The 140631-nt window shown below is 48.9% G+C and overlaps 4 protein-coding genes, 1 long non-coding RNA gene and 1 pseudogene across 26 annotated transcripts; 2 read left to right on the plus strand and 4 right to left on the minus strand.

Moving 5' to 3' along the window:
• The first annotated feature begins 3435 nt into the window (after positions 1–3435).
• Positions 3436–18991, plus strand: SRP9 (signal recognition particle 9). Of its 2 annotated transcripts, XM_019920372.3 has the most exons (4): positions 3436–3649; positions 7823–7891; positions 17776–17930; positions 18554–18991. In XM_019920372.3, exons 1-3 carry the CDS (start codon positions 3578–3580, stop codon positions 17893–17895), a joined length of 261 nt encoding a protein of 86 aa, XP_019775931.1. In that variant the 5' UTR covers positions 3436–3577; the 3' UTR covers positions 17896–17930; positions 18554–18991. The 2 variants fall into 2 exon arrangements, with proteins under 2 accessions (XP_019775931.1, XP_019775930.1); XM_019920371.3 differs by having other exon boundaries at positions 3438–3649; positions 17776–18991.
• An 11608-nt stretch (positions 18992–30599) lies between these two features.
• On the plus strand, positions 30600–79191 carry EPHX1 (epoxide hydrolase 1). 6 transcript variants are annotated; one of them, XM_033851299.2, is made up of 9 exons: positions 30600–30738; positions 59207–59394; positions 61998–62265; positions 69857–70084; positions 70666–70795; positions 71310–71515; positions 73844–73952; positions 77963–78079; positions 78691–79191. In XM_033851299.2, the coding sequence occupies exons 2-9, from the start codon at positions 59212–59214 to the stop codon at positions 78890–78892; spliced, it is 1443 nt and encodes a 480-aa protein (XP_033707190.1). In that variant the 5' UTR covers positions 30600–30738; positions 59207–59211; the 3' UTR covers positions 78893–79191. The 6 variants fall into 6 exon arrangements, with proteins under 6 accessions (XP_033707190.1, XP_033707215.1, XP_033707171.1 ...); XM_033851324.2 differs by lacking the exon at positions 30600–30738 and adding an exon at positions 38043–38168; XM_033851280.2 differs by lacking the exon at positions 30600–30738 and adding an exon at positions 38818–39234.
• Positions 37958–39852, minus strand: LOC109547502 (uncharacterized). The gene is made up of 3 exons (XR_002173263.3): positions 39197–39852; positions 38643–38741; positions 37958–38097 (listed from the first exon to the last, which is right to left on the minus strand). It is a non-coding gene; the product is annotated as an uncharacterized lncRNA (long non-coding RNA).
• Positions 46733–47199, minus strand: LOC109547501 (small ribosomal subunit protein eS19 pseudogene; annotated as a pseudogene).
• A 524-nt stretch (positions 79192–79715) lies between the features above and the next one.
• TMEM63A (transmembrane protein 63A) lies at positions 79716–112633 on the minus strand. Of its 16 annotated transcripts, none has more exons than XM_073800885.1 (24): positions 112278–112633; positions 111827–111941; positions 106979–107178; positions 103935–104014; positions 101949–102012; positions 100950–100987; positions 97133–97275; positions 96353–96404; positions 95829–95937; positions 94967–95037; positions 93420–93500; positions 93110–93233; positions 92884–93017; positions 91451–91588; positions 89898–90051; positions 87642–87748; positions 87413–87499; positions 86889–86951; positions 85778–85940; positions 84737–84842; positions 83138–83305; positions 82303–82418; positions 81890–81952; positions 79716–80653 (listed from the first exon to the last, which is right to left on the minus strand). In XM_073800885.1, exons 3-24 carry the CDS (start codon positions 107162–107164, stop codon positions 80480–80482), a joined length of 2421 nt encoding a protein of 806 aa, XP_073656986.1. In that variant the 5' UTR covers positions 107165–107178; positions 111827–111941; positions 112278–112633; the 3' UTR covers positions 79716–80479. The 16 variants fall into 16 exon arrangements, with proteins under 16 accessions (XP_073656986.1, XP_033707101.1, XP_033707112.1 ...); XM_033851210.2 differs by lacking the exon at positions 111827–111941 and adding an exon at positions 108951–109127 and having other exon boundaries at positions 106979–107334; positions 112278–112632; XM_033851221.2 differs by lacking the exon at positions 111827–111941 and having other exon boundaries at positions 112278–112632.
• A 2640-nt stretch (positions 112634–115273) lies between these two features.
• LOC117311062 (left-right determination factor 2-like) lies at positions 115274–118900 on the minus strand. The gene is made up of 4 exons (XM_033851352.2): positions 118651–118900; positions 117109–117355; positions 116644–116886; positions 115274–115638 (listed from the first exon to the last, which is right to left on the minus strand). The coding sequence occupies exons 1-4, from the start codon at positions 118898–118900 to the stop codon at positions 115275–115277; spliced, it is 1104 nt and encodes a 367-aa protein (XP_033707243.1). The 3' UTR covers position 115274.
• Positions 118901–140631: the final 21731 nt, after the last annotated feature.

Here is a 140631-nt window from a genome sequence, read left to right on the forward strand (position 1 = left end):
ACTGAGGATTTGGGCCGCTGGCTCACAGCCTTCTCCTACATCCTATCCCCTTTCTTACTCATATGTGACTTTGATCCTTGTATGGACAACCCGGGAACCATTCTCCTCCAAAATGTTAAACCCCAATATCTCATCTGACCATAACTTCAGTTCCTCTTTCCTATTATATTACCTTCAGATTTCCTAGAGACCTGGTCCCTTAAACTCTCTCTTTTGGCCCAATTAATTATCCCATGATTTATCACTTCAACTGCTCTCTTGCCTGTACCTTCAACATTTTTGTCCCCTTGTCCTTCTGCCTTGCATACCCTGCAAATCCCTACTATCTGCCTTTTCCATTCTAAGACCCAAGCTTCTGGATGGTGCTGGAGACCATCCAGATTGGGGCAGATGTGCAGATTGGAGCAATTCCCAGGGTATGATCTACAGTTTCAGCTGGGCCTTCAACTCTGTTTGATATACTTTTTTTTTTAAGTTTCTGGTCTGCTTCCTTACTCATTTCACACAATGGCTTTTCTAAATCTTCTCAAGGCTCCAAACCCACTCTTGCCCTCCTACCTTAGAAGATGGCCTTGCCTCTTAGGTGGCAAAGAAAGTTTACCTTCTTGTCCTCGTATCTACATATTCACCTATATCCTTACCCACCTTACCCTCCTTCCCCACCACCTCAAAGGCAATGGTGAATCTTCTGTTTTCATACATCTGTGCCTTTAGTCCTCCCCTTCATGTTTCCCCTGAAATCTTGCTTTCCTCTTTCTCTTGTATTATTTAATCTCTTACAATTCCTTCTGTGAAAGTTATAAACAGGGACAAAATCTTTCCGTCTTAAACAATAACACTTTCTTTACCGGTGTCTTTGGGCCATCTTCTTACCTCCTCTTCTTTTTTTAATTTTTATTTATTTAACATCTTTATTGGAGTATAATTGCGTTACATGTTGTGTTAGTTTCTGCTGTATAACAAAGTGAATCAGCTATACGTATACACATATCCCCATATCCCCTCCGTTTTGTGTCTCCCTCCCACCCTCCTTATCCCACCCCTCCAGGCGGTCACAAAGCACCAGCTGATCTCGCTGTGCTATGCGGCTGCTCCCCACTAGCTATCTATGTTACATTTGGTAGTGTATATATGTCCATGCCACTCTCTCACTTCGTCCCAGTTTACCCTTCCCCCTCCCCGTGTCCTCAAGTCCATTCTCTATGTCTGCGTCTTTATTCCTGTTCTGCCCCTAGGTTTGTCAGAACCATTGTTTTTTCTTTAGATTCCATATATATGCGTTAGCATATGGTATTTGTTTTTCTCTTTCTGACTTACTTCACTCTGTATGACAGACTCTAGGTCCATCCGCCTCACTACAAATAACTCAATTTCATATCTTTTTATTTTCTTCCACTTCTGTTTGTGGTTAAGCTCTTATAAAGGAGAGTATAAAGCAACTGGCTTCACTTTTCTACCTCTTCAGCCTCTTTCAGTCGGTTCTACTCGAACCCCAGTATGACTGAGGGTTCTCTGGTTGAGGGTCGCCAATGGCCTCCCAATGACTACAATCAGTGGACTCATTTTAGTTCTCTTTGTACTTGCTCCCTACCCGCCACCTGACACCACTGACTACTCCCTCCTCAAAACCTTCTCCCCGCCACTTCCCAGACACTCCTGGTCTCCTTTTATCCCTCTGATAATTTCTGCTTCGCCTCCTTTGTGAGCTCTACTCGCTCTCTCTAACCCTTTGTACATGTGGCTGTTTCACAGGCTTTGTCCTTAGTCTTCTCTTCTTATGCTGTGTCCTCTCCCCAGGAAGGCTCAACTAAGACCTATCTGCTGATGACTCCTATTTCATACCGCTCCTGGAGTTACCGATGGAGATACCCAGCTAAGTTACCAGACATCTTCACCTGCATGTCCCAAAGATATTTCAAACTCATCAAGTTCACAACTGAACTCACTGTCTTCCCCAATCTCCCCCAGACCTTTTCTTCTTCCCTTTCCCCTGCATCAGTCAATGGCATCACCACCTCCACTGGCCCAGGAATCATTCTACTTTTTCCTCTCCTGCATACCCCACATCATTCACTGAGTAAATCTCAAAACTGTTTCCTCCTCTCCGTTCCTAAGCTAGTGCCTTAATTCAGATCCATGGCTTTTTTGTTGTTGTAAAATATTGTCTATATTCCTTGTGCTGTACAATATATCCTTTAAAACATTTTTTTTGGAGTATAGTTGTTTTACAATGTAGTCTTAGTTTCAGGTGCACAGCAAAGTGAACCAGTTGTACATATACAATATACCCACTCTTTTTTAGATTTCTTTTCCCATATAGGTCATTACACAGTACTGAGTAGAGCTCCCTGTGCTATACAGTAGGTCCTTTTTAGTTATCTATATGCCTGTATTACTGCATGAGCATCTTAAGAGGTCTCCCCAGCTCCAGGTTTGCCACTTCACTTCAGTCTTTGTGTGAAGCTGGAGCCCTATAATATGCAAATCAGCTTAAAGCCCTTGCATGGGCAGGAAAACTAGAGTGGCAGAAAGCAGGTCAGTGATTGTCCAGGGTTAGGGGTGCAGGTGGTGGGATTGAATATAAAGAAGCATAAGGGAACTATTCTGGAGATAGAGATGTTCCTTATCTTGATTGTGGTATCTGGTATATGGGCATATATCCAATGGTTTTAATATATAAATGTGTGTGTGTGTGTCAAAATGCATCAACCTGTACATTTAAAACTGGTGTGTTTCATTGTACAAAAAAAAATTCTTCGATAAACTTGATTAAAGAAAAATACCCTTCTATACCACTCCATTGCCTGGAGAACAAAGTTCAAATGTCTTCTCCTGGTTTAAGTGATGACATGATTTCTTCCCTTGATTCTTTTCTTCCCCCATCCCCCAAATACCTATCACATTAAATACACTACAGATCTAAAGTGGGCCTAGATATCCTGTCCTGCCTTGCCCACCTGTTGGACATCCACCATGTTTATCTAGATTCGGCTTGTGCCATCACTATAGCATCCCCCCACCCACACGTGATCACTCTTCCTTTGTGTTCTACTAACCCGACATAAATATCCATCACATAAAGTTTTCGGTTGCATTCTTGTGTTTATGTCTCCTCTCGCTTTTACTAAGCTGTAGGTGTGACAGCTGGACCCTAATGTCTCCATTCTTGTAGCTCCAGCGCTTATCACTAAGCCGCTCAATGTTTGCTGAAGAAACTTAGGCTTTACCATTGGAGTCCAGCCCAAAGAACAGCGGGACAGAGTCTCCTCCAGTCCCATAGGGGGCGCTGTGGCAACCTCCATCGTTTCCTCGCTCTCCACTTCTCTGGACCAGCTCCCAGAGCCACACGCTCGGGGCTCCACCTCCTACTTGGCAACATCCCTCCTTTCCATTGGGCGAGGGCGGTCAGGGCCGTCCAATGGAACGAGGCGTTGGTGCGAAGAGGCGCCACCATCGTTGAGCGGCTGGGTCTCTGCCGCAGTAGGTGGCTGCGAGAGGTAGGGAGGTCGGTGGGCCGCGTCGCGTCGCCTCAGGTCCGTAGCTTTGCCTCCCTCTCCTGTTCTGCCGCGGGCCCACGATGCCGCAGTACCAGACCTGGGAGGAGTTCAGTCGCGCAGCGGAGAAGCTCTACCTCGCAGACCCTATGAAGGTAAATCACTGGAGGGGCCGGTGCCTCTGTCCCAGCCCCCGGTCAGGATAACTTCTCTGCCGTCCGCTCGGCCTTCGAAGCTTCTCCAGCATCCTGGTAGGTGCTGTGAGTGAGGAGAGACGGACCCCGCCAAGTCCGCTTGTTCCTCCCTTATTAACGGCCGATGAAGCCCTGAAACGGGCAAGATCGGGGTCATTTCAGGGCCCTTAGGTAACCTTCCTCCGCCCCCAATCCCTGAACATCCCTTATGGCTGTCGTTGGTTTACGTGTCTGTAAGGGCAGGGCTCCTCCCCCTGCAGTTTCGGCCTTCTGTCCCTCAGCTGTTTTGGTGCCCTTGTCCCGTACTACCTCGTGTAAGATAAAACGGTTATGTTTTTCTGCCACCGCAGAGAAATTTTGGAAAGACCCCAGTTTGGAGGCATCTACAGCCATTAGCGTAGTGGTTCTTAATCTTTTGGAGGTCAGTGCCTTTTTGAGAACATGAGGTGCTTGCACCCTTTTCTCAGAAAAATCCACTTGTACGTAGAAGTTTGTAAACAATTTTAGAGGGCCCATGGATCCCTGTAATTCATGCATGGCCCCCACAAAAATTATAAGTGAGTGTCAGAGATTAGCTTATTATTAAAAAGCAAAGAAGTCGCAAGGATGAGAATATAGCATTTGGGTCTTGACTTTTCTTCCTCTCAGGTTTTTATTTATTTTATTGTCATCTAAATAATATTTGAAGCAGCTCCCTGTTAATTAGAAATTTTGCTAGCGGGACTTCCCCGGTAGCGCAGTGATTAAGAATCTTCCTGCCAATGAAGGGGACATGGGTTCCATCCCTGGTCCGGGAAGATCCCACATGCCGAGGAGCAAGTAAGGCCCTGAGCCACAACTACTGAGCCCACGTACTGCAACTACTGAAGCCCGCGCTCCCAGAGCCCTGCTTCACAACATGAGAAGCCGCTGCAATGAGAAGCCCGCACACCGCAATGAAGACCCAATGCAGCCAGAAAAAAAAAAAAAAAATCCTGCTAGCTTTTTAGACCTAGATAAGTAATAAGAAGCTGTAAAACATTCTTAGTTTCATTCTTTGCAATACAAAGATGTAATAATAACAAATTATGAAATGAGTTAGATATTTTTGAAATTGAGTACTTTGTTTATGACACAATTTCTGGCTCCTCCATTTGGTAGATTTTGTTTGTAGGGCCATCTGTTTCTTTAAGCAGTACACCATGAGGACAATACAGGAATTTTGTCCAGAAGTACCCACGGTGTAAACTAAAAATATTTGAAAAGGTAGTAAAAATAAATACAAATTCATATCAAGAGTCATCATACTTTAAGAATGTGGTCATTCTTAGGGAAAATGAAAATAAAATGGCAATTATAGAGCATTGCTGTGAACAAGGCATGTCTAGTATAGGCAAGAGAGCGAGAATCTTTGAGCTCTTTCCCCAATCAGAAAATTCCAGTGGCCTAAAAACTTGTGCCTTCTTATGATAGCCTTGCACTAGTTAAAAACTAGTGATTTTTTTGATTGGAAGGTGAGGGGATGAGTGGGGAGATACTGACAGTTATATTGAGTACCTTGTATGTGACAGACATTTTATATATATATTTATTTGTATAATTTATGTGAACAATTAAGACAGCTCCTTGAGGTAGACGAATAAACAATCTTAGATACACTAAATGATTTGCTTAGTCTCTAAGAAATGAAGCTAAAATTTGAACCCACGTCTCTAAACCCCATGTTCATGCTATTTCTACCGGTCCATACTGCTGGGACTAAAAAAGAAAAGAAATTTTGTCAGAACTCTTTGGGATCTGTTTTACAGAATTCTGTCTTCTCTCCCTGTTGATTACATTCATCACCTTTTACCATTCTCTGTTGCATCTGCTCTAACTGAAGATGGCATTATTTCTGGACCACTCTCATACCACAGCTATCTAAAACACAAAAATTGAACTCTCAGTTTCCTGCTTTAAACCTGGTTCTTCATTGATTGCTGGTAGACATCCGGACTTCCAGTCTCCAGTCTGACCCTCTCTCCAGTCTTGCTGGCTTTGTCTTCCACCATTTCCGCCATACTCAGCCCTAGTCTCATGAAGCTACATAATGTATCATATCTTCAGACTGCCACTTCAGCTTTTCTCCTAACTTCTTCCGTAAAAGAAAAGAAAATGCATTTCTGAAGCCATCTCCATAAAGCCTTTTCACACTTCCCCTTCTCCCAATCTAAATTACTTGCGTTCTCTTTTAACATTTTACCTGTATGTGCCTTTATAGGGCTTAATTTATGTTGTCTTATGTTTTGATTATTTTGCTTGGTTGAATTCAAAGTTCCTAAGAAAGCAAGAACCTTGATTTCTTTTTCTCTCTTAGTGGCATCTGACATGGTAACTTAGGCGCTCTCTAAGTTACAAAAAGGACTCTCTTGTATAGTATCACAGACCTTTTAACTCTCATTTCTACTCGCCATTGAGTATTCTTTTAAGTGAGAGTTAAAACCTTACGTAGTTGTCATGCTTAGTATATTTTTTAGTTTCAGTTTCTTTTTGTTTCTGGAGGACTGAATTTTTTTAAATACGTAAAACTGAATTTAGTAGCTCAATAAATAGAATCAGTTAGGTAGTCTAAAGGTACTTAACCTAGTTGTCATTATTTATACCTACTTAAGTGCTTGGTGCGTTCCCTTTCCTCCCTCACCAAGACAAATGTCAGGGTGGTATGACTTTTGTTTTTGCAATCCCAGGAGAGCAGAGAGCATAATGGGAAAAGCTGTAGGAAAAGCTCTAATAGCCCTTTTTATCTAGTTTCCAGAATTGTCTTGAGGGTCCTGTGCTACATTGTAACCATTTTAAAATTATGTTCCTGTTTTGGCTTATAGATACTTAGCACTTTTTAAAACAGCTAGCTAAAACTAAAGAAGAGTTGTTTATTTTGGTTAACAAGAAACTTGACTCTGCTGCAGTACACTTTCGAATCCATCATTTAAAGTAGTAAAAATAATGTTCATGGAAGTTGTAAACTCTATTGGGAGATGTCTTCTTTTATTGGAATATTGTAATACCTAAATCATTTTCTTGGCTTCCTAACTGTAGAATACCAAACAACAAAAAGTGCTGTGTAGCATGGCACTCAGTATAGGAGTTATTCTGGATTTAGAAAGTTGTTGATGGAGACATCATGTTGTGCCATCACGATAAAGATGTGATTTTGCTGAGTAACTTAGCCTGAGTCCACCTCCTGAGAGCCATGGGAAAATGGAAGGTATGAATTGCGACTGCAGTGCTCTTTCCTGGGGAATGGATTTGAACTAAACTAGCCATTTCTGCTATTTTTTTCCCCCATCTTTGCCTATCATTCATCTGTGGCTAGGTGTGTTGGTATTGTAGGGGAGAAAAAACTTTCTCCTTTACTCTCTTAGGTGTTATGACTGGGGCTCTGCAAATTAACAGGTAGAAACATACATAGCACAGAAGTTCACAAAGAAATGTGACCTGAGGAATTTGGGACCTATATGCCATCTTAACAAAGGGTGGGAAAGAGGCTGGACAAAGGAAAAGAGGTTTGGGGCTTCTGGGAGGGGGTAAGTTGTGAGAAGGTGACTAGGAAATGTATGGGAAATAAGAGTTGTTTAGTAAGGTTTGTTAGGGAACAGACCGTGTTCTCATTTCCCAGGGAGAGGGAAACACCTTTACAACTGGAAACTTATGTCACCTTTACAAAGGTTAATTTGGCCAGATCTGCTTTTGGCCAGAAAGGGCAGAGAGCTAATCGCCTTCAGCTCAAAACATTCCTTATGCCCAAGTGGTATACTTTGAGGTGGCAAGCTGTGAATACCCTTCAGTATATTATTCTGACTGGCAAGAAATGCCAGACCACCTTAAGAGTCTCACAGGCTCTCTGAATATGGATGTGTCTTGGGAATTTTCAGTACATCTCTTCAAAGTGGCTGAAAATAAAATACCTGACTATTTTAAGTCTTAAAAAAATTGCAGCAATAGAAATGAACAAAATCCTGTTTTCCCACATTTCAATAATAAGTTTACAGTAAAGGTGCCTTTAGATGTTTTGGCTATTAATTCTACAAGGATCCATTTTAGCCCACCTGAAGACTAAATTATTTATGAGAAATGTCTTCTGACTTCACTGTTTCTAAATATGTATTTTTATTTCAGGCACGTGTGGTTCTCAAATATAGGCATTCTGATGGGAGTTTGTGTATTAAAGTAACAGATGATTTAGTTGTAAGTATACATTTTTATTTGTTGCATACTTTCAGATTTGTTTGAGTTAACCATTTGTTTGAAATTATTTACATAGAATTTATGCAGGTCACCCATTAGGATGCTTATTTCACATTTCATTCCCAAGTCAAGAACCTTGGTCTAGAAGCTTTTTTTTTTTTTTAATATCTTTATTGGAGTATCATTGCTTTACAATGGTGTGTTAGTTTCTGCTTTATAACAAAGTGAATCAGTTATACGTATACGTATGTTCCCATATCTCTTCCCTCTTCCATCTCCCTCCCTCCCACCCTCTGCATCCCACCCCTCTAGGTGGTCACAAAGCACCAAGCTGATCTCCCTGTGCTATGAGGCTGCTTCCCACTAGCTATCTATTTTACGTTTGGTAGTGTATACATGTCCATGCCACTCTCTCACCCTTTCACAGCTCACCCCTCCCTCTCCCCATATCCCCAAGTCCATTCTCTAGCAGGTCTGTGCCTTTATTCCCGTCGCTACCCCTAGGTTCTTCATGACATTTTATTTTTCTCAGATTCAATATATATGTGTTAGCATATGGTATTTGTCTTTCTCTTTCTGACTTACTTCACTCTGTATGACAGACTCTAGGTCCATCCACCTCACTACAAATAACTCAATTTCCTTTCTTTTTATGGCAGAGTAATATTCCATTGTATATATGTACCACATTTTCTTTATCCATTCATCCGATGATGGACACTTAGGTTGTTTCCATCTCCTGGCTATTGTAAATAGAGCTGCAATGAACATTTTGGTACATGACTCTTTTTGAATTATGGTTTTCTCAGGTTATATGCCCAGTAGTGGGATTGCTGGGTCGTATGGTATTTCTATTTGTAGTTTTTTAAGGAACCTGCATACTGTTCTCCATAGTGGCTGTACCAATTCACATTCCCACCAGCAGTGCAAGAGTGTTCCCTTTTCTCTACACCCTCTCCAGCATTTATTGCTTCTAGATTTTTTGATGATGGCCATTCTGACCAATGATATCTCATTGTAGTTTTGATTTGCATTTCTCTAATGATTAATGATGTTGAGCATTCTTTCATGTGTTTCTTGGCAATCTGTATATCTTCTTTGGAGAAATGTCTATTTAGGTCTTCTGCCCATTTTTGGATTGGGTTGTTTGGTTTTTTGTTATTGAGCTGCATGAGCTGCTTGTAAATTTTAGAGATTAATCCTTTGTCAGTTGCTTCATTTGCAAAAATTTTCTCCCATTCTGAGGGTTGTCTTTTGGTCTTGTTTATGGTTTCCTTTGCTGTGCAAAAGCTTTCAAGTTTCATTAGGTCCCGTTTGTTTATTTTTGTTTTTATTTCCATTTCTCTAGGAGGTGGGTCAAAAAGGATCTTGCTGTGATTTATGTCAGAGTGTTCTGCCTATGTTTTCCTCTAAGAGTTTGAAAGTGTCTGGCCTTACATTTAGGTCTTTAATCCATTTTGAGTTTATTTTTGTGTATGGTGTTAGGGAGTGTTCTAATCTCATACTTTTACATGTACCTGTCCAGTTTTCCCAGCACCACTTATTGAAGAGGCTGTCCTTTCTCCACTGTACATTCCCGCCTCCTTTATCAAAGATAAGGTGACCATATGTGTGTGGGTTTATCTCTGGGCTTTCTATGCTGTTCCATTGATCTCTATTTCTGTGTTTGTGCCAGTACCATACTGTCTTGATTACTGTAGCTTTGTAGTATAGTCTAAAGTCAGGGAGCCTGATTCTTCCAGCTCCGTTTTTCGTTCTCAAGGTTGCTTTGGCTATTCGGGGTCTTTTGTGTTTCCATACAAATTGTGATATTTTTTTGTTCTAGTTCTGAGAAAAATGCCAGTGGTAGTTTGATAGGGATTGCATTGAATCTGTAGATTGCTTTGGGTAGTAGAGTCATTTTCACAATGTTGATTCTTCCAATCCAAGAACATGGTATATCTCTCCATCTATTTGTATCATCTTTAATTTCTTTTATCAGTGTCTTCTAGTTTTCTGCATACAGGTCTTTTGTCTCCTTAGGTAGGTTTATTCCTAGATATTTTATTCTTTTTGTTGCAATGGTAAATGGGAGTGTTTTTTTGATTTCACTTTCAGATTTTTCATCATTAGTGTATAGGAATGCCAGAGATTTGTGTGCATTAATTTTGTATCCTGCTACTTTATCAAATTCATTGATTAGCTCTAGTAGTTTTCTGGTAGCATCTTTAGGATTTTCTATGTATAGTATCATGTCATCTTCAAACAGTGACAGCTTTACTTCTTCTTTTCCGATTTGGATTCCTTTTATTTCCTTTTCTTCTCTGATTGCTGTGGCTAAAACTTCCAAAACTGTGTTGAATAAGAGTGGTGAGAGCGGGCAACCTTGTCTTGTTTCTGATCTTAGTGGAAATGCTTTCAGTTTTTCACCATTGAGGATGATGTTGGCTGTGGGTTTGTCGTATATGGCCTTTATTATGTTGAGGAAAGTTCCCTGTGTGCCTACTTTCTGCAGGGTTTTTATCATGAATGGGTGTTGAATTTTGTCAAAAGCTTTCTCTGCATCTATTGAGATGATCATATGGTTCTTCTCCTTCAGTTTGTTAGTAACACATTGATTTGCGTATACCGAAGAATCCTTGCGTTGCTGGAATAAACCCCACTTGATCATGGTGTATGATCCTTTTAATGTGCTCTTGGATTCTGTTTGCTAGTATTTTGTTGAAGATTTTTGCATCTGTGTTCATCAGTGATATTGGCCTTTAGTTTTCTTTCTTTGTGACATCCTTGTCTGGTTTTGGTATCAGGGTGATGGTGGCCTCGTAGAATGAGTTTGGGAGTGTTCCTCCCTCTGCTTTATTTTGGAAGAGTTTGAGAAGGATAGGTGTTAGCTCTACTCTAAATGTTTGATAGAATTCACCTGTGAAGCCATCTGGTCCTGGGCTTTTGTTGGAAGATTTTTAATCACAGTTTCAATTTCAGTGATTGTGATTGGTCTGTTCATATTTTCTATTTATTCCTGGCTCAGTCTCGTCAGGTTGTGCATTTCTAAGAATTTGTCCATTTCTTCCAGGTTGTCCGTTTTATTGGCATAGATTTGCTTGTAGTAATCTCTCATGATCTTTTGTGTTTCTGCAGTGTCAGTTATTCTCCTTTTTCATTTCTAATTCTGTTGATTTGAGTCTTCTCCCTTTTTTTCTTGATGAGTCTGGCTAATGGTTTATCAATTTTGTTTATCTTCTCAAAGAACGAGCTTTTAGTTTTATTGATCTTTGCTATCGTTTCCTTCATTTCTTTTTCATTTATTTCTGATCTGATCTTTATGATTTCTTTCCTTCTGCTAACTTTGGGGTTTTTTTGTTCTTCTTTCTCTAATTGCTTTAGGTTCAAGGTTAGGTTGTTTATTAGAGATGTTTCCTGTTTCTTAAGGTAGGATTGTATTGCTATAAACTTCCTTCTTAGAACTGCTTTTGCTGCATCCCATAGACTTTGGGTCGTCGTGTCTCCATTGTCATTTGTTTCTAGGTATTTTTTAAATTTCCTCTTTGATTTCTTCAGTGATCACTTCGTTATTAAGTATTGTATTGTTTAGCCTCCATGTGTTTGTATTTTTTACAGATCTTTTCCTGTAATTGATATCTAGTCTCATAGCGTTGTTGTCGGAAAAGATACTTGATACAATTTCAATTTTCTTAAATTTACCAAGGCTTGATTTGTGACCCAAGATATGATCTATCCTGGAGAATGTTCCATGAGCAGTTGAGAAAAATGTGTATTCTGTTGTTTTTGGATGGAATGTCCTATAAATATCAAGTAAGTCCATCTTGTTTAACGTATCATTTAAAGCTTGTGTTTCCTTATTTATTTTCATTTTGGATGATCTGTCCATTGGTGAAAGTGGGGTGTTAAAGTCCCCTACTATGAATGTGTTAGTGTCAATTTCCCCTTTTATGGCTGTTAGTATTTGCCTTATGTATTGAGGTGCTCCTATGTTGGGTGCATAAATATTTACAATTATTATATCTTCTTCTTGGATCGATCCCTTGATCATTATGTAGTGTCCTTCTTTGTCTCTTCTAATAGTCTTTATTTTAAAGTCTATTTTGACTGATATGAGAATTGCTACTCCAGCTTTCTTTTGGTTTCCATTTACATGGAATATCGTTTTCCATCCCCTCACTTTCAGTCTGTATGTGTCCCTAGGTCTGAAGTGGGTCTCTTGTAGACAGCATATATATGGGTCTTGTTTTTGTATCCATTCAGCCAGTCTGTGTCTTTTGGTGGGAGCATTTAATCCATTTACATTTAAGGTAATTATCGATATGTATGTTCCTATTCCCATTTTCTTAATTGTTTTGGATTTGTTATTGTAGGTCTTTTCCTTCTCTTGTGTTTCTTGCCTAGAGAAGTTCCTTCCTTTAGCATTTGTTGTAAAGCTGGTTTGGTGGTGCTGAACTCTCTCAGCTTTTGCTTGTCTCTAGAGGTTTTAATTTGTCCATCAAATCTGAATGAGATCCTTACTGGGTAGAGTAATCTTGGTTGTAGGTTTTCCTCCTTCATCACTTTAAATATGTCCTGCCACTCCCTTCTGGCTTGCACAGTTTCTGCTGAAAGATCAGCTGTTAACCTTATGGGGATTCCCTTGTGTGTTATTTGTTGTTTTTCCCTTGCTGCTTTTAATATGTTTTCTTTGTATTTAATTTTTGACAGTTTGATTAATATGTGTCTTGGTATGTTTCTCCTTGGATTTATCCTGTATGGGACTCTCTGTGGTTCCTGGACTTGATTAACTATTTCCTTTCCCATATTAGGGAAGTTTTCAACTATAATCTCTTCAACTACTTTCTCAGTCCCTTTCTTTTTCTCTTCTTCTTATGGGGCCCCTATAATTCGAATGTTGGTGGGTTTAATGTTGTCCCAGAGGTCTCTGAGACTGTCCTCAGTTCTTTTCACTCTTTTTTCTTTATTTTGCTCTGCAGTAGTTATTTCCATTATTTTATCTTCCAGGTCACTTATCCGTTCTTCTGCCTCAGTTATTCTGCTATTGATCCCTTCTAGAGCATTTTAAATTTCATTTATTGTGTTGTTCATTGTTGCTTGTTTCATCTTTAGTTCTTCTAGGTCTGTTAAATGTTTCTTGCATTTTGTCTATTCTCTTTCCAAGATTTTGGATCATCTTTACTATCATTATTCTGAATTCTTTTTCAGGTAGACTACCTATTTCCTCTTCATTTGTTAGGTCTGGTGAATTTTTATCTTGCTCCTTCGTCTGCTGTGTGTTTTTCTGTCTTCTCATTTTGCTTAGCTTACTGTGTTTGGGGTCTCCTTTTTCCAGGCTGCAGGTTCGTAGTTCCCATTGTTTTTGGTGTCTGTCCCCAGTGCCTAAAGTTGGTTCAGTGGGTTGTGTAGGCTTCCTGGTGGAGGGGATTAGTGCCTGTGTTCTGGTGGATGAGGTTGGATCTTGTCTTTCTGGTGGGCAGGTCCACATCTGGTGGTGTGTTTTGGGGTGTCTGTGGACTTACTATGATTTTAGGCAGCCTCTCTGCTAATGGGTGGAGTTGTGTTCCTGTCTTGCTAGTTGTTTGGCATAGGGTATCCAGAACTGTAGCTTGCTGGTAGTTGAGTGAAGCTGGGTGTTGGTGTTGAGATGGAGATCTCTGGGAGATTTTTGCCGTTTGATATTACTTGGAGCTAGGAGGTCTCTTGTGGGCCAGCTCTCCCACCTCAGAGGCACAGCACTGACTCCTGGCTGGAGCACCAAGAGCCTTTTCGTCCACACGGCTCTATTACTATCTTTTTGAACCACAGTGCTTCACAGAACAAAGCTTGGGAGTTGATATGGTGCATAGTGAAGACTTCATTCAGTGTCAGAACATGAAGCAAATTCTCTGTTTCATCCTTGGATCTTAACCTTAACAATTCAGTTATTCCCTCACAGAAGTCCACCCACTGGAGTGAAGGTTCTCAGCCCCACGTCGGGCTTCCCAACCTGCTAGTGTTGGAGGGTCTCCTGCAGAGGCGGGCGGTGGCTGTGGCTCACCATGGGAACAAGGACACTGGCAGTAGAAGTTCTGGGAAGTACTCCTTGGCGTGAGCCCTCCCAGAGTCTGCCATTAGCCCCTGGAAGCAATTTTTATAGGCACTTGGAAAGATAATTCAACTTACTTCATTAATGCAGTATGTTAAGTGTAGTTTAATAACTGCTCTCTTCGGACCCTAAGCAAGAGGAATGTAGAGACCAAAAGTGGATATGAGGAGTGAAGGTTTCTTTATACGTGTGTGAGAAGTAAATAATGGATTTGAACACAAGTTATAGGCTCTGTAATTGTATTTCTGACCTTCCCTGTCTGCTCACTGTCTGTTCCTCACACCCCATTCATTCCTTACCCCTCTGCCATCTGGTTTCTGCATGAAGTCTTCCACTCAGACTGCTCTTGGTGAGAGCTCAGCAGCAGCCCCTTTATTTTCAAACCCAGTAGCCTCAGCAGTTCATATTTTATGTGACCTCCTGGCTGCTTCTGAGAAAACCACTTCTTGTAGAAATTATTATTTTGGCATCTGTGCTCCGTTTTATCTTGTTTTTCTGTTTCATTCTTCTTTGCTAATTATTCCACTGATGTGCCCCCATAAATACTGGTTTCTCCAGGATTCTGTTCTTGATCTTTTCATACCACTTCTGGACCAACCCATTAAGTCCAGTACTGCCTGTATCTGTCTGTTTCCAATTTTGTACCTTTAGGTCATATTTTTCTTTTGGCTTCCTGACTAGCTCTAAGTTGAGCATCCTGCCTCCTCTACTCGTTAACATTAGCCTGTCTAGAATGGAACTCATCATATCTTATCAAACTGGCTCTTCCTGTTTTTTTCTCTGTTACTTGCTCAGAAACCTGGGGATCATCTTTGGTCCCTTCCTTTCCCTCATTCTCACATTAACTATTCCTTCATTTGAAAAACTTGTATTTTGATCCTCCGATAAGTTCCATACATTTTGCTGGGCATTTGTGAATTATTGATTCAAGCTCCCTCGTCTCATTTTCTGCCATGAACTCTCCATCTTGACTGCTAACTTCTTAACTTTAAGGACTCAATGTCACTCACCTGGACTAGTAGAATAGGCTCTAACTGTGTCCCTGCTTCCAGTTCATCCTTTAGTCGTCCTATGCTGCCCTGCCGGAGTGATTTCTAAAAATGCAAATTTGGTTGTTACTACCCTGCTTAAAAATCTTTAGTGGCCAAAAAAAAATCTTTGGTGGCTTCTCATCACTCATAATGTAAATTCCACCCGCATATCCTGTCTAATCTTCGTTTTTCAGTGTTACTTAAGGGCTCCTTTCATATGCCATGATGTCTTAGGCCTCTGCGCTTTTTTTTTTTTTTTTTTTTTTTGCGGCACACGGGCCTCTCACTGTTGTGGCCTCTCCCACTGTGGAGCACAGGCTCTGGACGTGCAGGCTCAGCGGCCATGGCTCACGAGCCCAGCCGCTCTGCGGCATGTGGGATCTTCCCGGACCGGGGCATGAACCCGTGTCCCCTGCATCGGCAGGCGGATTCTCAACCACTGCGCCACCAGGGAAGCCCAGCCTCTGTGCTTTTGAACAGTCTGTTTCCATCTCTGTAATATTGAATCCTACCCCTGCCCCAGTGTGACAAACCTGCTGCTTATCTTTCAAAACCCAGCTCAAAAGGATTGCTTCATCTCTTACTTTTATTTCTGCCTCTTTTTGTGCTGTGTCACAATTGTCTTATCACATTGGACTTTTAATAGATTGTGAGCTTCAAAATAAAGATAGATCACTAATATTCTTACCAGTATTTGTAGTGACTAGCATGGTGTCCTGACCCAGAGGGTACTTAGCAAACACTTTTTTTTAATGGATTAATTCTTTAAAAAATTTAATAGTGACTTTAAAAATGACTTTTTGGTCATATATTTTACTATATTTTTGTTCAGGGTTCCATTGTGAGGTTGTGTGAAGTCAGATCTTCTAATGATTACCATGTCTTCCAAGAACCAATTGAGTTTGGTGAAGTAACTGTGAAAATGTGGAAAAGGAAGAATAAATTGAGCTCTGTTGTGCTAAACCTAGATTCAAGAGATCTGAATCCTAAGCTTAGCCATCTACCAGCATTTCATCCTGGGGAAAGTTCAGGCCAAAAGTTTTGGCTTTGGGGGCCATAATTTTCTTGTCTACGAAGTGCCACAGTGATAGTCTGCTTACGCAGTTGGGTTGTTGTGGAGTGTAAATGAAATATGTGGAAGTGCCTAGCACTAGTGCCTGCACTTAGTAGATTCAGTAAATGTATACTTGAATCTCGAGCATTCACACTGAGAAAAAGTTTACTTATGATTGTCGCAGAGTGAATAGACGTATCTACTGAAGAGAAATTGGTATATCCTGCTTTAAAAATAGAGGAAAATGCAGAATTGAATTCAATACAAGAGGCTTTATCTCCAGATGATGACTTTTTGCCTCTGGTAATGATTAAATATAGTTAAAGGATTCATGGTAAGCAGTATTGGAAAGAACTTTATTTAAAATTGATGATTCCTGTGACAAGATCTAAATATGAAAAATACTTTTTGTCTCCTTTCTTAAAACTACTGAGAACTACTCCATGTCTAGAAGGGACCAAAGATACAATCAAACCCATCCTCCTAAACAGTAAATATATGAATCAACTCCAACATAAAAATTTGTTTTCTAATGATTCTTAAAGAAAAGTTTGTATACTTCAGTAATTCATTTTAATGGCTAATAATTCCTTCACAAAACTCATCTTAGACTTCATTATTATCGTCATGGAGCTTTGACTTTTTTATAGTCCCATTTATGCATCATTTTTTTCCAGTGCCATGACTGATTTATAATATTGTCTTCTGTGGACCTAAAATCTTTCTGTGTATTTTAATGAGAAGGTGTTTGTTCTTCTCACTAAACTGTAGTGAGAAGGTATTTTTTCTTCTACAGAACATATACTAAAATTGAAACGGTGGAGATGATTATGGCCGCTTTACAAAATTGTTAGACAAATTTGTACAATGCGTGGATAAAATTTTTTTAAGCAAGTGAATTAAAGGCTGTATGAATTCAGATCAGTTGGGCATGATGGGGTTGAATCCAGAGTACTTAAGTTGATGAATATTACTGTAGGATCATGAAGTTCCCATTGTTTAAAACTCACGTGAATCTAAGATGCGCTAAAGAAAAATGGATCAGTGTTACAAGATGAAAAAAAGACTGCCAGCTTAAATTGGATAATTTTGAAGATTCTAGAACAAATGGTTTTATGGCCAACGATAAACAGATCTTAAGTATCTAATGAAGAATTGAATTTATAGCAAGGAAGAATTTGGTTTGGTTTAAAAATTATAAGTAATGTCAGAAAATCAAGGTTGAATAGATTTATCTCGTTTGATTTAGGTAGCAACCAGCAGTAAGCAAGGGATTCCAGATTTTTTTTAAATTATCATTAACCCTCCCCCCCTCTCATTTCACAAATAGAGAAAGGGATCCTAAGATTTATATGCTTTTCCCACTGTAACTCAATCATTTATGACCAGATCCCAGGGAGAAAATATCTAATTCCAATCTTGAAGTCTTCTCATCAGACCATGGCAGAATTTGAATACGTTATTCAACTGGTCATTTTTGAGAAGCTTCTAATAGAGTTGTTTGTTTTTTAACCACAGCAGTGGCATTTGAAATATTATAAATACTAAACTTAAGGAATGTAATTGTTGGGGACTTGGAAACTTGAATGTAATTTCTTTAGTATGACCTCCAGAGGAAGTAGAGCAAAACAGTGGTAGGAAAAGACTCAAAATTTTATCCAAGCATACGTTTGCTACGTCATTGATAATCTAGTTTTACATAGTTAATGTGTGCTTTTAAAATTTCTGACAGTGTTTGGTGTATAGAACAGACCAAGCTCAAGATGTAAAGAAGATTGAGAAATTCCACAGTCAACTAATGCGACTTATGGTGGCCAAGGAATCCCGCAGTGTTGCCATGGAAACAGACTGAATGGTTTGAAATGAAGACTGTCATGTTCCTAGGAAGTAAATATCTTTTGAATTTGAGAAAGTGTTGGGACAGAAAATACTTTATGTAACTAAGTGGGCTATTCAGAAGCCAAGAGATCATTTTTTGTACTTTATTTTTTAATGTTTACTTTAGAGAGCTAGGACTGTAAATGCTTTCAGTTAAAAAACTTTTATTTATTTTTGGAAATGGAACAAGGAATGGCTCTATCTTGGAAACTTTTTGCAGATTGTTTGATGTTAGGCAAAATAAATAATTACTCTCTGGTAAGTTTGTATCAGTAATTTGAAAATGAGATATCAAGAAAAGCCAGTTCTTCCTTAAATTTAGTTAATCTGTCTTTAAAAGAAAAATTAAATGGAACCATTTTGCTGGATTGATGTATTTCTTTTGGAGCATAAATTTTGTGCTGTTGATGACCAGCAAATATAAAATACGGTAACTGGAATTAACTGTGCACAGCAGTATAGCTGATTATATATGGTAGTGTAGTCTCAATTATATCTAAAGATAACTATGAAAACAAGTATGCTTTACCTTAAACTTTACAAATTTAAACTATATTTTTAAATATAAGGGATTCATAGTATCATTAACTTGTTGAGCAAAGACTAACTTTGAATCTAATTTTCATGCCTAGAAACGTCTGCTGTTACTTTAAATGCATGAACAGAATGCTCACTAATGGATCGAAACCACCATATTACAGGAATATTTGCCACATATTTGCCATCTATATTTTCTCAGAAGGGCTAAGGATTATTTGAACTGTTAAATTTTTGCATACCTCTCTGACACCCCAACCCATTTCTCTCATTACTTAACCAAGGTGTTAAGCATGACTCTCACAACTGTTCTCCATTAAATCAGAAGTATGATATTATTTGATATTTATCTTATATTTGTAACCTGAGTTTTACCACCTGAATATAATGTTCACATGTTGATTCTTACATTAAAATATTTTTTGTTAGGGATTTGTTGTTTTGACCACCGTTTTAACATGGAAAGTTCCATTAGCCATATGAATTTTGGCATGTTTCAGAGAGATCAGTAAATAAAATATTACATGAAGATATATTGTTTCTCTTTAAGTTTTTAACTTCTCAAGAATTACTTATTTCTTGACTGGGATATTCTATATTTATTTAGACTAAAGTGAGCCTAATGATGCTATATATACATTTTTATTTATTTTGTTTCTTGGTACTTTTATTATATGACTTTCTCTGAGCTGTATGCTATGGCATTTTGTTTTCTTGATTAAGAAAAGTAACATTAGGGCGTCCCTGGTGGCGCAGTCGTTGAGAGTCCGCCTGCCGATGCAGGGGACGTGGGTTCGTGCCCCGGTCCGGGAAGATCCCACATGCCGTGGAGCAGCTAGGCCCGTGAGGCATGGCCGCTGAGCCTGCGTGTCAGGAGCCTGTGCTCCGCAACGGGAGAGGCCACAACAGTGAGAGGCCTGCGTACCGCAAAAAAAAAAAAAAAAAAGAAAAGTAACATCAAATAGTATAGGGTTTTTTGGGTTTTGGTGTTTTCCCCCCATAGTAGGATAACCAGAGGTTTTTATGGCCTTTTTCTTTTTCATTTACATCTTTCACTTTTTAACACTATTTTATGAAGATAACTGGGAATGGGGGGGACTTCTGTTTGAGTTCTTTGAGTCCTTGTAGCTTGCAGCAGTGATTAAGAGCAGGGGTTCCAAGGCAGACTGCCTGCGTTGCAATCTTGGCTCCACTGTTCCCCAATTCTGTGGCTTTTGAGACAGTACTTCTCTAAGCCTCCATTTTCTTCTCTGGAAGTTGGGCTGACAGTAGTATTCATAGGGCTTTGAGGATTAAATGGCATAATCCCCTTTAAGCCCTTAGCACAGTACCTGGAACACAGTAAAGCTCAATAAACGGTAGCTATTATTACTATTATTGTTATGATTGTTATTTTTCAGGGGACTGGGTATAAGTAGCCAGCTCTTAAGTTTTCTCATAATTGTAATTGAATAGTTACTTATAAGTAACGTTTGCCTTTTCTACCGAGCTATGTCTATTATCAAATGCCATTTTTGGCAGGTGAGGTAAAACAAGATTGTCCCCATGGGGAGTGTTCTTATGTGGTGGGGGAAACTGAAATCCTTAAATTTAAAACATGTTTATTTGTATCTACACAAAATAAAATTACTAAGAGAACTAATTGGTGGTGGGTGAAAGTATTGAATCTCTTAAAGACCATATAAATAATAAAACACCAAATTATGTATTCTGAAAATCACAATGCTGTATACTCTGATTTTTTTTCTTTTATTAGGAAGTATTTCTGGATACTATAATCACACTTTCATGGACTTTTTTTGGTGGGGGGGCTGCATGTCTGGCTTGCGAGATCTTAGTGCCCCAACGAGGGATTGAGCCCCGGGCCCCAGCAGTGAGAGCCCCAAGTCCTAACCACTGGACCGCCACGGAATTCCCCATGAACTAATTTTTAGCAAACTGTTTTGTGATGTATTTGATCAAATGCTGCTTATTCTAAGGTAATCCAAATGAAGTCATCATAGTAATTAAGATTCTAGGTACAGTTAGCGGTTTTGTTCTTCTCTTGGAAAGACCCACTCTCCTTGGAGCACAGAGCCCATTAAGCGTTGTTGGCTACATATGTTCTCTGTTGAAAGGGCTGGCTTCTCCTTTCTCCCTAGCTTGCCAACTTTGTGTCTTAAAAATATAAAATCTCTTAGTCACAGCTCTAAGTCAGTGATTAGAGGCAGTGTTGGCAGCATTTTATAGTTGATATCTTCTGTTAGCCTTAGAAAAATCTAACACAACAATATGATGGTAATCGTCTTGAAAGTACAGTTGACCCTTGAACAACATGGGTTTGAACTGCACAGATCCACTTATATGCCAGTTTTTTTCAAAAATGCATAATACAGTAATACACAATCTGCAGTTGGTTGGAATTACAGTTATGGAGGGCTGGCTATAAAGTTAAATGTGGATTTTCTACTGCATAGAGCGTCAGCACTCCTAACCCCTGCGTTGTTCAAGGGTCAGCTGTATGTAAAACTAATTCAAAATGAGTGAAATGTGAAATTAATTGCCCAAGGACAGTAAGAGGTACTCCTTTCTGCCTACTAAAAATGAAACAAAACCAAATCCCTAGTTAATATTTATTGTTCCCCTTTTAGTAAAAAATACCTTGTTGTGGTAATGGCAATATCATAGTATTTAGTATTATTTCTGTTTTTTGTTTTTTGTTTTTGTTTTTTTTTGTGTGTGGTACGCGGGCCTCTCACTGCTGTGGCCTCTCCCGTTGCGGAGCACAGGCTCCGGACGCGCAGGCTCAGCGGCCATGGCTCACGGGCCCAGCCGCTCCATGGCATGCTGGATCTTCCCAGACCGGGGCACGAACCCGTGTCCCCTGCATCGGCAGGCAGACTCTCAACCACTGCGCCACCAGGGAAGCCCAGTATTATTACTTTTAAAACAGAAAATATTCCTCTAGTTCTACAGTTAAAATTTATGATAGCATGAGAAGAAAGTCAAAATATTTCATTCTTCTTTCTTACATTAAAAGTAGTGATTGGGCTGGTTCCAGATAAAGATGAAGAAGCACACTCCACCATGGCCCTTCCACTGAGTACAGCTATGAATGCACAGAGCAGCTGTTGGAGGACTCTGAAAAGAAAATAGCAGGTGGGTTGGGCAAGAAGACTAGAATTTGAAGTACCACTGAACCAGTGATGAATGAGTCTTATCATTTTCCTCCCTCCGGTATCCCCCAGCCTGAATTCAACACATTGGAAACCTAGAAGTGAGTACTGGGGTGCAGACCAGGAGTGCCAGAAGCCTTCGGGTCTGACCCAAGAAGTAGAAGGGTAACTTCTAATATTTGGAGAGAGTGCAGAAATCCTTTTTCTTTCCCCTGCCTTTTCTGTGTTCTCTTACAGCCCACCCCCAAGCAATCCCATGGTGGTGACAGTGTCAGCTACTGGCAATGGGAGCCTGCAGGAGCCAAAACTCAGGGAGATAGCCCTACCTTTCCAGTACGGCTGTGTTTCCAAGAGGGTGGAACCAGCCTTCATTCTTTTCTCTCTCTTCTCTATCTGCTTGGCCCTGGATGCAAAAGATGGTGGCAGAAGTACACAGGGTAACTAAAGCCAGATTTCTTTTGGCCCGAGAACCAATAGAAGGAATCAAAGTACCAGCGAGATCATAGAAAGGAAGGAACTCAAAAAAGTGACCTTATAAAGCTGTTTGTGTAGTTCTGAGTCTGCCCCCAATCTGCTAATGTGTGTGGATCTGATTCTTTTCAGTATGTTAAAGACTTAGAAACTGAATAGGTAGACCACCACCCAAATCCCAGACCAGCAGTTGGGAGGCATTCACATACAGCAGGTCCAAAAAGCACTGCAAAAATTTTGAAAGCTGCACCTGTCTTCTGTAGGCTATGATTCCAATGTCAGTTCACCTTCCAAAAACTGACTGGTGTTGAACACCTGAAAGTAACCAAAAGAAACAAAAACAAAAAGCCTTTGCCTGCAACCTTACCAGGTTGACTACCTCCTGAAACAAACAAAAACTCTGAATTCTCCATAGAATTCTCCATAGAATTCTCCATAGAATTCTCCATAGAATTCTCCAATTCTCTGGGCCTTAAACAAGGCCCAGAGTTGGTAACAATATTCAAAATGTCAAGGATACAATCAGAAATTTTCTGGCATAGAAAACTCCAAATTTGGTGAAAAACTTAAAACCTACAGATTCAAGAAGGCCAGAGAAATCCATATCATAATGGAAATCCAATCACAAACATAATGAAACTGGACAATGATCTGGAAAGCAGCCAGTGAAAAGCATTATCTATAGGGAAACAATTATTTGAATGACTGGATTTCTCATCAGAAATCATGGAGGCCAGCAGGAAGTGGCACAATATTTCTAAATTGCTGAAAGGAAAGAATTGTCAACCAGAATTCTATATCCACAGAAAATATCCTTCAGGAACAAAAGTGATATAAAGCCATTCTTGGATGAAGGAAAAGGAAGAGAATCCATTGCCAGCAGACTTGGTGTAAAAAAGAATTACTAAAGGAAGTTCTTCAGTTAGAAGGGAAATGATACCATAAGGGAAACTGAAACATTTCAGGAGTGAAGGAAGAGCAATAGAAATGGTAATTATCGAGGTTAAAAGAATATTCTGTTGAGTTCTTAAAATACGTTTGATAGTAGAAATAAAATATATATGGTGTTCTCACTGTGTGTAGTTGTAATACATAAGATATCAGTAGCATAAAGGAGGAGGATAAAGAGACCCATATGATAGTAAACTTTCTACATTCCACTCAAAGTGAAAAAATATTTATTCTAAGTAGACTGAAAAGTATGGATATCCTCATCCCTCAAGCAATCACTGAAAGAACTATGCAAAGAAATATAATAACACTGTAGATAAAATGAAATACTAAAAAACATTTTTAAAAAGTGGGGGGGCAAGAAAAGGGCATCAGGAGCAAAATATAGGAAACAAACACAAACCAAATAACAAAGTGGTAGGCCTAAATGCAGCATATCAACACTTACATCAAATGCAAATAGTTAAAGCACACAGAGATTGTCAAAACACAAAATACTAGAACCAGTTGTACTCTCTGCAAGAAGCTTACTTCAAATATTTGAAGGTAACAAGTAGGTTACAAGTAAGAGGATGGAAAAAACATGCAATGCAAACACTAATCAAAAGAAAGCTACCTGGACTGTGTTAATATTAAAAAGTAGACGTCAAAGGGGAAAGGTGGCGGGGGGTAGGGATAAATTGAGAGTTTGGGATTGACATAAACACACTACTATATTAAAACAGATAACCACCAAGGACCTACCATATAGCACAGGGACCTCTGCTCAGTGTTCTGTAACAACCAAAATGGGAAACGAATTTGAAAAAGAATAGATACATGTATATGTATAACTGAATCACTTTGTTGCACACCTGAAATTAACACATTAATCAACTATACTCCAACATAAAATAAAATTTTTTTAAAATTAGATTTCAGAGCAAAGAATATTTCCAAGCATAAAGAGGGACAATATATTGATAAAAGGGTCAATTCACCAAGACATAATAATCCTAAATGTGATTTCACATAAACAGCTTCAAAATGCATGAAGCAAAACGTGAACTGAACTGAAAGAAGAAACAAAAATCCACAATTATATTTGAAACCTACAATGCAACTCTGACATCATATATCCAGAGTTAGCACAGACTTCACTGGTTAAAAGCAAAGTCCTCCATGAGACTCCCTCACTTCAAACACAAGCTGCAAGCTCTGGGGTTCCCAGGCCACCTGCACTTCTGACCAACTGGCTACAAATTCAGGGGTACCCTCTATCCCCGCCGGTTTCATAATTTGCTAGAGTGACTCACAGAATTCAACAAAGCACTATACTTAGCAGTTTTATTATAAAAGGTATGTCAGGACCAGTCAAATGAAGAGACATAGGGTAAGAACTGAGAGGGTACCAAATGCAAAGCTGCCATGTTCTTAGGGCAAATTACTCTCCCAGCACATACATATATGATTACCAATCAGGGAAGCTCACCTGAGCTTTGGCTGTCCATTATGTTTCATCATGTAGGAATGATTGAATCATTGGCCACGTACTAGAACTCAATCTCCAACCTCACTGCATCTCCCCAAAGGATGGGCCAGACATCTGGCCTAAGATCACCAACCCTCTAATCATATGACTGGCCCTTCTGGCATGGCCAGGCCCCATCGCAAGTTATCTCATTAGTATGAACTCAAGACATGGTCCTAGGGCCCACCATGAATAACAAAGACTCTTCTATCACTCAGGAAATTCCTAAGATTTAGAGGTTAATTCCCAGGAACAAGGGACAAAGACTAAATAAATTCTTTATTATACAACAATTTACTCAGTAATAAAACTTGTAAGTAGAAAATTAGCAAGGATGTAGAAGAACACCACCACCATCAAGCAGCTGGATCTAATTGACACACAGAACACTCAGTTCAACAGCAGAATACCTCTAGTGCACGTGAGACATTCATTAATGTCATACTGGAAACTCTAGCCAGTGCAACAAGGCAAGAAAAATAAAGGCATCCAAATTGGAAAGGAAGAAGTAACTATCCGTATTTATAGATAACATGACGGGACACATAGAGAATTCTATGGAATCTACAAAAAGGCTACTGAAACTAGTAAGTGAGTTTATCAAGGTTGCAGGTTACAAGATCAACATATATAATTTTATTTCTGTATACTGTATGCAATAAACAGGTATGGAAATTTAAAAGACAAATACATTTTTAATATCACAAAGCTCAATATCAAAAAAAATAACTCAATCAAAAAATGAGCAGAAGATCTAAATAGACATTTCTCCAGAGAAGACATACAGATGGCCAACAGGCTCATGAAAAGATGCCCAATATTGCTAATTATTAGAGAAATATGAATTGAAACTACTATGAGGTATCACCTCACACCAGTCAGAATGGCCATCATCAAAAAGTCTACAAATAATAAATGCTGGAGACAGTGTGGAGAAAAGGGAACCCTCCTACACTGTTGGTAGTAATGTAAATTGGTACAGTCACTATGGAGAACAGTATGGAGGTTCCTTAAAAAACTAAAAACAGAGCTACCATATGATCCTGCAATCCCACTCGTAGGCATATATACAGAGAAAACCATAATTTGAAAAGATACATGCACGCTGATGTTCATAGCAGCACTGTTTACAATAGCCAAGACATGAATGGATAGAGAAGATGTGGTATATATATATGTAAAACTACTTAGCCATAAAAAAGAATGAAATAGTGCCATTTGCAGCAACATGGATGGACCTAGAGATTATCATACTAAGTAAAGTCAGAGAAAGACAAATATATGATATCACTTATATGTGGAATCTAAAAAAAAAAAAATGATACAAATGAACTTATTTACAAAACAGAAACAGACTAACAGACATAGAAAATAAACATGGTTACCAAAGGGGAAAGGTAGGGGAAAGGGATAAACTAGGAATTTGGGAATAACATATACACACTACTATATATAAAATAGATAAATAATAAGAACCTACTTAAAAAAAATTTAAATCATCACAAGATATGCACTGGAAACTACAAAAGATTGCTGAGAGAAATTAAGAAGAGTTAAAAAATGAGTAATATATCTTATTCATGGGTCAGAAGAATTGGTATTATTAAGATCTCATTTTTCCCTAAGTTGATTTATAGATTTAATGCAATGTCAATTAAAATACCAGCAGGCTTTTTTTTTTTTGTAGAAATTGGTATGCTGATTCTAAAAATTTATATGGAAAGCAAAGGACCTAAAATAGCTAAAACAATTCTGCAAAAGAAGAATTAAAGTGAAAAGCTAGGTACTTCCCTGGTGGTGCAGTGGTTAGGAATCTGCCTGCCAATGCAGGGGACACGGGTTTGAGCCCCAGTCTGGGAAGATCCCACATGCTGCAGAGCAACTAAGCCTGTGCCCCACAACTACTGAACCTGCTGAACCATAAAACTTCCAGGAGAAAATCTTTTGGGTCCTTGGCTAGGCAGATACAATTTATAAAAGGAAAAAAAATGGACTTCAAAATTGAAATCTTATGTTCTTCCAAAGACTTAAGAGAACGAGAAGACAAGCCACATATCAGAAAAACATTATTTGCAAGCATATATCTGATAAATGACTTGTATCCATAATATATAAAGAACTATCAAAGCTCAGTAAAACTGGGCTTCCCTGGTGGCACAGCGGTTAATAATCCGCCTGCCAATACAGGGCACACGGGTTCGAGCCCTGGTCCAGGAAGATCCCACATGCTGCATAGCAGCTAAGCCCATGCACCACAACTACTGAACCTGCGCTCTAGAGCCCGTGAGCCACAACTACTGAGCCCACATCCCACAACTACTGAAGCCCATGTGCCTAGAGCCCCTGCTCCGCCACAAGAGAAGCCACCGCAATGAGAAGCCCGTGCACCACAACGAAGAGTAGCCCCTGTTCACCGCAACTAGAGAAAGCCTGCGCGCAGCAACAAAGACCTAACACAGCCAAAAATAAATAAAATAAAAAAAACCAAAACAAACAAAAAAACGAGTAAAACTGTCAAAACTCCCCTTGCCCCGCAACAAAAGTACACAAAAGATTTGAACAGACACTTAACTGAAAAAGTTGGAAAGATGGCAAATAAGCACAAGATGTTCAACATCTTCAGTTTTTAAGGAAATGAAAATTAAAATCACAAAATACCACTACAGATCTATTACGATGGCTAAAATTAAAAAGACTGACCATACCAAGTGCTGACAAGGATGTGGGACAACCAAATCTCTCATACTGCTGATAGGAATGTGAACTGTTACGACCATTTGGAAAACAGGCAGTTTCTTTAAAAGTTATACATACGTCTAATCATCCATTCAAAGACTTGTACCTGAATGTTCATAGCAGCTTTATTTATTAATAGCCAAAACACTATCAATAGACACAACTGAAAAGTCCATCAACAGGTTTTTGGATAGACAAATTGTGACACATCCATACATAGCAATACTATTCAGCAATGAAAAGGAATGAACTGTTTATACACACAACAAGGTAGATGAATCTCAAAATAATTATGCTGAGTCAAAGAAGCCAGACATGAAAGAGTACATACTAAATGACTTAACTTACCTGAAATTCTAAAAAGTGCAAACTAGTGTATAGTGACTGCAGATCAGTGGTTTCCTTGGGGAAGAGGGGAGATGTGGATGGAAGGGATTATAATGAGACATGAGGAACCTTTGGAGGTGATGGATATATTCACTATGTTAATTATAGTGACAGTTTCATGGGTGTACACATATACAAAAATTTGCGAAATTGTATATTCTGAATATTGGCAGTTTATTGTATACCAGTTATACCTCAATATGGTGTTTTGAAGAAAAGGAGAGAACCTCCTGAAAAAAACTGCAGTTAGCTGGCAGCCTCCAATTGCCACATCTGTGAGATTTGCTGCAGGTTCACACTGATATGTCACTCTTCCTGGGCTGTTCCCAGCCAGTAACTGACCATGGCAGGGATACTAGCACTGGGCCAGTCCTGCCCCGTATAGCCTGGCCAAGACCGAGAGCAGCACTGCAGGCTGAGGCTCTTCCTACCCAATCTTCCTTCCTCCCTGCTCGCCCTTCACAGGTGTCAGACCTGCACTGTGGTCTGAGGCTCTTTCCCTCTCCTGCTTCCTCTTCTGTTCACAGGCATTTCTGCCAATAGACCTTTACACTTATTCCATCTTGGTATATGCTTTCCAGAGGACTTGAGTTGATAACGGTATCTTCAAATGTGTTTTTGCTAATGTTCTGTTGGGTTGTTATTTCTTTAAGGGTTCTTGGAATGTTGGACAGGTTCTTTAACCTCTGTGCCTCAGTTTCCTCGGATGGCAGATAATAAGAACCTCATAGGGTTATTATGAAGATTAAGTGAATTAGCATTTGTAAAGCACTTAGGGCCTGGGACATAGTAATTTCTACGTGTTTATTAAATTAAAAAAACAGGAATCCTCTATGTTTTCAGAATGTCTTCTGTTAAATATGTCCCAAGCATTTTGCCCATTCTGTCATTCATATTTTATCTTTGTGTATGGATACTGTTCCGATCCCTTGGAAACTAATTTGTTTGTTATTGCTGCCATAACAGATTATCATAAATTTAGTGGCTTAAAAAACCCACACATTTATTCTCTTACAGGAACAGAAGTCTGAAGTGACTGAAAAAGGGCTAAAAGCAATCAGGATTCATTCCATCTGAGGGCTCCAGTGGAGAACCCATTTTTTGCCTTTCCCAGTCTCCCAAGGCTGTTCTCATGGAGCTCATGGCTCCATGCTGCATCTCCCTTCCTACCCGTACTCTGTCACCACATCTCCTTCTTGCTTTGACCTTCTTGACTCCCTCTTATAAGGACCCTGGTGATTACATTTAGTTCCCACCCAGATAACCCAGGATAATCTTCACATTTTAATGACATCTTCAAAGTCCCTTTTGCCATCTAAGGTAACTGTCACAGGTTCTGGGGGTTAGCTCAGGGATGTCTTTGGGGGAACCACTGTTCAGCCTACCACAGATACCTTTTGCCACGCAGAAGTTTCAGATTTTGATATAGTCACTTACTCTCTTAGTCCGTTCCTTTATGGTTTCAGTCTGACACCACTTTTCTTGGCATTCATGTACATGCAACCCAGAAATGCAGGGAATTCTAAGCCTGTGAGGTTCACCCTTGACCAGTGAGGGATGGCACTAATACTCCTACTTTTTGCTCCCTGTGTGGACAGTTCTGAGAATCATTTTATAAATCTTCTCAGAAGGTCCGATAGAATCAAGCGCCAGTTACCCAGGGCAGTGGTGTAGTTGAAAACGTCCTCATATTGTCTTTTCCCCCTTTACATTTTCACCTCCCAGCCCTCACTCCTATCCCTGGAATGACTTCCCAAATAAGCTACTATAAGTAAGCCTTTGTCTCAGGCTCTGCTTTCAGGGGAACCTAGATTAAATGAACAGAAAAGACTCCTGGAAATTAAAAACATGACAGCTGAAGTGAAAAAGTAGAAGTGGGAAAAGAAAAAATTGCAGAAATACCTCAGAAAATGGAGCCAAAAAGAGGCAGAAAAAAAGGCAAGAGTAGATAGGAAAAACAGCTCAAGATTTGGATATAGGAATTTCCTAAAAAAGAACATGGAGTGGAAGAAATCATCAACAAGATTATTTAAGAAATTTTTGCAAAATTAAAGGACATGAATTTCCAGACTGAAAGGGCCTGCCTAGTGCCTTGCATGAGGGTGAAAGTAGACCAAATATCAGGACCTGTGATCTCAGAATTTCAGTATAATGGTGATAAAGAGAAGCTCCTATAAGCTTCCAGAGGAAAAAGGTGGAGAGGTCTTTATTTTTAATTAATTAATTTATGTATTTTTTACTGCTACTCTTCATTGCTGTGTGTGGGCTTCTCAGTGCGGTGGCTTCTGTTGTGGAACAGAGGCTCTAGGCGCACGGGCTTCAGTAGTTGTGGCTCGTGGGCTCGGTAGTTGTGGCTCGCGGGCTCTAGAGCGCAGGCTTAGTAGTTGTGGCGCACGGGCTTAGTTGCTCCGCGGCATGTGGGATCTTCCCGGACCAGGGATCGAACCCGTGTCCCCTGCATCGGCAGGTGGATTCTTAACCACTGCACTACCAGGGAAGTCCCGGGGGTGGGGGGTGGTTCTTTAAAAGGATCAGAACTTTTAAAAGGATCAGATGCCTTTAAAAGGCATCAGAGTGGCTTTGGACTTCTCATGGGCAATATTAGAAACTAGAATATGGTGGAGCAATGCCTTCAAAATTCTGAAGGAAAACTGTTTCCATCCTGTTTAACTGTATTCATCCAAACAGTTAAAGGGAAATATTGAATAAAGACATTTCCCAGACACAATTAGATTAGGTTTTACTGAGGTGGCCCTCCAACCTCAGTATCTTGAAAAAAGTTTATTTTTTGCTCAAATTACAGACAGTTGTGGCTCCTCAGCAAATCGCCGGGGGCAGTAATCTACTCCACAATGTCTCAGAAATTTACCTCCCACATAACCTTTTTCAGGAAGTCACTCAAGGAGGTGTTCCTCTAAAATGGAATGAATCAAGAAAGACGAAGACATGGGATATAGGAAGTGGATACCTAACATAGGAGACAGCAGGAAGGAATCCCCAGGATGGTGGTGAAGGGGGAACTCAGATGACAGCTGTGCCGCAGGGACGGAGCCACCAGACCAGATCAGAGGTAGGTCAGAGGGCTCCTGAGGCACTTCTTTAAGAAAAGGAGAAAAATCTGATGTGAATGAATTTACTATGAAGGCATGTATTTAACTGATAGAGAGGTCAGTGGTGAAGTAGTGATCGGTACACAGAAAACCAAGCAAATTTTAAAAATATTAATTCTAGGGAAAACATCATGCTACACAGGAAAAGAAAATCATAGTGATAATAGCTTGGCCCTGAGTTGCCTTCAAATAATGAAAACACTGAATATTAAAATATAACTAAAATTGGGGGGAAGGAATACGGGGCGGATGGAAGTTCCCTAGGGAAGTCAGTTGAAGAGCTAATTTCCTTATCTGTTGAAGTCTTCAACAGGTAGTGCCTAAGATGAGGTTAAAAAAGAAAAACACTTAAGTATACAAATATAAAAAGAATCAGTTAAAAGGGTTAAACCTGGTTTTTGCTCTTCAAGGAGAACAGGGGATGGAGGTGGGGGAAAAGGGCTGAAACTGCTGTTGTCTTAAAACCGTGTAGAGCCAACTGAGGCTTCAAATGATTGACTCTGATTAAAATACTGAGTTTAAATAACAATCTCCCCATCCTGGGCAAAACAAGAACGAAATGATTCTCATACTCAGATAGGGCATCGTCATAATGCAGTGTCCAATGCAGGCCCATAGAGGGCTCAAGAGGGCCTTGACTTCCTTTGAACTTTGTGTATAAACTGTGTTTACAACTGGCTTCTTTACTAAATTCTTCTGTTGACTTTTGATCTTCATGAGATAATATTGTTGACCTTGAAGTCCTGGGAATATAGTATAGTCAGTGATCTCAAGAAACGTGGGAGAAAGTGGTCAGTGTGAAGTAATTTAAAGGAAGGATTGTTCAGTAAGAATGTATCCTTCCGCCTTTCTGTGGACATAGGAAAAGTGCTTTAAAAAATCCAACATTTTGCATCTTTCCTCTTCGTTTGCATCTTTTTGTAAAACTATGAAATCTATTTAAACCTAAAATTTGGGCTTCCCTGGTGGCCCAGTGGTTGAGAGTCCGCCTGCCGATGCAGGGGACGCGGGTTCGTGCCCCGGTCCGGGAAGATCCCACATGCCGTGGAGCGGCTGGGCCCGTGAGCCATGGCCGCTGAGCCTGCGCGTCCGGAGCCTGTGCTCCGCAACGGGAGAGGCCATGACAGTGAGAGGCCCGTGTACCGCCAAAAAAACCCCTAAAATTATTTTCTATTTGAGGTGACTCAGTACATACTACTTTATTTTGTCATTCTTGATGATCTCCCAAAAGATATCCTTGTAAATTATCTTGTCTATTGTACACGGGCAAGTTTCTAGAAACTGGGGGTTCCATTTGTGTTTCTTTATTGGTTGTTTGGTTGTGTTGACGGAAAAAATCAATAAACCAATCTACAATAGGAGTAGAAAAGAGTTTTATTTGAGCCAAACTGAAGATTACAGCCCAGGAGACACAGATTCAAGTAGCGCTTGAATTGTGTTCTGCCATACTACAAAATGGAGGAGGCTTATGGAGGCAAAGACTGCAAAATTACAGGAGCTGTTTGTCAAGAATTATAATTGGAGCTGGCAAGAAGCAAGGTTGCCTGCCAAGGAAGGATTGGTTGTTGTCCCAAATGGTTGCATAGTTACAAGGGGAGACCTTGAGACCGTGAGGTTGCAGCTGGCAGCTATCAGATATTGTTTTGAGAACGGATGGTTGTGTCCTTGAGTCTGATACATTTCAGAAAATCTAATTCTTAGTAATCCAGGAACGTGTCTGAAACAGTGTCCAAAATGGCCACTCAGCTCCATTTTGAAGGCTTGAACCACAGTTACTCCATTTTGATTTTTTAAACTGCATTCTTTGTGTTAATGGTTAAAGCAGATGTACAATGAATGTTTAATAGGCCACAAACAAGCTGTCCTTGTTAGGCTAAAGTTCAAGTTAAATCATGTATAAGCCAGAATAAGTTCTTATACCTCACTATGTGAAAATCTCTTCCATTAGTTGGGGTAGCACCGTATGCTAACAGATGACTGTTAAATATACTTGATTATAAAAATGATGAGAAATACAGATATGAAATAATTCTGTGTAATTGATTTTCTTACAAAATGCTCTCTCTTTAGGGCATTTTGTAAAATAGCCATTTGGTATCCTCACCTCCACTCTAAAGTCCCAGGGGATCTGTAATCTGTTCATTTTGAGGTAGATAACACTTTTGTGATGAGTAGCAGGTGATATGAGAATCTAACTCTAATAAAATACATACAGGGTCTGATGCAATCAATAATCTTTCAGTTGGCATCGGAAAAGGAACTTACTGGTAAGCATCCAGAGAGCAGAGAGTGCAAGGCAGGAGCCCCATGGTGAATAAATGTGAAGGAAAAGTTTGAGTGGAAGCAGAAGTAAACAGCAGTTTATTGGAACTGATATGAGCCTGGAATTGGGAAGAGTGCAAGTCATGCTTTAGAAATCTAGGGAGAAATGCAACGAATCTGGAGTGTCCGATGGCCTTAGAAAATAATATTTTTAAATGAATTTCTATTTTTATCTGTACATGGTTATTGAGCAATCAAATAATCAAGGCTTAGAATAAAATATAACAATCCCCTTCCCTCACTTTTCTCATTCTACTTTCAAGTCTTTTGGCATTTACCTCTGAATATCTAAATAATATGCCTATAATGCATATTTCTTGGTTTGTCAATTTTAGACATGACCTATTGATTTTTTCTTATAATAAAGACTTAAGTATTATACACCTGGCCCTACTGCTCCCACTGCATCCTCCCAAGATAGTAACAATAACTTTGTGTTAAATCATTAGTGGTTACCTAATGATGACTATGTAAATATGCCCACTACCCAGCCAAGCAGTGTACCATGATTAGATTTGCTTTCTTGAACAACTTTCTGTTTTTCCTGTTGTTAATCATTTTCCTCCTTCACTTATTTTTCTATCTTCCTATCCTTAGTTTTTTTCCCCCTAAATAAGCCATCAGATCTGACAAATATCTGTTCATGTTATTTCCCAAAAAGTTAACTCAGTTAGTATATAATTTCATTTCTCCCCTGGAGACCTGCCTCCTAGCCATTTGTCTTCCTCTTTCAATCTGGACAGGTTGCTTTCTAAGCCTGCTGCACAGTTGTCAGCCCAGGACTCCTATTGCTGCTCCTTTATTAGATGCCCTGTTTCCCAAATACCATGTCTTCCCCTTTCATATTTGACCCCCTTGTTTTGCTGGAGCACATCCTCTAGTAATATCCCTAGAAATGGGTGCATGAGAAGTAAAAATATATTTAGTCCTTATATGTATGAGAATGTCCTTAATTTGCCCTCACACTTTATTATATAATTCTTCTTTGGAAATAATTTTCCCACAACTTTTGAAGGCCTGGCTTCACTATTTTATGGCATCCAATGTTATTGCTAAGAAGTCTGAGGATATTCTGATTATTGAGTCTTTGTGTTGACTATTTTTGGTTTTTTGGGTCCCCCCCAACCAAAGCTTTTAGGATCTTCTCTTTTTCTTTAGTATTCTGAAATTTCACAGTGACTTGCATTGGTGTGTTCTTCTGGCTTTTTATTGTGTCTTTTTAATCTGGAGACTCCTGTGCTTTGGTTTGGGAAATATTCTTGGATTATTTCTTTAATAATTTCCTTCTGTCTATATTCTCTTTTCTCTCTTATGGAGCTCTTATTAGTCTGGTGACTTCCTGGATCGATCTTCTGATTTTTCTTTTCCTTTTTTTTTTTTTCTTCCACTGTCTATCTCTTTGATTTGTGTTCTGTTTTTCTGGGAGAATTCCTCAACTCTATCCTCTGACCTTTCTCTTAAATTTTTAATTTCAAAAAGTGCATTCTAATTCTCTGCATGCTTCTTTTTTAATTGTGTCCTGTTCCTGCTTCAATTCATTTTTTATCTCTTTGAGGATATTATAGTTTCTTCTGTTACCTGTGAGCACTTTCTCTCTCTAGTTTGGACTCTGCCTTTTATGTGGGAGACTTTTGCCAGTGTCTGGTGATCTTTTAACGTTTAGGAGTGAGGCACTAAAACACCATTTGGAAGTTCTGTGTGCGTGGGGGGCAGTAGCCTGATTGACCTCAATGGAGGGTGGTCAGATGGGGAGCCAGCTGTTTTGTTATGAGGCCCCCAGATGTCACTATCTGTGGCTCTTTCTATCTGTGGCTATTTTCTCCAGGACGGCTCATTTAGTTCAAAGGCAGATCCTCTGCTTCCTGCCTTGGGATTATTACTTGGAGACAGTGTTCTGTGAACTCAAGTGGGAAGGGGCTGAGGAGGGACTCACAGGTTAATGGGAAGACTTTCACTTGGTTCTACTGTTTTCAGTCGGTGCCTCATCCCTGTTCTACTTGGGCCTAGTGCCCCTGGGGTGGAAGCCTTTCAGTTCAGTCTCCAGAAAATAAACCCCTGGTCAGCCACAATGAGGGAGGCCTGGTCGCTGGCTTAGACTATGAACAAGGGACAGGAGATATAAATTCTCCTTATACAAATTTTAAATTAATCCTCCTAGGGTTTTTTTCCCCCCAATGTGTGTGTGTGTGTGTGTGTGTGTGTGTGTGTGTGTGTGGTAAAATACACATAATATAAAATTTATCATCTTAACCATTTTTAAGTGTACAGTTAAGTAGCATTAAGGACATTCATTTATATTGTCATGCAACCATCACCACTACCCATTTCCAGAACTCTTTTCATCTTGCAGAACTGAACTTCTATACCCATTAAACAGCAATGCTCCACTATTGAGTCTTTGCCTTGCGTTCTCGGCACACCCAGCAGGAACATGCAGGGACACTCAAGGTCTATGGCAGATGACCATTTCCCACACCATCACACCCCTGCCTTCAGAGACTCCCCATACCTCTAGCTCCTAAGACTTTGCAGGGCTCTAAGGCAGGAATTGGCAAATGTTTTCTGTATAAGGGTCAGATAATAAATATTTTAGGCTTTACAGGTAACTACTCAACTCAGCTATTGTATGAAATCAGCCATAGACAGTATGCAAACAAATGAGTATGACTGTACTCCAATAAAACTTTATTTACAAAAACAATTTACAAAAATAAGTTGTGGGTCCTGTGTGGCCCATGGGCTATAGCTGAATGATCTCTGCAAGACTAGGGCAGGAATCTGCTTGCTTCTGATTGTAAAAAGCTTTTTAGCTTTATCTGTTCTGCTAAGTCAATCATCTGACTTTTCATCTTACAAAAATCTGTTGCCATTTCTCCTCTGCTGTTATCTTTTCTCCCAATCACCTTCTCCTGGTGGAATTTATAGCTTTTCTACCCCTCTGTAGTTATTTCCACGGCGTTTTCAGTAGGGAACTGAGATAAATGTATATGTTTATTTAACCCACATTTTTTAAAACTTTTAATTTCAAAATAATTTCAAACTTACAGCAAAGTTGTTGCAAGAATAGTATAAGGAATTGCCATATATGCTTTACCCAGAGTTACTAGTTGTTAACATTTTGTTGCATTTGCTTTGTAATTCTCTCTCTCCATATATATATATATGTAGAGTATCTATAGTGTATGAAATGAAAGGACATTTCAGCCCTGACTCCTTAAATAATTCAGTGTGTATTTTCTGAGATCAAGGATATTCACTTAGAAAGAATTCATTCTCAAAATCAAGATATTTAACATTAATATAATACTATTATTTAATTTATAGATTTTCTTCAAGTGTCCCCAGTAGTCCCAATAATATTCTTCATAGAAATGGTGTCTGGTCCAGGATCCAGTCTAGGATAGAGCGTTGCGATTTGTTTTTATGACTCTTTAGTCTCCTTTCATCATGAACGTTTTTATCTGCCTTTCCTTTCCTTTCATGACATTGACATCTTTGAAAAGTACAGGCCAGTTATTTTGTAGAATGTTACTTAATCTGGTGTGTTTTTTTTCCTGATGTTTCCTCATGATTAGATTTATATTATGCATTTTTGGCATAAAAGATGTTTCCTTCCAGTGAATCAGGAATTGATCTACAATTTTTAGCCAAGATTGTTCCCCCCAACACATTATTCTTCATTCTCCCTGATGTACCTGGAAACTCTCCAGAAGTTTGTACAGAAGAACAGCCTTTGTTCTGACTTTTAAAAATACATAATTTATTCTAGAGATCACTTTATACCCATTCTTTCACTCCATAAACCTTTCAACAGCTTTTGACCAAAAGCTGAAATCTGATTGCCTAAATTTTGCCCTGCTGAGTTGGACTCAGTGCCTTATTTATTTACTGACTGTGTATATATAGACTGTACTTTGAAATATCTTGCACTGTCCTGGATTCCATATTCTAATACTGGAGGAATATCTAACCAAGGAGGAGGATATTAAGATACAGGAGTGAGGAGTGAGGTTACAACCTCAGTGCAGTTTTTTTATATAAAAATAACAGTTTTCTTGAGATATAATTCACATACCATAAAATTCAATAATTCACATACCATAAAATTCATCCTTTTAAAGTGAACAGTTCAGGGCTTCCCCGGTGGCGCTGTGCTTAAGAATCTGCCTGCCAATGAAGGGGACATGGGTTCGAGCTCGGGAAGATCCCACATGCCACGGAGCAACTAAGCCCATGAGCCCGCGAGCCACAACTACTGAAGTCTGCCCACCTAGAGCCGGTGCTCCGCAACAAGAGAAGCCACTGCAATGAGAAGCCCGCGCCCCGCAAGGAAGAGTAGCCCCCGCCTTCCGCAACTAGAGAAAGCCCGCGCGCAGCAACAAAGACCCAACGCAGCCAAAAATAAATTTTTAAATTTATATAAAAAACTAAAGTGTACAATTCAGTAGTTTTTAGTATATTAACAGAGTTATGGTGATACACCATCACCAATATCTAATTTTAGAATGTTTTCATCATCACTGCAGTTTGAAGAGTAACAAATTTGAGTCCCTTGGTAAAATGGCCAGAGGCAGAGCAGCTTCTGTCTGAAAGATGTGGGGGAGGGATGGAGGGATCTCACAGGCTGCACGTTTTCAAGAAGCACAGAGATGCCAGACACTGCAGGGATGAGAGAAGGCTTTTGTAGGAGGGTGTGGAATTAAAGAACAGTAGGATTTCATGTTTGGATGCAGGAGAGCATCCTTTCCAGGAATGCTGCACGAGCAAAGGTTGGAGATGTGATTGAATTGAGTGTGTTTGTTAGCCAGGAACAGCCTCTCTTCACTGAAATGGAGAGTTCTTGGGCCAGGGTGAGCAGTAAGGTTGGAGGCCAAGGGGGTGAACTTTATCCTGAAGTTGTATACAGGGTGACAGTGAGAAGTTTAATATCCCTGTAACAGGCCCTGGTTCTGGTCTGCTGGCTGTGATCTTGAGGACGCCGGGTGTTGAAACTGCATCTGTGAGCACATAAAAACGGTGTCGGAGGAGTTGTGAGGCGGTGATGAGGAGCGATGACAGAGGTGACAGGGTAGGTTTTCTAAGGATGAAGGTCTGGGGATTAAACGCTTGTTGCAGAAGTCAAGAGCCAAGCATCCACTGGCCTGAGCGCCCAGCTTCTGCTGAACTGAAGTGGATTGATTAAGCGTTACTGTCCAGGGGTTGAACTACCCGTTGTAGACCTAATCCTCACCACGAAGACCTCTTTGGGTTTTGTTTGTTTGTTTTTGGTTTTGTTTTTACATCTTTATTGGAGTATAATGGCTTTACAATGTTGTGTTAGTTTCTGCTGCACAACAAAGTGAATCAGCTATATGTATACATGTATCCCCATATCCCCTCCCTCTTGAACCTCCCTCCCACCCTCCCTATCCCACCCCTCTAGGTGCTCACAAAGCACCGAGCTGATCTCCCTGTGCTATGCGGCTGCTTCCCACTAGCCATCCATTTTACATTTGGTAGTGTATATATGCCCATGTTACTCTCTCACTTCGTCCCAGCTTACCCTTCGCCCCATCCGTGCCCTCACGTCCGTTCTCTACGAGTGCGATGAAGACCACTTTGAATGGGTCGTACTTTCACCCAGACTAATGCTTCTCAGACTCTGTGTGTTGAAAGACAAATTTGTTTGTTTTTAAATTTCCCAATCTGTCCTGGACCAATACATGTGTAAAATACAATAGCAATGAACGGCTAGAAATATGAAACAAGTCATACAACGTGCAACCTTCGGGTTTGTTTTCTGATTCAGTGGACAAAGTTACTGCCTGAGTTACTAAACACTTCGGCTTCGTTTCTGTCCTCGGGTCCGCGGGCAGCACTTTGAGAGCCCTCTTCCAAAGCAGAGGCGGAGCTTAGGCAGGTGCAGAGATTCGCCCGGGTCGCTCAGGTTCCAGGGGCGGAGCGCGACTGAACCCGGGTAGCCTCGCCGCCCTGGGCCCGGCCCCGGCCCGCCCCTCTGGGAGGCCGAGCCGGGGCGGGGTCAGCGTGGTGTTGGCAGGGGACGCGCGGATAGGGAGCAGGGGAACCCGGGGAGCCAGAGCCGGAGGGACCGCGTACCTGCTGCCGCCAAGCCCGGGAGCCAGGAGCAGACGACCGTAAGCGCCCGGGGGCGTCGTGCGCAGTTTCCGGGGCCCGGGCGGCCGTGACCGCGCTCCCGGGGTGCAGGGGCGGATCGCGATCCCGCGGGCTTGGGGACGCTGTCGGCCGGCGCCGTCCGGCCAGGGCTCCAGGGAGACTTCTAGACAGGCCTCCGCTCCCGCCCGCTTCCCCGCAGCCCGCAGCTCCGTCGAGACCTAGGCTCCGAGCGCGCCGCTCGGCCCCCGCCCCCTCTGGCCCGCAAGCGCTCCGGGCTCCGGGAGAGGCCCGCGTGAGCCCTGCGAGCGGGCTCGGGCCAGCGGGGGAGAGCAGCGGGACCCCGTTGCTTGGCTCTCCTGGAGAGTACCGCTTCCACGTTGCGTCTGGGTCACGCAGTGCAACTGCACTTGTTTGTCACCGGAGTCCTAAAACCGATCTCAGGTCTCTTAGCTGAGACGTGCTCTCTCGCCATCTCCGTGCGCCGCTCCAGTGTTTCTCTCCCTCCCCTTGCTCTTCTTTCGGGAGAGAAGGCCAACCTGCTCAGCTCAGCGCAAGGGAGAGGAAACCTGGGCCCGGGGTTAAGAGTTCACCATGTAGCAGGAGCCCAGGGATGTGATCAGTGTAAGCGCAGCAGAGGCCCGAGTCTCCTTTAGCCTCCCTCCCCGCAGGAAGCTGGGGAATTTAAACCTCCGGCCCCTCACTTGCCCGGCCCTTCTGACGCCTAAGGGGTGGAGGCGCGGTCAGACTCTAACAATGTTGTGATCCTAGTTTTGACTTATTTTGAAGCTTCGTCCCCCACCCTCTTCGCTCTCCTCCACTATATAAACTTCAGGCTCCACAAAGCCTGGGTGGGCCCCTGGCGCCCGGATGCGCAGACAGCCTTCTCTCTGCCCTGCCCCACCTCCCCGCGCTGTAGCTCCGTGCCGGCTCCGCCGTGGAGTAGGGGGGACTTCTGCATTCGGCACCTCAGCACCCAGTACATCGGATTCACGAGCTGTTGCGGGAAATTGCTGAGAGCATTGGGATTTATGCCTGTCTCAGTGCCGCTCCGCAGACTCCTCTGAATTCAGCGTTAAAAATAAACTTCGGCAAGAAGCGGCACCGCTCCGGGAAGTAGCATTGTCTTCTGGCATGGTGGTTGCTTCCTTCAGGGAGTGGGGGCTTGGGGACGTTGTAGGAGCCTTTCACTAGCCCCAGCAGGTCTGATTTAGCAAAAAGCAGTTTTTCCTTCCCACATGTCCACACCTAGGCGTGGGCAGTGCGAGCGTGCTGACCACTGTGTGTAGGCTCTGCCCCTGCACCGGGGCTCAGCAGGGAGCATGCCTTCACGGAGTCTACCGTTCTGCTGGGGGAAAGATGGACGATACGCACAATAGATTTGTAAAATATAAACTATGTTAGAAAGCGATGTGGGAGCAAAATACAGCACTGAAAAGAGAAGTGGGGGGGCGGGTAAAAGAAGGCCCCCCTGAGAGGGGATATTTGAATAATACTGAGGAGTAAGGGGGTGGCAGACTGCTATCTGGAGTGATGGTGCACAGGTCAAGCAAGTGCAAAGGCCCCATGGCAGGCATGTGGCTGGCATGGATGAACTTTATATCTGTGTTTGCTGAGTGTGGGCCAAGCTGCCACCAGGGTCCTTTGGTGTGAGTGGGCTACTGGATAAACTTAACTGGCTCAGCCTGAGAACAAGAGGCTCCCCCCACCTCCAGTTCCAGGAAAGGAAAGTCTTGCATGGGAAATAACTGCTCAGCAAGGCCGCCAGGGTGAACTTCAACACCACCTGCTCCCACCACATGCTCCCTGTGTAATCCCACCTGCCTCCCGGCTATCCCTTAAGTGCATGGGCTGGTACAGACTTATGGGAGTGGGATGTCCGTGGTAAGAGACTGAATGGGGCCTCTTTGGGCAGAGGGACCTTTAGAGAAAGGGCATCGGATCACTGGAGGAAGTGGAGTGCCTCCCCCAGCCCCCTCCTGTAGTGTCCTCGTTCATGTCTGAGGTCTAAATCCAGCACCAGCTGGAGGGCACAGGGGGCCCCCATGTTACCAATACACGGTGACCCTCCCATCGACATAACCTAACATGCCCAGGCTTAGTGATTGCTGACTTGCACCTTGACTTTCCTTCCAGCATCCTGGCCTAGCCCAGACATGGGAAGGCGGGGGCTGCCCAGATTCCAGTTTTCCATCCTTGAGCTGAGTTACTCAAAGACATGGAACCCAGCTGGGCTTACAAAATAAGGCAGGGCTCAGTGTGAGCTGCTCACTACTGCCGAAGAAGGAGCCCAGAGCATACCCACTCAGGCTGGAGTGGACACAGACAGAACAGGCCTGTGGTGACTTGAGGGGTCTCTAGGATCCCATGCTCAAAACCCACCTCTGACAGGACCATACATCCCATCATAGTGATTCATTCCTTTGAGAGGTGATACAGTGATGTGGAAAGAGAATTGGCATAGGAAGACTATCTGGCTGGTATCCCAGCTCTGCCAGTAAGTTCCCCTCTGGGGACCTCATCCATGAAATGAGGTTGGGCTATATAATCTGCAAGGCTTCTTACAGATCTAATATGTGATGATTCTGTGGTTAAGAATCCAAAGGGATCTTCAGAAAAGGAAAGAGTTTACTGGGAAGCTGTCAGTTTTGATGGGGCCTAGGTGGTCCTGCAGCCTACGCCGGGTTCGCTGCGGGCCGCGTCAAATAAGAGTGAAGGGCCTGGCCAGGGTGTAGGAGGCAAGACCCCAGGCAGAGGTCGAGGGCCCAGGGTGGAGGCAGAAGAGTCACTACCCAGGTCAGCTGGCCCCACGGGTCACCTGTGGGCTGCTGGTGGGTGGTTCTTGGCCCGAGCCTAGTGGTTTAGGAGCAGAGGCTCCAGGGGCCGTACGGTCAGGTGGGGAAGTTGCAGCAGGGAGATGGCACCCCAGCATTTCCCCCAAGAGGGAACCAAAGCTTTGCCAAGGATCCAGCCCCCACCCCCACCCCCTTCCCTGAGGAGGGAGTGCTGGACGCTCTCTTATCAAGGAGAGAACGGCTCGATCCTGCCCTTGGTTGCCTAAGTGAACACGCCATTGTGCAAACCAGGTTCAAACCGAAACTGCCTCTTCTGCCATCAAGGTTACAGTTGGCCCTCCATATGCCTAGGCTTTGAGGCCGTGGATGTGGAACCCAGCCGTACGGAGGGCAGACTGTACTCTGCCATTTTATATATGGGACCCGAGCATCCACCGATTTTGGTATACGGAGGGTGCTGGGACCAATCCCCCACGGATACTGAGGAATGACTCTATGTTTACTTCCTGAGGGAGGTCATCGTTCATCCTTTGTCACCAGAGAGCAGCTATTTTCACTGTCTGAAGTCTAGCCTGTGAACATTCCCTTAGACAGGCTCAAGGACCTGCAGTGGAGTCTTCCTGTCCACTGGACCCCATGGTCTGTCTTGGCTTTGCTGTCAGGCAGCGGGTACCGTTCTCATGAGGAGCCATTTGAATGCACAGTCCAGCTACTGCTAAGCCACACCTGTTAGGCTCAACTGAAAGTGCTTGCGGTAGGAAAAAAAAATGCTCTTCTATTTGGGGATTTCAAGGACTTTCTGGAGGAATCTATAGCTAATGGGAACCATGGGTCTTGTCCCGAGTCAAGAGCAGGAGTTTTTACTACCTTTAGCGTTTGGGAAGATTGATAAACAGACTGAATCGAAATATCTTCTTGGCCCTTGCAAGCTGGGTTAACTTGGGCAAACTGTTTAGCCTCTTGGAGCTTCATTTTTCAATCTCTTTAAAACAGAAAACAATTACGCCTTACTTCTTAGGGTTATCGTAGCACAGGAGATGCTGTGCTTACGGAGTCTTCCCACCACCATGTCCAAGTCCAGGGCTTCTTTGGGCTTCCTCAGAGGAGGTGGTGCTGCCCAGACGCGTCCTCATATTCTGGAAGGGTTCTGAGCGTCCCCGCCGTGGGCCTATCGGGCTGGCTGTAGCCAGGGTGTGGCCTGCGCTGTGAGCCGTGAGGGCTGCAGGAAGCCAGTGACCAGCAGCGGGAGGCCAGGTGCCTCTGAGTCAGAGACCCGTGTGGTGCTTCTCAGTGGCTGGGCGTGGGCCTTCCCCGAGGACCACCATCTCAGGGTGTCCCCCGGCGGCTCAGCCTGCCACTTGGCTTTCCAGGTGGCATGAGTGGCCTTTGCGATACTGGGTGCGACTTTCTGATTGTACTACCCTTCTTGTTAGAACTGGAGAGACTTGGACCTTTTGGAAAGTAAGAGAAACACTGATTCCAGCACCAAGCTCCATGATTAACCCCTGAGTGCCAAGGGCTCAGGGAAATCTGACGCTCTTACCAACTCTTTAGGAGAAAATGGATGTATTTTCCTGCTTTCCGGGTTTTCTGCCTGTGAACCAAGTTGTCGCTGTGAGGACGCAGGAGCCGGCAGGCTGGCCACCAGGTGGGGGATGGCGGCCCCCTGCCCTCGGCCGGGTCTGTGCCCCCTTCCCACAGGTGGGTCTCAGGGTCACAGTGATACTGTCAAGATGGAACACCTTAATTTCAGAGTTGCCCCCTGGACCTTTGGTTGAACTTCAGAAGTACTTTCAGCCTTTTTTGACTTTTTATTTCTTTTTGCAACCTAGACATTTCCACAAGCAAACTGACCTCACCAAGACACCAGCAACCCAGAATATTCCTCTGAGCTCAGACTCTAGTCCTTAGGGCTGCAGTACGTGAGGCACAGGGACCCTTTCAGTGCGTTTCAGACAATAAAGCCAGCTCAAATGACTGTGCTGTGGCCCAGCTCGCAGTGCTATCCTGTTACACACTATTGAGGAAGCTTCCAGACTGGGAGCACGTCGCTGAGGAAAAGCAGACTTGGGGAGGGGAGGGAGGAGAGAGAGTGTGGTTAGTGGTGGAAAGGAAATCAAATCGGTGTATTATACACCTATATAATAGGCCCACGCCTATTATCTCCTGAAATAGGAGTCTTTCTCTCCTCAAATAGAGAATGTCACGTATTGAAATTCCAGGAAGGTAATGTTTTTTCCTCATAGGCAGTGAACTGTGTTCCACTTGGGTTTTTTCTCTGGTAATTTAAACCAGTGGACAACTTGACAGAATGCGAGATGGAAAGGATTCAAATGAAACTCCCAGAGCATGAGTGTGTGAACCCTGCAGGGTGGAGAGAGTCTGCTCCCCACTTGTGTTGTTTAACTAAAAGTCTGCATGGCAGCTTGTGTAAATGAGTTTGTGGTGGCCCCTGCTCCCCCAGCTCAGGGGCGTTTAAAATCTGTGGAGGTCAGCATCCCCTCTCTGAAGGTGCTCTGGGCCAGGCAGCCCACCCATATGATTCCCCCCCTTCACCCATCCAGACCCTCCTGGCAGGTGCTGAGGCTGCCTTCACTCAGGCCCCAGAGCCGAGAGCCCCCTCCTTATCCTAGGCCGTGCTTCCCTCACTTTCTGCCTTCCAGCCACACTGGCCTTCAGGCATCCTATCCGCCCTGGAACCCTCTGCCTTTCTCTCTTTCAAGGATCGCTCCTAACTTCCCTTCTTGGTTCAGATAACACTTCCTCAGGGAAGGTTCCCTCAGCTTCAGGGTAGGCCTCTCTCCCCGTCCTTTAGTGTCCTCAGGATTTAAAAACAAAAAGCGAATGCCTGTGACAGCTGTTCCCTGTGCGGCCACTTTCCCTGAGTTCATTCAGTAAGGGATGTACTTTATTCCACCCATTTTGCAGGTGTGGAGACTGAGGCTCGGAGAAATGAAGACACTGGCCTAAGTTTACCTAGGCTATGGCTGGTAAGGGATAGGGCCAGGATTCAAAGCAGGCCCTGAGTGCCTGACCACCAGCCGAGCTGGCTCCTGAGTCCATAAAGATTTTCATCAGATCAGATCAGCAGTCAGTAATTGTATTCTTTCTGTCTATACAGGTGTGTGTATGTGTGTGTGCATATATATATATATATCTCGTTGGGGGCATGGGGATGGGGGCAGGGGGCGGGGGTGACCCTCCAGGTCATACAGTGATGTGCCTTCACTCAGGCCCCAGAACAGGGTTCCCCATAATAAGGCTGCCCCCCCACACTGTTTTTACTTTTTTACTTCCCCTTGTTTTTGCCTACAAACGACATGTTTCTTTTCCTGCCAGGCTGCTCTCCCGGGGCTTGGTTCCAGATCTTTCAGGGAGATAAACATGGCCCTTGTCCTAAGTGCGGAGCATTCTAATCTGTCCAGCCCAGCTGACCTTGCCCATGGGCCTGGCCCACCCCAGCACCGCTGGCCACTGGGGTTCCGAGAAAAGCCTGTGGGTGGAGAGGCTGGTCACGTGCTGGGCTGTGCAGAGTTGGGGAGGCCCTTCCCCCAGGGTATTCCCCCATCTGTACTGGGCCAGAGTGGTCTCCGCTACAGTGAGCTTGCCTGGGAGTTTCGGGCATCGCTGTTGGGGAGCCTCTGGGAGCCCCAGGCTTTGGCCAGCCTTCGGTGCACGTTGCTTGGAGGGACGTTCCTGGTCTGGGTGGCCTTCCTTGACATGCCCACCTGGAGTGGAAGGGAAGCCATCTGTTTTCCCCTTTCTGCTGGATATGTCTCTCCCCAGGGAGGAGCAGCAAGGCTGGGTAGGGCGGCGAGGGGCCGAGGCCGAGGAAGCACACAGACCCCCAGCCCTGCCTTTCTCTGGCCTGGAGTCGGGGGGCACACAGTGTACCCCTCTGCCCCGCGCTTGTGGACCACTGGCCGACTACTTCCCCAGAAGGAACACAAGGTTATTACGCTCCTGAGTCTGAATCCCTGTCAGGAAGACATCAGACAACAGGCTGGAGGGAGGAATCCCCCGTGCAGGCCACAGCTGGGCCTTCTCCTGGGGCTCAGGTCTGTGTCCACCCTCTCGGCCTCTTCTCTCTCTTTTTTTTTTTTTTTTTGCTGTATGCGGGCCTCTCACTGTTGTGGCCTCTCCCGTTGCGGAGCACAGGCTCCGGACGCGCAGGCTCAGCGGCCATGGCTCACGGGCCCAGCCGCCCCGCGGCATGTGGGATCTTCCCGGACCGGGGCACGAACCCGCGTCCCCCGCATCGGCAGGCGGACTCTCAACCACTGCGCCACCAGGGAAGCCCTCGGCCTCTTCTCTTGAAGGACATTTGGGCATCCAGCCCAAGGCCAGGTACATGGTAGGAGTTGGAGTTAGCTAGTAGCTTTCTATGACTTGGGGAGCATTTTCAGATTGTGAGTTTCTCACCACCTGCCTGGGTCCGAGGGAGAAGACTCTCCGAGGGCAGGCTGGCTGGCCCACCCCTCCCCCCATCGTGGTCAGCAGGATCCTGAGGCTGAGCCTCATCTTTTTAGATCCCAAACCCTGACATTTACAGTGCGCCTGGGATACCGGCCCATCTCTACAAACTAGGCTCAGAAGTAGGTCGTCTATAATTCCTCAAGGAGAATTCAGCCACTTTTTGCTCAAAAGGTCTGATCATTTTCAACGCTGTCATTCAAAGAACTTTTAAATTCATTCATTCAACAAATTTTTTTTTTATCACAAATTGTCAACAGCACTTCATTTTGTTCGAATGCTTCTTGTTGGCAGCTGCCACCCATCCAGCGATTCTGTCCAGATCTCTCTGTCCCTGAGGTGTCAGTTTGTAGCCCCCATCTTGGTCCTTTCCCACCTTTTTCAGCCCCTCCAGGGCTTGGAGAACCCGACAGACCATGCTCTCGGAGCCTCTGCCGAAGTGGCTGGGCATGACACCGTTTCCCTGACACCCACCATAGATCTTGGTCACGGAGCCCCTGCCCCAGCCCCGGGGCTGCCCCAGAGATACAGGTGCCTTGCTGTGGAAGCAGCTCATGTGTAGAGCCCGTTCTTATCGTAGGGAGTGAGCTCTTTATGCTTGGCCGGCTTGACAGTGTCCACCCATTCAGGGGCTTTCAACTTCCTGGACTTTCGGAGGAAGGCTGCCAGCACTCTGACGAACTCCCGCTGGTTCACGTCTTTTACAGTAACTCCAGGCATCATGCAGCCTCCGAGCTGCCAGCCAGGGGAAAAGGCCATTCAACAAATATTTACCGAGCATCCAGTAAGTGCCAGGCACTGGGGACACAGGGGAGCCAAAGCAGCCCTAGTCTCTACCCTCAAAGAGCTTCCTTCCAGTGGGGGAGACCCCTACCAGTCACATAACGTCATGGACAAACGTGACAGTGACGAGGGGTAGGAAGGAGAGGTGCGTGGTGCTGAAATAGGCTTGGAGGAGGGACACGATCTGAAATCGGAAGGATGAACGCAAGTTAAGGAGCTGAGAAGGGACGGGAAGAGCATTGCAGACAGAGGGAACCAGCATTTCCGCGAAGCCCTGCAGCTGGAGGGAGCAGGTGAGCACACACGCCTGAAAGGACATGGGGGTCAGGGCTGAAGCCTGGGAGGGGTGTGGGCAGGTCAGACCACACAGGCCTTTAAGGTCACCTTAACCAGAGTTGCTTTGTCCCCAAAGTAGCAGGAAGCTATTTAAGAGTTTTAGCAGGGGGTGCGACAGAGTCAGATTTGCATTGCCAAAAGATCGCTCTGGCTACAGAGTGTATTGTGGGGGCAGAGCAGGGGTGAGTGGACCGGCTGTAGTCCAGGGAGAGACGGGCACCTGGGCACCTGGGCGGGGTGGTGGTGGTGGAGAAGGATTGGGGATATAAGTTGGGAGGTAGAGCTGCCGGAACTTGCCGAGAGATTGGATGTGGATGAAATGGAGGAGGGGGCTTTCAAGGACATCGCCTGGGTTTTTGGCTTGGCAGGTGGAAGGTGGCTACTGCCAGCTACAGTGAGAGGGAACCCCAGAGGAAGACAAAGTTTAGGGAGACAAGTGCAACTTCAGATGCACTGGAGGAGGTTTTGAGACATTGAGGAACTATCGACTTGGCAGGTGGGTGCCTGGGTCTGGAGCTCAGAGGGGGTCTGGGTTAGAGATGCTCATGTCTGTCATCTGTCCAGAGGTGGCAGTGGGAGCCATGTGCACAGAAAGGACAGCCCCGTTTGGACACCAGTTCTTCGGCAGCCAGTGTTTCTCCCACAGCCCAGCCAGCTTTCTTCACCCTATTTCACATGTTCGCCAGGCCCCCGGCCCTCAGATGCCCGTGGGTTTCTGAGTTTCCGGATTCACCTTTGTCTCCAGGGCTTCTTGGCCACTGGGAAGTCACACCTCAGCTGCTGAGTGCGTTTGCGCAGTTCTGGTGCTGCGAGGTGTCTGACTCACTGTTGGAGCTGGATTACAGGGAAGACTCACTCTTGTGGTTGTCCATATTTTTTAAATGTATAATTATTTTGTTTTGGGGTAGATAGTACATGCATTTGGTAAAAAGAATTTTTTTTTTCAACATGCAAAAGCGTATTCAGTGAAAGTTTGTTTCCTCTTTGCTGTCTTTTGAGAACATACCTTTATGTGATTCGGGCAGCAGGAAAATGTTTATTTATCATATAAATGTTCCAGAGATGGAACAGTAATAGAGCACTGAAAATTTTGAAGACCGGGCATTTGTTCTTAAGAGTGTGCGCCCTGGGGGAACTTGATATATTTTCTTTCCGCCCTGACTTTCTCAATTAGTTGGGATTATGTTAGGCTTTATATAATAGAAAACTCAAGATAACAATGGATTAAACAATATAGAAGTTTATTTTCCTGTCATACAAAGGAAGTTTGGGAGTAAGCAGTCCAGGCCTGGGCTGGTGGCTCCATGGTGAATACAGGATCCTTCCATCATCTCTGATTTCCATCATCAAGATCACTTCATGGTCCAAAATGGCTACCAGAGTCCAGCCATCATGTCTGAGTCCCAGGAGGCATGAAAAGAAAGGGGAAGGGCAAAAGGGTGTGCTTCCCAGCTGAGTCAGGGCTCTCTACATAGTCTTCCACACACATGCAGGACCCATGTACTCTTGTGTAGGTTGTTCACTGGACAATTCATATCATCAACATCAAGGATTTATATTTTATTTACAAGTGCTTTCTAGCATATGGCAAAGCAGTATATTAGGTTCATCTTGTGATAGTATTTTGAGGAATGGATGCCTTTTCCTAATTCACACAAAGGTACTGTCTGGATCACAGATGGCTCTGCCTCAAATACACTTCCAGCTCTTTGTCAGCACCTAATCACCCTGTCATACTGAGCTGCAAAGAGGGCCAAGAAATGTAGTGTTTAGCTGCGCTTCTCCAACTAAAATAAAAATTCCAGTGCTGAGAACGAAGAGGAAAACAGCTGGCAGTCTGCCACACTATCAGTCTCAGGGCATATTTGCTGAAGCAGCCCAATCACTAAGGGCAGCTGGGGTGGAATGTTGGTTTTGAGTAATCTCTTGCCCTGGCCACCTTTTTCTCATGCAACCATGAAATACTCACCTCCCAAGTATATTTCCTTTCCTCACTCCCCTTGGCATCTAATTTACAGAAGCGTCATCTGAATTGCAAACACAATTTCTAAGTTAAACTCCTGAGTCAGCTTCAACATGATGAAGCAACAATTCATAAAAGAGATAAGGCAGGGACTCCTTTCAGCTAATACAGAAATTAAATGACTGCACTCCAAAGTTTGTAATCATCAGCTCTACACTGAACATGGATGTAGATTCTTGTGGTTCTTTGCTTACACCATGCACTTTCTTACTTCCATGCCTTTGCACATGCTCTCTTTTCTCCCTAGATTTATCCCCATTCCACCATTATTTTCTGCCTGGTAAACTCCTATTCATCCTTAAAAACCCTACTCAGTGACCCCCTCCTCTGTGAAACCTTTGTGGCAGACTTACCACTCTAACTTTGCACACTTCTCTTCCATCTGTGCAGATATATTGTATCTATCATTAGAAAGGTGTTATTTGTTCATCTGTTTGTCTGTCCTACTAGAGCATGCACTTCAGCAGGTACAGGACTCTGTCTTGTTCCTTGTGCCTGCAAAGACCCCAGCTCATAGTCATAGGTAGCGTCTACTAAACCGCCCTTTGATCCAAAAGCAAGTTTATACTTACTTTTCCAGCACCAATACAAATCTCTTATTTACTTTAAAAGAACAAAATGACTTCTTGATACTTTACATATTCAAATTACAAGAAAAGAGTTTTCACTTGAACTTTCAGTATCAATCTAAAAGTGAATTGTGGGCTTCCCTGGTGGCGCAGTGGTTAAGAATCCGCCTGCCAATGCAGGGGACACAGGTTCGAGCCCTGGTCCGGGAAGATCCCGCATGCCACAGAACAGCTAAGCCCGTGCGCCACAACTACTGAGCCTCCACTCTAGAGCCCACGTGCCACAGCTATTGAGCCCGTGCGCCTAGAGCCCATGCTCCGCAACAAGAGTAGCCCCTGCTCGTCGCAATTAGAGAAAGCCTGTGCACAGCAACAAAGACCCAACACAGCCAAAAATAAATAAGATAAAGGAATCGTATGTTTTTCTTTTTAATTCCATCGGTATTTTTATTTATTTATTTATTTATTTATTTATTTATTATTGTTGGCTGCGTTGGGTCTTCGTTGCTGCAGGCGGGCTTTCTCTAGTTGCGGCAAGCGGGGGCTACTCTTCATTTTGGTGTGCGGGCTTCTCACTGCAGTGGCTTCTCTCGTTGTGGAGCATGGGCTCTAGGTGTGTGGGCTTCAGTAGTTGTGGCATGTGAGCTCAGTAGTTGGGGCTTGTGGGCTCTGGAGCACAGGCTCAGTAGTTGTGGTGCACGGGCTTGGACCAGGGCTCGAACCCATGTCCCCTGCATTGGCAGGTGGATTCTTAACCACTGTGCCACCAGGGAAGTCCCAATCGTATGCTTTAAAACTTGTGTTTTTGCCCCAAGCATAACAGAAACACTATACATTCAGTGAAATTATTAGACTGGGTTTCCTTTTAGCAATCCTAGAGAACTAAGCACCCTTTTTACTTGATCTCCTATAGTTAAAATTGTCCTTTTCGAGTAAGACCCAGAAAGACAAAAGAAAAGTAAAATAATAAATTGCTCTATTTGCCTCTTTTAAGGGTAAAGGTCACCATATTGCACAACTGACTTCTTCAACTTGAACTAATTCCTAATTTTTTCCCAAGTTTCAGAAGCGCATGCTCAAAGCTTCAGTATAGAATGTGGGGACTTAAACTTCATATAATCCCATTTCTTATGAGTAGTCAACTGCTGCTCAGATTTACTTCTCAGCTCAACATTTTAGAACTAAATGACCACTGTCCTCCAGTTACTGTGTCTTTAAAAAAATTAGGCTAGTTTACAACAAAAGCTGCATTTTCCTTACTAGACAAACTGATCATTTTTTAAGGAAGGGTACTGTGACTTCAAGAAAAAAAATTGCTTTCATTCTGAAAGGCTACCACCCACTCTCCCATTCTCTCAGCAAAGTGTTTTGCCAGTATTCTGGAAAAGTGCATTACAAACAAAACAAAACAACAACTTAATCAGATAAAATATATTCTCTGAACTTTTGGAGTAGATGAATTACCTTCCAGTTTCGGGTGCTAGCATAATAAAGCAGGCACTCTCGTTTTGCATTGTATTACTTCTGAATTTTTCATGGTGTCTCCTAAATATTGATGTTTTGAAGTAGATAGAATATTTTCTACACCAGCAGGAGCTGACCACACAGAAGAGATAAATATAGCTTTCCTTGGAAACGGGGAGGCTTAGTAAACAGAATTCTGCTCCCTTGCACTGAGAATGTAACTTCTCAGAAGAGTGGGGACTACCCAGGTGCACGGACTGCAAAACACTGGTAGCCAAGATGTACGTGACCTTGTGCTTTCCTTATCCTTCAAGTCCGTCCTTGGTGAGGGCACATGGGGAGGCCAGCAGATGCCCACGCCATGCACTTTCCTGCTCCCAGCCTGCTTATCCCTAAGTCATCTCATAGGGATAGGGGTCCTCTGGGGTCTCTTCCTGCATGAAGATTCGGCACAGTAATAAGGGCTTTGGGGGAAGGGGAAGGAACACACATCGGTAGAGTACCTGTTTTGAGCCTATGAGATCGGCGTTATCCCCATTTTAGAGAGGAGTCCACAGATGCTCAGAGCAGTTTGGTAACTTGTCCAAAGCCCCCCAGCTGGTAAAATGGCAGCGCTGGGCTTTGAACTACTCAAACAGGGAAGCAAGCTAGAAGATCCTTTACTGTAAACTCCAGAATGTTCCCGGTTCTTAAAGTCAAAGGTAGTCCGAGTTGCTGTTGATGGGGCGATGTCTCATGGAACGGGGGTTCTACCAGGAAAGCCAGGCTGGCTCTTCAAATGGGAACACCCAAGTGGGCCACCAGGCTTCCCCAAACTCACAGGGTGTTTGCATTTCCTCGATGTATGGCGGGACGGGGTGACACCTTGTTCCCAGGGACCCAGTGACTAGGTCTGCCCTCTAATGTCCCACCCTCCTCCAGGAATCAGGCTTACCCGCGGCTGACTTCTGAGTCAGTAGTTCTCACTGAGTAGAGAATCAGAGCCCGGGTGGGGTGCCACAGTGGAGGGGCAGCACACAGGCTTATAGGGAGGCCTGCGACCGTGGTCACCCCACACTCGTGACTGCTCAGCGCACCCCTGCATTGTTAAGTCACACGCCCCAGTCTCGCTCTTGAGGCCTCTCTTTTCTGGGCTACATGCGGACCTGTCCCCTGTCTGCACACTGTATTCACTGGGGAGTTGACAACATAGCGCTTGGGCTCCAGCCCCCATACCAAAGGAAAGCGCTATCCTCAAGTCTCTTACTACAGATTCGGTTTGCTTGTCTATGTCCTTTCTATAAGTGGAGTCATGCGGTGTGTGCTCTTTTGTGTCTGGCATCTTTGGCCCAGCACTGTTTGTGGGATTGATCCCTGTCACTGTGTGTAGTTACAGATCGTCTGTTCTCATTGTATGGTGTTCCCTTGTGTCAAGAGACCATCATCTGTGGTGGAAGGACATCTGGATTGTTTCTAGTTTTTGGCTTCTACAGATCGGATCGGATCGTGCTGTTACGGACATTTCTCATTTGTGACTTTTGGTAAACACGTGGACACACCTTGGTTGGATCTATACCTAGGAATGAATTGCTGAGTCATAGCGTTTGTATCTGCCCAGTTTTAGGAGATTCTGCCAAACAGTCTTCCAGAGGGATTTTATGAAAGTCTCCTGTTACATTTTGATTCATCCTAGTTTCTCTCTAGCACTGTTACCTCAATTCCAGTTTTGAGGGGACCCTCCACAGACCCTTCCATCTTAAAGGTCAACGTCTTACCTGAGTCCAGTGGTAGGACTGAAGCCCACCAGCCAGAGGTGGGCCTGAAACCCCAGCCCTGCAGCTTCAAGTGTGTGCCTGCACTGACACTGAGCGCCTCCGTGGGCAGAGCCCTGTGCTTGGAGCCACGGGGAAGACAGAAGAAACAGAAGATCGCATTCTAGCTGGAGGGGGCGGAGGGGTTGGGGCAAGATAGGAAAGACACCTGCAAGGAAGGTGACTTGGACGGCGTCTCCCCAGCTTCCTTCCAAGCTCTCGGCAGTCCCCCTGCCCCAAGCAGCCCTGGTGACCTTGAGCAGAGCCATGTGGTCTCCCTGAGCCTCCGCCAGCTCTCTGTCACGACGGGCTTGGCTATTACAGTATTCAGTTCTGTGGTTGTTCGGCCACCTGTTACAAACAAGCCATGGTGGGTGGGGGTTTGGGGCTGAAAAGGACAGAAGCCTTTGAGAAGCACACAGTTTCATCGTACAGAAAAATCCTCCCCAAGTAACAAAGCATAAGGAATAGAGGCGGTCTGGGGAAGGGGGGGTTGTGGGTCTGGCTGTCATTATTAGAATCCTGCCACATTTCCTCTCCAACCCCACCCCCTTCACTGGCTGTGATCTCAGACGAGTTACACAACCTTGGTTTTCTCATCTGTAAAGTGGGACTGTTGTGAGGATTAATGGGTCCAATGATACAAAGTGCTCACAGCAGTGTCCGAGGAAGCCCTCCCTAAGATGCCTGTTACCCTCAGGCCTTGAGCCCACTGGGGTGAGAGTTCAGGGGTGAACATAAATACACACTACCATGGGGTCAAGGGCGGCTCACGGACAAGAGATTTTGCGGGCTCCTGAGGGAGGAAGAGCAGGGTTCTGATGGGGGAAATGGAGGGTTGTCCCAGGATTTGGAGGTCTGTTTGTGGGGGACAGAGAAACTGCCTTGTATGGCTTCAGGCTCCAGAGTCGGGGTGCCTCCTGGGGCTGGCTAGGAGTTTAGCCTGTAGCTTGTGAGAAGGACAGATTATGGAATTTCTCCTCCCTAGGAAAAGAGGGTTGGTAAAATGTGATAGTTAGGCTGCTGAGACTTTCACAGGCCTGGCTGTGGGGGCAGCAGGCCCCCCTGGAACTGTAGCATTTTCTTCAAATTTCTAACTGGGATCTTGGACACCATGGATGTGGAGTCATGGGTCCACCCTTCCCCCTGAGAGTTACAACCAGGAGGGCAGCTTGGGGAATCCAGCTCTCTGCACGGGACCAACTTACCAGTCTGTGTGCAGAGAGAGGCTCTGGGATTGTCTGCTCACCTTGGAGATAGCATTTTCTCTTTGCTTCTTGATCCTATAGAAGGGCCACAGTCCCTCCCACCTCGGTCAGGCCCAAGTGTTTATTCAACAACTGTTGGTGAGATTCCTGCATCTGCCAGAACTGGGCTCGGTGCTCACTGGGATACCTTGGGGAGCAAGACAGATAGCCAGCCTTCTTAGAGTTTATAATTCAGTCTAGAGCAAAGGTTCTCAGAGTGTGGTCCCCGGACCACCAGCAGCAGCATTACCTGGGAACTAGTTAGAAATGCAGATTCTCCGGCCATACCCCAGATCCCTTGAATCGTTTAACAGCTTCTCAGGTGATTCTAACACATCCTGAAGTTGGAACCGCTGATCTGCAGCATGGGTTCTGCACTGAGGGCAATTTCCCTCCCAGGGAACATTCGGCCATATCTGGAGATATGTTTGGTTGTCACACGGGGCGTGGTGGGGTGGGGGTGGGGGTAGGGGAGGAGGTGGAGCTGGTATTACTGGGTAGAGGCCAGGGATGCTGTTAACACCCTACAATGCACAGGACAGGCCTCATAACAAAGAACTATCTGGTCCAAAATGTCAGTTGTGCTGAGGTTGAGAAGCCCTGCCCTAGAGCAGTTACAGTAGAGGGCAGCGAGGGCAGTGGTCCTTTTCTCCCTTTGTTCCAGATGTGTTGCTCCCTGGCCACATGACCTGGGGTGAGTCACGGCCACCCCTGGCCTCAGTTTCCCCAGCTATGAAGTGAGGGGGGTGAACTCACGTTGCTGAGTTCCTCTTTAGCTTGGAGGTTCAGTGGTTCCAACCTAGCAACTGGCCGACCCAGGGAGGTTGGGCTGATGCAGCCCTACTCTTCATCTCAGGTGCCAACTGGCCTAGAGAGGCCTTGGGGGAGGGGAGGCAGGTAAGGGCTCTGTCATCTGCCTAGTGCTACCGCCTCCGCAACCCAGGCTGCGGCAGCCAGAGTCCAGCTGGCTTTGGGTTTCCCGGTGAACGGTGCTTCTCCCCACTGGGGGAGATGGGGAGTCCAACCCCAAGGAGCCCGCCCTGGGGAGGAGAGTCACCAGCTGGCTCCACGCCCTGGCCTGCACTGTGCAGGGAGCTGGGCAGGCAGAGCGGCGCCTTCCCTCCTGAGCCTCAAACTTCCACTTTCCTCATACTCTAAGTAAACCAGCAGTCCTGGCCAAGGAGGGCCGTAGGCCTGAGGGCAGCCGCGGCACCCGGGTAGCTGTCCCGCCGGCGCCCGGCACGCCCAGACTCTTTACGCCCCGGGGGTGGGCGTCTCGGCTCTCCCTCCTTACCAGGGAGCGTGGGGGCGAAGTTAAACCAGGGACGCAGGGGGCCCCTGAACTCTGATTGGTCGGACTCTGAGGCCCCGCCTCTTCTCGGAGCTGGCTGACCTCCTTCCTCATGGGCCCCCCAGCTCCTGTGCACCAGCAAGGGGAAGGTCTTGTTTATTATTTAATTTTTCGGAAAAAAAATGTGCAGGCCTGAGAGACCCACTCGGGTAGACGGCCGCGGCCCGCGTGCAGTCGTGGCTCCTGTGCTCTGAGGGTCCCAAAGAGCAGGTATGAAGGCTTGAGGCTGAAAACATGCTGAAGGGAGACAAGATGGGATGGGGGCGGGGTTGGCAGGAGCAACATGCCCGATGACAGACAGGGAATGAATGCTTTGACTACAAATTCTAATCCTCACAAGTGCGATGCGATTTGGGGCAAGTCCCTTGCCTGCTCTGACTCTCACCTTAAGTGAAAAGGAAAGTCAAGTTCAATGAATTTTGACTCCTTAGTGGGTGGATTTGTATGGGCCATGGTTTATCACATTCCCTGGAAAACCCACCTGCAGACAGTCGATACCTGTTACACCTGGCTAACCTAGAGCGCCTTACTTCGTGTGCGTTTAGCACCCGCTGTTAAATAAAGGGCGGTTAATAGGTGGCAGATTAACACACTGCAGGAAAGCTCGCTTTGTAATCCGAGATCAGTGGCTCTAAAGCGCCCTCCTTGAACCAACCTCCTTGACTAATATTCTTATTATTTTAATTAGGATGCAAGAGAAAGGGCTTTAAACTTTCTCCTTGAATCTGTTATGTTGCCCTGGGCTGTGGCCCATCATGGTGACCCTTGTCCTGGTTCCCTGAATTTAGATGCAGTGCTTGAACACTGATCATTTCAACATTCTCTCTCGTGGTTCTGTTTGCTGTCGAAGTCCGGGGACATAACTACGCTGCACACACATCAGATCTGCTAAGTTGGTAGGACCCAGTAATTGTTAAAAGGCAGTGGGGGAGCTTCCCTGGTGGTGCAGTGGTTAAGAATCTGCCTGCCAATGCAGGGAACACGGGTTCGATCCCTGGTCCGGGAAGATCCCACATGCCGCGGAGCAACTAAGCCCGTGTGCCACAACTACTGAGCCTGTGCTCTAGAGCCCGCGAGCCACAACTACTGAGCCCACATGCCACAACTACTGAAGCCCGCACGCCTAGAGCCCGTGCTCCGCATCAAGAGAAGCCACCTCAATGAGAAGCCCACGCACCGCAACAAAGTGTAGCCCCCGCTCGCTGCAACTAGATAAAGCCCACGCGCAGCAACGAAGATGCAATGCAGCCCAAAAAAACCCTAAAAAACAAATAAATTAAAAATTTTAAAAAGGCAGTGGGGAGTGAGGGTGGCGCCTGCAGCCACCCCACCTCTCCTGCAGGCCCCTAACTCCACAGCTCTGCTTCCCTGGCTGCTTCCCAAGGAGCTGATCAAAGGGTGAGAACTCAGAGCTCATGTGGACAAGTGAAAGCACTGGGATAATTCTATGCAGAAAAGGGAAAGTTGGGCATTTATATCCCAGCAGCAAGTGACAACTGTGCTCTTGGCCTCTCTGTGCTTGACAACATCCTGCAAAATTTATCTTATTTGCTTTTACCGTGTATGCTGATTTCACAGATATTGGCAAAGTGCCTTTCTGGGCAGGCATTATGCTGGGCACTGGGGTCAGGGCAGGGACCAGGATAGACACAGTCCTTGCCTTCCCAGCTCCAGACTATTGTGTCGTGACCCTTCCACTGGGTGAACTGTGTCCATCTGCTCCTGCTGCTGGGGGCAGCTGTGCTCTCTGCCTTCTGCCTTTTCCCACATGCTCCCCAGTGCCCCACAATCCCTAAGCCTAGTCCTGCCTTCGAATACCACAGAGACTAGCAGCTGGCTTTTCTCCCTGTTCTCAAAGGGTAGGATTTCCTGGGAGGGACAGAGCGTCTCTCTGTGGGAGGCGGGAGAAGCCTGTGCATGTTTTCTTTTCTTGGCAGGAGCAAACCTCAGAGCCTCAGCAAGCCCCCAGCAGAGTCCTGTGGCAGATAGAGGGCACCCTAGGGTGGGTTTGCTAGCAGCGTCCTCCTCCTGCCCCAGTTTTCCAAGGCAGAGTCCGGATGGGCCTGGGAAGTGGGTCTGCTGAGGCCTCACCTGAGATCCATGCTTTCTCCTCCGGTGGGGTCCTGACTGCCCTGCATCCAGCAGACCCTCTGCTGGCTCAGGCCCGAGGACGGTGCCCGTATTCACGCACATTTCTCTGAATGTGAACCTTCGGGGGGTTACTTCCCTTGGGAATGTGCAAGATGAGGAGCTAGATAATAATGCTGGGCCAGTGTCAGCCTGGTATTGGTTTGCAGGAACTAAGTTCTTCCTTCCCCTTCTGAGAAAGAAGCAGGGGAATCAGACTAATGAGGGTTAAAAGAGCTGAGCTGATATGAAATGTAATAGGCAAGTCTGTAGAGGCAGAAGGTAGATTAGTGGTTGCTTGGGGCCTTGGGTGGTATGAGGGACAAAGCAGGGTGATAGCTAAAGGGTACAGGGTTCCTCTTTGTGGTGGTGAAAATGTTCTAAAATTGTGGTCATGGTTGCACATATCTGTGAATATACTAAAAACCACTGGGTTGTACACCTTAAACAAGTGAATTACATGGTATATGAATTATATCTCAATAAAGCTGTTGACAATCAACTGAGATATGTAGCCATGTTTGGGCCACTGAACACTCCCCCACCCCGAATGAACTTAACTTCCCAGCTCTTCACACCTCCCCTCTTACCCCTATGGGTACCCTGAGGACAGACCCCCCCTCAGAGAGAGACAGCAAGGGGCACGCATGGCTCTATCTCCTCTCCTGAGCCCACCACTCAGAGAAGTCCCTGCGCCTCCCGTTGGGGAGGGTGTCACGAGGGTGGAGAGAAGCTTCTCTGAAGCGTCTGGAGCCAGAGGCCCCTCAGAGAACCATGAGGCCTCAGAAATGCAGGCCCACCACCCAGGGCTGTGCGGAAGCCAACACAGCTTCACCTTTTCCAAATTTGACTCATGAATTTCATAGCTCAGTAGGATTATGGGTGATTTTTGTGTCTTTTCCTGTTGTTTTCCAATTTTTCCATACTATGCTTATAATATTATTTTTTTCAGGTCAAAAGTCGAGGGTTGGGTGGGAAAGAAGTCAGGGATCTGGCGTTTCCGGCCAGAGGTCAAGGTGATTCTATCCCCCTTGCAGGAGTCATGTGGCTGGAAATACTCCTCGCCTCAGTGCTGGGCTTTGTCATCTACTGGTTCGTCTCCAAGGACAAGGAGGAAACTTTGCCACTTGAAGATGGATGGTGGGGGCCCGGGGTGAGGCCCACAGCTGGGGAGGACGAGAGCATCCGCCCATTCAAGGTGGAAACGTCAGATGAGGAGATCAATGTAAGGCACCTCTTTCCAGACGAGGGAGCAGTGGGGAGGGCGGGGAGGTCCCTTCTGGGGCTGCGCCTCAGGCTGGGGCTGGGATGGGGAGGGGCTTGGGAAGTGCTCCTCTGGGGCGGGGGGGTGTTTTTTCACCTACTCTTCTCCCACTGGGCTCTCCCGCTCTGCCCACCCATCCCTTCTGCTCCTTCCCTCCCCTGTTTCCGCCTTCCCCTTCCCAAGGCCCCAGCAGTACCCCGGCCGGCAAGTGGGTGCCAGCCGGACCCAGGGGTCACAGAAAGCAGCTGGTTTTGCCTCCTTGGTGCCCCACCTGAAACCCTGGGAGTGAGCTTGTCGGCTCAGGGCCTGGGTGGAGATCGTGAGTGAAAAGCAAGGCCGTGGTGACATAAATGCTGCTGCACAGAGAACCTGGCACAGGGCCAGCCGTGGCCAGGCACCTACTGTGTGTCAGCCCCCTTGTAGTCACGTGCAGTCCCTGCGGTCATGCAGAAAGTGAAGCTCAGAGAGGCAAAGCAACTGACCCAAGGCAACCGAGATAATAAGCAGAGGGTTTAAACTCAGATCTGTCTAACTCCAAAGCCTAGGCCCGTCCTCTGCACGGGGCTGGAATCAGGATGGATGGACATGATCGTGGGGTGGGCTGATCTGAGAGCGAGGCTTGAGCAGGGCCAGGAGGGTGGGTGGGACCTGCGATGTCCCTACTCATCCTTTTTTCACTTTGTGGGTGTGGGAGCACCTACTGTGTGCAGGCCCTGTGCTGGGTGCTTAGAAGAAGAGGGAGAGCCTTCCCTCAAAGAGCTCCTAGTCCAGCAGTTGAGAAATGTGGACAGAGAAACATTAATGATTAATAGAGATAAATGCGGTAAGAGGTGCCGATAAAAAGTCATGGGAGCGCTCAGGAGGATGGGATTAAAGAGCAGAGACAGCTGTACCCAAGAGAAGCCAGACTGAGGCTCCCTTGGTAGCACTTGATGAGGTGTCGCTATTGAGGACAGAGGCTGAGCCCTGTAGATACCTCCTTTAGTGGGTTCCTAGGCTCAGCGTCTGACATTCCTAAAATCTGTGTGGAGGTTACTGCAGTGCTTGGGAGGACACTCTGGGAAGGGTAACACTTGAGAGGCTCCGTGGACCAGCTTGAACTTCCCCAGCTGGAGCTGCTCTTTCAGCTTGATGCACGCCTGCCCGTGAGACTTGTACCTTCTCTCCGGGTCTGTCATTTTTATCCTAACTGAGTTAGGATATACTGTATCGTTCAGTGCTGCGTATCAGAGTCAGCAAATCCATCCTGCCACCTGTTTTTTTTTTAATTAATTAATTAATTAATTTATTTATGGCTGTGTTGGGTCTTTGTTTCTGTGCGAGGGCTTTCTCTAGTTGTGGCAAGCGGGGGCCACTCTTCATCGCAGTGCGCGGGCCTCTTACTATCGCGGCCTCTGTTGTTGCAGAGCACAGGCTCCAGATGCGCAGGCTCAGTAGCTGTGGCTCACGGGCCCAGTTGCTCCGTGGCATGTGGGATCCTCCCAGACCAGGGCTCGAACCCGTGTCCCCTGCATTAGCAGGCAGATTCTCAACCACTGTGCCACCAGGGAAGCCCCACCTGTTTTTTTTTTTTATTTAATTTTTATTTTATATCGGAGTATAGTTGATTTACAAGGTTGTGTTAGTTTCAGGTGTACAGCAAAGTGATTCAGTTATACATAGACATATATCCTTTTTTTTTCAGATTTTTTTCCCATATAGTTTATTGCAGAATATTGAGTAGAGTTCCCTGTGCTATACAGTAGATCCTTGTTGATTATCTGTTTTATATGTAGTCTGCCACCTGCTTCTGTACAGCTCCCATGCTAAGAATAGTTTTTACATCTTTAAATGGTTGGAAAAAAATCAAAAGAAGAATAATACTTTGCAACATGTGGAAATTACGTGACATCGAATTTCAGTGTCCATAAATAAAGTTTTTTTGGAACACAGCCATGCCCATTTGTCCATGTACCATCCACGGCTGTCTCCACACTACAAGGGCAGAGTGGAGTAGCTGCAGCTCAAAAAGCCTAAGATATTTATGATCTGGCCCTTTACAGAAAAGTTTGCCAACCCTTGCTGTATATAAGCCTCGATAAATTAAAGATCTGTATTGTTCATACATTTAAAAACTGAAAGATGAGAAGTCAACCTGAAGTCAAAAGTGAAGAACATATGTTTGGGGAACAGCCACCGCTGTGGGAAGCCAGGAGGTTTCTTCTGGGATAAACCTAACAACCCAGAGCACAAGTGTGCAGACCAGGAGTCTCCTCACCTTGTCTGGTGAAACTTTGCTTTGCCTCTGCTGTACATATTATATATAATATATATTAATATAATTATAATATATAATACATATTATATATCATATATATTAACTATATTAATATATAATTAATATATTACATATAATATCTAGGATATAATAATATAAAATATATTATATATAATATAAAATAAATATAAATATATATAAATTATAAATATATAAATAAAATATAATAATATAAAATATATATTATACATTTTATGTAATATAATAATGTTATAAAATATATAATATTTGGGTCTTGTGGCTGCAGGGTTTGGAACTGTCTTCTGGAAACAAACTTTCTCTTGTGCTCTGCCTCATTCACCTTCTCTACTTGGGGTCCTGCATTTTGCTCCAGGATTTACACCAGAGGATTGACAAGGTCCGTTTAACCCCACCTTTGGAGGACAGCCGCTTCCACTACGGTTTCAACTCCAACTATCTGCAGAAAGTCATCTCCTACTGGCGGAATGAATTTGACTGGAGGAAGCAGGTGGAGAGTCTTAACAGATATCCTCACTTCAAAACTAAGATTGAAGGTATGTTTCCAGAACACCAGCTGGAGGGGGATGTATATCACAGGAACGGCCTTCTTAGGTACTGGACGTGACTTAGGGACTTCCCTGGTGGTCCAGTGGTTAAGACTCTGCGCTTCCACCGCAGGGGCATGGGTTCCATCCGTAGTCAGGGAACTAAGATCCCGCATGCCTCCCAGTGCGGCAGAAAAAAAAGAACCACCTTCCTTAGATACTGGACATGACTTAGATAAAGCCCGGAGACCCAGAATTCAATTATTGGTCACTGAGATGTATTTGGAAGGTATAACGCCACGAGGATGCAAAAATAATGCAGAACCCCAACAAATCCAATGGTCTTTAGAGCTAAACAGGAAAACATATAAATAAAATAAAAACCAAAGAAATGCACAGTCCACTTCAGTGATAGAACAATCTCTGAGAGGATGGAGATAAGATTTAGATCTGGGCGTGGCCTCGGTCAGTCAGCCCCTCCTTGAAGCTTTGGAGTCCATGATGCTGTGACTGTTCAAGGGTGCTCAGCCTGTCAGTCAAGGTCCGAATAAAAACTGTCCTGTCTCTGCAGCTCTAGATCTCCCGTCCCAACAGTATCACAGGTTGTCACCCAACTTCATCTGGAAGGGAAGGTATCTCTCAAAATGTTCTTGGGAAAGTAACCTAAGATCATTTGGGATGAGATAATAGTTTCCTAAGTGGAAAAACATTTTTTTAGCCCCAGAAAGATTTAGAATCAAATATAGAAATGCTTAAGAAAATCAAACTCATGCTGTTAATTTTTACAAATTTATCTGTTTTTAATTATAGTAAAATACACATAACATAAAGTTGACCATTTAAACCATTAAGTGTACATTGTTATGTGTAACGCCACAGTGGAGTAAGTACTTTTATATTGTTATCCAGCCAGCACAGCCATCTATCTTCAGAACTTTTTTTATTTTGCAAAACTGAAACTCTGGGGACTTCCCTGGGGGCACAGTGGTTAAGAATCCGCCTGCCAGTGCAGGGGACTCGGGTTTGAGCCCTGGTCCGGGAAGATCCCACATGCCGCAGAGCAACTAAGCCCGGGTGCCACAACTACTGAGCCTGCGCTCTAGAGCCCGGGAGCCACAACTACTGAGCCTGCGTGCCACAACTACTGAAGCCTGCGTGCCTAGAGCCTGTGCTCCGCAACAAGAGAAGCCTCTGCAGGGAGAAGCCCGTGCACCGCAACGAAGAGTAGCCCTCGTTCGCCGCAACTAGAGAAAGCCCGAGCACAGCAATGAAGGCCCAGCGCAGCCAAAAGTAAATAAATAAATAATAAATAAATAAATAAACTGAAACTCTGTACTCATTAAGCAGTAATTCCTCATTCCCTCCCTCTCCCTAGCCTCTGGAAACCACCATTCTGCTTTCTGTCTCTATGAATTTAAATATGATTCTGAATCTAAGTATCTCATATGAATGAAATCATACAGTATTTGTCCTTTTGACTTGCTTATTGCACTTAGCATAATGTCCTCAAGGTTCATCCATGTTGTAACATGTGTCAGAATTTCCTTTCTAAGGCTGAATAATACCCCATGGTATAGATTTTGCTTATCCATTCATCCGTCAGTGGATACTTGGGTTGCTTCTGCCTTTTAGCTATTGTGAAAAATATTGCTATGATTATGAGTGTACAAATATCTGTTTATGTTTCTGCTTTCTGTTCTTTGGGTATATACCCAGAAGTGAAATTGCTGAGTCAAATGGTAATTCTATGCTGATTTTTGGGGGGAACTTTAATACTGTTTTTCCTAGCAGTTGCACCATTTTAAATTCATCTTCTTAAAAAATGTTCAGAGAGGTTGTATTTACCTTCCCAAGGCTGAAAAGTGTGGGAATTGCCCAGTTTCCTAATTTTCCACCAGAGGAATATGTAAGTAGAAAAGTCCTAACTGCTTACATATATTGTGTGTGAGTATGTATAAAACTGCGTGTGAAAGAGCTGCATACTGATTTTCATATGAGAATGTTTTGTAATGTAAATGTAATAAATACTACATTATAGGCAAGGACCTCCCTGCATTTGAAGAGTAGGTTTTCATTTATATATATTTGGGGATGAAAAATAATAAATGAGTAAATATTTTTTGAAGTGTACAAGATTCCCAGTTTCTCCATATTCTTGCCAATACTTGTTATTTTCTGTTTTTGTTTTTGTAACAGCCATCCTAAGGGGTGTGAAGTGGTAGTACCTCATTGTGGGTTTGATTTACATTTCTCTAATGATTAATGACGTTGAGCACGTTTTCATGTGCTTGTTGGCCATTTGTTTTTCTTCTCTGGAGAAATGTCTACTCAAGTCCTTTGTTCATTTTTGAATCGAGTTCTTTGTTTTTTGTTGTTGTTGTTGAGTTTTAGGAGTTCTCTGTATAGTCTGGATATTAATCCCCTATGAGATAATGTGATTTGAAAATATTTTCTCCCATTCTGTGGGTCGCTCTACCAATAATTTTTCATGTTGAAGAAATTGCACGTTTGGAATTTTAGATATTTGTAATGTTTAAGAGAATTTGGCCTTTGCAAGTAACAGATACGACTTTTCAGTACTAATTTAAAGTGGGTAATTGAGTCATGGATTTAGACCTGTGATTTTATATGAAAATCTTCCTGAGTTTATGTGCAATATTGGAAGATTTAAGCCTCACCATATTTATAAATTTAATTTATTAAAATTCTGAGAGTTACTTAAAGTTTGTGGAAGATATACTCGTTAGTCAAATCAAGTAAAGTTCTTATAAAGGAAATTGAAATTATACAGTGTTTAAGGGAGTGTCATAAAGCAAGTATAGACATGCAGCCCCATTAATCAAAGGTTCCTGGAGAATGTCAACATTTGCTAGATTAAGAAATATATAGAATAATATCTGTAAGTTGAACTCACATGCTTAATGAAGAGCTTTAAATTTGAAATTTGTAACTTCAGAAAGTTGAAGAATAATTTTTAAATCTGTGACTTCAATAAGTAGGAGAATACTTCTAAATATAAGCCAGTTGTTGCTGTGCACTTGAGAGGACTTTGATGCCTTCTGTCATGAGCCTGACAAGAGGATCTAAACCATTTTATCTAAGCCAAAGTACCTACAGGTTCTTCTATGTAATTTACGAAGGTTGCCTTTTGTTTTTTGTGGGTTTTTTTGTGGTACGCGGGCCTCTCACTGTTGTGGCCTCTCCCGTTGCAGAGCACAGGCTCCGGATGCGCAGGCTCAGTGGCCATGGCTCCCGGGCCCAGCAGCTCCGCGGCATGTGGGATCTTCCCGGACCGGGGCACGAACCCGTGTCCCCTGCATCGGCAGGCGGACTCTCAACCACTGTGCCACCAGGGAAGCCCCGAGGGTTGCCTTTTGGATCCCTGGTGCCAGAGGCCTGGCTCCCTTGGGTTTGACTCAGCTCCTTCTGTTACCCCAGCTCTTCAGTGTCCATCCGGCAGCTATTGACAGGGCACCTCCTGTACCCAAGCATTCTGCTTGTGACACACAGTCAGAGAAGACAAGGTCCCTGCCTTCCCAGCTCACAGGCTCTCGGGGGTGATTATAGCATGTGGTAAGGGGTGCTATGAGGGAAGAGGCCCCGGGAACTTTGTGAGCCCCACATGCCACCTGGGAGTGTAAGGGAAGGCTTCCTGGAAGAGGAGGCATCTAGGCTGAAACTTAAAGGATGGATGGGAGTTTGCCAGGTATGTGTGGGGAAGGTTGTCCAGAGGAGGGAACAGCATGTTCCAAAACCCAGAGGCAAGAGGCATTAAAGGGCTGTTTCTTTCCTGGAGGCTTGCAAGCTTGAGAAAGCCTTACCCCACTGGACCGTCTCAGGGCTCCTCACGACATCACAGGATATCAAGTGTTTATAGCACAAAACCTTCTCAGGGTACAAGTGCTCCAAAGGGGGTAGTTTCTTGCGTGGAGTTTATCACGGAAGCAGCCCACTGTGACTGAACCAGTGTGCAGTTCAGTCACTTCCCTAGGCCTGCAGCTTGGCCTTGGCCTTGGCCCTGGGTCCTGCAGTGTGGGTCCTCCTGCTGGACCCGGCTTCACGTGCCACCTGCCCCCGCCCCCCCTGCCACAGTGCTGAGCTGGCCACCTCCCAGCCCTGGGCCCAGCACGCCTTCAACGTGTCTCTTTTCCTGGCTCCCCAGCCTGAGGAAAAGCCTTCTTGGCCCAAGAAGGCTCCCTCGTCACTCTCTCTGCTGCTATCCTCCTCCCTCACTTTTGGACCTTTTCGGGGTCCTTTCTGTCTCTGCACTGACCCCTGTGCTCCAGGCTGCTCAAGGCTCAACCTCTGACCCCTCCCCGATGTTCTGTCCTCATCTCCACTAGCCTCCTTATTCGGCCTCCCTGTTCCTGCCACTTCCTTGTTCTGTGATGAGCTTCTGGCTCCAGCCCATGTCCTGGGCCTCCTGCCACAGACCAGTCTCTGTTCTCAGAGAGTCTGAGACATTCAGGGGCTTCAGAGGCCTCCGGGGAATGCAGCCCATCACCTCCAGATGGGAGGGGGGAATCGCCCGAGTCTCAGGGAAGTGGAGGTTCAGGGCCAGAACCCAGCTCTCCAGCCTCCCAGCCTGTCTGTTCTTCCTTCACCTGTGGCCACGGTTTCAGCTCGGGCCCTAGGCTGTGACCACCGCCTCCCCTCACCCCCTGGCCAGGCCCAGTGCTACCCTCTGAGCCCAGTTTGGCTTCTCGATTCTGACCCGGCAGCTTGGGCACAGAGAACCTACCGGTACCACGTAAGGCAACTGAGAGAGTGTTTCCTCCCCAAAGGGAAAGGGGGCCCATAGGGCATATTTTAACATTTTTTTTAATTTTAAAAATTTACGTATTTAAAATTCAAAAAGTACAGAAGGAGACAGAGCTAAAAGGAAGTCTCCCTCTTGTCCCTCCCCAGGGACAGTGTCTGCTTCCGTTAAACACATGCTTCCAGGGGTTTCCCTGGTGGCGCAGTGGTTAAGCATCCGCCTGCCACTGCAGGGGACACAGGTTCGAGCCCTGGTCAGGGAAGATCCCACGTGCCGCGGAGCAACTAAGCCCGTGCACCGCAACTACCGAACCTGTGCTCTAGAGCCCGCGAGCCACAACTACTGAGCCCACGTGCCACAACTACTGAATCCTGCACGCCTAGAGCCCATGCTCCGCAACAAGAGAAGCCACCGCAATGAAAGCCCGTGCACCGCAATGAAGAGTAGCCCCCACTCACCGTGGCTAGAGAAAGCCTGTGTGCAGCAACGAAGACCCAACACAGCCAAAAATAAATAAATAAATAATGAATAAATAAATAAATTTATTAAACAAAAACATACGCTTCCAGGGATAGCCCATGCACACACAAGAATGGATGTATGTGTGTGTTTTTTCTAACTTTAAACTCAAATGATAATGTGATTGATAGAATTCGAATCAAAAATAATCTCACATCATGCTCTGTGTTCCAAAGGAGATAAAATTACCTACTAAAATAAACTTTAGGAGTAAATTTAGCAGCATAGAAGGACACCCAGGATATATTGTTAAGTGAAAAAAATGAGGTTCCAAAATAGAATGTACGTAGGGTTCTATTTTTGTTAAAAGAAAGTTATGTTCTCTCTTTTTAAAAAAGTCTGAACTGTCTGAATGGCCAAAGAGGAGCCTAAGGAGACGTGACAGATAAATGTAATGTGTCCTGGATGGGATCCTGGAACAGAAAAAGGACATTGGGTAAAAACTAAGGAAATCTGAGTAATATTCCATTGTTTGTATGTACCGATATTATTCAGCCTTTAAAAAGAAGGAAATTCTGCAATATGTGACAACATGGATGAACTTTGAGAACATTATGCTCAGTGTTATAAGCCAATCACCGAAGGACAAATACTGCATGATTCCACTCATATGAGGTATCTAAAATTGTCAAAGAGAGTAGAATGGTGGTTGCCAGGGGCTGGGAGGTGGGCGAACTGGAGAGTTGCTAATTACTGGGTACAAAGTTTCAGTTACCGGAGATAAGTAAGTTCTAAGGATCCGCTGAAGGACATTGTGCCTGTAGATAATGATACCGAACTATATATACACTTAAAACTTTGTGAAGACAGTAGGTCTCATGTTAGATGTTCTTACCACCATAAAATTAAAAAAATTAAAACTTAAAAATAAATAAGGAAATCTGCATACTTAAAGTATGGACTTTAGTTATTAATGTATCAGTACTGGTTCATGCATTGTAACAAATGTACCATCCTAACATGAGATATTAATAGTAGGGGAAATTGAGTAGTGGTATATGGGAACTTCCTGTACTAGCTTCACTATTTTTCTATAAATATAAAATTGTTCCCCAAAAAATTTGTTGCAAAAAGTTGGACAGACAACACCATGTTCTCTTCAGATCATGGGGTTACAATGTGATTTTCCCCCCTTTTGATTTACCTTTGTTTCCTGTTTTCTATAGAAAACATGTGTTGTTTGTATAATGAATAAACAACAGACCTTGCTATCGGTGCCAGCCCTCATGGTGGAGGGTTCCAGGTGTGCCAGCAGCCCTGGCTGTGTTTGCCTTGGACACCCAGGCGCAATCCAGGCCACTTGCCTGGGAAGGGGCTGCTATCAAAGGGACTATAGTGGGGCCTGGAATCCACTCACCTGTCCTTGGCCAGGATGGTGTTCCAGTGCCCAGCACTCTACCTTAGGAAAATTTTCTCCACTTAAAAAAAAAATAGTTATGCATATGTCCATTGTAGAAAAATTTAGTAGTTCCTATAACACAAAAAAGACAATAATTTACTTGAAATTCTATTGCTCAGAGAGGACTACTTCTTATATTCTTGTAGTTTATCTCTTCAGACTTTAAAATTCCTATGCACACGGTGCAAACATGCATACATGTGACTGTTTATGAAAATCGGTCATACGATGCATATGGCTTGGTAGTTTGCTTTTACCACTTAGCCGTGTATACGGAACTGATTTCCATATTCAGTACACGTCGACACTGTCATTTTATTTTATTTATTTACTTTTTGGCTGCACCGCCCGGCATGTGGAATCTTAGTTCCCCGACCAGGGATTGAACTTGTGCCCCCTGCAGTGGAAGTGCGGAGTCCTAAGCACTGGACCGCCCGGGGAGTCCTGACCGCCAGGAAGTCATTTTAGATGACTGTGTTATATTACAGTATACTGTTAAACTATAATCTATTTCATTCTCTACTGCTGGATATATAGGGCTTTTTCCCCCCGCAATTTGTAAATTATTAAACAAGTATTCATTGAGTGCTGCCACGAGCCAGGACCTATTCTGGCCTCTGGGAATCCAGCCGTGCGTGAGCAGCCTGGCCTCGGCCTTACAGACAGAGCTCACGTTCTCACGTGAGAGGGGCACGCTGCAGGTGGCCGTGAGGCCGAGCGAGCTACCCGGGTATCTGGAGCTCCGTGTAAGCACTCAGCCAGCACTAGCGGTGGCGACTGTGGTCAATACCATGGGGGCGCCGAGGGTGGCAGCCCTGCTGTGGCGGTGCAGAGCCTGATTGGCTACCCTGAGAGCTGGGACTGTGGCGTCCACAGCCTCAGGGCCCTCTCCTCCTGATCCTGACTGTGCTCTGTCTCCCTAGGCCTGGACATCCACTTCATCCACGTGAAGCCCCCCCAGCTGCCCTCCGGCCAGACCCCAAAGCCCTTGCTGATGGTTCATGGCTGGCCTGGCTCCTTCTACGAGTTTTATAAGATCATTCCGTTGCTGACTGACCCCAAGAACCATGGCCTGAGCGATGAGCATGTTTTTGAAGTCATCTGTCCATCCATTCCTGGCTACGGCTTCTCAGAGGCATCTTCCAAGAAGGGTACGGGCTGCTGCAGGCTGTGTCACTGCCCCAGGGGTGGGGAGTCGGCTGGGACAGCTTCCTTCAGAGCCTAAGGAGGCTGAGGAAGGAGGGGTCTGAGACCAGAGGGAAGAGAAGCAATGGGGGCGATTTTATTGCCAGAGGGCCAGTGCATCTTCTCAGGATGTGAGGGGCGTGGCAGGCGGGGGACCGGGCCGAGTCACGACTGTCCAGAGCTGGCTCAGGGCCTGGACTCTCGTGTCCTCAGGAGCTGCCAACTCAGGGCAGGTCCACGTGTGGGCCCTGCACTGTTCCGGGCCAGCGAGGCCGACTAAGCCCCGCACGCAGCGTGGGCCCACGGACGCTCAGCCGGACCGGCCTGAGCCCATCACACGCCCTCACTGTCTCCTGCACCAAGGCCAGCACCAGGGGCACTGCCTTCTGGGCACCGGGCACCCCACCCTTGGGCTCCAGGATTCGTTCTCACCCCCTGTGAGCTGCTCTCCCCTCAGCCTGGGGCGGGGGTGCTGAGGAATCTCAGAGGGCCTGGGAGGACCCAAGGCGTGACCCCCACACGGTTCTTCTTTCCCCTTTACAACCAGGCTTCGACTCAGTGGCCACTGCCAGGATCTTTTATAAGCTGATGCTGCGGCTGGGCTTCCAGCAATTCTATATTCAAGGCGGAGACTGGGGAGCCCTGATCTGCACCAACATGGCCCAGCTGGTGCCCAGGTGAGGGTGGCTGTCAGGCGTGTGTGTACGTGTGCAGGTGTGTGTGCACAGCCCATGTGAGGTGGATGTGCATGGAGGCGGGTTATGCACGCCAGGCCCTGCCTGGGAGTAGTGTCTGAGCCTTGGAGCAGGGCCCACACAGGCAGGATATGTGTGGACCCAGGGGAGACAAGGGAGGGTCCCTGTCATTCAGCTCTGCCTGGGGCACTTCGACGTGGCTCTTCCCTCCACTTGATGTCACACAGGATTGGTGATTCTGGGCCAGGTTCCCAGGCAGAGAGGGCCAGTTAGAGGAGGGGAAAGTTGGGGAGTATACCTTTCTGATGGACCAAGTCCCAGGAGAGGCCTGACCGGGACCTGCCCTTCCACCATGTGGTCACCCCAGGGGGCAGAGGCCGAAGAAGGCTGGCCCTGTGCTCTTCAGCCCTGTGGCCTCTTTCTCCTCCATCTCTGCCCCTGTCGCTTCCCCATCCTTGATGCCACCCAGCCTCCCCTGGCCCTTCTCTGCCCTCAGCCACGTGAAAGGCCTGCACTTGAACATGGCATTCATTTTAAGAAATTTCTACACCCTGACCCTTCTCCTGGGACGGCGTTTTGGGAGGCTTTTTGGCTACACCAAGAGGGATATGGAGCTGATGTACTCCTTAAAGAAGATCTTCTTCAACTTATTGAGGGAGAGCGGCTACCTGCACATCCAGAGTACCAAGCCGGACACCGTAGGTGAGTGGGCAGGCGGAGGGAAGCCTGGCTCAGTGGTTCGGGTCGGGTGGGCTTACATCCATTCCATTCAGCAAGGCTCCCAACCGGGGGGAAGCCTCACCCACCCCAGGAACACGGTTCACGGGGTGAAAACCTCTTGTGAGAGACTCAGAGCTCCTTCGACCCTTACACGGCATTTCTCCACAGACACGAGTGATGCGTGGTCATAAAATTCCCAAACAACTCCATTGAGCGGCATCAGTGTTCCTGTTGGCTTTGACCCCTGGTCCCTCCACCCCTGAGCCCAAGTCCTACAGTGAGAAGCAGAGGGATGGACAGGGATGGGGGGAGGACGAAGCCTAGGGCTCTTTAGGCCTGGGGCTTTGGGGGCAGGAGGGTGCCCCAGGGCCTCGGGGGAGTGTCCCCAAGACATTGAGGAGGGCCCAGCAACCGTTTCTGCCATCAGGGCCCTGTTAAGGAATAATTTTTTTTTTTTTTTGCGGTACGCGGGCCTCTCACTGTTGTGGCCTCTCCCGTTGCGGAGCACAGGCTCCGGACGCGCAGGCTCAGCGGCCATGGCTCACGGGCCCAGCCGCTCCGCAGCATGTGGGATCTTCCCGGACTGGGGCACAAACCCGTGTCCCCTGCATCGGCAGGTGGACTCTCAACCATTGCGCCACCAGGGAAGCCCAGGAATAATATTTTTTTTAAGATATTAATCACACAGCTATACTTTGTGTGTGGGAGGGGTATACTATATTTTTTGTCAATAAAGTAATTTACAAATGTAAATTAAAACCCCCCAAATATTTAAAAAGATAAAATCATATAAATAAAAAATGAACACGTGTCAAAGATTTTATTTAACTCATTAATTAATAAAGGAACTAGTAAAATGTAAAACAGAACAGTTTGAAGGCAACTGGGAACACTAAAGTAAATTTGCTAATAGATGCAAAACTTGTCAAAATCCACAGGGTAAAACTCAAGTAAATCTCCACGGGACAAATTTATTTTTCTTTTAGTTTTTTTGAGATATAACTGACACACAGCACTGTATACATGTAAGGTGTACAGCATAATGACTTGACTTACATCTGTTGCAAAATGATTAGCACGATAAGTTTAGTTAACATCCAACATCTCATAGATACAAAAAAAAGAGAAAAAAAATGTTGTTTACTATGTGATGAGAACCTTTAGGATCTACTTTGCTTCTCTGTGAACAAGAATCATTTGCATTCCTATCAGTTTTCAACAATTTACAGAGCTGTAAAAATAGCTCTAAGACAAGGGAAGAGGGATCCCCTTGACAATCACATGACCCCAGAAGGGTCCACTAGAAACTCTTCGAATTCCACTCAGAGGATACCCAGAAATTGTTTTGCCCATTTCCAAGTCTTTTAGAGTTTCCATGACAGTCTCATGCTCACACACGTTAGGCAGCTCATGATAATAATAACAGTGTTTTATAAAACCAGTTTTTTTCCTCTGATTATAAAAGTAATCCATGTTCATTGTCAAAAAATTGAAAGATGCAGAAAAGCACAAAATAGAAGACAGTCACCTGAAACCTCTCGTCCTTCCCTACCTCTCCTCTCCCAGACCTGCAGAAGAACTTGCTAACATTTTGGTTGATGAATTTTCGCAAATGGGATCTGTCCATATAACCAGCACGCACTCAAGAAACAAAGCATGACCCACCAGCCCAGAAGCCACCTGTACCCTCTTCTGGACACTACCCATCACACCCAGGGCAGCCAGCCTCCTGACCTCTGACAGATAGATTGCTTTTGCCTGTTTTTATACTTTATATGCCTTGGAATCCTCAAATAGGTGCTCTTTTGAGTCTGGCTTCTTTTGCTGAATATTTTGTTTGTGAGATCCATCCATGCCATTTTTAATGCTTGCTCAGTCTTTGAGCTTATGAGTGGATCAATATTATCTGTAACTGGTTCCCTATTTTGGACTTTTAGGTTTTTCTAATTTTTCACTAATCATAGAATAGAAACCAAAAAAAGCCCACTTTTTAAAAACAGCATTCCTATGTACTTCTCATTGGGATCCTACAAAACCTGGAGTCGTAGACCCTTCAGTTTGAAGGAAGTTGCCCGTGTAGCGTATGGATCCCTAAGAGGTAGTGGGAGAGGTGTTACCCCTTTTGCCATGAAGGATTCCAAGGCCAAGGGTCAAGGAAGTGAGGTGCTCCTAGAGTTAGGGCAGGGCTGTGCTCTGACGCGGGCTTCCTGCCCACGGTGCCGCTCTGGGGGACCGGCACCGCACCTCTGTCCTGCTGGCCAGCTCCCTGGCCCCAGGCCTGAGCCGCTCGCGTGCTTCTTCCCGTGTCAGGCTGTGCTCTGAATGACTCTCCCGTGGGACTGGCTGCCTATATTCTAGAGAAGTTTTCTACCTGGACCAATCCAGAGTTCCGAGACCTGGAGGATGGAGGCCTGGAGAGGTGAGACCCCGTCCACCCCTGCTGCTGACACCGCCATCCTTACCCACTCCCTTCTCGCCATCTTCATCCCTGCCTGCTTTATCTGGGTGGGATGGTCAGCAAGTTCCATCTGTTGCTGGATGTCCCACAAATCCTCACCCTGTGGCCAGCCTAACCCTGATTTTTGGATGAGGAAGCTGAGGCCCAGAAAGGTCTAGCCTCACAGTGGAGGGGTCAAGAATAGGATGCAGGGCTCAAGACTGTTCTGGTTGCTAAGCAGCCTCCTCCTGGGACCGGGGCGTCCAGAGGGCAGCAAGAGCCTCTTATTGGTCAAGACGTGGGAGCAGCCCACGGCCCCTGCCCCCGAACCCTGGAAGAGCCGGGCCTCATGGCCGTAGGAATGCATGCTCTGTGGAAGCTGGTCCTGCAGGGTGGCTGCAGAAAGAGTGGGGAGGCTGTCCTGTCTCCCGAAGCCTTGGAGGCTGCAGCCTCGACAGCACAAGATTCCTGGGTCCCTGGTCTGACCTAAGCTTCATCAAGGTTGGTCTTGACCCACCTTCTCCAGGGCCCATCCCTTTTGTTATTGCTTCAGAGACACAGAGAGTGCCCGATACAGTGCTAAGATGTGGAAAAGAGTGAATGGATCTGGCCCTGGAAGTAGGGACTTTGTCTAAGCCATGCCCTAGCCCCAGCACCTGGAACAGCACTGGGCATATAGTTGGTGCTCAATAAATACTTGTCTAATGAAATGAGCTCTAAAGATACATGCCAAGAACTGTGGGGCATAGAGAAAGGAGGATTCACTCTGTTTAAGGGAGGGGAAATGACTGGGAGAATCTATTTGATCTGGGCCTTAAAGGATGAGTAGGAGTTTGCCAGTTGGAAAAGGCGAAGAAGGGAATTTAGGCAAAGAGAAGAGCAGAAGCAAAGGTTGGAGTGATTAAAATGCATGGTGTACTTGGAAGGGGTAACTTGTCCAGAGGCTGGAGCAGGTACAGTGGAGCCAGACCACAAACTCATTGCTACAGGCGGGTCCTCCAAGAGCCTCACCCTGGGATCTGTCTCCCCCGCCCCACACTGGGCAGCACCCAAAGGTCAATGGAGTGCCACCGGGAGCACCTTGGCGAGGGGTCCGGCCCTGCTTCTTGCACACAAGTACCTGGAGCCAGATGTGAGGCCGGCCAGATGGCCCGCGGGCTTCCCCCTTCAGCTTCTGCTTGGCTGCATACCAGAGCACCAAAGCTTTGAGCAGGGGACAGACGTGATCAGATCTGTGTTCTATAAGGGACACAGATCTTTTTGCAGGAGGGTGGAAATGGTTGCTGTGGCAGTTTTCAAGCTGTGGTCAGAGCTGTAGGGGTGATGGAAGCACTTGGCCAACTTGCCAAAAGCCAGTTCACCCGTTTATTTATTTTTAAAAATTTATATATTTATTTTTGGCTGTGCTGGGTCTTCGTTGCTGCGTGCGGGCTTTCTCTAGTTGTGGAGAGCGGGGGCTACTCTTCATTGCGGTGCGCAGGCTTCTCATTGCGGTGGCTTCTCTTGTTGTGGAGCATGGGCTCTAGGCACGCAGGCTGCAGTAGTTGTGGCGTACGGGCTCAGTAGTTGTGGCACGCGGGCTCTAGAGCGCAGGCTCAGTAGCTGTGGCGCACGGGCTTAGTTGCTCTGCGGCATGTGGGATCTTCCTGGACCAGGGCTCGAACCCATGTCCCCTGCATTGGCAGGTGGATTCTTAACCACTGCGCCACCAGGGAAGTCCCAGTTCACAAGTTTAAATGCTTCTTTTAACTGTTCAGTTTCCATTGACTGGTTTTCATTTTGTTATCAAAATTGCATTTAAAAAGATGTTCAGGACTTCCCTGGTGGCGCAAAATGTGGTTCTAAGGATAAAAATGTAATCGACCAACTGCATCTAAATAGCTGAAGCAAACAAGTAAATTAAGCAAACTGACCATTTTGGGCCAATTGGCTTCTGATGAATCAACGAAGCTAACTGCATACAGCTGAGGAGTCTGGCAGGCAGAGCAGCAAGTGTTCTTTTTTATTTTATTTTATTTTATTTATTTATTTTGCGGTACACGGGCCTCTCACTGTTGTGGCCTCTCCCATTGCGGAGCACAGGCTCCGGACACGCAGGCTCAGCGACCATGGCTCACGGGCCCAGCCGCTCCGCGGCACGTGGGATCTTCCCGGACCGGGGCACGAACCCGTGTCCCCTGCATCGGCAGGCGGACTCTCAACCACTGCGCCACCAGGGAAGCCCGCAAATGTTCTTTAATCCAGGCAGCAAGGATGGGGTGGGAATGCAGGAGTGAGGGCAGCAGGGCTTGGCGGGGACACAGGCTGAGCTCATTTTCGTCACAGACATGCCGAGTGGGAGATGCTGGCAGGATGCCCGGGCACAGGTGTCCACTTGGTAACTGGGCTCACAGATCTGGAGCTCAGGTGGGGGGTCGAATTGGAAGGAGTTATTTCCACTGTCCTCTTGGTGAGTTAGTAGCTGGAGCCACAGGGTAGATGTCCTCAGACAGAGTGCAGCAGGGCGGCATCCAGGGATGCTGGGAGGAGCCTTATTGGCTGCTGAAGGACCAGAAGTGAGAGAGTCTGGGAGGACAGACCTGGTGAGAGGGCCCTACCTGCGAGGCCTGGGCAGCAGGGACAGTTCCAGTGTGCAGGGTCAGGAGGCATGGGAGAGATGGCAGGGGCGGGAGAGAGGGGCAGGGGTATGGAGCGAGGGGAAGGCCTGAGGGCATCCGGGGTTGGGGGGCGGGTGACTGACGTTTGGGCCTGAAGAGGCAGATGGAGGCATTTAGGGCCCAGGACAAGGGGCGACAGCTCTCCTAAGCCCCAAATCTGGACTCAAGCAGGGAAGGGTATGGGGGGTGGGAGCTGCTGCCCCATGAACTTGGATTTCCTCAAAGAGGCAGGCAGGGCAGGCGGGAGGCTGTGGGTGAGCACACGGCCATCAGGACCTGCTGAGGGGGTGGCAGCTGAGGTTGGAGAGCGTGGCGTCAGTAGTGCTGGAGTCCCCTCACGTCTGTGGACTGTCGGGTGGGCTCAGGGTGGCAGAAGGCCCCCAGGGTGAGGGTACTGAAGGGGTGAGTGATGGCAGGGGAGCGAGAGGGCAGGGGAGGCCATATGGAGGGCTCCGGGGGCTCTGGACGCAGGCCGGGCTGAGGGAGCCCAGCAGCAGGAGAGAGAGAGGGCCTGGTGGGCCCAGGAGGAAGTGGGGCTTCCAGAGTCTACAGGCCACGTGCTCCAACATTAGGTACCAAATGATTATTTCCTTCCAGAGTGTGGGGCTCTGCAGTCTGGGTGGGGTTCACCTGCTCAGCAGTTCCCAGGCTGGAGAAGAAAAGGGGTGTCCCCTGCTGAGTGGGTGTGGCGGGTCTCTGCAGGAGCCCATGGCTCCCTCCTGGGGTGACACAGGTTTGGCAGGAGGCAAGCTGGGGGCTAGTGAATAAAAATGCCCCAGGAGCTGCTGACCCTGCCCTGCTTCTCCTGGTGCCCGGTCAGGGCAGGATCGGGGCTTCTGAAGCCTGCCTGGAGATCAGGTTTGGCTCAGGGCCTGGCAGGGTGGGCCCCCCTGAGGATGGTCTGAAGGTGGCCTGCACTGAGGTCCCAGGAGTGGGCACCACCTCTGAGCAGGGTTTGCAGCATCCTACCCACCGACCTCCTGGCTACCCAGCGGTGACCAGCCAAAGCCTCTGGGTTCAGTTGACCTCACCTGCTTCACCCCTTCTGGCCTGAGCCGTTGTTAGGCAGGTCAGGGAGGGGGCTGGCTGACACCACCCAAGATGACAGCCTGCCTTGTACATGGCCATCACTCTGCATTACCTGTCGTCACGGTTATGGTGACGCTGGGCCAGGCCTGCCTGTGGCACGGGGATAAGATCGCCAAGCTGGCAGTGAGGCCTGAGGAGGGAAGCCAGGAGGGCATAGCGCCTGGCGTACAGCTTGAAAGTGGCGGCCCTTATTTGTCATACAACTGCACCTGGCACTGAGAGGGGCCTTCTGGTCTGCTTTCCCAGGAAGTTCTCCCTGGACGATCTGCTGACGGGCGTGATGCTCTACTGGACGACAGGCACCATCACCTCCTCCCAGCGCTTCTACAAAGAGAACATGAGGCTGGACAGTAGGCACGAGGGGTAAGTCCGGCTGAGCCCGGAGCGGGGCTTCTGAGGAGGGTGCCTCCGAGGCAGGGAGCAGGGGAATGGCCTGGCCTTGGACTCGAGGGAGGACGTTTGATGCGGTAAAGTACAGCCTAGCCTTAGGTGCGCACCGGGAGTGTAAGATGAGAACACAATTGAAAGGCCAGGGGCGTTGGGAGAGATTCCTGTCATTAGAAGTAGCTCATGGAGGGAACACCAGGCCTGGCCCCCAGACATCCCGAGGGGCTCCCGCAGGGCCGGGAGGCTGTCCTAGGGTGGTGGTGATGGCTCTGGGACTTCCCCGGAACCCTTTCCTGATCTCACAGGGAGACTCTCAGGCAGCAGCAGAGGGAAGGGGGGGGACAAAGGTGGGAGTTAGAGGCTGTCCCACCCCACCTCGGTGACGCTGTCCAGCTGGGGCAGCCCTTCCAGAAAAGAGGGCCCCAGAGAGGGCTGGAATTGAGGTGGGCGGTTAAAACCCTGGGTCTGTCCTTCTATGGCTCCACGTGGGCGAGCGAACTGAACCCCCAGCCCCCTGAAGCCCTGCCTTGGGGGAGAGGGGGACCAGGACACAGCTTCCCCCTCAGTGGGATCTCTGTCTCTTCCAGGATAAAGGTCCACGTGCCCATGGGCTTTGCTGCCTTCCCTTGTGAGGTAATACATGTCCCAGAAAAGTGGGTGAAGTCCAAATACCCGAAACTCATCTCTTATTCCTACATGCCCCGTGGGGGCCACTTTGCTGCCTTTGAGGAGCCAGAGCTGCTCGCCCAGGACATCCACAAGTTCGTGGGGCTGCTGGAGCGGCAGTGACCCCGGCGGGGACCGGCTGTCACCTCGCAGGCAGCCCCTGCCCTGGCATGGCAGGCTTCCTCCCGACACCCACTGTTTTCCCCGGAAGCCCCCGGTCTCCCAGCCCAGCTCCCAGTAGAAGTGAGGCTGGCAGGGAGGCCCCCTCCCAGTCCTCTGTTGGCGGAGTTGCCCCTTTCCCCAGGAATGTGCTTGCTTCCATCCCCTGCCCGTGCTGGGACCCCGTGCTCACCCCTCCACACACACTCCCCACACACTTTGTTAAGCAACATGGCTTTGATGATAAATGATTTTCCTTCTAAGAGCGGCTGGAACAAGTGACATGTTGAGCCCCTGCCCCACGTGGGGTGCCCCTTCCAGCAGAGCTGCCAGGTCTGCACTGGGGCCCTTGCTCCAGCCTGGCCAGGAGAGGCAGGATGGGCCACTGGGGCCGGCGGGAGGCCACTCTGTCTTCCCAGGTGCCGCCCGAGGCAGCTCTGAGCAGAGGCAGTGAGGCCGAGTGACTGCCGGGGACCTGCCCACCTCGCCTGGGCGGGGATGGAAGCGGCCTCCCAGCTCTGCCCACCGGCACCCATCACACCAGCTTGTGCCTCTGGCAGTAGGGAGGCAGCTTCTCTGGCAAGTGCCCAAAGGTGCGTCCCAAGCCGCGGGATCCCGTGGGGCGAGAAAAAGCAAGAGGCGGCGCCCCTCCTTCTGTGGCCATAGATCTCCCTTGGCTTCAAGGAGGCCCTGAGCACTGCTCCCTTTGGAGGGAACAGACAGATGGAATCAAGGGCTGGAGGCTGAGCCCCACGCACTGGGCCCCGAAGAGGCGGCATCTCACCAGTCTGGCTGAATGGGCATTTTATTAGTGGTCCTCATTGTCTCTGCCAGCTGCAGGGGACCCTAACCCAGCCACAGTGTCACTGGCAACGTGACAGAAAAACACAGAACCATGGCAGGGACGTAGAGGAGACTGGGGCAGCCCAGCACCGGCCCGCTCCCGTCCTGCGCCCTGCGGCTCGCTCCGGGGGGCCGGGGGGCAGGGGTGTGAAGGGCCTGATAGCCAGAAGGGGAAGCTGGGATGGACCTGGACCATCATCTGGCACCCATCTCAGGCCTGTGGTTGCTGCAGACTCTTTGGTTATCAGTTGCATGTGTGCCCGGAGGAGGGGGGCAGTGTCTGAATGCTCAGAGGGAGAAGGTCTTCCACATGGTACCTCCCCCTCTTGCTTGATACAGTCACCACACTAATGGGTTGGAGGAACACAGTGCCAACACACGATCCTGCTGAAAACCGTCAGGGGCACCATCCCGGCCACAGAGCTGAGCACTTACGCAGAAGGGGGACTTGGAAATAAACAGAGCCTCGGGCAAGCAAGGGAGAGGCCAGAGCTGCACATCCTGCCCTTACCACTGCTAGGACTAGAAAAGACCACCACCTGATGGCAGTCCCGCACTTCCGCCTCAGCCAGGGGCCAGAGCCCCTTTCTGCTCCCATCTTGTTAGAGCTGTTGTGCTTAAACAGGTGGAAAGAAGTCCTGACTTGGTTGAGGTTGGAGTCGAGCCACTTCTCCACCTGTGTCTCTTCCCCTCCCCACTCCCCGGCCCTCAGGCCTCCTGGCGGGCGGCCGCCATGCCGTCCGCAGGGCTCTGATCCAGGCACTGCCGTGGGACGGTCCCACTGATGTTGTGGATGGCGATGGCACCGTAGGTCTGCTGCTGCTGCGGGGACAGGGCTGTTTTCTCCGAGGACAAGCTGTTCAGAATCCGGGGCACATAGGACTGCCAACAAATGGGGGTGTTAGTGCTTGGGTGGGGTGGGCACGAGAGTCCCTATCCCGTTCCTCCCCTACCGCCCCGCCTCCCTCCAGCCGGAAGACACACAGAATGCTCGTGAAGGACACAAAGAAATAACATCAACCTAGGACATCAGGACCTAAACTATGCCAACTGCAGATTTTCCTAACAGCCAGAGCAAATCAGAACACACAGTCACAGTTCTCCTGGTCAGGCAGAAGAAAGCGCACACATCAATTTCTCAGAGGAAACAAAACTCTTCCTGGCACTGGATTCTAGAAGAACTTCTCACTCTATGTAGGAAACAGCTCTATCGACACAGGGCAGGCTTAGGATGCTGTCAGTGGGACTTCTGAGCAGCTGACCGACTCTGCAGGTTCTGTTTCCTCTCAATCCCAGACTCCAGCTGCCGACCTGAACCAGGCTGGGAACGAGGGATCTGCATCATCCCCCTGCCCTGTCTGGCAGGCACAGTCACAGGTGTGCCTCTGGGTAATGAATCTTCCTGAAACCTCCTCTGGGGCTGGTCCAGAGACAGACACTGACACCCGAGAGGGAGCCACTGGAAAGAATGCTGCTGCTGATCTAGATCGGCGCTGTCCCAGCCCTGTCTGTCAGGCCGGGCGGTCACAGCTCCGGGAGCCTGTGGCTCCACCCTCCTTTCCCAACCCCACCCTAGGAGCAGGACCCTGGAGGCCGGAAGCAGGAAGAACCAGGAAGGAAAGGAGTCCTGGTGTCTTTCTAACACTGTGCCCCCCCTCCATAGCAGGTAAAATGTTCATTTGTTGAATTCAGAGGGGAGTTAGTGTGACACCCTCTAGGTGCCTAGCAAAGGACCTCACACAGGCAGGTGCTGGCGAAATGCTCTGATAAAGCTTCATCAAACCGCAGGGCCTTGCCATATGGCTTCCCTAAAGGCCCAAGCTCACCAAGCATTAAATATGCAGAGAAGGAAAGTGAGCAGGCAACTGAAACCGAGGGAGATGGGTATACATCAAGGCAAAACTAATTATCTTCTGGTGATGGGTGTGGCTTCACACATGCAAGAGAAAACATCCAGAGGGACCAGGGATTCCTTCTCAAATGACGTTAATTCAGAAACCCGCCTGGCACGTGATCAAGGGACTTCTGTCTTAACAGGAGAGGATCAGAGCAGGTTTGCAGGGCCCATCTGGTCGGGGCCGGTGCAGATGCTCACGCTTGGCTAAGAACCGCACTTACTGTGAACGGTGATGGCACGTGGGCCCCTGCCTCACTTCCTTTGTCACTTGCCGATTCTTCCGTCTGCAGACAACAGCAAAAACTTGCGATGATAAACAAAACCGATCTTCCTGAACTAACACCCTCTAAACAAACAGACTATTAACACCCAGAATAATAGTACCAGCTGGCACAAAGCTCCCCGCGGCAGCCCAAGAGAGGATGGTGTGGGCAGTGCAGGGAGCAGGGAAGGGGGCAGGGAGGGAAGCTACACATCACACCCAGCTACCCACGCCTTGCCCGTGGATAAATAAAATCTGGAGAGGGCCGTTGATCTGTTGATCTGGGAAGAGGTGGAGACGGGATGGAGGATGAAGCCACCATCTTCTCCTCCCAGACCCTGGCTGGGCAGCAGCGGGGGAGGGGCCCTTTACCTTGTAGTTCAGAGGGCTGAGGTGCTTGAAGCATCCAAAGCAGGTGTAGGCCAGGCAGACCAGGATGGTAAGCAGAAGCACCAGGAAGGTGAACACGGTGAGGGGAGCCTTCAGACCTGCGGACAGAGAGATGCCAGCCTTGGCGGGGGGGAGGTCACACCTGGTGCAGGAACCGTGTGTGGCTTCTCCCTCAGGCCGAAGACGAAGAGAAGGCATCAGCCACCCCCTTCCCACCATCTCCAGCAGCTGGGATGGCATCTTCACAGGCAGGGGCACAAAGAGTGACCCACTGAACAGCTGGCGTTATCCCTGGTCGGATTTCAGGTACTGGGGCACCAGGTCAAAGGCAAGTTGCCAGCTTCCTTGCCGGGTCAGTTCCCTCCAGTCTCCAGTGCCCTCGGCAGAGTCACACATCTCTTCTGCCTCTTCCTTTTTCTCAAGAGTGGCAGTTCTCCCTCCTGCGTGTCCCCACTGCCTCCACACCGTGAAGTGTGAGGACCTGGGCCCATCCACACCCGCAAAGAGCATCGCGGACGAGCTTCCCCCTCTCTGGTTCAGCCCCTTCATAGCTGGTAAAGGGACCATCTTCTCTGTCAGGCTGTCTGGGGCAATCGCCCTGGCCTTCACCAGGTTACACCTGACCTCAGGATAGCTTGGAACTGGGCTGTCGGCGCTGTACCCAACCAGCCCTCACCCTTGGGGTACCACCTTCTGATTGGACACCGAGTTGATGCTCTTAAAACAGGAAGGGATTTGAGTGGCTGGTATGGATGCGGGAATAGGAGGCTGGGTGTTGCCTCCTGCCCTCCACCCCCGCCCTAGTCAGGCCACTCACCCAGGCGCAGGAAGGAAAAGAAGTAGAGCCAGAAGAGGCACAGGATGGGAGCGGCCAAGGCCTGGTTCACAGCTGCGAAGTGGATTCTCTTCTCCAGCTTTGCCGGGAGGTAGGCAAAGTAGAGGTTGTGCCGGTCGACCATGTGCTTGAGCAGGATGTAGATGAGGCCTGCAGGGCCAGGGCTGTGAGCTGGACGGTGGCTGGGCCGCAGGGGCCACTCGACGCCCTTCCTCCTGGAGGTGGCTACTTGTGCCGGGAGCTGGGCTGGGGCTGCGGCTGGGCTACGTGCACACGTGCACGTCCTGGCTCCTACTGCTTTTTCTCCTTCTCTTTCTCTCCCCGCCCCGCCCCGCCCTGTCCACCTCTCCCCCTCTCTCCTTTCCCCACCTCCCCTCCCTCCCTCCCAGCCTCTTTCTGACCCAGGGAGTAGAGGTGTCTATGCTGCTGTCCCCACGGAACATTGAAATTCTAGGACCATTTTGGGGAAAGAAGCGATTTTACACCCAGAGGCCTGGCCTCAACTTCCTCCCACGCTGAGCCCCCCTCCTCTTATCCCTCAGTGCTCCCATGCTCCTTTCCTTCTCCCACCCAAGCTGACCCCCTGTACCGTCACTGCCAACAGATGCCCAAGCGTCTAAACCCAGGGATGGCACAGGAGGTGGGTGGGTGCTGCCTTTTCTATCATGTCAGGTTCTTTAAAAACATTTTTTGTTGTTGTTTTGAAGGAGTAATACTATCGTAGATCTTTAAAAATAGTACGAGGGCTTCCCTGGTGGCGCAGTGGTTGAGAGTCCGCCTGCCGATGGCAGGGGACGCGGGTTCGTGCCCCGGTCCGGGAGGATCCCACATGCTGCGGAGCGGCTGGGCCCGTGAGCCATGGCCGCTGAGCCTGCGCGTCCGGAGCCTGTGCTCCGCAACAGGAGAGGCCACAGCAGTGAGAGGCCTGCGTACCGCAAAAAAAAAAAAAAAGTACAAGAGTATACAGGGAAAACTAAAACTTCCTCCTTTCCCTAAACCACAGCTATCACTGCCAACAGTCTCCAGGGTGTTCTGTTTCCCTCCAGACGCTTCCATTTGTCTGCCAGCTCCTGATGGTGTATTTTAATTGCAAGACCTTGACCTTGTAAGTCAAACAGTCCTAAGTTCATATCTGGGCTCTACTCCTCACTAACAAAGCGTTAAGTGCTTCATCTGTGAAAAGGGGACAGAAACAAGACCTGCCTTGAAGGATCGTGAGAGAATTAAGTGTGACAGTCCACGTGGAGAGTGACAGTGGCTGCTAGAGCCAGGACACAAACACGAGAGCCTCCACCAGTGCTGCTGGCACTGTGCTAGCCGCTGCCGGAGGGTCAGCCAGGAATGAAGTGGTCAGCCGGCAGAGGCCCTCAGACCAGGACGGGTACTAAGAGAGCTCGCAGTTTGGAAGGCCCGCGGAAGGAATCCACGGGAAGTGAAATTAAATGTGGCGTCCCCTGTGGCTCCCTGGCAGCTTCTGGTTCCTGTGGCCACAAGAGGCCCTCTGTTTGTGGGGCTCCAGGACGCCCTGCTGATGGCTGTCAGCCATCCGCCTACCCGGGGACCGGCCCCAGGGCCACTCACCGAACGGCACGATGATGGGGCAGGTGATGCTGTAGGCCATGATGACGGTGAAGACGCAGAGCATCCACGCGTACATGGCTCCAAACTCATACTCGAAGGCCTGGTTCTGGGAGGGGGAGGTGGTGAGGGGCTTAGGGGTTTGGTCCACACCAACCCGCCTCTGTGCACTCCAAGTGGTCGGGGAGAGCACAGTGCGCGAGGACTTTGGAAGTGGGAGGCTCACCACGCCCCTCACCTCTCAAGGCCCCTTCTGTCCCTCCACAAGCCTCCTCCAGCTTCACCTGGCTCACACCCAGACCTCGAAAGGCACAATGACTCGTGTTTTCGTAGTGTTTCTCTTGTTCTAATCCTGTCTACACAACAGGCCTGTGAGCCCCCAAAGGGCAGAGGGGCTACATCTGACTGTAGAATGATACTCCACAGACTCTGTCAGACCCAACATCACTCCGCCCCTTCTAGCCCTGTGTCCCGGGCCAAGCACTTGACCTCCAGGTGGCTTAGTCTGTGCGTCTGCAAAGCAAACTCCAGTAGCGCCCATCTCACGGCGGGCTCTGAGGATTAAATGACAGGATGCAGGGCTTCTCCTCTTATGGTTCCCACAGTGGCAAAGGAGAATAAAAGAGAACCCCACACACCCAATTTAGAGAGTCCTGGAACAAATGCCACCAGCCCAAAATGCCTTGACCTCTGTAGTAATCTAAGAATTTATGCAAATGAAGGTCCATGGGAAAGAAGTGTGTGTGTGTGTGTGTGTGTGTGTGCGTGCGTGCGTGCGTGCGTGCGTGCGTGTGTGTGTGTGTGTGTGTGTGAGATCAGCCCGGTTAAAATGCAAAAATCCCCACTCTCTCCTCCAGCCCGAGTCAGTGTGGAGGATGACCTAGCCAGGCCCTCACCCAGGCTCCTTACACCTCCTCCCCCCACAGCCCTGGGCCCAGTTGAGAGGCCCTGAGCAGAGTGCCCGGCACTTAGCAGGCGGCTGGGTGAACGCGGGCGGCGGGGAGGCTCTGGGACGAAGGCGGCGCCCACCCCCAGGCTCTGTACCTGCTTGATGTTTCTGCGGTCGGCTGCAGTCTTGGCCATGACCATGCGGAAGGTGTAGAGGATGAGGCCGGGCAGCCGCAGCAGCTCCATGCCGTTGCCAATGAAGGCCGAGGCGATGACATAGTTCACAAAGAAGGCGCCCTGGTCGGGCAGGAAGACGCACCTGGGGAACCACCGGGTGTGCGAGCTGAGCGCCCCGAGAGGGAGAGGGGCCCGTGACTGAGCAGAGACGGGACTCAGAACTGACCACGGATTTGGCCATCTGGAAGTCACTGTCAACCTAGACCCGAGCTGGTGGGGTATGGGTGTGTCTGTCTGTGGCTGCCAGCTCCCAAGTCCTCAGTTTACCCAGCGAGAACCCATTTAAGAAAATTCACTCTATCCTTTCAGATAGGCACGGCCAGGCTTCCCTGTGAGCAGTCCTTTGGAGAAGTCTATCTTGGACATTCGGGCCTACATTAGGACTTAAAGTATAGTACAGTAGGGGCTGGGAATGAATCCCAGCTCTGTCTCTTAACTAGCTGGGTAGCCTTTTTTTCTTCAGCGTGTCTGGGCCTCAGTCTCATCTGTAAAATGGAAATAGTCAAATTTCTGACTCATAGCTTGTTTAAAGATTAAATGAAGAAAAGAATCAAGCATTTAGCATAGCATCTTCTTAAATAACAGCTATTACTATTAAGTGGGTTCGGTACAAGTTGAAAATACTAACGAGGGCACACATTAGAAATAAGTTCAACTCCTCTCTCCTAGCAAAAATAATCCTGGACCAGACAGTCATTCTGGTTGCAGTGTTAATTATTATTCTCCTTCCCCCTTCCCTGGCACCACTGAGACCCAGCAGTTCCTTCTCCCCAGGCGGTTCTGTTCTCAGTAAGTAAGTTTCAAAGAATGAATGAGAACGCCACTAATTGAGTTTCAACCTAAAAGATTAACCACATTTCTGCACTTGTAGCACAAAGTGGGTCAGTTCCCCCGGTGCAGCCCCGCCAGGAACCTGTAGTGGTGCGGGGAGTCCACAGGCCCTGAAGGACAGACAACCCTCCCCCCACTGCAGCCCCAGCCCCAGCCCCTGGGGGACGTGGCTCCAAAACTCAGCGTGGCCGATACTTACTCCAACCTGACAGAGGCCTCCGAGGAAGTTTTATCAAAGAGCCACCGGAAGAAAAAATCCAAACTGAAAGAAAAATGAATCCCGTAAGAACTTATTTCCAACAGTCCATGTGATCACTGCATATGTTTTCATTTTCTTCTGCTTTTTTTTTTTTTAAAAAAAAGGCCAAATCTCAAGATCTACCCTGGTTCTCTCAGATGCTACTTATTATACCATAACTCATCAGGGCCTGCTTTAACAGAAACTTCCTTCCTCAAAATAACCAAAGCCATGATGAGACCCTCTCCCTAAGTGGAAGGTCCATGGTAAGTTTCATTTTCAAGCTTTTTTTTTTTTTTAAGGCAGAAAGATCATATCTCTGGAAGAATCAGTGGGCCGGCACAATTGCATGCCAAGTGAGTGTGACAGGTTCAAATGTCGTCAGGAATTTGCAACCACTCCCAAAGCATCTGCATTTTCTTGAGGACAGTGTTCTCTGTTGTGACCCTGGTTCTGAATTTAGAGCAGGAGGTGGTAATATGTACCTGGTGAGGCCCAGGGAGGGCAGAATCAGCACCATGAAGATCAAGAATATGTAGACCTTGGTCATCATGATTCGGTTTTCCCCTGACCTGCAGGAAGTCAGAGGTGAGCCGTCACAGTCCCTCAGGTGCACCGGGCGTCCGCAGTAAGGCCCCGGCTGTATGCCCATCGCGCTGGCGGGGAGGGGGCATCAGAGACACCCACCTCAGGGGCGAGCCCCAGGGAACTCACTTGGTCCAGTGAGACTCCAGCACCGTAGAGTAGTAAACGACGGTGGGCAGCAGGGCTGAGAAGGACCACAGGAGGAGGGTTGGGAAGAACTGGCTGATGATGGGGTCCTAGAAAACAGTCCACAGCAGAGAGAGCTGTGAGCCCTGGGGGCTTTGGGCCATGACCTGTTGGCATGGTGACTCAGTGACCTCTGGGATTTTGGTCACTTTTGTCCCCCAGAAGCAACACTGTACCTGGTACAGGGTAGATAATGTCGGCTGAACAGACAATAACAGCACCTGACATTTGTACAGTGCTTTCTTTTTCTTTTTCTTTTTTTTTTTTTTTTTTTTGCGGTACACGGGCCTCTCACTGCTGTGGCCTCTCCCGTTGCGGAGCACAGGCTCCGGACACGCAGGCCCAGCGGCCATGGCTCACGGGCCCAGCCGCTCCGCGGCATGTGGGATCTTCCCGGACCGGGGCACGAACCCGCGTCCCCTGCATCGGCAGGCGGACTCTCAACCACTGCGCCACCAGGGAAGCCCCAGTGCTTTATTTTTCTTATTTTTATTTAAAGAAGATTTTTGGCCACGCTATGTGACATTTGGGATTTTAGTTCCCCCACCAGGGATCGAACCTGTACCCCCTGCAGTGGAAGCATAGAGTCTTAACCACTGAACCTCCAGGGAAGTCCCTTTATAGCTCTTTAGAGTGAAGAATGCAACTTCACATACAACTGAACTCCACTTGTCTTACTGAACAGAGAGATAACCTCCTCCATTCCCTATAGAAAGCCAATGACAGACGCCAAAGGAAGACAGAGCACTGACGGCCAGGGCCCTTCCCCAGCCACCTGGCCCAGTCGTAGCTTCCCAGAACTGCTTCGTGATTGTTCCCAATCTCATCTATGCCTGTTGTACTTGTTATTGCAATTACATGGTTCGATTAACTTATTATCTTCTCTGATAAAATGAGCATAGCAATAGAGAGATTTCTTTGAAAACTAAGTTGGGTACATTGGAAAGACTTGATAAAGGCCAATTTCTCAAAAACGCTGCTGAATTAGATGAGAGTGAATTAACTGTAAAAGACCAAGGGAAATGAAATCTAGGAGGGTTCTATACTTTGAACGGCTTTGCAAGTATCTTTAAGTTCTTGCTTGACTGTGAGAAAGCAAAACTAGAATCACAAACAATGAAATAAGCGTGTGTTTTATATAAAATACACAAAGGGGAAATCCAGTCAGCAGATCCTTCCTCAAAAGAACAGGCCTTGACCATACATCAAAAGACTGGCAAAGGAATAAACATGTAGATGCTTTAAATCTAAACAAAACTTACATATTTTTTATTATCTATTGAGTCATTTGGTCATCACAACGGCCCCATGGGTATAACATAGCGGAGTGTTATAGAGGACAAAGCCAGTTTTTAGAGGAAAAACCAAGGCTCAGAATTCCTCAGCTAGGGAATGGCAGAGCGAGGACCAGGCCCTCAGGCCCCCCAGCCCACCGTGCTCTCCCAGAGTGTGATTAACCAAATGCCAAGTGGAACTGAAGAAAAAAGAAAGGATATGGAGTGATATTTCAGCAAAGCCAATTGTGGGAAACCAAGGATATGCCATTTTAGGGAGTGTTCAGCTGTTATCAATTCATCTAACATCCTTAAAAATCATCCATTACCTATCTAGAATAAGGACCTTTACAACAGGATTATCAGAAACTGAAATATAAAAAGAAAACTTGATTCATGACCCTGCCACCCCAACCAGAGAAGCGCTTTGCATCCTTCGCTACCCACTCCCCGTAGCAGCCATCCTGCACACACATGACTGGCACACCGCTATAACCACTGCTGAGAGAGAATTTCATGTTCTGCTTTTATCGTAAAACCCCACGTCTGCCACAAAGTCTATACAGTTTTTTAATGGATGCTTAACAGTCTGTCAGACTGAATATACCTCGTTCAACTCCTAATTCTACCCCTACTGGTGAACATTTAGGTTGATTCCACTGTATCTATGTCTCTATAGTTAACACATATACACACACGTATACATACACTTACATGTATACGTAAAGTATATACACACATGGATATCTACATAACGTTACTATAAAGACATTGTAGTAAATGTGGCCATGCCTGCTCAGGGGCTTCAAAGCACGTGAGCCGAGTGACACGGCCTCTGGCTTCAGTGGCCCCCACGGCTCTTGGTCTCATTCCTCCCGCACCCGCCATGCCCTCTTGGCAGAGGCCCTGCAGAGTGGTCACTCACATTTAGCGCATGGATGGGTTTGGTGACGTTGAACTTGTCCATGGTGGACAGGATGATGGAGGGTGTGGTCAGGAAAAACAGCCCCAAGAAGAGAGTGAAGTTGATGCCCAGCCATTGGAACCACCAGCGGAGGCCCTGGATAGAGAGGTTCTTCCTGCAGAGGGGAGGACACAGGCCTTGGAGGTTTATCTCTCAGGCTCTGGCCACCTATGACACCTACAGTGCCCACGGCTTGGGTGAGTCGGAAGGTCAAATTTAGGCAAGGCAAGAGACTAGACTGAGGGCTCTGGCTGAGGGCCCATCTTGACCTTGGGAGCACAGGCAAGTGTCCTGCACTGACCTTCAGCTACAGGAAGGTCGAATTTGGGGTCCCTATGAGCTCAGAGGGAAAACAGGTTATCTGCAGCTAGAGCCTGGGAGCCAGAACCTACTCGAAGAGATGCCATGAGCCCCCCAGCAGACCAAACAAGGCTGCAACATGGCACTTCTCAGACACACTAAAGACACGTGACTCCCCACAGGGCCGTGAGCTGTGGTGTGAGCTGGAGGGAGGCGGGGGACAAAAGCAAAAGGCGCAGCTGGAACCCGCCTGGCTTCTCACCCCACCAGGAGCAGACCGACAAACCAGTCCCAAGTTTAGAAAGCTCAGTGACCCAAAGAGCAGAACTGCCAGGGGCTGAAATACAGCCCGGTGGAGATGGGCGCCCAAACCCTGCTCTGGACCAGGAACTGAGGCCAGGCCGGATGACGAGCCATGCTGGGGCCTCTGCGGGGCTGTCCTCACCCTCGGCATGGTGCTTAAGGCTCCTGTGGACACAGCTCGGCTCACCAGCTTGTGGCCCAGGCTAGAGAGGCGGCTGGCACCTAACCCAGGGCTGCACCGTCTGTTACAGCAGCCTCGAGCCACAGCAGGCTACTGCGTGTTGAAATGTGGCTGGTCCAAACAGAGATGGGCCAGAAGTGGCACATACACGCTGGATCTCAAAGACACTACGTATGAAAAGGAGACTAAAACATCTCAATTAAAAAAAACTGATTACATATTAAAATGATAATATTTTAGATACAGAGGGAGAACTCTTATTAAAGTTAATTTTAACAGTTTCTTTTTTTTTAAGACCTGTTTTTTTGTTGTGTTTTTTTGTGTGTTTTTTGGCCTCACCGTGCACCTTGCAGGATCTCAGTTCCCTGACCGGGGACTGAACCTGGGCCATGGCCGTGAAACCTGAAATCCTAACCACTAGGCAACCAGGGAACTCCCCAGTTTCTTTTACTTTTTTTAATGTGGCTAAAAGGAAACTTAAAATTACATACATTGCTCCCATTATAATCCTACCAGATACTGCTGATACCGGGGAGAAACAATGGAGTGAAGTCCTGGCTGTGGACACACCACCCACCCCCATCACACCTCCCGCCCCCTGCCCAGAGGGGTGCAGGAGAGTATGAGTGTCTCTCTGAGTGCCAGGTCACACCGGTGCTTCCAGGTGACTTGGGCAGCCCTGCAGGGCTCCCAGGCCCCATTCCCGCCCCTTGCCGGCCTGGGGGCTCACCAGCAGATGTCTTCGGGGTAAGCGGCGAAGCTGACCGTCCACTTGGAGATGCAGAGCTCTCTGCTGTGGGAGGATGGCTGCGGGTCACTTTTGCACTGAAGGCCCTGACACTTGCAGGCGTTGAAGTCCTTCAGGATGCTGCCAGGAAATGTAGAAATGGCCAGGGTCCAGACCCCTCGGGGTACCATGTACCCACACAGCAAACAGGACCGTGTGAGAGTGGGAGCCCCATGGCACAGGACCTTTGCTTTATTATTAGTTTATTATACTTATGCTATAATTAGTGCTATGAAAGAGGTGCCATTCTTAGCACATTATGTGCAGAATTTTGCTGAATCCTCAGGACAACCCTCTAAGCCAGGGATTACCATTCCTATTTTACAGATGAGGAAACTGAGGCTCTCAGAGTTAGGTTTTGCACCCTGTCTGTCTGACCCCAGCTCCCACGCTGTTGGCATTGCCCCAACATAGGGTTCCTCCTTGCGGCCCCCCTCTGCCCTGCCCATGAAGCTGGACATCCCGCTGCCAGGCCCGGGGCCTCACTTTTCCACTCCCTCACCTCTTCCCAGGCCCCATAGCAACATTAGACTGCATCACCTACGACTCCAAGATGCCCCTCCCTAGGACTCCCACCCCCACCCTCTCCACACCTTCCCTCTTTAGTCTCCCACAAAGAACCCACCAGCGCCCCTACTCCTGTCTCAGAACACTCTTCCCCTTTCCACTGGCCTCGTCCCCACCCCAGCCTCACTTGAGAGTCTGCAAGGCACAGCCGGGAGTCTGTTCCCAGGGTTCACGATGCACAAAGCAGGGAAGGCAGGGGAAGGAGCATTTGCTGGGCCAGCTCCTTTCCGTCTCCCTCTACCGACCCCATCCCCTGCTGCCCCCGAGGCGAGACGACATGGAGATCCCAGGCATGAGAGCGTTTTAGGAGCTAGAGCTCATGCCAAGGTGCACTATGAAAACCCACTCCCTTGGGCCAGGCTCTCAGCAGCAGTGAGCATCCTGGAGTGCCCAGAGGTATTCCCCCACAGCAGTGCATTTGTAGGGAGATGGGAAGGCCATGCACAGAAGGAAGATCTGTGGTTCCAGAGTGGGTACATGAAAGAGGGTGGCATCCACCCCACCTGGTGAAATGCTGGCTCATAGAGGCAATGGGATCCCTGGGGCAGCTGGTGAGAGCCCGGCAGTGGGTAAGGCCATATCAACCCAAGAGGGGCTCAGCTGGAATCACCCATGCCCAGCTGTCACACAAACATCGGCCAGGCCTCCCCAAGGGAGTGGGTGTGGATGGCTGCCCCCAATCCCAGCCACACCGGCAGAAGGAGACGGAAATGCTACAAATCCCAGCGGTGGCGGTCCAGCAGTACCGTCTCTATCCAAGAGGGACAGCAATTTAGCTGGAGGCAGACAAGGAACATGCCCACACTCACTAGGTGGCCATGGACTTTTCCTGGAAGGTGACGAAGGCCATTCCCAGGGGCTGGTCCTGGACCCTGCATTCCTCTTCTGTGATCCTCTCCGTCAGCCTGTCCTTCATGCGTGTGTAGTAGGCGATGGCATCCTCCTACCAGAGGACACATCCCCTTGTGATGACACGGCCCTGTGCAGGTCTCAGGGGACCCAGCGCCCACGTTCCCGGGGGGTGTGGGCCCTCACCCACTCACACCCCTTCACTTCACAGCAGCAGAACTGGCCACAGGGCTTGGGGTTGATGAGGGTCTGCTGGCCTGTCTTCATCTGCAGGTTTGTGTAATAGGTCAGGCTCTTCTCTGTCTTTTTTCTGCAGTGGGAGGGACAAACTTCAGACTCGCAATCCTGTGGTGTGACTCACAGAGCCACTCCCCTCCTTTCCTCCCTACGGGGTCCGAGGCCAGCAAGGAAGGAGGATGGCATCTCAGAGGGAAGGAGTCAGAAAGGTGCAGGCCAGCTCAGCCCATGCCCGCCCACCCTGCCAGCCCTCCCTTACCTCTCCCTGCACAGGTAAATCAGCTTGGCCACGTTGTAGCACAGCTGGACCTCCACCACTTCACACGTGGGGTACGCGTCCCTGTGCCCAGGGCAGATCAGAAGCAAAAGATAGCCATTGGAAAAGAGAACCCCCCAGGCAGGAGAGACCCCCAAGACTCCAGGGGTGGCAGAGCAATTACACTGCTCATTTCTGTGCCAGGGGAGACCTCTTTCCTCTGTGCAATCCTATGTGCAACTCCTGGGCATTCCTGAACCGTGTAAATCCCCACCTACTACTTGCTAGGCACTGGGATGGAGCCTGGATAAGTTTACATTTTAGTGAGAGAGAGAGACACAGCCCATAGACATGTCAGGCAGACAATTTCAGGTCCCATTATGAGCTTTGCGGAAGAGAACAATGGTGTAAGCATCCCTTCTACAAGGCAAATTCACGCATCAATCCCCATGGATTGCAGCAGTGTTCACTAAAAGGGATGCCTGAAATAGGAGAAAGTGTGATTCAGTGTTTGTAATGGGAATGAGAGGACTTTTTTTTCTCTTTAAGGTAATATATTAAGTGGAGCTACTGTTTCCAAATGTTGCCTAACAGGAAACTTTGGGGAGCTGTTTCAAGGAATAGAGAAAATGATTCCAGTACCCAATGTTTATGTATAGAAAAATATTTCTAAAATACTTAGAGTTTCTAAAAGAGAGGTTCGTCAATAAATTTTAAACATTCATTTTGCAATTCTGTTTATACTAATAATTTGCTTAGCAAGTGTTCTTCATAAACAGTGCCAAGCCAAGCCAGCCCCTAATCCATACTACAAATTAATGACTGCTGATGAGGAATGAATACTGCCTGAAACCTCAACTCCCTAGCCCAGGTGCAAGTCCTCCAGCCCAGGGTCCTGGGAGCCTTCCCGGCCTGCTCTCCCCCGACCATCCCCTTTCCCGAAGCTCCATGAGATGCCCCGCATTCATTGCACCGTACACACAATTTCCTTCTCACAGGAAGGCCCTTCCTCTAGCCTCCACCTGCAGGTATCCCCGGTGCAGGTGCTCAGAGGAGGCTGCTGGAAAGGAGGTTCTGCTGGGAGAGAGCTCTGTGAGGACAGGGCTCCGGACACGGAGTGCTCACTCAAGAGACACGTGCTGAGCAGAAGACTGAACCACGAAATGCAGAGCGGGGCCCAGGTCCCTCCCCGCCTCCGAGACTGCTGTCTCTCGGGCATCTCTTACTCTGCAAAGCCGACGCAGAGAAGCCCAGGGTGAATCCTTTTCTTTTTTTTGTTCGTGGGGAATGTGTGGGCGTGTTGTTTCTATGAATCTTTTTCTCTGCCCCTGAGCTCTCAAGATGTTTATCTGCCCCACACCCTGGCCTGTATTCTGGCTACTGCGTTCACGTGGGCAGCCGTGGCTGCCGGCAGAGGACGTGCCGCCCCAGCCCAGGCCCTCACAGCCCCAGGAGAGCCTGCCCAGAGCAGCATCCGCGGCTCTGTGGCTGGGTCAAGTCCTCCTAGGGTGTCTCTCCCCTTCCCTCCCAGTGGAAGTGGCCCTGCTCACCGGAAGTGGCTCTCCACAGTCTCCTTCTTCGCGTCTCTGGAGAGTCCTGTGATGAACAGGGTCCGTCTCACCTGCCGCAGAAACACACCAGGGAGAAACGTCACCAGGGCAAGCCAGTCTGCCAGGGGGACACACCCTGTTCAAGCCTCCTCAGGGAAGACGATGGGGACTCAGAGGCTCAGGTGCTTGCCTTCCTGGCCTGACAGAGCCTTGAAGTCTCTTCTTTACATAGCATCTTCTTCTAGGCAGTCAAGAATAAATTTCCAGGGAATTCCCTGGTGGTCCAGTGGTTAGAGCTCTGCGCTTCCACTGCACGGGGCACGGGTTCGATCCCTGGTCAGGGAACTAAGATCCCGCATGCCACGCAGTGTGGCCAAAAAAAAAAAAAAAAAAATTTCCAAAGCAATTTCGATGAGCCTCCTTTGCATGACAAGAGACTGAGAAAGAACCCAGAAAGGGGAAGTGACTCAAATGAGGTCACACAGCAGATCAGAGGAGGACCCAGGCCTGGAACCAAGTAATAGAAACTCCCTCTCCCCCCATCGAGTTATGGGCTGCAATGAGAGAGGGAGCTGCTCTCAATTCAAACTTCTTGGAAGTTACTTAGAATCAGTAACTACACGCCCAAACCCCACAAATCTAAAGGCTAGTTGGCAAAATGGGGGGAAACAGCCAAATCCTAAAACAATCTACCAGAAAAAAATGTTAATGCCGATTCTGAGCACACATTTGCAAGCCTGAGGCCCCTCCTTACCCTCACTGCCATCGTGGTGCTGGGGAATGAGCCTGGCGCCACTCCTCCCCAGCTCCCACCTGAGACCCTCCCCAGCACGTGTCCAGCCCCCCACCGCCCCTCACTCACCAGGTTCTCCTCTTTGTACTTGATGGACCGGGTATGGTGCCGCATGAAGCCCACAGTGAGGATGAGGTAAAGGATAGCGAAGACGGTGTGCAGCCAAAGGAGGTCGTTGCTGCGGGGGAGGGAGGGACACCACCTGCCCTCAGGGCTGGGCTCCCAGGCAGGGAGTGAGGGTGCAGGGCTGGGCTTGGCTACCCTCATGGCACTGAGCTGAGGGCCAAAGGCTTCAGCACAACAGATTCCTCCAACAGAGGTTGAGCGGCCAGTGCCCTTTAGAGAGGGCACTGTCCTGACTAATGAAGACCAGCTCCACGGGGCCCTCTGTGTTTCCTAAAACCCGCTGCAAAACAATGGCGGCCTGGGGCGTGTCCATGCCCATAGCCCAGCAGCGGGCACCAACAGCAAAGAGGCTTTCAGACATTCACTCGCTCACTTTGGACGACCTCTGGCCTATCCCGGGCTCCAGAATCCGCCCTCTCCTTGGTCTCACCCATCAGCACCCTCACGCCCCCCAACTTCGAACTCACTCCGTCTGTAGGTTTGCGATGGTCGTCCTCCCAAAGCTGTAAGGGTCTTTGTCTGCAGAGAAGCACAGATACTCAGTTGCAGGGTCACACTAGGGGAGTGGGAGGGGGGCAGCACAGCCTTGGTCTGTGGAGCTCTGAGAAGCAGCAGCATAAGATGTCCGAGAAGTCAGAGGACTGTATCCGGTCTTTTCAGAGCTACACCAACCAAGGCCTCTGCTTTACTCCAAGATGCTTCTGGCAACTTCTCAACCTACCAGGTGGGTAAAGTCAAAATCTGAATTCATCTTGCTTTGAGAGTCTTGTGGCATTCCTTGAGAAATCTAGAAACACCCTAAGCTGTTCCCAAAGCCAAGGCTGGGAATCACTGGGCCTAAGAAGTGGATTCGTGATGGGGACACCGGATTCCTGTGGGTGCTGGGAAATAGAATGCCACGCTCTGATTTTCACTTTGAGCAACACAGACATCTTCTGGATCCACTACTTGTGGCCTCCTGATTTGGGTGGGGGCAGGAAACTACAAAACACACTCTGAAAGCCCCCGATCAGTCTTGGGGTCTTCCTCCTACTTAGATATTAGGGGCCCCAGCTCTTGGCCCAGGTTTGGGGTGGCTTCTTCTCCAGATCTTTAAGCAGATGGAAAAGTTCAGAAAGTCACCCTGAGACCTTCTCACATCTGAATTTGAGCATGAATCCCGGGGTTCTGATCCACCACAATGAGGCCCTTTCCCCAGGGCTGCTGCTCTGCCTGGGCCCAACTCAGGCAAGATGAGGAGTCCTTACCCAGCAAGCTCCCCGAGAGGTTGACGGGCAGGATGACACACAGAGACAAGAAGCTGACCACCACCAGCAGGAAGATGATGTGTCTCTGGAACGACAGGTAGTGGATGGCGTCCTCCCCACACCACTCCAGGATCTGGTCATCTCTGGCCAAGACACACATGGAATCCTAGTGAGTAGTGGTAACAGGCTGGGATGATCTCATTTAACCCTCATGACCGTCCGTGAGGTAGGTCCCAATTTGATCTCCACTTTTTTAAATATGAGGAAACAGGTACAGAAACAGCACATTAACTTTTACAAACATCCAGCCTGTAACAGCAGAGCTATGACGTGAACTCCAGAGCCTGGAGCTCTCAGCCCTCGCCCCACACTCCTGGACGAAGGAACCTGCCACTGCTCCACTTTAGGTCTCTAGAAACATCTGTGCCCACGTTTGTGTGTAAATACAATTATCCCTCATCCCTTTCCTGCACCCGTGGACAAGCAAAGCCACTGATAAGAGGGCTGCTGAGAATCTCCTGAGCAAAGCTGTGTGTGTCCAGGCTCACGGCTCCCACCCTTCCTCCCGTCTCCTCCTCAGGGAAACTGGGAGACAGAGGTGGAGCCACTGCTTTATTTTATTTATCTTTGAATATTTATCTATTTATTTGGCTGTGCCGGTCTTCGTTGAGGCGTGTGGGATCTTCGTGACCGCGTGCGGACCTTCATTGCGGCACGCGGGATCTTTAGTTGCCGCGTGTGGGATCTTTTAGTTGTGGCACGCGGGATCTAGTTCCCTGACCAGGGATTGAACCCGGGCCCCCTGCATTGGGAGCGCAGAGTTTTAACCACTGGGCCACCAGGGAAGTCCCTGGAGCTACTGCTTTAAACATTGTAAGGCTCAGTCCATCCCGCTGGCCCTGCCTCTTCCCTGTGTCCCTGCTGTGGCCCCAGAGGCGGGGGGCGACCTGCTCCACCCTTTCCCACCCTCAGTGCTGTATTTGGAGTCTCCAGGTCATTTGGGGACCCAGAAGATTCTGGGTTCTGACAGCCAGACTTCCATGCTACAGAGGGAGAAGGGGAGGGGGGTGTCTCCTGTTTTCCTATTCTCCTGACAGGGAGCTACCCTGAGGATCCTGCTTCCAGAAGACAGGGAAAGCCCTGCACTGGGAAGAAAGAGCTCAGGGAAGCAAGGGCCACAGCATAAAAAGGCAGGTGTGAAAGGTGTGGCGCGAGGGCTCTGCAGCCAGCCAGCCAGACCACGGTGGACTCCAGCTCAGCTGCCTCCAGAGAGGGTCACAGCACCCACCTGAGGCTGGGACCTAAAGCAGGGAGGCTACGACCCGCTAGCTAGCTGGTCACTCAGCAGGTGCACAGGAGGCAGTGAGGATCCAGGCCCAACGCCGTGCCTGGTGCCGGGTGGACGCTCGCGGTACGCTTGCTAATATTACCCCTTTTTACTGCTTACCTGGAGGACAAAGTTCTGCCACTGACTACACTGTTTTCACTTCTAAATACACTACCAAAATGCATATACTTTGCCACAATACGTGCTTACTAAACAAACATTGGTGAAGATTAAAACCCATAAGTGGGACTTCCCTGGTGGGCCAGTGGGTACGACTCCACGTTCCCAATGCAGGGGGCCGGGGTTCGATCCCCGGTCGGGGAACTAGATCCCACGTGCACGCCGCAACTAAAAAGATCCCGCATGCCGCAACTAAGAAATAAATAAATAAATATTTTTAAAAAATAAAACCAATAAGTGAGTAATTTTCATCAACAATTTTTTCTTGAGATACACCTCGAATTTCCCTATCTTGCTGGGAAAGGCAATCTGGAAGGAAACTGAGAGGCCTCTTTAAATGTCAGTTGTAACGCTGGGCGTGAGCAGCTGTTAAAATTTAATTGCAGGGCTTCGCTGGTGGCGCAGTGGTTGAGAGTCCGCCTGCCGAGGCAGGGGACACGGGTTCGTGCCCCGGTCCAGGAAGATCCCACATGCCGCGGAGCGGCTGGGCCCGTGAGCCATGGCCGCTGAGCCTGCGCGTCCGGAGCCTGTGCCACGCAATGGGAGAGGCCACAACAGTGAGAGGCCCGCGTACCGCGAAATAAAAAAAAAAAAAATTTAATTGCAGCCTTAAAAACAGTCAAAGGGTAGTCCTTTCTGTGGCAGGAACAGAAGAGAAAAAACAGTGGGAGTTGAAATGGAAAAATATGTCTGATACAGCATTAAAATGACAAAGCAGAATACGCAACTGTACGGGTATGGCCTCACTCAATGAGAAGTGAGGTCCTCGCAGAGAGGGCTGGAAGGGGACATGGAGTGATAGAAACAGTGGGTATGGACTGCGGTGCAAACCGTCAGCAGCCTTTGCTAGTTAACGTGAAGATGATGAGTCAAAGTTTCTGGCTTTGCCCCACCCGATCGAGGCAGAGAGTGGGGGGCACAGCCCAGGGTAGGGGAATGGCCTAAGTCCCAAGCAGCGGTGCCATGGGCAGTGGCTGAGCAGAGGGAAACATGCCGAGGGCATCTTTCAGAGGTAGGGGTAGGGGTGACTTAAAATTTCTTCCTATGAATTCTGTTCTGTACGTGATGGATTTTTGCACAGAACATGCATGACTTCCGACACTTCCGGAGGAAACGCTGACATGATTTTGGAGTGGGCAGGGAAGGGCGAGGCTGGCAAACCTACCTCTCCCACCTCTGTCCCCTCCTCCCTCCCAGAAACCTCCCCTCCTACTCCAGACCAGAGTTCACTGGTTTCTTCTGCACAACATGCCTTCTGCCAGTTCCCCTGGGAACAATTCTCACCAGCCTGGACTCTTCACAACACGCTCACGCGTGTGAATGCATTTGAACTAGACAGAGCAGGTGTTATTCTCAGCCTGCTTTTATAGTTGGGGAAACTGAAGCCCAGAGAGAGGGACATACCCAATGTCCTAGAACTGTCACATTTCATCACTTCTAAGATGGCATTTCCATATTTCAACACCTCTGAAATGGGGGGCACCCTGGGATCATAGCCAATCACAGCACAATAGGAAGCATTTTCTCATTCTCGGTGCTGTGCGTCTTACAACGGCGGTTTCTCAGATAGGATGCAATACGGCCGCAGGCAGCAGAGCTCAGACTCGCAGCTTGGCTCTCCCACCACATGCAAGGGGACTAACTGGCTTATAATCACCAAGCGCCTCTTTCAGGATTTCTCTCCAAGGGGCCCAAGTTTTTTTTTTCTTTTTTCTTTTTTTTTTTTTTTCTTTTTTTGCGGTTCGCGGGCCTCTCACTGTTGTGGCCTCTCCCGTTGCGGAGCACAGGCTCCGGACGCGCAGGCTCAGCGGCCACGGCTCACGAGCCCAGCCGCTCCGCGGCATGTGGGATCTTCCCAGACCGGGGCACGAACCCGTGTCCCCTGCATCGGCAGGCAAACTCTCAAACACCGCACCACCAGGGAAGCCCAAGGGGCCCAAGTTTTAAGGAAAAAAAGAAAACTTCTAACCACATGAGCTGAATATATTAAGCAATCATTATTTCTCCACTTTTCACTAATTCAAAGACATGACACTGCCTAGAAGAGCTTCCATCCAAATATATCCGTGTTAAATAGTACGTAGATATAATTCCTGCCTAATGCAAAAAATTAGCTTTAATTAGCTTGCACAGGGGCTCCCTGGGCCACCTTTATTCTCAGCCCCCAAGTATAGCTTTGGGTCTGAACTGAAAAGTATCTGAGAGACTCCAGCTCAGGATCAGGCAGCTTGGCTCTCTCCTGCTGACTGGCTGACACCCAAACAAACCCACCCAGACAAAGACACCTCCAGCCACCCGCGCTGTACTCACTGCAGGCGGAAGACCGCAGTCAGCCAGGGGCAGCATCCCTGGAAACGGAGAACAGGGATTAGCTTCCAACAATCTCTGTTTTTCGGAGGCAGACATAATCATCATCTTTGACTTTAAACAACCACCTAACCTCCCGTTTTATAAAAAGCAGTGCTTTTGTCCCAAATTCAGCAAAGCAACCCTCTTGTCCAAACGCGACAGAGTCGGTGTGTTCCCAGTCCTCTGTCACATGCATCCTGTGCCTGGAGATCTTGTGAACGTCTCTCAAGTTTTGACAATTTGTGGAATTATACAGGCTCCTGGGTCAAATGGTGCAACTTGAATGGAGAGCTGATGAAAGTTCAAGGCCGCTCTGGAGAAGCTGAGGGGGGGGGGGGGGCTTCTGTTTGTTTCAAGATAACTGAATGAGATGCAAGACAAAAGCAAGGAACCAAGCCCACTCAACTGGACAGTTCCCTGGGGCAGGGTTTAGAGAGGGAAAGGGTTTCATGGGTTTTAGTGTCCGTCCGTGGTATCTCTTCAACTTGATACCACTTCAAGCTGGACTACCAGCTGGGAAAAACAAATATTTGCTCGTCATTCATTTGACAGTCACTTAGCACCTACTGGGTGTCAGGAGGTGGGGAACAGGGCTGGATAAGATTCGGTTCCTGCCCACAGCTGGCTCATAAGCTAGCAAGCAAGTCAATAATTAACTGTCACACAAAGCCGTTAAGTATGATAACACAGACAAGAGCTGTAGCCAGGTGCCTGAGAATTAATCAAAGTCTCCCGATCCTGGATCACGCAGCTGCCACCTTTGCTGTGGTATTTCCCAAGTTCAGGTGTCTTTGTCAAAGCAGAGAAGAGCTCTCACCAGCATGTGCCACTCAAGGTCAAGGGTATAGAGTTAGCGGCTCAGCAGGAGTACAACTGCCCTCTCCCTGCCAATTCTTTACTGCCCATCCTTGCAAGCCCCCATCCCGCAGCCACAACCATACCTGCCCCTTAAATACCAACCAGCTCGCTTTCAAAGTCCTGCTGCCCTGAGGAGGAAGATGACAGTCTCTGGAATCTGGACTCACTAGAAACACAAAAGGGAAAAATGGCAGATAATCCTTTTAAAAGGTCTAAAAACTTATGTCTAGTATCTCGCTGCCTCTTAGAGCTCAGGACCAAAGCTACTGGTGCTCGGTGGCTGGAACAAAACATAACTCACCCTGTGAAAAATATAGGCAAGGGCATCGACCGTTCCAAGGTTTGGTGAGACGTCAAACTCTATGTTACGCGGGATGAATAACAGGGGGTCAGGGTGTCAGTGGACCATCCTGTGCTCCACACCCTTGAACCTCAGCCCTGTGACTGGTCTACGTAGAGTGACTTCAAAGTGTTGCCTGTTTACAATATATTTCCCAATAGAGCAAATAAAACTTGGAATAAATACTGTATTTTATCAAATCTAAGACACCACTGGTTGTAAAGGGCACAATTATTTTTTGAACCACTAAGGAGTAAAGGATGCTGTCAATTAACCATGATCACCATCGATAATAAGTTGCACCCAATTTCATAGATGAGAAAATGCCAAAGATGAGCGTTTTAGACTTGATGAACTAGGGCATTTCACATTGCTAATTTGGGCAGATCCTTGCTTCTGAGTAACCCATAAAAACACCCCGTGCGCTGTGAATTTGAGGTGTTTGCAATATGCTACGTTTTGCTTTTCTCTCTGTTTTCCTACTCCTGGCTTCACCATCCCACTTCTCATGGCATAAGGCCTGGTGAAGCTCAACTTTCAAAGCCTTTCCAGAGAACTGCCTCAATTGACCTTCATGGTAACCCTACGGGCAAGAAGAGGCAAGAGGAAACAACCGAACGAGCTCAGCGTCCTGACCAAGATGACACAGCCACGGAAGTGTGGAGGCCCCTGATTTCCAGGTGCTCTAGTCTCTTGTAGTACTCAGCCCTCCTAGGAGTGAATGTGCCAAAAAGGCACCAGGTGTTTCAAACGTTTCCCCCCAAACAGTCCAAGGCTGGCGCACAGCTGAAGCAGAGGCCCCAGCACCTTACCCCAAGGTTAATACCCTTGGGCTTCCGCAAACACCAGGGTGGAGACTGTGGGGAAAGAAGGTGCATTTACAGACACCCCCATCGCCCTCCTGCACAGACCGCATGTCAACATGGGAACCCCCTGAGGAGCAAGGGTGGGGGTCTGCCTGCGGAGCCCCCGGGGAGGCTTGGGCGGGACAGCCCGGACCAGTCTGTTTCCCCAATCGCTTCCTATTGCTGCATTTGGCACAAGATCCTGGGGTGTGGGACAGCTAGTTGGAGCTGGAAATTCCAGTTGTGCAGACCTGGCACTCATTCTCCCCCTTCAGGTGACATGCGTAGAGAGCCCAGGGTGGAGGTGGAAGGACGTGAGTCCTGGCCAAGGCAGTCTGTGCTGTGTGACAGAGTGTCCGAAGCGGGCGGATTAGGGCCACTGGCTGACCCTGACCCAGAGGAGAGGAGCAGCTCACCTACGGCCCTGCTGCCCTTCTCAATCCAGCTCGCCTCATCCCCAGCCCCGAACTAATTAATCTCAAAGGAGATACACTTGAAAATGTCCAAGGCGAGAAAGCAAGCTGGCGTCCTCCTCAGCTGATGATGAAAGCCTTAAGTATCTAAGGCAACTAGATTTCTTCCGTAGCCCGAAGCAGCTGGCTCGCCGCGGGCCAGCTCCGAGCCCCGGGGGAAAGCTGGGTGTGTGGGCAATGGTTTTCTTACCGCCCCCAAGAAGGTACCAAGGCTAATCTCACAGGTCTGTGGTGAAGAGCAGAGGGAACAGTCTCTGGTACAGGCCTGGCAGACACACTAATGAACACAATCTAATACGAGCATCATGTGTGGGCTGTGCCTGGTGGGCCTCACAAGCCCCCAGCCCCATCCCAGCCTCTGTCTCTGTCTCTGTCTCTCTCTCTCTCTCACACACACACACAGACGCTTGACGTAATGAGTCTTTTTTACCTGTTTGCTTCTGACACCAGGGCAATGCGGCCATAATCCCAGAAGTTTCTTCTTATGATGGAAAATACCAATACTAAAAACTAAAAGTAGAAAAGAAATCAGGTCTTGTAAAAGCGTATTGGATGGCTTCTAATTAGGGGCAATTGTCTTAGGAGCAAAGCCCACCCCTCCCCCAACACCCCCCCCACCCCGACTCAGGAGGGCTAAAAGGGCCAGAGAAGGCACGGAGCTGCCCCAGGCCGCACAGCTCAAGGGCTCAATGCTGTGCTCACCCCCTTCACCAGCTCCTGTCCCCTGTGCCCAAGCCACAGAGGCTGTCAACACTGACACGGAGCTTGCCCCAGCAGCCCCCTAGTCAAGCACTCAGGTCCTGCTCTTTTAGTCTCAAGGCAGCCCTGACAGCCACGGCCTTCCTCAGCCCTGGTTTGCCTGCAGGGTCTCCTGAGCAGGAAGGCCCTCACAGCAGCCCTGGGGACCAGCTCCCTCCTTCACTTTACATACAGCTGCATTTTTCATTACAGAACAGAGGTAGCAAAGCTCCTGGAAGCTGAGCCAGAAGTGGTCAGATCTTTATCTTGAGTTTGGTTCTCCTGGAGGCAAGCCCCGGGGACGCCTGGCGCAGAGCACGCGGGGCCCTCGGCAGGCCTGTGCGCCCAACAGCAACGCCAGGCGCTGGACTCAATTCTAACCCCCTTTCCGCTCTAAAAGTCTGTCGATTCTAGACTGTCTCCTCGCTCCCTCCGTGTCCACCTTTGCAGGTCCTCTGTCTTCCTCCTGCCTGTCTCCCCTCCCTGGACAGGCTCCCTCCCTTCAGGGCTCAGCGTTTTAATCAGTATATCCCTGCCTGCCCTAGTCAGGAACTGTGGTTTTAAATGTGGGTTTTGCGTAAAATAGCTAGTGGGAAGCAGCCGCATAGCACAGGGAGATCAGCTCAGTGGTTTGTGACCACCTAGAGGGGTGGGATAGGGAGGGTGGGAGGGAGGGAGACGCAAGAGGGAGGAGATATGGGAACATATGTATATGTATAACTGATTCACTTTGTTATACAGCAGAAACTAACACACTATTGTAAAGCTATTATACTCCAATAAAGATGTTAAAAAAATTAATGAATGAATTGGCTAAATGGAATTTATAATAAAGAACATTGTATATTTAAAAAGAAAGAAAGAAAGAAAGAAAGAAAAAGAAAGAAAGAAAGAAAAAGAAAGAAAGTTGTTGAAGTTAATGAGCACCCAACGCTGTAGTGAATCAGGGCCTCCTACGCTGAGTTGCACATGCAGAAAGGAAACATGGAAACTGGCATTTTCTCCGTCCTATTTGTCCGTGTTGGACATTCCCTTTATTCACGTCATGATACTCTTTCTGGTATTCCTTCATGTTTAAGCACAAATAAAATTGCTCTGTTTCTCAAGATATAAAAAAAAAAAAAAAAAAAAATGTGGGTTTTGGACCCCAGAGGGGCTGAGTTCCAGCAGAATTTTCTCAAGGTGAATCTGGAAGTTGGTGATATATTTTCAAAGGCAGGTGAGTCCTGCTGTCGGATAAACATGAAGGCGGCTCGGCAAGTGCCTGCCCTCTGCCCTGGCTGCTGCTCCCTTGGCTCGAGCGGTGTGGACATTTCCCACGCATCTCTCTCCTCCAGGCCCCTCTGGCTCTTTGGTGGGTCCCTTCCTCCACCCCACCCCCAATCCCCGTAACCTCCTGCAATACAAATCCACCCCCACCAGCACACTCCACCGGAGAGCTACTCTCTCTTCTCAACCAAGACATACCCACCCCAGCCTGCCTCTCCGGACTTCTCTCCTTGGCCCAGACCCTCCCCTCCCTGGAGACGCTGGATGGATCACAGCTCTAGGGCCACCCTCCTCCATGAATCCCACCAACCCTCACATCCATCACCACTCTCCTGCCTCCTCCCTCCTCCCAACCAAGGCTGGTAGATATGACTGTTCTCAACCTACAAATGGGTTTTGGCTCCAAGACGTGGGTTATTCGGCACTTAAAGAGCCCTTTTTCGTAAAAGCAACATGAGTAGCACACGGGTTCCCACATCTGCCCTTAGAGGACCAACAAATGTAGCAAAAGTCTAAGGCAACAATTTAGACTTTAATCCTAGGGAGGAAAATGCAAAGAGGAGTTAGGACTCCCTTTCCCTCTTCCTATGAACATTTTTCCCCCCAAGCAAACTTGGGTTGGATACCCGCCTCCTTCAGGGACGGGGGCCCTCGGGCTACCCTAACCCCCCTCCCCCAGGCCCCCACCTAACCTCTGGCCCAAAGCAGTCCAAGGGGTCTACTCCCTCCGTCCCCTCTTACCCTGTTTAATCAGATGGCCTCCACTACATGGGAGGAGAAGGTGACAAGAGGGACCAACAATCCCATGGGCACTTGTCAAAAGAAGGTGCCCCTGAGCCCCAGTAAATCTCACCTAGCATGTCTGAGCCAGTCTAGGGGAGAATACGGCATATTTCAGATTGGGTTGGGGGGGCGGTCTTTGGGAACAAGGAGGTCTGAACTAAAGAAAGGCCACCTATGAGGGTCGGCACTGAGCTCGCCTTTCCCCAGTTTTCTCCTTTTCTCGTCTGATCCTCTAAAGGCCCAGGGACCCCAGCGGGGAACAGGGGGGTGACATTTATAAATTGGGAATTGCAGCTGCTCTAATGCTCATTCACATCTCTCATCCCTGTGGACTGACCCTTCCCAGGGGCCTTAGACACATGACGGGCTGGTAACTCGGTAACAATGGTAATAATCAAAGAATCGTAATGTGTATTCTTTACACACATTGCCTTATTTAATCTTGTCCCAGAATCTTCGAGGTAAAAATTATTACCTCCATTTACAGAGCAAAAACCTGAGGCCTAAACAAGCTACGTAACACGCCCAAGGTTACAGAGCTGCGAAGTAGCGGAGCTAGGACTTCAACCCAGGGATGTCTGCTGGCTCCTCACCTGAGTTTCCCAGAAAGCCCTGGGGTGGTGGGGAGTTGGGGGATGGAGGTTAAACAAACAAATAACTGACACGATTCCCAAGGAGTCTCACCAGGAAGCAGCTGACGTCTATGAACAGGACAGTGGGGATGCCACCGAAGGTGACCCCCTGGAGCACGGTGCTGTTTTTGGCCGAGTTGTAGCAGTAGGAGTCATTGGGCTGGTCCCCGATGCCCAGCCGCTGGCGGATGGCCACCGCCCTGGATTGCCACAGCTCCAGGAATGGGGAGTCAGTCATCGTGCTGGTCCTCCCTGGAGAATGGGACCCGGCGGAGGGTCAGGGCTCCAAGTCTCCCGTGGTTTCCCAGGCCAGCGCGGGCAGAGCCAAGGGCGGGTGTCTCCTCCAGGGGCTGGTGGGGCACAGGGATCGGGGAGAGGCAGACACTGGCCCCGAGCGCCCGGCAGAGCCTACAGAGAATAGCTCCATTGTGGGAACAGCCCGGAGGGTCAGATGGACCGGGCGGATGGCTCACCCAGGACACAGCTGGCTGCCTCCCCAGCGGGGGTGAACAGGAGGACAGGGGAGGACAGGAGCTGCTGTGGTGCCTGCCTAAGGGGTGCCAAGTTCCTCCAGCCTCAGGGATGACTGCCGGGAAGTCATTCCTGCAGCGGGACCCTGGGAGGTCCGGAGGGCAGGCAGGGGAGACCAGGCAGGGCACAGGAATCAACAAAGGAGGAGGAAGAGTGTCCAAGTGCAACAACTCTTTTTTTTTTTTTTTTTGCGGTACGCGGGCCTCTCACTGCTGTGGCCTCTCCCGCTGTGGAGCACAGGCTCCGGACGCACAGGCTCAGCGGCCATGGCTCACGGGCCCAGCCGCTCCGTGGCATGTGGGATCTTCCCGGACCAGGGCACGAACCCGTGTCCCCTGCATCAGCAGGCGGACTCTCAGCCAGTGCGCCACCAGGGAAGCCCAACAACTCTTGAACATCTGAGCCACAGACAAGAGTTCATAGGATGTCAGGCCGGGGCCTCAGAGACAGGCCCACTCCATACACTTGGAAACCGAGGCTCAGAGATTAAGATTAAGGAGCTGGTCGGGGCAGAACTGGGTCTCAGACCCAGCCTCCTGGGTCCCAGACGCCAGCTCTCTTTCCACTACACCACACTCCTTCTGCAGCCGGCTACACACATGGGTTAGTTTAGTGAGAGATTAAAAGCCAGGAAAGGGGTAGCGGAGAGGAGACAGAGAAGGCAAAAGGGGGTGGTCTAGGGTGAGGAGGATGGGGCCCCAGGCCTCCTCAGGGACCCCTGAGTCGCCCACCGTGCACCGCTGGAGCACTCCCCAGGCTCTGCCCTCTCATTCCTACACCCCTAGCCTTACTGGAAGGTCCAGCATTTCCAAAGCAAATATCGCTCCAGGCTGGTTGTTGACTTTTCCTTCGAGGCTCCTGGTAACCCAGGTGAAACTAATGGAAATCTCCAAACACCAAAGGCCCCAGAGTTAGTAGCCAAGTTCTGGCCTGCTTTTCACACTGTCTGTGGCTGAAGAGCCTGGAGAAATGCTCAGCAACACCTTCCTCTCAAGGTCCCACCTCCTTAAATCTGGTTAACCTAGATTCCCAGGGGACTTCGGCTAAGTCTGGTCTTTCTACCTGTTAGAGGGACAAAAATCTTGGGGACAAGAAGAGGAGGTACAGAGAACAGACAGATATTTGGACTACCTGGTAATACTGGCAGGATGTGTGTTGGGAGAAGGTGATTCCCAATTCTGGCCCCTGGGACGGCTGGGTTGGGGACAGTCTCACACACACACACACGACAGGAAGTGCAGGGTGGGTGGGGGGAGGTGGCAGGTCAAGGGCATGGGAGGACTCCTCAGAAGGCCAAGTCACTCTCTCATCCCTATAAGAGACTGGGCAATGGCCAGAGGACGTGATGGTAGAGCCACAAAAGCTGCCTCGGGCAGACAGATGGTCTTAGCTTCCCTCCTTTAAACCCCACCCCCTGGCACCACCCCAGCGGAACGCCCAGCCTGACACTGATTGGCAAAGGCCTGCCCCTCCTTCCTGTCCCCCGCACTTACCAGATGCCAGGGGAAGGAAGTGTGGATGAACGCCTTGGAGAGGACCTCAGTTGATGCAGGCTCTAGCAAAGGCAGTGGCAGCCCTGGCCACCCTCCCAAGCTGCCTCAGGTCCGCCACTCATTTCCTGCAGGGCTTTCCTGACTGGGGTCATGGGCCACCAGCCTTTACAGACTTCCCTGAAGGAACACAGACCGTCAGAGGCACGTGGGAGCTGCCCTCTTCCAGTTCAGGGCTTCTGGTCTGAAACCCTGCAGCACACTTCCCCTGCACTCACACGTGCCCCAACGTGTCGGAACTCAAACGCTCGTGCGGAGCCTGTGGTTCTTTCCAATGCGCTCCCTCCTGCCCTGGCTCTCTCCCCAGACTCCTAGCACTACGGAGGGTCCACGCTCCTCTGTGCTGCCCTGCTCCTCTCTCCTCTCTCTTCCCCAGCACCACCTGAGGGTCCAGCCTGCCCCCTCTTGTCCAACGGCTCAAGGCCCTGCTGAAGCCAGGGCAGTGGACCTCCCCCCACAGAAGTACTGGCAGCTGTAGGCTCCAGGAAGACTGAGTCCAGGACCTCATACAGGCCCCAAGAGGCTTCCCCAGGGCCCCCAAAGGCTAGAATCAGGAAAAAGGAATGCAGCAGAACAAACAAGGAAGGCTTGAAAAGTGAAGTGGAAAGAAAAAAACCACCCCCATAAAATGGTCACAGAGGGAGCATTGTTCCTGGAAAGGGGCAGCTACTGCAGTGGTGCTGGGGCAGGATGAGCCCCACCAATGCTGCTTTGTGTTGAGCTTTGGGAGAGCAGAGGCCCCGCGGGAAGCAGGTACCTAGGCTCCTCTCCCCCCTTCAGCCCCAGTCACACCTCTAAGTCAAACAGGCTCCCCTGGGTGGTTTGACAAGGTTTGATAAGAAGGACTCAGTGAGGTCAGCCATCAGGTCCCAGCAGCCTGGGATGGACCCTCAGGGCTCCCCAGAGGTAGCCTGTCTTGCCTTCCCCCTCCAGGTGAGGGCACGGCTTTGGGGGCCCGCATTCCCTCTCAGAACTTCCTGCCTCGTTGTAGTCTGTTACCCATGGAAAGTCCAGATTCTGCTGAACCATGACGGTCCCTCCAGGGCCAGCCCCCTGCATCCTCCCAAACGGGCACGCTCTGAGAGGGCAGCTGGAAACACACGCACCACAGGGCGGCCCCGCCAGGCTCAGAAGGAACGGGACGAGGAGAGAAGGGAACTCAGCTGGTGGTGACCGGGAGAGAGCTAGCTCAGTGGGCAAAAGACTGGTGGTGCTGGGCAGGGGCCAAACCACCAAGTAGGCCCTGTGGCCAAAGGCGCCCTGCCTGGCGATGTTCACTCATCCCATATTTGTCAGATATGCATGTGTGAATGCCTAGTCTTGTCCATGCCTTTCAGAGAGCTCTCTGCTCATCACCTCATTCAGGAAAGGCAAGATATACTGCTGAGGCCCAGGCGCCAGGTGAGCAGCAGGTGACTCAGGCCCCAACGCAAAGTTCAGCCCACATACACCGTACAGTCTGGTTGTGGCCAGTGAGACTGAGAGCTCAATGCCATGGCTGGTCCCGAAGTTGCCAAAGAAGTCAGCCGCCAAGGCTAACCCCCTGCCCGCCTGAGCTGGTAGCTGCTGGCCCCTGCCACACCTGAAGACTTTTACGCCGCCCCTGCCAGGAGTGGCAGCACAACGCTGCAGGAAGCGTGCGAGCATCGTCAGCTCTTGCAAATTCAGGGTATTTTTATCATCACCAAATTTTCCGACCTTGTTAGGATGACAAGCAGCTCCAGGCCTTCTGCCACAGGAGGTGACTCTGATGTTCTAGATGGCAGGTTGCAAACCTCTCCTTAAAGCCCCACCAAACAGGGCCCAGGAACCTGGACAACCCTTTACCTCCACAGACACGAGCCCTGGAGCGCCAAGGAAACGGCACAGGGTCTGGCTGCAGTGGGAGGCGGGGGCAGCCGGCAGTCACCTGAGCAGGCTCTGGAGTTAGGGTCTCAGCACCACGTGCCTTTAGACAAGTGGCTTAAGCGCTCTGCGATCTGGCTTCCTTCTCCATAAAATGGGCACAATGACGTCTCTCCTGCAGGGCTGGTGAGAGGCAACGTCCATAAGGCACTGAGCCTTCGTGGGCACTCAAAACCTCCTCTTATTTTGTCACCTCTCCAGACAGTGGGAAAGACAACATGAGGGATAGCAGGACCCCATCTGATATTTTTCCTGTTACAGCCCAGTGAACAGCCAAGGGAGACCTTTGCCCCCAAACTAAACAAACAAGAGGCGAATGAAGGCAAAAGGAGGCCTCTGCTTCTGTACACATCCACCTCAATGCAGAAGCAGACTCAGGACTACCTGACAGCTGTCAGAGGAGGGGAGAAGGTAGAAAGACAATGGGCGTGCAGAAGGGAGAAGGGAAATATGGGTCGTTTCTCCAATAAGCGACGACCTGGAGTCTTTCCTTCTTGCCAACGACTGTCCACAGCCCTGCAGGAGCCAGGGCCTGAGAAAGACCCCAGGATGCCGCCTTGTACACACTGGGCCTGGAGTGGTGAGCACAGTCCACTGGCTTAACCTCAAACCCTGCACGCTGTGGGGCTGGGACACAGCCACACAACTTCATCGTGGAAGGAAGCTGGCGGGTCATTCTGCGTACCGCTGTGGCCTGCTGCCCTTCAGGACACCGCCTGAGCTGAAAGACAGAGGCCACGCCAGAGTCTCAGGTGGCCGGGCTTATCAGGTACTGGCACCTCTGCGTTTTGGGTTTCCTGGCAGAGCTCTCCTCGCCCTCCCCACCCCTCCCCAAACCCCCAGCTTCCCTCCTCAGGACTCCACCAGGGCTGCAGGGAGCGGTCACCGGGGAGCAGCCCCAAGGTGCTTTCTACCTTCCCAGCAGCAGGTGACTCAGATGCCTGGCCCCTTCCCAGGCCCACCTCGCAGAGTCGGAGAAGGAAGGGCCCCCAGCCTGCGCTCCGGGTTAGGCTGGGAGGTCGACACCAGCTGAGAAAACCCCAAAGAGAGGGGTGGGAAGAGAAAGGGATCAGCCATAAAAGCGAAAAGTTGGAGCCTTGGAGGGGGAAATCCCGAAAAGTCGTTAGGAAAGTGGAGAGGCGCGGCGCTGGAAGAGGGGCGCGGGGTCTGCGTGGCCCAGGGACGGACCTTCTCCTCCCACCCACCCGGTCACCCCCTGCTCCGGAGTCGGGGCTGCGGAGGCCGGAGGGCCGCACCCCGGAACCGGACACTAGACATGGCACCCTGACGTAGACCCCAGGCCCTGCACGTCCCGGGAAAGGCGGAGGGCGACATTCCCCCCTCCCAACGCTTCTTCCCCTTTACCTGCGGCGGCGGCGCTGCGGCCCGGAGCGGCCCGGGGAGGTTGTCTGGCTCCACCTGGCCGGGCGGGGCGGCGTCCAGACTACTTACAAGTTACAAAGTGAAACTCCGGCACTCGTGCACATGCGCAGACCCGCGCCCACTGCTTGCTCAATTTGCAGCTTCAGCGGGACAGGCGTCTGCGCTGCCGCCGGCTCCCGCGCCCCGGACCGTGCGCCCCTCGGCGATCCTCCGCCCTGGCTTGGCCCCGGGGCGGCTGCTCAGCCCGCGCAGCTCCTCCTAATGTTCTGCAGACCCCGGCCGGGCCGGCTCGCATCCTGGGACCGAGGAGGGCGCCGCCACGGCTAATTCCTCTCCCCAGTCCCCGGCGCGTCCCCCTTGCCCCGGCACCTCGGGGAACCCCGGGCCTAGCACAGGGGGAGGCGCGGGGAGAGCATCAGCAAATGTTCTTGGTTGTCCTGTATTGCACTGAATTTCCGCGACTGGCTCCTCGGCCCGCCAGGGGGAGTGGGAGGATGGGAAGCTCTGCTGGGCTCAGCCCGCACCTCGGCTCCACGCAGTCCGCGGTCACCCGGATCCCAGTGTGAAAGGCCGCGGCTCCCCCACCGCTCTGGGCAGCCGGACGGGGAACGCCCTGTGGAGGGTGGGTGGGTGCGTCCTACGTTTGGCCCCAAACGGAGGTCGCAGTATTTTCAGCGGTCCCCTGGAGCCAAAGCGGGTACTGGCAGGACCAGGCCGCCGGGTGCCACCCATCTAGCCCAGCTGTTTCCTATGAGCCAGCGGCCTCCGCAACTGGGCTGTAAGCTGCCCGGGGGCGCCGGGGTGTGCGCTGGGCCACACGCAGGACGGGGTTCAGTGAGGACTCCGCACCCTGTGAAACCGAAGACCACCGCCTGCCTGCGGCACCAAACTGCCCTCTTCTGCAGGCCTCGGTTTCCTCGTCTGCAACACGAGGGGGTGGGACCGAAGCTTCCCCTCAGGTCCCTTCCGGCACTAGAAATCAGTAAATCTTGAACAGGCCTTCACTCCGCACGTGTGCGGCTTTGCAGGGCCTCTGACCTGTCTTCCATTTCTGGACCTTCCTCTTTCCTGGAAATGGTCAAAGTGTTCTCCTTCCCTCCCTGCCCACACCTCCAGCACCAGCCTGGGGCTCTCTGGAGTGGGGTGGGGTAGGGGATGTCTCCTGCTTCTCTAACAGCTCCTTTTGTCCCATCCGGCTTCCTCCCTCTCCTCCACCCCCAGCCGCTAGTTATTTCCCACAGTTTGCCCTTGGCCCCTGCGCTCAGCTCAGCCCGGCCCTTGTCCTTCTGCGCAGGTGCCTGACTATCTCATCTCTCCTGCTCTCACCTCCGGCTGCCAAGGGCCTACGCCTGACCTCCAGCAGGTTCCTGGGTATGGCCGCCGGACTTGCCCCTGGCTTCTCAGACTGCCTCTGTCCAGTCTCTGCACCCCCCACCCCGTACGCCCCACCTGCGTGTCCCTATTCCGTCCCTGCCTCAGTTAATGGAGGCCCCCCTGCCTGGTCTGTGCCCTGGGGCCCAGGGAAGTGCAAAGTTCTAACCCCTAACCTGGTGGAGCCACTGACAAAGAGAAAAGTTAGGATCCTTGATTTCAGAGAGGGAAGGGATTTCTAAATTTGACTTTCCGTTGGTTATTTCAAAATCAAGAGAAGGCCAAGATAGATCAGAATGTGAGTTGAGATAACCATAGCCCCCATTATGTGTCAGGCAGTATGTAGAGTGCTTATAAAAATACTATTTCTGGGACTTCCCTGGTGGCGCAGTGGTTAAGACTCTGTGCTCCCAATGTAGGAGGCCCAGGTTTGATCCCTGGTCAGGGAACTAGATCCCACAAGCATGCCACAACGAAGGAGCCCACCTGCTGCAACTAAGACCTGGCACAACCAAATAAATATTTAAAAAACAAACAAAACAAAACACTATTTCCTTAAATCTCCAGTAAAAGTACAGGAGTCAGGGACTGTCTCTATCTGATAGACAAGAAAATGAAAATTTAGAGGATATAGAATTTATAGCTAATAAGAGCTGTGCGGCCTGGCTGGCAAGGAATCCAAGACATCCACGCCCCAGGCCCAGATCCTACATCAAATAGTTTAAAAGCCAGTGTAATCTTGGCATTCAAAAATCTTATATTCACCATTTTATCATTTGCTCCCTTTATCTGCCCCCAAATCTAAAGGAGTGACCCACATTCTTGTAATACTGATGATGATTTTGATCACAGATTTTTAAAAATTTTGTATCAAGTAGAATTGAAATAAAGCCCACTCCCTGTGCCCAGAAAAGTAAAAATGTCAACAACAATGACCAAAATAAATTCTGCCTTAATCCTAAGAGGACAGACACCTTAGAATCAATGTGGTTTGATCCTAGTACCCTGTATCACTTAACTGAGACCTCGAACAAGTCTTTTTAAGCTTTTCCCTTAGTTTTCTAATCTGGTTGACCTAATCCCTATAGAACTTTCTGTTCCCTCACAATTTGCAGGATTCTGGGTAAAACACAGCAATACCGAATAAAATCTGTTTTATTTGTTTCTTGCAGAATACTCTTCTTATCTGAGTTGGGAATGCACAACCCATACTTGACCCTAGGTTTTAAGCCCAGAGTGGCAGCTGCATCTCCCACCCATACCACAGAGCTCAGCCCAGATCCAGTGACAGGACAAGGAAACAATGAATGACAAATTGTGGTTTCTCCTCTTAGGTTACAAAATTTACACAGATAAGTGCTTAGGATACAGTGCAGTGAATAATGTCAAGAAAAGGTAGACTGGGCAGGGGTTACCCAGTGGCCAGGGAGACTTGTTCCGGGGAAACAAAAATCAGAAAGTGAGCTGGTCAGAAGAACTGGTCAGAAGAACTCAGGAGAGAGCACAGAACATGTGCCATCCACGGTTCAGTAACCCCCATCTCTCCCGGTACCTGGAACACTTCTGACACACACACAAGCCAAGTCCCTCCATGGCTGCACCCCACACCTACGGCTCCAGCTTCCTTGGTACAGGCGCCCCATCCGAGGCACAGCTGCACTTCTGCACCCTCATGTTGGGCAAGCTGACCACCTGGGGCCTGGGCTTGCCTCCCTCCGGGATGCTGACAATCATGGGCAGCGAGGTCGTCTCTGAGGCGATGCACTGTCTCGGCCCCAGAAATGGCCACTTGAAGGTCAGGGGCTCTGGGGGCTGCTGGCAGGTGCCCACACACTCATAGGCCAGGAAGCCTGGGGGCTCCAGGACCCAGTTCTCAGCCCACTTCATCCCCTGCAGGTCAATGTACACCTCCCGGCGGCAGCAGCGGGTGCCCTCGGTCGCTGGTGCCTTAGGATCACAGTTTCCCTGAGCTCTGTGGGGGGCAAGGAGAGGCAGAGTCAGAGGTCAGCTGGGAGGGCAGAGGTCAGCTGGGAGGGCAGAGGTCAGGGAGCCCAGGGCGGGGCTTCGTGGGGCATCTGGAGGGAGATTTATGGTCCATCTCTTGTTATGTTCAAAATGCTGGCTATTTGTGATAAGTGGTGAATGAATAAACACATCCAAAACATAAATTATAAATCAGTTACTGTTCACTAAAGGTTTCCTATTATGCTAGGCACTGAACTAAGTGCTTTACATATATTATCTCAGATGATACTTGCATTTCATCCTCAGATGAACCTTGAAGAGGTTCCAGTATCATTCCCATTACACATGAGGACACAGAGACCCAAAGGTGTTGACTGACATGCCAGAGTTCCTGCAGCAGTAGAAGGCAAAGCTACATGGACCCAGGCTGTACGATTCCAAAGCCCTGTTATTAATCACCCTACTACACAGCTCCATCCACTCCAAATAGCTAACTTGTCCCAAGAAGAAAGAATTCACCAATGCCAGAGGAAAGCTGTTTAAACCTAGTAACCGCTAATGCTAATATTTTTCAAAGAATTAATCAGGGAAGAGGGTGGAGTGAAGACAGATGATTACAATAATGTATACATATCAATGACAACATAAAGCTTGTTGAAAATACCTGAAGTTTTTTGGTTTTTGGTTTTCAGTTTTTGGTTTTGTTTGTTTTCTTTTTGCCAGTTGGTTGGCTTATGGGATCTTAGCTCCCCGACCAGGGACTAAACCTGCACCCCCCTCACCCCCCGCCCACAGTGAAAGCGAGGAGTTCTAACCACTGGGATGCCAGGGAATTCCCTGAAGATATTTTCAATAAAATATTTGAATAATAAAAATTCCTACCATTAGAAACTCTTAACATGTAGTGGGGAATCAGTTGCATCCTGGGGCTATCTGCATCTGCCCCCCAGCTTGTCCCCGCCACAGTGGGCCTGGACCACCCAGTCTACTAGAGTCCTGGCCCTGCACCTACCCGTAATCCCTGAGGTCCAGGGTGTGCAGCTCCAGCTGGGGCTCCCGCTGCCCGGCGCCCGAAGGCCCCTGCGAGGCGAAGCGGACCAGCGTGTGGGCGCTGGAGGCCAGCGGGCCCAGGTGCTCCCGCTGCACCGACACCTGCAGCAGCAGGGACTGCCGGGGCCGGCGCAGCTGCTGCCAGAAGTTCACGGCATCCGTCACGTCCAAGGCCTTCCAGCCGCTCTCGTGGATGGACACCAGCCTGCGACACCACACGGAGACACGGGCCCGCGCTGAGGGGTGGGGACTGGGACGGCTGGGGTGGCCCGGGGGGGGGGGCCCTCTCCCACCCTTCTCCTCCCCCTCCCCTCCCCCCCAGGGGCCCCCCGCGCCGCCCCTCCTCCCCCAGGGCACCCCTCCTCCCGCGCCGGGCCCAGCCCCCCTCCTCATCCCCCGCCCCACACCCCAGCCGCCACCTCCCCACCTGGAGTCGATGAGGGAGGTGCGGTTGGAACCGTCATCGCGGACGTGCAGCCACTGGACGGTGACTCGGGCGCGGTCGCTGCGCGGGAAGAGCCGCTCGTGGCTGCGGAGCGCGGCCTTGGGAACCGGCTCCTGGAAGAGGCGCAGCACGGCCTGCACCAGCTCGCTGTGGGGCGGCAGCCGCTGCTCCATGTCGAACACCAGCAGGTGCGAGGAGACCTCGGACACCAGGAACCTGCCGGCCACCTCTGGGGACACGAGCGGGGTCAGCGGGGCCCCTCCGGGCACCAGGGGAGCTCTGAGGGTGGCAGGGCCCAGGTCCAGTGAACAGGGTTTCCCCAGTAATCCCTAGGGAGAGTTTGGGGGCTGGGAAACTGATGGGCCAGGCCAGAAAGAGAGCACCTCCACTCCTAGAAAAACGGTTAGGGCCAAGCAGGCTCTCCCCCATCATCTGAGGTTGGGGCTTGTTTACTAGTGGCATCTGCCTTCACCTGGTAGGGGCAGCTTTGAGACATCCTGCGAAGACTGGTGCTTCCAGTGAGGACTACAAACCCACAGGCTTCTTCAGGCAAAGGGGCAGGAGGGGGAATGGAGCACGGGCGGCAGAAGACCCAGCTAGTGAAAATCTATGGTCACCGGCTGAGACTGGCTTTTCCTAAGAGCCAGAGGAAGAGCCCAGAATTTACTCTCATTTCCCTGCTTATGCCCAGTGAAATGTCCCCCAAAGGAGGAAGAGTAGCCAGGGGCCTGTAAACAACTTTTGTGGGACTGCTGAGCCCTGAGGGAAATGGTGAGGATGGGTACAACAGCCTCCTCAGAGGCACCAGCAACAGGTCCCCAACACCTGAGGCTCCGGGTGGGCAGCACGATCACCTGACCAGCCAGCCCCGTGACCACAAGCAGTCACCCCCCCCACCCCCAGGTGTCCAGGTCTCCTCATCTCCCCAGACACCTGGCCGGGTCTATCTCTGGGCACTGAGGAGGAGAGCCCCAGCCCCAGGGAGGTGACAGGCTGCAACAGGATTCAGACCTGGTACCTCCCGTCTCATAGAACACCCACAACTCTGGGAAGCAGTCAGAGCTGCTTTAATCTCACTTCCAGAAACGCAAATAGGCTAGAGTTGTTCGGTGACTTGTACAAAGTAAAACAAATATCACAACTGAGAACTGAACTCAGAGGTTCTTTCTCTCTGAGGCAACAGTCTCTGCTGAGGCCAGCCTTTTTGTCCACCAGCACAGAGTCCCCTTGACAGTCTGTCTTCTCTTCTCTGTTCTCCCCTCTTTCCACTTTGCTTCCCTACCCCAGGATATCTGGTCTTGCCTTGGCCTTGGTAGCGGGTCCAGCCTGGCCCAGCTCCTGCTGGCCCCGAGGGGGGGGGCCCTCAGTGCAGACAGAGACCAGGGGCCCGGGCCCAGCCTCCCTCACAGTCCATGGTCCCTCCTCATCACCCTGTGGAGCCTGCGCCCCCGATCGCCTCCCCAGAGCAGCCCCCGCACCCCCACCCCGCGAGGACCAGGCTGCAGCAGGGAGGGAGGGCCTCACCTCGGAAGTTCTGGCTGAACCTCTTCCCCCGGGAGCGGGCCCCGTGGCTGCGCTGCAGCAGGGCCACGTACTGGGCCCTCACGTGGGCAGGGATGATCAGCCTCTCCACATCGGCCCCGTCCAGGACGGGAGCCTCGCTGAGGCGCAGCTGCCGCAGCAGGCTGCCCAGGACCCGCTCCTCGGTCAGGGCCGCCCCGGGGCCGGCCAGGGGCAGCGCCCAGAGCGCCCAGCAGAGCCAGAGGGGCCGCATGGTGCTGCTCGGGAGACGCAGGGGCAGAGCGGACGTGTCCCCGGACGAGGCTCCGGGAGGGTCCCAGCTGGGTGTGCTGAGGGCCAGGCTGGGCCAGCTTTATAGCCAGGCCTGGGCTGGGCCTGGGTGGTGGGAGGGAGGGAGCCCGGGAGGGAGGGAGGTCACACCCCTCGGACCTCCTGGGAGTTCAGCGGCCAGACAGGTCCCTGAGCCCCGAGGAGGGGGCTGTCTGGACTGTGGACAGATGGCTATTGTTGTGGGTCAGAAGCCTCTACCTTGGCTTGGGGTCCCTCACCAGTTAAATTTAAAAGCTTGTTTCCTGAAGCAGAGGCAGGGATCTCATTCTGTGCCAAATCCCCTGTCCCGCAAGTCAAAGAGCAAACTCCCGTCCCTGGAGTGTGGACGTAGAGGCCTGTTCCTTGCCGCGGCTAAACCACCAATTCAACACCAGGACTCTCTGCCTAAGGACCGATCCCGCCTGCCGGGATGAGCGTCTGAGCCTGGCGTTCAAAGGGCTCCCGGGAGCTGTTGAGCTCCTGGGCTGTCCGCGGTTGGAAAACCCATTATTCTCCCCGGTGTTCTGGGGGGTCTTCCTAGGCAAGGGAGCCTGGGATAATTTAGTTCCAATGGGGTTTTGTCCAATAAGGAAGCCCATCCTCTCCCTCTTCCTGGCTGTTCATGGATTCAGAGGTCAGAGTCGAAAAGACCATCCAGTCCATCCTGTCCTCCAGTTTTTGAGCCAAGAAAACCAAGGCTCAGAGAGGCAAGTCATCCCCAGGCTCACAACTGTTCTCGATGGACACCTGCGTAAAGTCAGGTCTGCTGATTCCCAGCACAGAGTTCTTTCCACAGCCTCAGCTATTTCCAGCCAGAGTCCTGCTCAACCCCCTGAAGCTAGCCAAGTGGACTCAATCCAGGTGATCAGGGCTGGGCAGGGGCAGGGGACATGTCCCCCAGTTTCCTGAGACTTCCCCACGTGAACGTGGATTTGCCTGGTTGAAGAGTTTCACTGGGGAAATAAAACAGTTGGGCAATCAGCCAGGGATCGGGCTGCCAGATGAAATACCCAACACAATTTGGGATGTACTTTAACCAATTATTTGTTGTTTATCCGAAATTGAAATGTCACCTTTCGCCGGGAGTCCTATATTTTTAGTTGCTAAATCTGGCAACCCTAGCCAGAGGCCCAAAGAAGAAATCGAATGTGGATTGGGAGACTTTTGACAATGGGCTGATTAGCGGTCGGGCGGGAGGGCAGCCCCCATCCTTTGTCATGCAGAAGAAGGAGCCAGGCCTCCCCCACTTCCACCCCAACCTGTGTCTGGCCTAACACCCTGCCAGGTCAGGACGCCTGGAGATGGTTAAGTGGCCCCTTAGCCAGATCTTGAAGGGAGGAGAGGGGCCAAGGGAACAGGGCGTCACTACCCCTGATTACGGGCCAATCTGGACCTGGCCCACAGCCGAGGGTACCCCAGAGGGCAGTGGGCCGGACGTCTTGGGGTGTGGGCAGCAGACCTGGCCCCCAGAGGGTCCAGGAGAGATGGATGATAGGGACTGAGGCAGGAGGGCAGGTGAGGAGCGGGGCCGGGTGCCCACTACCACCCTCTTGCCCCTAATAGGGTGGGATTTGACCCCAGCCCGAGTCCAGACTGCCAGCTGAGGGCCGTGAGAAAATGTGAGGTCAGAGGTCATCCTGCAGACTCTGCAGATGGAGACAAACTGGACCAGAGCCTGGGCTTGGAACTAAAGTGAGCTGTGAGGTTGATGAAGACTGGAGGCCGGGAGCAAGTTCACCTGTGGATTAGAGCATCTGGGGGTCTTTGGGGGAATAGGGACTCCTGTCCCCTTCCTGAGCAGGGCAGGCACTGCTGTGGTGCTTCTGAAATTCCCCGAGGCCCAGCCGCAGGTGCCCTGGGCTGCCCCAGCCCTGCACCCATTATCCTCCCCGACCCCAGACCTGGGGGCCCATGTGGCTCCTTGGGGTCTCCAGACACGCCTCTGGGTGGGCAGTGGGCCTTCCCTGTCCTCCCAGAGCAACTTGGCCTCCGCGTTAGCAGGGCCAACCCTGCCCTGGGGCTCCCTGGGCTGAGAAGGGTGGGGAACAGGAGAGGACTAAGGACCCATGTTTCCGTTTATCCACACCTTTCCGGCAAGGGTGAGCCCTGGGTTCAGTCCTTGCTGTGCCACTAATCTGCTGTGTGGCCTTAGATGGGTTTTCTATCCCCTTCAGTTAAGTCTCCTCCTACAAAATAGGGATAATGTACTTTTTTTTTTTTGCAAAGAACCTGTCAGTATTAGTGGAGATGTCAGCAAAGTGCCTCTCACAAACTCACACCACACACACACACACACACACACACAATAGGTGCTCAATAAATGGTAGGGGTCTTTCAACTGATACTAACTTACCATGTTTAACTTTTTAAATTTTTAAGTTAACAATGTTTCTTAATTATTTTCTAGTTAATACACACAGTACAAAAGTCAAAAGGTGCAAAAGATGTTCGTGAAAAATATCAGCCTCGGGAGTTCCCTGGTGGTCCAGTGGGTAAGATTCCACGCTCCCAATGCAGAGGGCCCGGGTTTGAGCCCCGGCCCAGGAACTAGATCCTGCATGCATGCCACGACTAAGAGTTACCATGCCACAACTAAGAAGTCCACATGCTGCAACTAAAAGATCCCACATGCTACAACTAAGACCCGGTGCAGCCTACATATATATATATATATATATATATATATATATATATATATATATATATATTTAAAGTCAGCCTCCCTGCCTTTGCTACTCATCTCCCACTTCTCCTCCCCAGAGACAGTCTGCTTACAAAGAAACTCAAATATTTTTCCCACCGTATGAATCTTACTAATCTATCATCGTGATCCATACCCCCTTTTCAAAATTATAATTTTATTCTGTAAATGCTACAGTAAAAAGTCTCTCCCATCCCTGGCCCCAGTCTCTCTATCCACCACCCCCCACCCCAGAGGCACCAGTGTTGTTAGTTCAATTGATTCAAAGGGGTTTATTGCTGTCTCTGACACGCTGCCTCTTTGAAATCAGAATTTGTCTCATAATCACTGACAGACAGGTGGCAGTTAGGACACTCTTGTGCAACCACCTTCTGATGACATTTGGTGTCTCAGGCTGCTCTGGCGGCCATAACAAAATGTTAGTGGGGAGAGGGGAGGGGGCGGTCTTAAACAGCAGAAATTTATTTCCTCACAGTGTGGAGGCTGGAAGTCCAAGATCAAGATGCCAGCAAATTTGGTTTCTTCTAAGGCCTCTCTCCTTGGCTTGCAGATGGCCACCTTCTTGCTGTGTCCTCACATGGTCTTTCCTCTGTGCACACACATCCCTGGTGTCTCTCCATGTGTCTAAATTTCTTCTTCTTAGGACACCAGTCAGATTGGTTCAGAGCCCACCCTAAGGGCCTCATTTAATTTAATCACCCCTAAAAGCCCCCTGCACCACCATCTCCAGCTACAGTCACGCTCTGAGGTACTGGGAGTTAGAACTTCAACATATGAATTTGTGACACAGTTCAGCCCTGGTCAGATGAAGGAAGCCCCAGCATCAAAAGCTCTTAGGTTTGGGGAAATACCATAATTTCTTAGGTATCCTTCAGAGATGTTCTATGCAAATATATGCAGATACATTTTTTCTTTCCTTTTTTAACTCAAAGATTAGCATACTACACATATTTCCTACAGTTTTCTTCTTTCACTTAACAATATCCCTTGTAGAATCTTCTATATAGTACTGCCACATTCTTTTATTTTATTTTACGGTTACATAAATTTTTATATAGATGTACCATAATTTATATAACCAGAATCTTTTGAGTGAATATTCAAATTCCATTTCAATCCTTTGCTATTACAAATAATGTTGCAATAAATCACCTAGTATAAATGACACTTTATACATATAAGAATGTAACTTTTGGATAAATGTCTACAAGTTGATACACTGGGTTACAGTGTATGTGTAGTTTTCATTTTGATAGATAGTTAAATCAGTTACTGATAGTTTATATTTTTTATGGTAGTTTATAGTAGTAGTTTATATTTTTTTGTTTTTGAAAATGGGATCTTTTATTCCACAGCACTGCCAATTATTGTTTGTATCATTGAAGAATGTTGATTTCTATGTACCAATTTTGAACCCAGCCTCCATACTGAATAGTCTTATCATTCGTAGTAGTTCTTAATTGATTCTCTTGCATTGTCTAGGTACAAAATCTTTTTTTTAATTAATTTTTATTGGAGCATAGTTGCTGTACAATGTTGTGTTAGTTTCTGCTGTGCAGCAAAGTGAATCAGTTATATATATATATATCTCCACTCTTTTTTGGATTTCCTTCCCATTTAGGTCACCACAGAGCATTAAGTGGAATTCCCTGTGCTATACAGTAGGTTCTCATTAGTTATCTATTTTATACATAGTAGTGTATACATGTCAATCCCAATTTCCCAATTCATCCCACCCCACCCCCCTTGGTAACCATAAGTTTGTTCTCTGCATCTGTGACTCTATTTCTCCTTTGCAAATAAGTTCATCTGTACCATTTTTCTAGATTCCACACATAAGCGGTATTATTTGATATTTGTCTTCCTCTTTCTGACTTACTTCACTCTGTGATCCTCTCTAGGTCCATCCACGTTTCTGCAAATGGCACTATTTCATTCCTTTTTATGGGTGAGTAATATTCCATTGTATATATGTTCTAGTACAATTTTTTTTTTTTTTTTGTCCACGCCGCCCACAGCATGGAGCTTAGTTCCCCAACCAGGGATCGAACCCACACTCCCTGCATTGGAAGCTCAGAGTCTTAACCACTGGACCGCCAGGGAAGTCCCTAGGTACAAAATCTCAATGTTTGTTAATAATGATAATTAAATTCTTCTTTTTTAAAAATGTATTCCTCTGAGAAATGCAAATCAAAACTACAATGAGGTATCACCTCACACCAGTCAGAATGGCCATCATCAAAAAAATCTACAAATAATAGATGCTGGAGAGGGTGTGGAGAAAAGGAAACTCTCTTGCAGTATTGGTGGGAATGTAAATTGGTACAGCCACTATGGAGAACAGCATGGAGTTTCCTTAAAAAACTAAAAATAGAACTACCATATGACCCACCAATCCCACTACTGGGCATATACCCTGAGAAAACCATAATTCAAAAAGAGTCATGTACCACAATGTTCACTGCAGCTCTATTTACAATAGCCAGGACATGGAAGCAACCTAAGTGTCCATCGACAGATGAATGGATAAAGAAGATGTGGCACATATATACAATGGAATATTAGCCATAAAAAGAAATGAAACTGAGTTATTTGCAGTGAGGTGGATGGACCTAGAGTCTGTCATACAGAGTGAAGTAAGTCAGAAAGAGAAAAACAAATACTGTATGCTAACACATATATATGGAATCTAAAAAAAAAAAAGATTCTGATGAACGTAGGGACAGTACAGGAATAAAGACGCAGACGTAGAGAATGGACTTGAGGACACGGGGAGGGGGAAGGGTAAGCTGGGACGAAGTGAGAGAGTGGCATGGACATATATACACTACCAAATGTAAAATAGCTAGCTAGTGGGAAGCAGTTGCATGGCACAGGGAGATCAGCTCTGTGCTTTGTGACCACCTAGAGGGATGGGATAATGATGGTGGGAGGGAGATGCAAGAGGGAGGAGATATGGGGATATACGTATGCATATAGCTGATTCACTTTGTTATATGGCAGAAACAAACACAACACTCTAAAGCAATTATACTCCAATCAAGATGTTAAAAAAATGTATTCCTCTGGTTTCTTTTTATTGTCTTATTTCATTAGCTAGTATCTTCAGAACAATGCTAAATAAAATTGATGATAATAAATATCATTGTCTTGTCCCTTGTTTTTACAGGACTACTTTACTCTTTCCCCATTAAGTATGAGCTTTACAGTTGAGATAAACACATTTTGTCATATTAAGGAAGTATCCGAAGTAGGAGTTTTTAAAAATCAAGAATGGATCTCGCGGAAGATTGGTGAAGATCTAGAGAAGCAAGAACTCTCCTATGTTGCTAGTGAGAGTGTAAAGTTCTACAACCACACTGGAGAATTCTTTCCCAGTATTTACTACAGTTCAAGACACCAAAAAAAAAAAAAAAAAAAATCACATTACCCAAAGACCTAGAAATTCCACTCAGTTGGACAGAAATGCACGTGTATGGATGACTATAACAGCATTGTTTGTAAGAGCCCAAACTGAAGCAACCCACCAAAGACATCCATCAACAGTGTCACGGATAATAGAATGTGGTACAGTCCTGTGATGGAATATACTGCAGCAAAGAAAATGAACCAAACTACAGACAATATCGGTGCTGATCACAAACAGAAAATGAGCAGAAGACGCCAGACCCGAAAGACATATGATACCATTTATTTAAATTCAAACCAGGCAATACCGTAGTGTTTAGAGATGTATTCCCTTGCTCTCCTAGGAAAGAGAAAAAGAGTTATTTGCTAAGAATGATAATTTTGCTCCTTGTTTCTAATATTTACCTCTGATTTCTCTCTACAGTCACTCACTTGAGTATTTGCAGTCATTGTGTACAAACTTTTTAGGAAATACCTTCAGGCTAGCAGTGATTTTTGACTTATCAATTTCCTTCTTCATACTTTATACTATAATTCTATGATACACATACTGTACCACTGTTCTCTTACCCTCTACCCACCAGTGGCCTGGAGAGAAGAGGGGAGTCAGCGCTATGAAAGCCCTGAACCCCATACCCATCTTCCGTCCATGGTCTACTAAGAACCAAGCTGTTAGCAGTTGTGGTGGGGCCCCATTCCTCGTATATCACTGTCCTCTTGAGGCCCAACTGAGGGCAGGCCTGGCTCCTGGACGGTGAGTGACACTGGTCCTGCCCTGGTGGAGAGCCTTTATCCTAAGCGCTCCCTCTGAGCCCCCAGACACAGAGGGTTTTACCCTGGCACTTGGCAAGAGGGGTGGTGAGTGCCCTTCACATGGCACCCAAGACCTTCTACTGAAAACCCCAGGCTGCCCTCCCTCTCTGCTCCACTTCTCCAATATGCTCCCACAATTCCCCATGGAAAGCAAGCTCTTGAAGAAACAACCTTGAATTGTTCACTGATAGATCCCCAGGACCTAGCATGGTGGCAGGCAGCAGTAGGGGCTCCATCAATATTGAGTGAAAACATGTCCTGCCCTCTCCTGCCTCCAAACATATGCTACCATTCTCTGTGAGTCATGCTACCATGGACTGTGTGAGTCATATGGGCCTGCAATTTAAAAACTGTACATCTTCCAACTGAAATCCCACTGTCCTGCATGGAGCAGGACATGCTTCTACCAGGGGACACATCAATGGTTCCACTGAATCCTCAGATGTGACATCTACTTGGCCATTTTAGGCTCCTTATCACTGAACCACCAGGTCAAAAAAGGAGCTACTCCCCTGGCTGGTATGACTGATCCCGACTACCAAGGGGAATAGGGGACTGTCACACAGTGATGGCAAAGAAGACTATGTCTGAGGGCTTCCCTGGTGGCGCAGTGGTTAAGAATCTGCCTGCCAATGCAGGGGACACGGGTTCGAGGCCCGGTCTGGGAAGATCCCACATGCTGCGGAGCAACTAAGCCCGTGCGCCACAACAACTGAGCCTGCGCGCTACAACTACTGAAGCCCGTGCGCCTAGAGCCCGTGCTCCGCAGCAAGAGAAACCACTGCAATGAGAGGCCTGTGCACTGCAACAAAGAGTAGCCCCCGCTCGTTGCAACTAGAGAAAGCCCACGTGCAGCAACAAAGACCCAATGCAGCCAAAAATAAAATAAATAAATAAAATTTTTTAAAAAAGAGAAATATGACATTAAAAAAAAAAAAGACTATCTGAGATCCAGGGAATTCTCTGGGGACCCACTTGGTACTTGCTTCCCAACAGTAGAGGTGAGTTGAAAACTACAGCAACCCCAAAAATGCAGGATAACTGAGGACTCAGACCTTTGGGGAATGAAGGTTTGGGTCACTCCAGAACCCAAAGCAGCTGAAGTTCTGGCTGAGGGCTAGGGAAACACGGCATGAGTCGGTGAAGACGGAAACCATAGATACCGACTATGACCTGGTGACTGTTACAGGAATGAGCATGGTGGTAGCTTTGTCTCTCTATGCTTGTTTCGTGCATGTACTGATCTGTAAAAAGTAATCATTCTCCTCTCTCCTTCATCCCTTTTCAAAAAATTGTATACATGAGTTATTGAAGGTCAATTTTGCAATTTAGTAGGAAACAGAATATTTAGTGAGACCATCACCAAATTTGAGGAGGAACTAATACAGCCCGTGATGGATACAATAACTATTGGGATGGTGGGTCTTCTCATTTTGGAGCTGAGAGAGAATTGCTTCACGGGTAGGAAAGACAGGTGGATCCTGTTAGGGAGAAACATACAGCCGTGTTCTTGTTGTCAGGCGGTTCCCACGTGTAGAAGGGGCACATGGAGGCTGAGTTACAAGGGGTGGATTGTGTAGTCATCAGTTTATCGCCTCAGCTCTGGGTGCAATCTTCAACAGATACTCTGTGATGAACAAAGGAATTTCATTAAGCATTTCCTTGAAAGCGAGCATGATATTCAGCTCATTGAGAGAGGGCGCTGGAGGGACCCTGCAGGAAGAGGCTCTCCTGCAGTTTCCAGTGCAGGCCAAGGTCAGCGGTGTGGGAGTCCACCCGGTAGAACACTGCCCCAGCCACAGGCCCAGAACAAAGCCCCTCTGTGACCTTGTAGCCTTGGCCTGGCGACCACCTTTCCGCAGCCCTCTCACCAGAAGGCAACCATGGCGGCCTGGAGGGAGAGCATCCAGGCCACAGGACCCAGGCCCTCGCTGAGTGAGATCCTGTGCCCTGACCTTGGGAGTCTCAACGACTACAGGGGCAGTGGGTGGAAGCTCACTCCAGCCGGAAGGCGGGACCCACATCAGACTAAGCGAGTCAGGGGCACCATGGAGACGCGGTTGTGTGGTCATCTGGGCACCCATTTTCCAGGACCAGGTCTTCCAGTAGGGCTGGGCAGGCTGGGCAGCTGGAGGGGGCGGGTGACTGTGTCACAGGGAGATGTCCAGACCCAGATTAAAGCAATGGCATCTCCTTCACTGCCGGCTGCTTCTTCCACGTGCAGGGAGCAGTCGTGTTGTTTTTCCCCAGCACGAAACGTGTCTCTCAAGAGTTCATCTTTTCCTTTCTTTCTTGGGGGCCTTACTGGGAGAGCTCTCACGCCTCTGCAGTTTTTAAAGCCAAGACATTCCCGGATTCAGAAAATCACAATTGTGATTGTAACACAGGTTGTTTCCTTCCTTCCCCTCTCCCTCTCTTTTCTTTTCTTTTCTCCCCTGCCCCAACCTCCACCAACCTGCCCTGAGGGAGTCGTTAGCAGTATTAGTCTCTGATTTGCCCCCCAAATAAAAAACAGCCAGGGCTTCCCTGGTGGCGCAGTGGTTGGGAGTCCGCCTGCCGATGCAGGGGACACGGGTTCGTGCCCCAGTCCGAGAGGATCCCACATGCCGCGGAGCGGCTGGGCCCGTGAGCCATGGCCGCTGAGCCTGCGCGTCCGGAGCCTGTGCTCCGCAACGGGAGAGGCCACAGCAGTGAGAGGCCCGCGTAGCGCAAAAAAAAAAAAAAAAAAATCCGAAAAGAAAAACACCCACATAGACTATCCTCAAATCTTGCCCTGAGGAAGGACCTTCTAGAAGCCCTACGTCTCCAATGCTCCTCTTCCTGCCTCTCTTTCTCTTCAATTAATTAAGCAAATGTATATTGGTGATTTTGCCTCTTCTCTGAAGCCTGGGGGCAGCTGAGAAGACAAAGGGGCAGCTGATACAAGAGGAAGCTTGAGTTCAGTGGGGCTGGAGGCCGTGGGCCAAGGGCACCCTAAATGCCATGTTTGGGTGGTTCCACAGCCTCACCCCTGCCCCGGTTGGGCTCTCCCTTTGCCTCCCTCGCCTCCCATTTCTCCCTCCCTCCCCCTCTCACCCTTGGGAGGAAGACATTGTTGACATTGCAGGAAGGAGGCTCAGAGCAGTTAAGACCCTGGTCCAAGGTCATAGATCCTTAATGAGAGCACGGAGGGGGGCCAATCCTGGCCAATGACCTTGGACAAGTTCATCACCTTGCCTGCGCCTTGGTTTCCTTATCTGTGAGGTGGGAACACTAATAATATGTATTCCATGAGCTCACGGTGAGAGTTCAATGAGGTACAGGCCCAGAGTAAACACTCCATCCAGACCAGCTACTGTTACCTGGCTGCAAAGGTGTCCTTCCTGGCCCTCTTTCCAGAAGCCAGGCCTCTCCTTGCCTCACCCAACTGACCAGCAGACAGCTGTCAGAGGGCTCAGTGATCCTCCTGAGGCCACACAGCCGCCCAGCAAGGACTGAACCCAGGACCCAGCCTCGCTGGGGAGGTGTGGATGAACGGAAACGCGGGCCTCCCCCACACCCCCTTCAGCCCAGGGAGCCCCGGGGAAGGGCCGGTCCTGCTGATGCTGAGACCAAGCTGCTCTGGGAGGGCAGGGAGGGCCCACCTGTGGGCAGGGGTGTATCTGGAGATCCCAAAAAGCCACATGGGCCCCATGTCTGGGGTCGGGGAGGCCGAAGGGTACAGAGTTGCGGCAGCACAGGGCACCTGGGGCTGGGCCTCGGGGTGTCTCTGGGGTTCCCAGAGTGGTGTCTGCCCCCGGCTGGAAAGGGAACAGGACCCCCCTGGAGGTCCCAGATGCTGGGCTCTAATCTAGAAGGGACCCTGCTCCTGGGCTCCAGCCTTCACTGACCTGAGTCCTCTTTGGTTCTGAGCCCAGGCCCAGGTCCAGCTCATCCCCACCGATGGAGCCCATGGGATGACCTCTGACCCTCATCTTTTCTCATGAGGCCTCAGCTGGCAGCGGGGACTCTAGCTGGAGTTGAATCCTGGCCTCTAGGGGCAGGAGGGTGGTCAGGGCTCCCACCATCCATCTCCCCACAGCGTTCTCAACCTCAGGCCCACGGCCAGGCCCGCAGTCAGGGGTGTTGAGCTTTCCCCCTTCCTCCCACCTCCTGTCCTCTGGGAGGACAGCAGATCTGGCTTTGGGATGAGTTCACCGCCTCCGGGCCTTTTAGGACAAAGCCAGTCTGCAGAGGGCCAGACTCTCCCCCAGACCCACAGCCGGAAGCCAGGCTCCTTCCTCCGCATGACAAAGATTACCCCAGAGGGCTAATCAGTCCATTGTAAGAAGCGTCCCAATCCACACTGACCTTCCTCTGGCTGATCGCCCAATTATTTTACTTCCCTAGCAAAACTCTTGAACCCATGTGAAATCCACATTCAGGAAAGTGGCCTGTGTTTGCAGAGGGATAATAGGTCTGGGGGATTTGCTCATTGTCTGGTTCTACTGATCCGCTGCCCAGGTCTGCACTCAATCAGTCCCCTGTATTAATGGTGTCTCACCATCTCTCTGACCTCAGGCCAGAAGGGCCCCGGGGCTGACCTGCTATTACAAACAGCCTGAGGTCATGGAAAGAACCTGCTCCTCTTTCTTCCGAAGTGAAGCGGTCCAGTCTCCTGGCTTCCGTCGCCATCCAGTCGCTGATGGCTCTAGGCTCACACCTTCAGCCTGCCCACTTCACTGGGTACCAGAACCACATATCCAGCTGCCCTTCCACCCTGACCTGTTCCCATCTCAGTAAATGGCTCCACCCTACACCCAGCTAGACCTCTAGCCCTAAGGGTGATTCTTGATTCCTATCCCACATCCTTCAGAGTCAATTCCCAGGAAGCCCCGTTGGTCTCACCTGCAAAATAAATCTTGTATTTGTTCGTGACCTTCCATCACTTACCTGAGCGACTGTCACTGCCATCTCCCTGCTCCCATTCCCCAGCCCCTAGTCAATAGTAATCTTAGGCAAACTTTAATCAGATGAACTCTATCCATTAAAATCCTCCAAAAATTAACTCAAAATGCACCATAGGCCTAAATATAAAGCCCTAAACTATAAAGCTCCCAGAAGATAACATAAAAGAAAATCTAGATGAACTTGGGTTCGGCAATGATGTTTTGGACACAACACCAAAGGCAAGATCCATAAAAGAAAGAATTGATAAGCTGGGCTTCAATAAAATTAAAAACTTTGGCTCTGCAAAACACACTGTCAAGAGAACAGTAACATGGGACTTCCCTGGTGGTCCTGTGGGTGAGACTCCATGCTCCCAATGCAGGGGGCCCAGGATCGATCCCTGGCCAGGGAACTAGATCTGGCATGCATGCCGCAAGTAAGAGTCCGCATGCTGCAAGACCCGGTGCAGCCAAAATAAATAAATAAATATTTTTTATAAAAAAAGAGAGAGAGAGAACAGCAGCACAAGCCACAGACTAGGAGAAAACATTTGCAAAGACACATCTAATTAAAGACTGTTATTCAGGGACTTCCCTGGTGGCGCAGTGGTTAAGAATCCACCTGCCAGTACAGGGGACACAGGTTCGAGCCCTGGTCTGGGAAGGTCCCACAGGTCGCAGAGCAGCTAAGCCTGTGAGCCACAACTACTGAAGCCCGTGAGCCTAGAGCCCATGCTCCGCAACAAGAGAAGCCACCACAGCGAGAAGCCCGAGCACCGCCACGAAGAGTAGCCCCCGCTCGCTGCAACTAGAGAAAGCCGGGCGCAGCAACAAAGACCCAACGCAGCCCAAAATAAATAATTTTTAAAAAACTATTATTCAAACTATACAAAAATCCCTTAAAACTCAATAAGAAAATGCACAACTTAATTAAAAAATAGGCAGAAGGTCCAAACAGACATCTCACCAAAGAAGATATACAGAAGGCAAATAAGTATACGAAAAGATGCTCAACATAGTATGTCATCAGGGAAATGTAAATCAAACCACAATGAAGTACCACTACTCACCTAGTAGAAGGGCCAAAATCTTGAGCACCAAATGCTGGTGAGGATGTGGAACAATAGGAACTCTCCTTCATTGCTGGTGGGAATGCAAAACGGTCCAGCCACTTCGGAAGACCCTTTGTCAGTTTCTTTCAAAACTAAACATACTCCCTTGCCGCCTGATCCAGCAATGGTGCTCCTTGGTATTTACCCGAAGGAGGTGAAAACTTCTGTCCACAGAGAACTTGCACATGGATGTTTACGGCAGCCTTATTCAAAATCACCAAAATTTGGAAGCAACCAAGATGTCCTTCAATAGGTGAATGAATAAATAAACTGTGGTGCGTCCAGACAATGGAATATTATTCAGCGCTCAGAAGAAATGAGCTATCATGTCATGAAAAGACATGAAGGAAACTTAAATGCATATTTTACCAAATGAAAAAAGCCAATCTGAAAAGGCTACATGCTGTATGATTCCACTATATGACATTCTGGAAAAGGCAAAACTATGGGAATAATATAAAGATCAGAGGTTGCCAGGGGTTGGTGGGGGAATGAATGGGGGAGCACAGAGGATTTCTAGGGCAGTGAAACTACTTTGTATGATATTGTAATGGTGGATACATGTCATTCCTCATTTGTCTAAACCCACTGAATATACAACACCAAGAGCGAACCCTAATGCAAACCATGGGCTTTAGGCGATTATGATGTATCAGTGTAGGTTCATCAGTTGTGACAAATGTACCACTCTGGTGGGGGATGTTGATAAAGGGGGAAGCTGTGCATGTTGGGGCAGGGGGAGGGGATTATAAGGGAATTCTTTTGTGTTTTCCATTCAGTTTTGCTCTAAAATAAAGTCTATTTCAAAAACCAAGTAAGCAAACAAAAAACCTCCAATGAGTTCTTACTACCCTTTGAATAAAATTCAAATTTCTTACCATGTCACCAAAGTCCAGGCTGACCTGGGCCGGGTTCATCTTCCCACCTCAGGTCCCACCACTCCTCACGTGCTCCCCAAGAGCCAACCACACTGGCCTTCTTACTGTCTCCAAACATGCCATGCTGGTCCCACCTCAGGGCCTTTGCACTAGCTGTTCCCTCTGCCTGCAAGGCTCTGCACGCAGACCTTTGCAGGGTTAGCTAGCTCTTATCATTCAGGACTTAGAGCAACTGTCACCTCCTCGGAAGACACTCTCTTGCCCATTCATGGATACCTGTGCAACCCTTCCTGTCTCTTCTAGTCACTATCTCTCCTTTCACCCTGGTTTATTTTTTTCATGGAACTTAGTACTATCTAAAGTTACTTTCTTCATCCATTTGTTTAACTGTTTGTTGACTGCTTCCACTTTAGAATGTAGATTCCAGGAGCTCAGTGACCTGGTCTACTTGTTTACTGCTGTGTCCCTGTGCCGAGAACAATGTCCAGCCCTTGTGGTGGGTACTCCGATACTTGTTGGATGAATGAGTTAATTAAAAAGTGGGAGTTTTAGCTGTGCAAGCTTTGTTTTTTGTTTTTTAATAAATTTATTTATTTATTTTATTTTTGACTACGTTGGGCCTTCTTTGCTGTGCGCAGGCCTTCTCTAGTTGCAGCGAGCAGGGGCTACTCTTCGTTGTGGTGTGCAGGCTTCTCATTGTGGTGGCTTCTCCTGTTGCGGAGCGTGGGCTCTAGGTGCTCGGGCTTCAGTAGTTGTGGCTCGCAGGCTCAGTAGTTGTGGCTTGGAAGCTCAGTAGTTGTGGCGCACGGGCTCTAGAGCGCAGGCTCAGTAGTTGTGGCACACGGGCTTAGTTGCTTCACGGCATGTGGGATCTTCCTGGACCAGGGCTGGAACCCGTGTCCCCTGCATTGGCAGGCAGATTCTTAACCACTGTGCCACCAGAGAAGTCCCTGTGCAAGTTTTGTGAATGTCTCTGGATCTTAATTTCTTTGTAAAATGAGGGAGATGAACTAGATTTTCCTTCCAGCTCCAAAGCACTGGAAGAGAGAAGGGTGGATTGGGCATCTTCCTGGACAAACAGTCACCAGTGTAAGATGCTGCCAGACTCCTGCCAAGGCTGGTCTCCCCAGGACCAGGAAGGGCTGACCATGTCCCAGCTGTGGGCTTCCTGCCCGGCAGCCCTCTGAGTGTCAGGCCCGTGCCCGCGGGCAGGACTCTTCCTTGAGCAGCGAGCCCCGCTGCTGACGGGGAAGTTTCTGCACCTGCCCAGGGCTCAGCTCCAGCAAGGAATGGAGATCAGCTACACACAGTGGCCCCAGTTGGCTCTGTGCTGTAAAGCTGACCCGGAGCCTGCAGGATGTTTCTGGTGAGGAGGTGGGCTCAACTTCATCTCCTCAGGAAAATAAGCTCTTCATTTAAGTGGTTGGTCTCCCTGGGTCCAGGAAGGACTCTGGCCACCCGGGACCTCCCAGAGTCACCCTCCACCGAGGCATCTCCTGACAGGAGGGCACCCTGTGCTATTTGTGGAGGCCTCGCTTGGTGAGGGAGACAGCATCAGGGGCCTGGCCTCCCTCAGCCCCAGGGTGGCAGGTCCTGCTGAAATCCGTCTGCGCTACAGCCACAGACAGCTCCCTGGGCCTGAGGTGGTGAGGGGCTGGGGACAGGGCATGACATGGCATGCAGAGCAGCCCTGGACACCCCAGGGGCAGGAGTCTGGAGACCTGGCTTTGACCTGACTCTTCACCAGCTCATAATGAAGACACTTCTGCGCTCTGGGCCTGAGGGACAGACATCCTGGAATTTCAAAAATAAGTATCTGTTCCCATCTTTTGGAGCAAGAAAGCTGCACTGGGCACAGAGAAAGGAGGAAGGTCAAGCGCCCGTGGGGAGGGCGGGGAGGAGGGGCCTTCCCACCCTGCGGCAAGGCCCATCCTCCTGCACTCCCTGGGCCCTAGGGCACAGACCAGGCACGGGGGGCTCCATTAACTGAGGCAGGGACGGAATAGGGACACGCAGGTGGGGCGTACGGGGTGGGGGGGGCAGAGAGTGGACAGAGGCAGTCTGAGAAGCCAGGGGCAAGTCCGGCGGCCACACCCAGGAAACTGCTGGAGGTCAGGCGTGGGCCCTTGGCAGCCGGAGGTGAGAGCAGGAGAGATGGTCAGGCACCTGCGCAGGAGGACAAGGGCTGGGCTGAGTGCAGGGGCCAAGGGCAAACTGTGGGACATAACTAGCGGCTGGGGGTGGAGGAGAGGGAGGAAGCCAGATGGGACAAAAGGAGCTGTTAGAGAAGCAGGAGACATCCCCTACCCCACCCCACTCCAGAGAGCCCCAGGCTGGTGCTGGAGGTGTGGGCAGGGAGGGAGGGAGAACACTTTGACCATTTCCAGGAAAGAGGAAGGCCCAGAAATGGAAGACAGGTCAGAGGCCCTGCAAAGCCGCACACGTGCGGAGTGAAGGCCTGTTCAGGATTCAGAGTTTTAGTGCAGGAAGAGACCTGAGGGGAAGCTTTGACCCAATGTCTTACTTCACAGATGGGGAAACCGAGGCCTGCCGAGGCAGAGCCAGGCTGGAGTCCAACGTCTAGGTCACAGAATCCCCTGCATCTCCAAGCTGCAGGCTGCACTGAGCCCCTCACTCCGTGTTCCATGCAGTGGACCCGCAAGGCTTTCCATCAGGAGAACAAAAGTCAAATTAGAAAGCTTACTATTTCTGGCTCAGCCTCGGAGGCTTTGCTGCCTGGCTCTGTAATTAAAAATGAAAGAACAGGGCTTCCCCGGTGGCGCAGTGGTTGGGAGTCCGCCTGCTGATGCAGGGGACACGGGTTCGTGCCCCGGTCCGGGAAGATCCCACATGCCGCAGAGCGGCTGGGCCCGTGAGCCGTGGCCGCTGAGCCTGCGCGTCCGGAGCCTGTGCTCCGCAACGGGGGAGGCCACAACAGTGAGAGGCCCGTGTACCGGAAAAAAAAAAAAAAAAGAAAGAACATGCGAAGTGAGGAGGGAGCCGGTCCCCAGGGCCGCTGGGGGACCAGCCTCTCATTTCCTGCAGGGGAAACTCCCTCCCGGGGCCTCAGGGCCTCCCGAAAGAGGATGGAGGCTGTGTGGGAGGCTGCAGTCCCCACCTCGAATCAAAGAACCAGGCGGGAGCACCCCAGCATCTGTTTGTGGGTCAGCGTTGACAAAGGTAGACTTGGGGCTGGACTTCGTGGCTTGAACTCAAACCAAGAGGGCCTGAAAGAGGGAGTGGACGCAGGACAAGCCTTCCAGCTGTGTGATCTCGGGCAGACCAGGACCCTCTCTGGACCAAGAGGCATTTGACCTACATAATCTTCACATCCCTCCAGACACTGGCTCTTGACCATGGCGGTGTCCTCTAGTCAGGAATCATCCAAGATGTGTCTGTTTTATTTCCACTCCAGTTTTACTGTTGCTGTTTTTCATAAGAAGATCCTGAGATGTGTTAGTTCGGCGTCAGCAGCAATTGGGGAAAAGAGAAGCATCCTCTGGGTGTGCACATGTGTGTGAGTGTGAGAGAGTGTGAGTGTGTGTGTGAGAGTGTGTGTGCGCGCATGGGTGCAAACCCCTCCCTGACTACAAGCTGACCAAGGGCAGGACCTCGCGCTCTGTAACTGCATGATGACCACAGAGGAGCTCATGGTGGTCCCAGGAAATGTTTTGTTTGTGTTTTAGTGGGAAGGCCGGTTGCTCCTGGCAGGTACCCCTGAGGCCCCCAGAATGCGTCTAATAACAAGGCCAGGGTCCCTTGGTCTCCACATGGGAGCGGCTATAGGTAGATTCTAGACATGGGCAGGATGCGGAAAGAAAAGGAACTAAACTGGCCCCTTCGGAAATGGTGAACACTCCTGGGTTGGGCTGGCGTTCTGGGTCCTGTAGTCAGTAGCTCAGCGGCTCAGTGATGCTTGGACCACCTTTGTCCCAGGCTTGGGCTATGCTTGAAGCAGACTACGCGCTGATGGGAGTGGACACACCTGGAGAGAGCCTGCTTCCCTGTGGTCTGACTTTGCAGCTGGCCATGCCAGCAGGGGTGTGGTCAGTGCAGCAGGCGCCCCTGGCCCCCAGCTCTGGGGAGTGGTCTTCATCCCCACTGATGAAGACACCGCAGTTCGCAATGGCAATTGACCAGAGGTGCCTCCACAACTGTGTTGACCTTTGTCTGAAGCAGGTCTGACTGATGCTTTAGCTGGAGGTGTGGCCACTCCAGCCACTTCCTCCTCCTCCCGAAAAGCCTCCCATTTCTCAAAGTTCTGGGTTCAGGAACACAGCCCCGGTCACCCTGGTCCCCTCTCCCTGGATCACCCGGGGCCTCCGTCATTTGCCAGCCTCAGGGCTTCTGTTCCACCCCTCCCTACGAGCTGCCACTACACTCCCAGGATGTCCTCTCCCGCCTCCCAGGCTGCCTCTGGTCTTTCTCTCCTCAGCCTTTGAACCTTCATGATCCCCAGACTGTGCTTGCTATGGGCTGAATTGTACCCCCAAATTCACATGTTGAAACCCTAACCCCCAGTGCCTCAGAATGTGACTGTGTCTGGAGACAGGGCTTTTATTTATTTTTTATTATTATTATTTATTTATTTATTTGGCTGCACCGGGTCTTAGTTGCAGCACGCGGGATCTTCGCTGCCGCACATGGGATCTTTAGTTGCCGCGTGTGGGATCTTTCAGTTGCAGCATGCGGGATCTCGTTCCCTGACCAGGGATCGAACCCAGGCCCCCTGCATTGGGGGCGCGGAGTCTTAACCGCTGGGCCACCAGGGAAGTCCCAAGACAGGGCCTTTAAACAGGGAGTTAAGGTAAAATGGGGCCATTAGCGTGAGCCCTAATCCAATCTGACTGGTGTCCTTATAATAAGGGAAAGTAGAACACAGACACAGGGAAGACCCTGTGAGGACACAGTGAGAAGGCAGCCGTCTACCAGCCTAGGAAGAAACCCACCCCGCAGACGCCTGGATCTGGGGCATCCGGCCTCCAAAATTAGGGGACAATAAATGTCTGTTTCTAAGCAAATCCACACCGGGCTCTAAAAGCTTCTTCTGAGGCTGCACCTCAGGGGTCTCCACCTAACCCTCACTTCACCCCAAGTGGAACCCCTGACAGCAGAGTGGGGTGAGCGCAGGCTCTGGCCTCCACCGCTGCCTGCCACAGCCCCAGGGCAAAGGGGTGAGCCTCAATTTCCTCTTTGTAAAGGTGGGGATCGAAACACCCACTCAGCAGGGTTGCTTGCAAGGATTTGGGAAGATTGTGCAAAGGCCCAGGCCTGGGTCTGACCCTTACTTGGGACTCAACGAATGGCATCTGTTATTTTTATTATTTCTCTCAAACCTGACCCAGTATTTCCCAGGTCAGCTCCTGGAGCCACCAAGCTGGGAGCCTCGAGGGACCTCCACACCTGCAGCACCCTGCCTGCCCCCGCCTCCTGGATCTGACCTGTGTTTGCTTCAGTAACTCAACAGTCCTCATCCAGCACCTACGAAACAACAGCCATTGTGCTCTGCTGAGCGCCGGGGCCTGAATGAAGCCTGTGGGCAGGGAGGAGCTTCAGCTTATCTGCACATTAATAAACAAATTGAGTTTTAAACAATCGATTACTATAGAGGGTGGTATGCTGGGGGAAGAGGGGGAGGGGTCCTTAAGCCAGTGAATCACCTTCTTTGGCTGGCTTGTCTTTTACCCAGATGGCTACAAGACTCAAGCTACTGTTCCCAAAGGCTTCCAGAATTTCCTTTCTTAAGCAAAAATAGACCCGATCCTTCCCTGCTTAAAATCTTCCCTGGCTGCCCCTGCCTTCAGTGGGCCCTCCTCTACATGGTGCAGCCTCACCTGTCTTCCCGCCTATCTCCTCCAGCACATCCTTCACTCTTTTTTCTTTTTAAAATTATTTATTTATTTATTTGGTTGCACTGGGTCTTAGTTGCAGCTCGTGGGCTCCTTAGTTGTGGCTCGCCAGCTCCTTAGTTGTGGCATGCAAACTCTTAGTTGTGGCATGGATGTGGGATCTAGTTCCCTGGCCACGGAGGGAACCCGGGCCCCCTGCACTGGGAGCATGGAGTCCTAACCACTGTACCACCAGGGAAGTCCCACATCCTTCACTCTTGCCAGATGAGAGACACTGGCCTCTGTCCACCTCCAGACCTGGGCACAGGCAGTGCCCATCACCTGGGTGTCATTCCTTAGTGCACCTTTGCTCTTAGCTACCTCTTTCTATCTGAAAAACTCCCCTTATCTTTCAAGAACCAGCTCCAACATCACTTCCTTCACCAGATCTTCCCAAACACCTCCTCTCGGCTCCCAAGGCTTTACTGTGTCCATCACAGCATTTATCACCTTGTAGTGTGGAGTTTGCAGCGATTTCTTTCATATCTGTTTTCTCCACTAGATCAGGAACCCCATCAGGGGAGGAAGAGATCAGGTCTGGTTACATTTGCTGCTCCAGTGCTCGCCACACAGGGGCGCTCCACATGTGCAGAGTGAATAAATGACTGACAAAGGCGGGCGAGTCAGACTGAGCCAGATGCTCCTTACACCTCCTCCCATTTAATCCCCACACAGCTGAGGAAGTACAAGGTTACAGGAGAGCCAGCTTCCCTCTCTGCCCTGAATGGCTCAGGATACTGACACCAAACCATGGAGAGTCCTGGTACCTGAATGATTTGCATTTCATGTGCCCATAATAAGCTCTAAGTGATACGTGTTGACTGGTGATCATGCAGCTATTCTTCTCTGGTCGTCGTCTTTTTTTCTGGTCTATCTCCATGGATACCCGGGAACGTTGGCTGTGGCCACAATCAGCTCAATTCAACAACCATTTGTCAAGTGCTGGGCTGTGGCTCCCACACTGGCTGAGGCTTGGAATCTCTGATTCTGAGGTTTTAGTGGGAGATGAGGATCTGCCACATTTAGAGAAGAGAAAAGAGAGGGAGAAGGCATTTCCAGTGCAGGAAAGGGGATGAGCAAAAGCAGTGGAGGGCATATGGGTAAGGGTAAGTCTGGGCTCCAGATTTTGGAGAGTCAAGAGTAATAAAATTAGAAATGGAAATTAGAAAATGCTAGTTTCCTCTACATTTCCCTTAGTTAAAAAGGCAGGTGGGGCTTCCCTGGCGGCGCAGTGGTTGAGAGTCCGCCTGCCGATGCAGGGGACACGGGTTCGTGCCCCGGTCCGGGAAGATCCCACGTGCCGCGGAGTGGCTGGGCCTGTGAGCCATGGCCGCTGAGCCTGCACGTCCGGAGCCTGTGCTCCGCAATGGGAGAGGCCACAACAGTGAGAGGCCCGCGTACCGGAAAAAAAAAAAAAAAAAAAAAAAAAAAAGGGCAGGTGACCAACTGGTTTGAGAACCAGGTCTGGAGTCAGTGGTGCCAGGGAACAGGGGCCATGCGCACACCCAGACCTGAGCCTGACTCTGGCTCCGCCAGGCCCTGGCTCTTGGGCCTGTTCTCACGCTTAACTTCTCTGAGCTTCAGGTTCCTGAACAATTATAGTAAAAACAACAGCACCTCCAGTCATTAGCACTCACCTCCTGCCAGACACCAAGCCCAGCCCTTTATCTCATTTAATCCTCATCTCAACCCTTCAAGGTGGGGACTGTTATCATCCTTATGCAGCAGATAAGTGCCTGGAGGGTAAGTAACTTGCCCAGGGTCACAGGACCACTAAATGATCTGACTCTCAAGGCCGCTTGTTTTTCTCCCCAGTTTTATTGAGATATAATTGGCATATAGCACTGTGGAAGTTGAAGGTGTACAGTGTAATGATTTGACTTACATACATCATGAAATGATTACTACAATAGGCTTAGTGAACATCCATCACCTCATATAAATATTAAATATATTAAAGAAATAGGA

Source organism: Tursiops truncatus, chromosome 1 (assembly GCF_011762595.2).
Source record: "Tursiops truncatus isolate mTurTru1 chromosome 1, mTurTru1.mat.Y, whole genome shotgun sequence".
NCBI classification, from domain to species: domain Eukaryota; kingdom Metazoa; phylum Chordata; class Mammalia; order Artiodactyla; family Delphinidae; genus Tursiops; species Tursiops truncatus.

What these genes read in the sequence shown, in the direction of transcription:
- SRP9 (XM_019920372.3), top strand. Translation starts at nt 3,578, where the DNA reads ATGCCGCAGTACCAGACCTGGGAGGAGTTCAGTCGCGCAGCGGAGAAG. An exon ending in ACCTCGCAGACCCTATGAAG is followed by an intron (nt 3,650 to 7,822) that starts GTAAATCACTGG and finishes TTTTTATTTCAG; the next exon opens with GCACGTGTGGTTCTCAAATA. An exon ending in AAGTAACAGATGATTTAGTT is followed by an intron (nt 7,892 to 17,775) that starts GTAAGTATACAT and finishes AATTTCTGACAG; the next exon opens with TGTTTGGTGTATAGAACAGA.
- EPHX1 (XM_033851299.2), top strand. Translation starts at nt 59,212, where the DNA reads ATGTGGCTGGAAATACTCCTCGCCTCAGTGCTGGGCTTTGTCATCTAC. An exon ending in CTTCAAAACTAAGATTGAAG is followed by an intron (nt 62,266 to 69,856) that starts GTATGTTTCCAG and finishes CTGTCTCCCTAG; the next exon opens with GCCTGGACATCCACTTCATC. An exon ending in GAGGATGGAGGCCTGGAGAG is followed by an intron (nt 73,953 to 77,962) that starts GTGAGACCCCGT and finishes CTGCTTTCCCAG; the next exon opens with GAAGTTCTCCCTGGACGATC.
- TMEM63A (XM_073800885.1), bottom strand. Translation starts at nt 107,164, where the DNA reads ATGACTGACTCCCCATTCCTGGAGCTGTGGCAATCCAGGGCGGTGGCC. An exon ending in CCTCTCGGGGAGCTTGCTGG is followed by an intron (nt 96,405 to 97,132) that starts GTAAGGACTCCT and finishes GCTTCTCTGCAG; the next exon opens with ACAAAGACCCTTACAGCTTT. An exon ending in CTGGAGTCTCACTGGACCAA is followed by an intron (nt 87,500 to 87,641) that starts GTGAGTTCCCTG and finishes GACTTCCTGCAG; the next exon opens with GTCAGGGGAAAACCGAATCA.
- LOC117311062 (XM_033851352.2), bottom strand. Translation starts at nt 118,900, where the DNA reads ATGCGGCCCCTCTGGCTCTGCTGGGCGCTCTGGGCGCTGCCCCTGGCC. An exon ending in GTTCAGCCAGAACTTCCGAG is followed by an intron (nt 117,356 to 118,650) that starts GTGAGGCCCTCC and finishes TCGTGTCCCCAG; the next exon opens with AGGTGGCCGGCAGGTTCCTG. An exon ending in ACCTCCCTCATCGACTCCAG is followed by an intron (nt 116,887 to 117,108) that starts GTGGGGAGGTGG and finishes GTGGTGTCGCAG; the next exon opens with GCTGGTGTCCATCCACGAGA.